This window comes from Spea bombifrons, chromosome 1, assembly GCF_027358695.1.
Source record: "Spea bombifrons isolate aSpeBom1 chromosome 1, aSpeBom1.2.pri, whole genome shotgun sequence".
NCBI lineage: Eukaryota > Metazoa > Chordata > Amphibia > Anura > Pelobatidae > Spea > Spea bombifrons.
Window position 1 is genome coordinate 108217146 of NC_071087.1, and position 142381 is coordinate 108359526.

Sequence of the window (142381 nt, forward strand, 5' to 3'; positions counted from 1 at the left end):
GCATAGGAAGTCAGGGCTACTGACCAAGCTCATACATTTCTGTAAGATTATGTTGTAAAATGCATACAGACATACCCAATTAACATACACAATGGAGTATAGAGCACGTATGTAAAACGCAAAAAGGTACTTTGAAGCACTGCCTTTTTTCACTTATCAATGCATGTACTGCACTGCAACCATATTATCAAAAGACACAAAAGACGCACGAAAAAAGAACTGATGTGCTGGCGTCATGCTGTTATGTGTCTGTTCTTAGGAAGTTTAAGTAAACAGGGGTTTGCTGCTATTATGTCCTCAAAGACAGGGTATGCCTGTAGTAGCTTTTAATAAAATGACAGTGGCTTCAGGACTTTGATTCAGGAAATATAAAATTTTTAATACATTTGTAGTTTTAGCTGCTTGATTACTCTGTTATAGATGAGCAGTCTCTGCCCTTTCGCCGGGGCTTCTATGACGGAGTGCTGGCATGACATTACCTTCCGGTGCTCATTTATAGAAGCCCCGGCGGAAATGCCGTGTAGCAGCATCACGCAGACGTTCACTGGGCAGAGTGGCAAATAGGGGATATAAGGCATATCAGGGAGGCAGAGTGACATATAGAGGGTTTAATGCATATCTGGGGGCAGAGTGGCAAATAGGGGATATAAGGCATATCAGGGAGGCAGAGTGACATATAGAGGGGTTAATGCATATCTGGGGGCAGAGTGGCAAATAGGGAATATAATGCATATCAGGAAGGCAGAGTGGCATATAGAGGGTATATGGCATATCAGGGGTATAAGGCAGGGCTTGACAAATTTGTTGGGAATCTAGGCGCCAGGTAAAAAAGTTAGGAGCCAGGATTTTTTTAAACTAACACTTGGTCAGGAGTGATCTGATCATCATCAGCCCACTTACTAAACTCACAGCGCTTGACCTGGAAGCACCCTGGACTTTCAGGTCAGTGCTGTTTGTTTTTTAATAAAATTTTTAATTTTTTTTTTTTTTTAACTCTTTCTATGCTGATGTTCCATTGGAGCACAGCATTGATTGATATTTAGTCCCCACAAGCTTGTGGGGACAAATGTTAACCCCTGCAATGTCACGAATGTGTCATACACAATTGTGGCATTGAAGGGGTTAACGCTGCACTGTCGCTCTCATGGAGCGATCAGGCAGCAGGGGGTTGTTGGGGCTGGTCTCCACACTCATGTGGAGATCAAAGAACCCTCTCCCCCTGTCACTGAAGCTGCCTCTGGCAGCTGGGAAGCAATTGCTGGTCTATTGCAGGGGGGAGTCTCTGATGACTGCTGTAGGCTTCTATGCCTACAGGAATCATCAAAGGGCTTGTGGGGGCTCGTTTTTGCTGTTGCTGGTCTGCCTGGGCTTCCAGGCAGACCACCAGCAGCAGAGCCCCGTACAAAACGGGAATTAACCCCTAAATGCCGCGATCGCGGCACTGAAGGGGTTAACGCTGCACTGTCGCTCTCATGGAGCGATCAGGCAGCTGGGGGTGTTGGGTCAGGTCCCCACACTTGTGTGGGGACCCAATCAACACTGAACCCCCTTCCCTGAAGCTGCCTGTGGCAGCTGAAAACACGATTGCTGGTTTTGCAGCAGCCGCGTTTTCAGCCTACAGGCTCACTCCGTGGGAGTGATCTCAGGCTCGGGGGCGGGCTCTGAGTGACTGTACTGTCTGCCCAGACTCCTGGGCAGACAGAAGCATCAGCGCCCCCGTGTGGTGACTCAGCCTCTTACATCCACAATCTTTTCTGGATGTAAGAGGCTGACAAAACCTAGGCGCCAGGACAAAATTCTCTGTCGCCATGGCGACCTGGCGCCTGGGATTTGTCGAGCCCTGGTATAAGGCATATCTGGGAGGCAGAGTGGCATATAGGGGGTATAAGGTGTAATATTTACTAGTAAAACATTTTTTCCTATAGGGTAGTCTTATATTCAGGCTTTTTTTCTAAATGAATATTCAAATTTAGTGGAGTCCTCTTATAATCAAGCAAATACGGTATAGTAATGGTCAACTGTTGTTGGGATGTGCTGCCCTCACATGAGTTTGGATAGTATTAGGCAACGGTGATTAACAGAAGAGGGGTAAACAGGTGCATGTGATGCGAATTGGGATGAGAAAGTGAGATGCAGACACAGTGGCGTTATTATGAGGGGATGGGGAAACTGTGAATTTAAGAGAAAAAAAAGGAGGAAAAAAATAAGAGGCATAAGTAGGAAATCATGACAAACGCAGGAGGAACTGATGAGTGCAGTGCCATTTGATACCAAAGGTATTGGTGTTGCAGCTTCCCTCCAGCCAAGTGACTTTCTCTGCTCAATCGACAGAGTGAACTGAATCTGTACGGCAATACTTATGAAGTCTGTTTCTCTAAAGACTTTCATTAGTCAGCGTGTGTGGCTGGGTGACCAAGCCATTCTATTATTTACCTCAGGTAATAGGATAAGAAGTCTGTAAGCTTGTCTAATAGATTGGGATAAACTGAAAAAAAAATTAAAAAAAAAGAGTTCAGATTATGCAAAACGCAGAACACTCCTACAAAACCAGGGATGGATTTTTAGACCACCACAGTATTTATGAAGATTTGCAGGAGAGTTCGTCAAATTTCCACATTCTTGTTTCCATCAGCCGGGACCCAACCTGATCTCCCAAGCATGAACATGGAGACATCCCTTCTTCCCATCATTAAGGGGTTCAATTAACCAATGTAATTACAGATTAAAAAGGGCAATATATCTGTATTACAAACCTTCCACATGGAAGAAACCCTCTTTATCTTTTCTCACTGGCTGCATTACCTTCCACACTTCCATGTACCCTACCGTTACATTTTCCTGCCACAGATCTCAGCTTCCATGGGTCTGTGTATAAATAAAACAAAGAGACAGAAACACAATGACATTTAAAGCGTATAATTGCGGTTACAGCAGCCTTCTGTAGATGTATTATTTAATATTTCACCGAATTCCGCTACATAAACAAATCGTAAAACCAATATTATTACATTCGTTTCCGTGTCACAAGTCATGAGGTAGCAGCAAGTCCCTCAGCAATAAAGCAACACCAAACAGCGTTTCTCCAGATATAACTCGGTTGTGTAGTAATCGCCTCCTGACTTCAATCCACGTAACTATTGATTTTCCTACAGGTACCATCAAGCCGATGTATGACTGGCGAAATGCCTCTCCGCAGTTCTCAGGATCTGCCCTCACAGGCCTTGCGCAGTTTCCGCAAGAGGCGCGCAAACATTTAGGCGGGAAACCTTACCCGACCGCCGTATTGAAGCGAAAGGCTCCGGGAGCACGTGACGCTCTTGGTGAAACAGCGCAAGAGGGAGGCGTGTTATTCGGTGTACGCGGGAAGCGGAGGCGCGGCGGGTGAGCGCTGTAATCCTGTGAGGATGGAGACGTGGTACATTGGTTATGACCAAAGCCTGGGGAGGGAACTAACGAAGGAAGGGGCTAAAGGGAAGGGATGTGACACATGCGCAGTGGTGACCACATAAATACAACACATATTGAGGCAAAAGCTTTACAATACGTGGGAGTCCTGCTAAAAGAAATGTGTTAGGATCCCTACCAACCAGCCTCACACTGCTTTGCTCCGGTGACAGGGCTGTCCAATACATACGGGACAGTCCTTTGGGAGGCAAATCGCTCTATTGACAGTTCAGAATGTATGTTGTGTCTAGTGCAACCCTAAAGTGCAATATTAATCAAGCTTTGCACATAGAATACAATGTTCTAATTCCAAGTGCTTTTGTGGCATGCAAATATCTTCTAAAGCTTAAGCATTGCTTTTTGGTCATTTGAAATGTTGGGGGGGTTAGAGCCCCCATGATATACAAAGTTGTACCACACAAAAGTAATTGATGAAAGACATGTAGTTCACATGTAATTCATCCTTCCAAAGAACAAGACTGGCACAGGTGAGCAAATGCTTTAAGAAGAACATGAAGCCGCCGAGAGCACGTTCCCGGACAAGCAGACGGTCAGGGGATTTGGGCTGTTTAAAAGATTCTGTATTAAAGTGTTAGTCACTTTACCACAAGCACTAGTGGTCCTGCTGACTTCATTTTTCAATTGGTTGCCATGGTAAAAAACAATAGATTTGCACCAGGATCACTTTACACATAACCTTCACAGGGGACACACTTACCGTGAAAGCAGACACATGCAGTAAGCATGTTCCCAGAAGAAACACGGGATATGTGCCACCACACGTGGAGTCTCCATGTGACACTTTCATCAGTCTCCATGGCATAATTAATTGGTGGTTCAGGTACTGTTACTGTTAGAGACCATGTCGCCGATCACTCACTGCCAGTCAGCTCCAGTACCTCTTTAATCAGTAACGTGCAAGCATTGTGCTGTAGATATAGAGCTGCTGCTAAAGCTAAATATTCTTTTTCCTACACACTGTCCCTTTAACATATTGGACATGCTTGTGAAAAATCTGTGTGAAGCAATGAAGGTCATCTCTTTAATCCCAGTGTGCACCAAAAAGTATATATAGAAAGGGGATCACGCCCGAAACAGCATACACATTCTGATTCTGGGGTGCTGCTGAAATGACCAACATGTACGCACGACAAATCAAGAATTCAGTACACACCCAGCAAATACTATTTGAAAGCACTTATCTGAAGCATATATATTTGGGGGTTCCGTCACACTATATGGCTATATATCAATTGGCCCGCCACTACTTCAAAGTACTCCAAGTTTGGCGAGTCCTATATAATGTTTCATGGCTATGTTGCTTACCAAATAGTTGAATCACTGGGACTGCACTGTATTTTAACCCAAAAGAGACTTATGCAATTAAAAACCCTCTAGGGTTAAAAGGCAGTGCAGTCCCACTGATTCAGCTCCTACGTCAGAATTGGGGTGCTTTGAGGCTAAGCAATCTATAGTGTGATGGAATCCCCAACATTTACACTTCAGATAGGTGCTTTTAAATAGGATTTGCTGGATATGCGCTGATCTCTTGCTTTGTTGTCTTTAATCCTAGTGACCCACTTTCCATTTAAGATGCTTAAATGTAATTAATTCAGCAATGCTTAATCTTTAGGAAACTTCCAGTGGGGATTATGTATAAAACTGGCTAAAAAAAGTTGCATAGTAGATTCCAAAAATCCTAGGAGAAAGGGTTGGAATGCATCTATTGATTTAAAAGGCTTGCATAAATTATCTTCCAATTTGATGCAGTCACCAATCCCTGATGTGGCTTTTGTACTGTGCTGTAAAACATACCGGTATTGGCACTTTACAAATAAAATGCACTTAAGGGTACACTTCAGCTATCATTTGCATTTAATATACACGATAGCTGAGTGTCTCCTTATACCCTGTACAAATGATCTGCTTACCATTGTGCGTACCTGGATATGCATTTCGGGAGTGAACCAGAACTGGCTCTCGTGAGATCGCCAGGGGGTCTAAAGAGAGCATCTGGCAACATAATGTTCAAAGTGCTCCGATTTCTTCTAGTGGGAGCGTTGTCCTGCCAAACTGGCACTAAACTGTCCCTTTAAACTAAAACATTGCAAAAATGTGGGCTTTGAATGTCTTTTCTCTATGGGCCTGTTTATGCTTGTTTTATACAGTGTAATATCCATTATAAGGATGTTTGTTACTTATTTTGCAGTTGAATTCTCATAGAAATGGTATGATGGCCACAGGGAAGTCATGGGACCTTATAGAATTAATAGAATTCTAAAATAGAGACCAAATAGAATTGTTAAAAATTATTTAGGGTGAAGGTTTAATTTGGAGTTTGGAAAGATATTTTCTGCGCGTTTTTGTAATTGAAACAATGAGTATGCTTGTGTGTTTCAGACATGGACTGGTTCCACTGTAACCTGTGTTACCTGCAAAAGGATGCCATGTTTTACATCACCAGCTGCGGACACATCCTCTGCCAGACATGCATCACCCGAGGTCACTGCTTATCCTCCTCTGAAACAGTTTATCCAAAAAGGGCCGCTTTATCAGTAGTGCCGACAGAGCAACTTCTTGACCCCACCGCAGTCACTCTGTGGGCCAGATATGGCTGTTCTAGTGGGCATTGAACAACAAATGTCCATTTTTAAAACTACTGCAGTGTCTGTATCAGCTGTTGTTTCTCAGACCGTGCACCATTTACGCTCTTATTCAATCTTATTTTTACAAGTTACCAAAATGAGTGAAGGGGAGACAATGTGATGTAAATATAGAGAGTGTAGAAAAATCATTCAATCCATTGATGTCCTACAGGATGCACTTTTTTGTTAAATTAAATTTAAATTTAACCCTAGCCCAGAATGCAGTTGAATGACTTTCTGAGGCTAAGAGATGTATATATCTTATTAGGCGGCATCACTCCATTGTGCTGTATCTGCTGCGTATAATAACTGACTAGGGAATTGCACAAGTGTCAGGGTACGGGGCATGCGAGGACATCATGATGGCAGGTTAGCGTGCTGCTGAATTGCGGTTTGTGGTTCCTGTGGGTTGAGTAGGTCCTGTGCACAGTATTATTGCACTTCTAACTGATTGCTTCAGCATGTCTTTGCTAAGCTTCTGATCAGCTGACTCTCAGCTTATGCATCACTTCAAAGCCTCCCTACTACGCTAATCTTTGATGATCCTTGACCCTGCTCTATTGCTCCTGGACATGTTTCAATAGTAATAAATGGCAGGATTAATCTTTTACACGACAAGTCAGACATGTGTGCCGCGCTGTGGTTGTGGACTGCAAGAACTGGGTTCTGCTGGAATTCACGAAGTCGAAGGTGTCTTCTTTCTATTCCAGTCTTTTCCTGCTTCGGCTGAACGTAGTCTTAATAATTGCTGATTGTAGCAAGTGTTGGGTTTATTCAACACTGCTGAATGCCACCGTTATGATGGAGCTGGCTGTTACTTACTGGCCTGCGCCCTGATTCTCTCGCATATGGCACTTTTCGTGTAAAGAATGTTTCGGCCAATATGATCCCACGGTGATATACAGAAATGTCTGACTATGTCACAAGGTAGATTGCGGATCGTCTGGATTTTGTACTAGGATTAAATAAAACCCTTGTGCCCATGTGGTATACAAATGGTCTGTAATAATAATCATTTTCTGTTTGGTTTTTGTTCCTTCTATTATAGCAGAGGCAATGCTAAAGAACATATTCTCTGCCCATCTCTATCATGAGCTGGAGGGGGACTGGACACCAGTATATGTCACACATAAGCACATACAAAACAGCTTATCGTGATATCGTCGGTGTTTTGGTGTTAGCGTAACTTAGTATTGAATTTTATGTTAGTGTTACAAAGTAGGTAATTTTAGTGTTAGCCTTAAAAAATCCACACTAAAGAAACTTAATTTTGTTAAAATTATTGTTTGGCGGGCATACTGGCTTAAAAGAGACACGGGCCCTGTAAAAAAAAAAATTTGGAAAACAGAACTGTGCATGTAAGACCATGTAATGTCACAAGCCAATGCCAAACATATTCATGTAGGACATTGTTGAACTTGGGATTTTTAAGAAAAATAGCATATTTTGTTGGGTTTATTTTTTCACCATCAGCATTGGAAGAGGTGTGAAAACAAATGTATGAAACACATAGGCCCAAGATAAATACCCAGTGCTGTCTACTTTTAAAAAATGTATTTTGAGAATTTTAAGAGAATGTTGTTTGCTTGGGTTAAATTAAAATATGGAACCACCAAATCGGCTCAAATAAGACACGGGCCCAATAAATCTAAATTTGTGTGGGTGCAATAAATGAGAGATCTGATCCCCGCTAGTATACAGGAATCATAGGCGAAAAAGCCCACTGTGTTAGCCCACCCTAACAGGCAGCAAAAACACTGATACTTGGCAGAAACCATGAGATAGTTTAGTTACGGCTATAACAGTTCTTCTTTCAAGGTGCTTGCTACAGAGAAAAAAGACATTTGAGATCTTGGCCTTTTTGCTGAGGTACATAATAATTAATGTTAATGAGTTTGTAGAACCTTGTCACATTTCCCATCCTGTACATGGCCTGGATGTTGCTGAATTGTATGTGAACCCTGTACCCAGTACTTCAAGCCTGCATTTTGTTTTAGTTAATGGCTAATGTGGTATCTTCTCTGCCTTTGAACAGATAATTGCCGCGTATGCAGAACTGCATGCAGATACCTGGCCATTTCTGAGAATGTGAGTGTCTGGGCGTGTGATGGTTAGTATTATGTTCCCGCGGTGCACTGGAAGCCATAATGTTACCATAGCATGAACAGATTGCACAACTTTAACATGTTAGCCTACTTCAATGTTCCATTTTTCCTCTTACCAGCTCAAACCTCAGGAAAAGATGTTTTTTAGGAGCCTTAAAGAGACTGCATTGAAATACTTTGATCATATAGGCCAGGTAGGATTTCACAATGTGGTTTATATAGTTTGGTTCATCGTTGTTTAATAGAATGGGTGAATGACCCCCCATTTCCTGGGATCCAGATGTTTGCGGTTCCATAGGCAAACTTTGATTTTCATCCCTTCATGCCCATTGACTATGTTAACCCTTTCATGGCCAGGGGTATTTCACACCTTAAAGACACGCCTTTTTTCATGTGGTGTTTTTTTCTAAAGCAGATTGATCTTTTATTGATACCATATTTTCATGTATATCAATCATTTCATATGAATTTTATATATATATATATATGCCGCCCTTAGTCACAATGAGAAGGCTGAGGTTCTTATCTCACAGATGTTTAATGCACATATCAGGTTCCAACTAAGACATTTACATCAACACCGTAGAACTAAATAAAAATAAATAAGAAAGACAAATCATCAGACATACAGTCAATTACATCAAAAAACACATGACTGGAAACTCATAATTAGACAGAAATACACCTACATACCACTTTTGCCTGCTTGTGAACTAAGAGAGGGGTTTGTATCTTGAATTTTCTTAATCAGATGGCTTATGATTCTCACAGATAACTTTATGACTTCTAATGACAAGACCATTCAATCCTTTTATGTAAGTGATTTGTAACAATGCATTATGGGAATAAAATACATTGACAATTATGCTCATAAGCGCCATCTAATGGACACAGGAAACTTTGTGACTGCAAACACACTCCCACCATCACAACATGTGATTCTTAAAGGAGCTGATATTATAACACATAACTTAACATAAACATTTAGAAGAAACGCATTTTGTACACATTAATCAGATACAATCACGTTACCCTTCCGTTAATCAGCTTCAAGTAATAACACTGTTTTCTGTATGGGTCTTTCTTGATACACTGGATCTTTCTGCCAGACCTTTTACACACTTTGCACAACATTTGAGTCTCGCTAAGGCTTTCACTACCCTTTTCCAATCTGAAAATCTTTGTAGGCGATTTAACAGAGACCTTTCCTCCTTTGTCTTGGTTGCATGTACCTGTGTCATTTTGAGCTCCAGGTGTCTATCATCAATCTCTCCCACCTTGATGTCTTCTTCTTTAGGGAGTTCTTCTTGCCATAGGAAACTTGGTCCAGTGAACCAGTTTGACAATACAAGTTGTTTTGTGGTTAGTCCGCGAGAAGCATGGTCAGCTAGGTTATGTTCTGCACAAGCCTTGTTGTTTGGCAATTCTGGTGGCTCATCTTTAAAAGGTAATGGCATCTCATGGTGTCCATCTTGATTTTGTTTGATACCGTCTTTTAACGTTGCTAGAAACTGTAGGTCTTCTTGTGACATAGAGACTTCTTCATTATTACTTTCAACAAAGTCTGACTCAAAAACCTTCAGTATATCTGCTGAAGTGATGATTTCCTTTACTTTGTTCCTACACACAAAGTAAACTTCAGACTTGATTTTGTGAACCGGGTCAACAGCTGGTAGAACTTGCTTCATAATAATCCTATGACTCACACCGATTTCATCTTCATAGCCACTGTCGGGGTTATTATATCCGATAATGCTCCAACCTAACACAGATCTCTGTGCAAATGGCTGGTCTTCGTTACCGCTGAGAACTTCTCTGGGCATTAAAGCTTGAGGACAGTTGTAGCCTATCAACAACCCTACTTCACAATCAAGTTCAGGAGACATTTCATCTGCAAGATGTTCTAGATGTGACCAATTCCTTGCGGTGTCACATGTGGGTATATGTGATCTATTGGTAGGTATGTAGTCCCTGGTATAAGTTGTTGGTAGATTGATTCTTATTTCAGACTTGATGCCTCTTACTTGTAGGCCATTCAATTTGTGGCTAGATACAACCTTTGTTTTAGAAGTTATTGTAGAAATGTTGAGCTTGACTGGTTCTCTCTTAATATCAAGTATTTCAGCTGTGTCTTTTAAGATGAAGGTAGTGTCACTCTGGGTGTCTAGTAAGGCGTACACTAGGATCTCTTTATTTGGTTTGGCTATTGTTGAGATATATACTGGAATAATTGATGAGGTATGAGTGTTACTTCTTTCTTGAATAACTCTATTGGACGTTACTTGCTTAGACTCGTGTATCCTCTGTAGTTCAGCTGTTCTTTCTGCAGGTCCTTGATTGATTTTTGACTGCTCTTGATCGGTTTTAACTCGTTGTTCCTGATATTTATTCTGCCGATCTTGATGTAGGCATGTTGGGTGACGCCGTTCACATTTATCACACACACTTCTGGAGGTACAGTTTTTTGACTTATGACCGGTTTTGAGGCAGCCAAAGCATAAGTTCTCTGACTTTACAAACTTCACTATTTCTTCAACTGGTCTTTCCATAATCTTATGGCACTTATGAAGAGTGTGGCCATGTCTCTTACAAAAGGCACACAGGACGCTAGTATTCTCCCTGGAACTTGTAGTGAATGTTTTGGCACTTGAGTTGCGAATGCGTTGAGAGTTAAAATAATCTTGATCGGTTTGCTTAGATCTTTCTTGTTCTGTTGGCTTTATCGCTTGCAGTGAGGTGATGGGGTTGCATGCAATTCTGGCTTCTTTATTAAGAAATTCAACAAAGTATTTGAAATCGGGGAATGCTTTGTGTTCATCTTGGAACTTTGTGACAGCTCTGTTCCAACGTGAACTCAACCACTCTGGTAGTTTTGCTGTTATCCTTTGATTTTCAACGCAGTCATTTAAAGCTTGTAAACCTTGAACATAAGGCATGGCTGAGTCAACACTGCTCAGGAAATCTACAAATTCACGGAGATCTTTGCTGTCTTTGGTGGCAATCTTATGCCATGCTTGTATTTTGTCACGATATGACTTTCCAACTACAAACGGATTTCCAAATCTGTCATCAAGTATGTCCCAGGCAGCATAATAAGCGGTTTCTGTTCCAACCATGAAGTGTCCTTCAATAGCTCTTTTTGCTGGGCCACTTACATACTTGCGTAAAAAGAAAAGCTTTTCTTGGGTTGGTAAGTTCTTGCGGTCAATTAATGTCTGGAAAGACAACTTCCAGTCATTATACTTCAGAGGATCTCCAAAGAAAATAGCAGGTTCTGGAATTGGAATCCTATTGGCTGTAATTGCTTCAGCGAGTGCTTTCACAAGGTCATTAGAAGCATCATGAGAGGTAGTAAATATAGCTGATTGAGAAATAGGATCTTGGGTGAATTTAACCCTTTGAGGAGCATAAAGGGATTGGTTCAAAGGAGCCCTTGCTTGGGTGAGCAGGAATGGCTGAGGAAGAGAACTTGGATCGCTTGGTTGAGAAACATAACCTTCCTTTGTTTGCTGAGGAAGAGAAGCCAAAAGCTGTTCTTCATCTTCACTTTTGATACTTTCAGCATACACATGTAGCCTTGCTTGTGCTGCATTGTGCCTTTTTAGTTCCTCCAGTCGTTCCACTTCTTTCTTCTTCCTTTCCAACTTAATTTTAATACTGCTGCTTTCTGAAATAAATAGAGCTCTTTTTCTTGCATTCTCAGCTTCTACTTCCCTTTCTTGAGCTTCTCTGTCAGCTGTTAACCTTGCATCCTCTGCCTCAAGTTTTCTAATTTCCTCCTCATATTGATGTTGTGTATTCATTATTTTAATTACCTCTTGCGTCGCTGCTACTTCCGCTGCTGCTTCTTGTTTCTTCTGCAGTGAAGACTGACTGGACATCTTAGAACCAGATCTTAGCTTACTGGAGGTTGTTGAGATCATGCTGGACACAGTGGTTTCAAAAACTGACTCTGAATCAGGCCAGGGTATGTCTTCCAGATCGTTATTGAGAAAGTGTTGAGCCTTTTCATTTGCAGTGCTGGTGATTGCGTAGCACGTGTCATTTTTTCTCCGGATTTCAGGTTCAGGGCTAGAGATACTTCTTATGTCATCATAAATATGGTCGACCTCTGACTGAGTGGCATTAATGATGTTCACAACTTCAATAATCAATTCTGCGTCATCACTATTCTTAATGGCTCTTTTCAACCCATTGATGTGATATTTCCATCTTCTATATTTCTGTTCAAAATCCTTTTTTAGATGATTTAATTTGATGTCTTGTAGAGCTTTACCTCTTTCGGTGAGTATGCGTGTACGTTGGCTTCTTCTAATGTCTAGGAGCTGTGTATTACCTGTGCTCACTTGAGGCTGTTGCATTTGTGCAGCCACTTCAGCTTGCTCATCTGTATCAGCCTGCTGTGTATTGACAATGTCTTGTGCAGTGGTATCTGCAGGGTTAACTTCACTTGCGTTTGACATGCTAAATCTGTTCAGTACTATGTAATGCAATTTTCAAAGGTAAAGACGTTCTAGTGCAAGCAATGGTAGCAATGCAACATAACAATAAATGTCAACACACTTGAATGATATATGCACAAATAAGAATACTCAAATGTTTAGCATTTAGTCTGTTCTAAACATACCATATGTACATTTACTTATCAATTTAGTCTTTATAGCGTCTTATAAAGCCATCCAGTGAAAGAAAAATGTCCACTGTTGTCCTTAGAATAAATATGAAATTCCAGCACAATTAAACTTCAGTAGCAGTTAACAAGTTCTTCTGCTAATTGCACTAACTTAAAGGTGCTTGCTTGTTTAGCCTTTACTTGCTCACTGGCTGCTTCAGTCATTTAACTGTGATCATTCCCAATGTTATACTTCCCTTAGCAAACATGTGGCATCTCTTGATGGCTGTCTTCTGCATGCAGCTTTATCATCTCAAGGCCTTCACTGATGCAGTAAAGTGTTCTACTATGCCGCCCTTAGTCACAATGAGAAGGCTGAGGTTCTTATCTCACAGATGTTTAATGCACATATCAGGTTCCAACTAAGACATTTACATCAACACCGTAGAACTAAATAAAAATAAATAAGAAAGACAAATCATCAGACATACAGTCAATTACATCAAAAAACACATGACTGGAAACTCATAATTAGACAGAAATACACCTACATACCACTTTTGCCTGCTTGTGAACTAAGAGAGGGGTTTGTATCTTGAATTTTCTTAATCAGATGGCTTATGATTCTCACAGATAACTTTATGACTTCTAATGACAAGACCATTCAATCCTTTTATGTAAGTGATTTGTAACAATGCATTATGGGAATAAAATACATTGACAATTATGCTCATAAGCGCCATCTAATGGACACAGGAAACTTTGTGACTGCAAACACAATATATATATATATATATATATATATAATAAAGAATCATGGAAAAAAAACATCAGATGACCTGCATTTCTCTGTAGGTATGGAGTTTTCAGAAGCAACAGCATGATCTCCACATTAACTTCTATAAGCAGCATTTGTCTAAGACCCAGAATGTATTACAAGAGGCATTGCAAAGAATTGAAATTCAAGAAAGGTACCTAAACGTACTGCTAGCTTAACCCCTTCATGGTCAAGAGTCAAGCACTTTTACAATAGTAATCATTTCTTTGTTTAACCATAATTTCCTTTTTTTCATTTTGTGAACCCACACAACTGTATGTTGCATATATATATATATATATATATTTTGTGTATTCATTTCATACCACTGCTGTCTTTCTTTAGTGAGATGAAAACCATTAAAAGGGAAAATGCAGAGCTTAAGTCATTGGTCAACATCTTAAAGGTGAGGGAGGATTCTTTTTCTACTTGTAATGGACAAATGTTTTTTTTTGAGTATTAAATAACGGGGCTGTGTATGGTAATTGAAGGCTGACACTGTAAGCATTTGTGACATTGGGCAACAGAGCTAGAAGCCACAGAAAGAATTATTGAGCAAGGGCCCAAATACATTATATTGTGTATAAATTATAACTTAAATAAAGAAAACACAATGTCTTTAAAAGCTACTTTTTTAAAGGTGAAAGTTCCCTTTTAATGCATTTTTAAGTTAGAATTACAGAAGATTAGAAGATTTTGGTATCTTCAGTTAATTCCCTAGCTTGTTGGATTCTTTTTGTTCCATTACAGGGTTCTCTCGGCAGACTACAAAGTAACAGGTGGGTTTTAAAGAGAAAAAAGCCATGACCTGCCAATGCCCACTTCAGCTGGCCATCTTCTCCCTGCTCTTCTCTGTGAATGCCAACAACTGTGTCCATACCGTGCAGCTTGGGCCTCACTGACCTTACATTTCAAATAAATTTTTTGCTGGTATGAGATAAAGCCTGCTGATGAGGTATAAACACAGCTATAAAAAATAAATAAAGCCAAGTATAGTGATGTGCACAGGGAGCTATATAAATAAATAGAGAACAAGTTCCCATATTAAGGAACTTTTAAAACATAGATGTAGCGCAATGGTGGATCTAATCACTGAAAAATAGGTTGTTAAAACATCGAGCCCGGAGTTAATTAAGTGCCATTTTTTATTGCCACTGCTTTATAAACTGAATTTTACATTGGTGCATATAAAAATGGTATAATATTTAACATTTTTCAAATTTTAATTGAATTACTGTTGCCTTTATTAGTAATATAAAACACAAGATCAGGCACTAAGCACCAGATCCACAGAGGCAGGCATATACTGCACCAGACATGACCCAAAGTGCAGACTCTGTGAAGAGGCTTCTGAGACAGTCCAGCACATAGTGGTGGGGTGTAAGATGCTTGCAGGAACAGCATACACTGAATGGCACAACCAAGTAGCTGGCATTGTGTATAGGAATATCTGTACAGAGTATGGGCTAAACCCTCCCAAGTCCATGGGAGATTTCACATATCGTTGTGGAGAATAACAGGGCTAAGATCGTGTGGGACCTCCAGATCCAGACAGACAAGCAGGTACTGGCAAATCAACTAGACATCGTGGTGGTCGACAGGGACAGAAGACATTGGTGGTGATAGATGTAGTGGTGCCAAGTGACAGCATCATCAGTAAGAAGGAATATGAGATGCTGGGGGAGTACCAGGGCTTGAAAGAGGCTGTGGAGAGTGAAGGCCAAAGTGGTCCCAGTGGTCTTTTATTTGCATTATTGCTTGCATTGTATTATTACATTATATCTATTGTTTTAGAGTATGTACACCTCGGCCTGTGGGAATCACTTCTCCCTCTCAAACAGGTAAGAAAAGATTAGGTATATGCTCCTAACACAGGGGCAGGAGGAAATTTCTCTACAGCCCTCATGAACATAGATAACCTTCCTAGGCTTTTTATGTGGGAGCTAAAACATTGGGAGCTTATTGGGTTCAAGATTCATAGCTAAAAGGCCAAAATTAAACAATGTGAATCCATAAGGGGATTCATTCATTAAAAAGTTGAGTTGCCTGAGGTAAAGGTTAGCTGGACCTTAAGCTCATGTTAAGTGAGTGTTGAAGAGTTAGTCAAGGGTAGGCTATTTACCTTCCCATCGGTTATTCTAACTCAGTTTAACTCCCCATCTAACTAGGTTTAGGTGGGAGGAAAAGGTAGCTTTCCCCAAAGTTATAGTTTGCAAGTATGAGTTGAAAGTAGTAGAAATTATGCTGCTGCAGAGTCGCCTCCATCCAACTCGCACATATCCCCCCGAGATATGCTGCCATGGTCCTCCTCCCCCGAGATATGCTGCTACTGTCCTCCCCCCCCCCCCCGAGATATGCTGCCACTCTGCCCCCCCCCCGACTTACCAGAGCAGGCTCCCGGGTGTCTTGCGGGGCCGGCGGGGGACATCTACGCAATACGCGTATACAACTTCCGGTGCTGGCACACTGAGTAGATGTACCCCGCCTGCCCCGCAAGACACCTGGGAGTCTGCTCTGGTAAGTCTTGGGGGCAGAAGTAAAACGCGTCTTGCGGACGTTCACCGGCAGCAGCAATGCGCATAAACAACCTCCGCTGCCGGCACGTCTGCATGATGTGCTTTAACAATCTCCCTTGCCGGGAATTCACACTGGGGGAGTCCTGGCAAGGGAGATTGATAAAGCACATCGTGCAGACGTGCCGGCAGCGGAGGCTGTTTACGCGCATCGCTGCTGCCGGTGAACGTCTGCACGATGCGCTTAGACAACCTCCCGTGCCGGCACTCCCCCCCGTGGGAAGTGCTGGCAGGGGAGGCTGTCTGAGCGTATCGGGGAGTAGGATGCAGGTCCCCTGCACCGCTGCGGGGGATCTGTATCCTAACCCTGCTGCCTGCCCGGCGCCCGAAACTGCATGTCCCGGGCGTCGGGCGCTAGACCCCGAATATAGGTCACACCCCCACTTTAAAGACTTAAAGTGGGGGGAAAAAGTGCAGCCTATATTCGAGCCAATACGGTATATATATTCTTTTTTTTTCTTTTTCATTTCATTTTCCTTTCTTGTGTTTGTGAAACAAGTTCAAACTAATATGAACCCAGTTTTCATTACACTTACAGATGCTTAGATAACATAAGAAACAAACAAAAAAAACAATATGGCGTGTGTAGACTGCGTAAGTGGGCTGACTTCTATAAAACAGGACCATTGAGTGATTGCAGGCCACTCTTCACCTAAATGTAGTACTGTATTATCTGCTTTAATTGTGTACCTCCCCTGTTACATGAGCTTTCTAGGCTTTATAGAGGTCTTTTCTTCAGACGGAGACCTCAGATGTCCCGAAAGCTTATGTAACTACTTTGGCCCAACAAAAAGGTATGAACTCTGACTCAAGACTGCATTTTTTCTTGGGCTAACAATGGCAATATCCATTTGTCTCCTAGTTACACCTCGGCATAGCTCCCAGCACTGCAGCCAAATAGTAAGGTAAGGCGATTGTACATTAAAGATAGGAGGTGTCGTGTTTTACGCCATAGGCATTGCCAAAAGAAAATACTGGCGTGCATAAAGACAGACTTTGATCATGTTTCTCTCTCCTAGCCGTTCATCATCTACTGATTCTTTACCTTATGTAGGATCCCGCTCCGGAGGATTCAGTGTAAGTCATGGTTATTTGCAAACATTCTAAATTATATATATAGCTATGGTTTGGTAATCCTGCAAGTGTTATCTGATTTACATGAGCAACTCACAAGCAGAGGCCAACGTCCTCCTTGTTTATTCTGTTTTATGTTAAAGACATTCTTCTTTATTGGAGCTGTGAGGGTCAGCAAACTGTCTCTTTAAGTAATACCTTTTGTATACATTGCTGGTTTTCTATAGAGATACACTGCAGTATATGAAATGCTTCTACATTATTTGTCCTCTATATCATTTATAAAACAAGCAGATCCATAAGTCAGGTGCAGATAGTTACATAGTTACATAGTAAATAAGGTTGAAAAAAGACCTAAATCCATCAAGTTCAACCCTTCTACCTAACCTTCCTCTTCTTTATCCAAAAGAAGGCAAAAAAACCCTAATTAAGCTACTTTGAATTCTGCGATCAGGGGTAAAAAAATCCTTGACTCCAAAAGGCAATCGGATCTCTCCTTGGATCAAGAAGCTCTAAACTATGTTATTCTGTCTTTGGGAGAGAGAAAGCAAACCCATGATTAAATGACATTTTTTATCAATTGCTTGGCTTTTTCATGATAATACCCCTTTAAAACTAGGGTAAAATAAACTATAGGTCCTGATGATCTTCCATATCTGTACCATATGCACTGCAACAAAAAAAGAAAAGAAAAAAAAAAGTGAATATACACATATGTAGAAAAACATGATCCCCGAAGAAAAGAAGTTGTGATGCAGTGAGTTTGCGGCAGAGAAAACACAAACGAGGAGCAGGGGACAAAGAGATTAAAGGCTTACTTAGAACATGGAGAGTAATATGATTTTGCTCCCAAGCACAAAACAAACAAACCACCCTTCAGCAAAGGCTAATGAACCTGACTGTTGTCAAGGAAATCTAAATGCTGATAATCTGGGCAGATAACGAGTATTCTGTGACCTATGCAAACTGATGCTACGGTCAGTAAACAAGCGTGGGCTGGCAGAGTTCAGGTCACGAGAGAAGGCTACAAATCATAGAAGATTCCCCGTGCTCAAGCTAAACAGAAGTTTCAACTTGCAACCGGTGTCAGCACCCATTCATTGTAACAACGCATTTGGTTTTATGACACATCATACCGAGACATGCCATTTTCCATTAAGGATAACATTGCTGAAACAGAACTTCTCACGTTTTAATCAACTGAATAAAAAGGCCCTTTTTCTGCTAAATTTAGCACTTTTACAACTAAATATAGCATTAGAAACAATGATCATAGTGCTCTTTAAAGTCCTAAAGCCTTCCAAAAACGTACTCAATCCAGCAAAATTTTGCATCACTCGATTGTCCTGTGTCACAAAAGCAGGAACTGAAAGTTTGTTGCCATAGAAACATAAACTTTAACTATTCATGTTAGATTTTTTACATAATTCCTTAAGGGGAAAGACATAAATGATAGATCTGCTTCACATGCTAGAGGGTCCAAATAATATTTTGTATAAGTAGAACAACTTCTTTGAAACTTGATGGACTGGTGTATATTGCTTTAAATTCATATTTATATTACTACCTATATCACACATGATTTACGCGTGTCTGCTACCCAGCCTTCCTAACCTCAGTCCATTTTGAATATTGTTTCCAGCAATTCTGTACCAGGAGTCAATTTAAAGCCCTAGACCGAACATATAAAACCCAATCTGCGATTGTACTCTGGTTTCACTACCAGATAATTGCTTCCACTTTTTCCTTAGCATGCGAGAGATATAGATGTCAAAAAGGCATTATAAGGATTAAAATTCATCTACCAGGTAATGCTGCGAAAGTGACGTTTTTTACACCTGGTATGTAAATAAAGGACCGATAGGATTCACCATTGGGTGTGAAACACCAGGACGTCACTTAATTTCAAACAAATTCCAGTTGTGAATTCTAACTAACAAAACATTTCTTTACCGCTGGAAATTCAAGAGAGAGATGCAGAGATTCCAGCTTTGATGCATATGATAGCAGAGTGCCACTTTATACTCATCCCAGGGCACTTTCTAAATGAGCTGGTCCTGACATATTAAATGTTAACTCTTTAAAAGCCCATGATACAGATCTATGGAAACCTTGACTTGGCATTATTTAAAGATACACTTAATTGAATAGCATGTAGTCAAACAGAAATATCAACCTAGTATCGGGACATAGCGATAGCAAAAACACTAATTTGTAGTCTTAGATATAAATGCAGAGTATGAAAGAATCAGCTCCAGCCTGCGTGACCCAAAAAAATCCAACCTGTAGGGTTCCCTGGTGGGCTTATTTTTTTACTGTTTTTGTAATTCATGCTTCCAAAGCGTATTTGCATTTTTCTGTGTATTTCATATTTCTAGCAGCCAGCCTCCGCAGGCAGAACACAGGAAAGGAGTACCCCATTAACCTCAGATCAGGGTAAGAGTGCCTAGTAGCTCTAATGTGGAGGTGGAGATATTTTATTATTATTATACTTTTATTATTATTAGAGTTACATTACAGATTTCATTGCATTTGTTAACACAATAAATGGTAGCTGGAGGAAAGGCAAAAAAAACCACTGACCGTTTCTGATTCTATTCTGTAAAAATGTATTGAACGCCAAATTGCAGACACAGCAATTATTGTTCAACTGTTATGTAGAATATTCTTGCATAATTGTTAGTAAGTATTAATGTTATGTGAATGCAACCTGCTTATACCTGCTTTTTTCAGGTTCTCCCATGTCTTTACAGAGCGTGCCTTATGGGTAAGAAAACTCTCATGATGTTTGAAAGTTTTTCATTAAATCTACTGCTTTACTTACCGATCCATGCACCGCAGTAAAAAGGACAAGTCCATTGTGGGATGACCTTGAGTGTCTTAAGTTTTAAGTCCGGAATTGCTGTACTACTACTTTTTTTGGTGATCATTATAAAAATTATTTTTTTCTTAGATTGAATTAGAAAAGCACAGTAAACTGAAACAGGGGTTCATCTTAGAATCCTGTCACCATATTTCTTGCTTTATCTTTGCAGTCTACTACAAAAAGAAAAATCACAGAGGCTTAAAACTCACATTTACATTTTTTCACGTGTATTAAGCTCATTTTGTACTATTACGCCAGTAGCCTGGAACCGCTTGGTGTTGTAGGGGTGCACAGGCCATAGCTGAGTCAGACTTTCCAAAAGACCCATCCTCACAGCATGGAATTCTCCTGTTGCTGTTTTGGGACCTGTGGTATCATAGCGGTGCATAGCATGCACACGGACTCGCATACAACTTACGCTGTTGGAAATACACCATTTGTTATACTTCTCTGACGTGTAAGCATCTGTAGCTATCACTGTAGATGACACAGATTTCAGGAAGAAAATATGGAAGCTACTACTCAACTTACCGAAAGCTTTTCAGAAACCCCTGTTTACCAGGTTTTCGCCACCAGTCACTTTATGCAACAAATCCACCTTCTGACAAGTTTAACCCTTGCAGATTTCAGTGGAGATGTATACTGTTATCAGGATCTTCGTGGACTTCATCCGACTGGTTTTGCTGGTGAACCATGAGTTGATGCAGGATATTCATTGTGGTGGACTCTTGCCAACCTGCTTATTTTTCTCATCAACTTTAAAGGGTTTAGTTTTGATAACCACCGGACTCGATGTATTAACCTGTATGGATCCGATTAAGCACACTTAATCTGCATGTTTTTTCAATCTTTTAACACAAAAGTTCATTTTTTTGTGTATTGACACTGTGACAGTGATATTTGATGTGTATCTCTCTGCAGCGGATCGTCACACTCCACGTCCATGCTGAATTTCCCTTTCTTGTGTGAGCAGTCCAACGTGTCTGGTGACCCAATTCAAACTCGTAACACACCAAACGTATTTCCAGGTGATAATACAAAGCTTCCTACCGTACATCATGAAGAAAGTCCCTGGCACTAAAAGAAAAATGAATAAAACATACCTCCACATGTGTACTTATTAACTATGAGTGTTTCCCAACTTTATAATAGACTCGGAAGTGTTTTTTCTTGCCGGGGGGGGTGGGTGCCATCAATGATGTTGTTCGATAGAATTTGCGGGGCTTTTTGGCAGAGGGCCACAAAAAGACCCACAAGTGTTATGTAAAGCAAATATGGGTTGTGTTTTGTTTTTGCAGGAGAGTCGAGGGACTCCAGAGCAACCCCGGGTAGGAATACAGATCGACTCAGGCCGATCCAGGTAACTCAGGGTGTGCAGAAGTGCGAAGTAGACAGGACAGGACCTGCCACTAAATTGGGTATCATATGGGTGAGGTAAAAATAACGGAGGCTGCCTAGTCCTGATTTATAAAGACTGTTATACTTTACGGGAAGAGGGGTCATTGTTATCAAACACTAAAGATGCATTTCTGGATGCTCCACATTTCATTCTGCATCCTTAATGTCATTTACTTATTTGGCCCAATATGATTTGTTCTTTGTTTAGTAACTTAAAAATAGAATTGCTATTGGTTCTGTTCTAACTAACCTGGTAACAAATCTGATTAACTGAAATCATCTAGATTGTAAGCTTGCGAATGTGACAGTTTATCTTAGTCTGTCAATTCTAGTTTTGTCATACCCCTTAAATATATGAATCCAAGCAGTGCATAGATTGCAGGTGCTGTATTAATAAATTATTATAATAATGGTATTTAAATAAACCTGAGAAATGACTTGTTTTAAAGCTGCAGTTCACCCCAAGGACACCAAGCTCCCGCTCCTATCATTCCAGAGTGTAAGTAAACTTTGTTGTCTTAACCCCTTCATTAATCAACAAAAAAAACCCCCTGGGGCATTTTTACATTATGTTTCTATAACCATAATTCTTTTTAATTAGACTTTTTTTTCAAGTGAGGATATAGCTTTCTTTTGATACCATCCGACATATAATCCAACATTTAGTATGAATAATACATTAAAATAATGAAAATATTTTTAAAAACTATTTCCCTATGATAATTGTCCCCGAACTAGTTCAGTTGACCAAAATACCACAGGATACATTAATAGAAGTGTCTTGATTTTGAAAATACCCAACATGTGTAGGGTAATACATTGAGTCAATGCCAGGAGGGCACATGATGTTATCAAAGAAATGTAGAAAGCTAGAAAATTAGAATGCAAAAGGATATCCTCTTGCAAGTGCATTTAATACACAGATTTACATTCAAAAGTTACACATCCAATCTACACTATTGTGCCCCCCCCCAATTGTGCAAGCGCCCCTTAGCGGATCTATATCGTGTTGGACAGCTGGAGTGTCTTTTCTTGGGTTGCAGCCGCCTATGGTTGGAAAGTATTTTTTCATATTATCATCACTGGGTGATCACTCGCGTTTATCAATTAGGAATACATTCTTCATTTATTGCTAGCTTAAAGTAGACCCGTTGCTTTTTCTTTTAAGAAAACGTTATAAGTTGACGTGATTGTATGTTGTGTTCTTACAGTATTTTACTTCTTCTAGGCTTCCAAATACAGTCAGTTAAGGTTGCTGTTAACACCCTGAGATATTTCTCAACATTACACGGGAATCACGTATTTCTAAGAAGGCAATTTTGTCTTGTTGAAGTCAGGACTGCCCAGAGTAAATGCCAATATGTTGTGTCAGTGGAAATCAAATCTATTTTAGAGGATAACTTGGATACGTTAGGCAATACTTTGCGCAGGTATTCAGTATTTCTGCATTTTGATTTCATTTGGTTTGAAAAGTTAGTATCATTAACCGTTAAGATGGGCAAAGCGGTTTACATGCACTAGTCATGAAAAACCTGCGTTGAAACATTGATATGTAAATAGTGACCTCTAGAGGAAGAGAAGGAAAAAGAACCCATAGTAATATCTGTTTTATTAAAAAACGTGTATAAAAATAGGTTCCTTTTGACAGAAAAAAATAACGTACCAAATGTAACTCTTCGTATGCTGGCGTTCATCAGTCAAGTCAATAAATAAAGGAGCCTTTGTTATTTATACAATATATTTTTGTTTTATATAAAGATGCACTTCTATTTTCTTGGGAATTGTCATTTTGGAACCTAAATGACCATAATATATCTTTGTCAACAGTGCCTCTTCAGTACTCTTATGCATGGAACCAAATTAACAACATTTTTAGCATACCTTAATCATCTAGTAAACAAATATAAATTAAACATAAAAGTATGCCCAGCCAACAAGCAGATCTGGTAGATGAAGAAGATGGGGCATTCCTTACCTAAACAACACTGTCGTGAAACAGGTAGACATAACACGATACTTCAGCTGACAACTTTCCCCAGATACGTACATATATATAATTCATATATTACCAATGTGTTAGTAAGCATGTTCGTTGACTTATAGGTACGACATATGTATCAAAATGACATCTGCACCCCAAGCCGTGGGGGCTGCCGGCATCCTGTGCTTCCTTATAAACAAAGGAGTCTCTTCACTAATGGGAAAGTTGTCAGGATAAGTTGCAGAAGAGTTGTGCTTTTAACTCTCACTTAACTATTCATGATAAAGGGCCAACACCAGCACTTTTTGCCAGCATGCCGAGAAGGCCCTGTGACTTAGAAACGTCACGGATTTAACTATGCGTTATACCTTTGCTGGGTGTAAGCAATATGTTAACAGCCCAATAAATGACATATACCAGTGTCTGAACATGTATTAAAATAGTGCCTATGAAAGCTACCAATAATGATGCATATGCAACCCACCGCACTTTTGTATTATGCAAGTTCTAGAAACTGATTACGGCAGCATTAAAAGAAATAAATACAAAATGTTAAGGGTGGGTCGGAAAATGAGAAAGCATATTACACCGAGCACACTATTTTAAACGGACCGCTGCGACTATCCACCCTTATGCTTGGTGAGGGCTGTGTAGGAGTCCCTCTCAAATAATAGTTTGTTTTATGTCTTTGTAACATTTCTGGATAACAAGCGTTCCATTCATTTAAATATGCTAGATCATTTTCAGAAGCTGAATAACAGGAGTCCTCCGGCTCGTTTGCCGAGATGTACCTTGGAATTCCTGGGCAGTGATTTTACCAGGATGATATATGCAACGTAGACCATACCTAGTCAAACACATTATTAAAATGATAGATAATACCCGATTTCTCATTCTAGCAGCAGAAATCATTCCAGACCACGCTGCAGCACGGTAATGTAGGAAGCCTTCAGCAGTCAAGGTTTAAAAAAAAACAAAAAAAAAACAGATTTTGTTACTGTGCGTTTAACATTCAGTCTTCAATGCACATGCTAGTCTACATTAGAACATAAACTTTAAATCGTGTCATGGGCGTGTGTCCTCTTAGAAATATACGTACCCAATTGTTAATACTGCTTATTCACAGCTTTGTCATCTGTGACAAAGTTGATATAAACAATTTAAGTACTTGTAGAAAAATGAAGAAAAAAAAAAGTGATGAAAATATGCATTTTCTTTCTTTGCTTGCTTTATATGTACATCTCAGAGATCGTTTATTGTATGTTTTGTGATACCAAACATAATTAAAAAGCCCAACTAGTCCTGAATAACTACATCGTCATCATCCTCTTCCATCTCTCCTCTGGCATCATCATCCTCCTCCTCCTCCTCATCTAAGCAAACCTCTACTTCTGCTGGTTCATCACTTTTATGACAAAACCAGTCTTTCACTTCCTTTCTGCTCAATCCAGATTTTGTGACTAGTAGCTGCAAGTCATCCTCTTTGATGTGACGTTGGACCGACCAGTGTCGCTCCAAAACAGCATAGCCCTTTTTAGGGGACATTGCTGGAATGGGAGATGAGGGTCCACAAGGAGATTTAGGAGCTGCTTGAAAAGCTATTGGTGATACTTGCCCTGCTGCGTGTGAATTATTTTTAGATGGACAGTTGTCTAGCATTTCCTGCGCAGGTTCCTCTGTGGACATTAGTTTTGTTGTTTCTGATGAGGCTAGCGACTTATCATCTAGCTTTTCTGGAGCTTTTGCCACAGGTGGCTCTGAGACGTTAGTGGATGCAGCTAAAGTTTTGAGCACTGGAGTGAGCAGCGCTGAAGCAGTTATCGGCTGAACTGTTGGTTTTAAATCTGTTTCCGAGTTTGCAATCACAGATGTTGCTATTCCTGTACCAGAGTCTTCTTCATGTTTTGGATCAACCTGTCTACCATTTTGAGTAACCTGATGCTGAGAGTCATCCAGCCAACTGGGAAGTACCTGAGCATTTTCCCGGAACCACTTAAGCTGTCCGTGCTTAAGTGCATAGCGGGTATCTCCAAACCACTGGATAATCTCTGGCCTTGGAAGGCCAGTCATTTCTTCCAATTTCTTGTAGTCCTCACGGCAAGCCCACTGGCACTTCAAAAAAAAGGACTTTAGAATTGCCAGCTGTTCTTTGGTTTTCCTTTGGCGCCTTGTAACTGGCGTGGAACCGTCTTCTCTAAAAGCCCCACCCTGCTCATGTCCCTGCGCTGACCTCAAGCCATCTGTATTCCAGGATGGAGTCTCCATTCTGTTACCGTGTTCCTCTTCAGATTGGAGACGTGCTGCCTCTGGGGTCACCGCGGTCCCATCAACTCCAAACATGTGACTTAGAGTGGGGGTCCTGGCTGCGCTCTTCAGCACCTCTGCACAAACGTTCGAATCTGGAGAATGCTGTCCATAAGTGTCAGAATGGTTCCTGAACCCAACTGGGCTCTGGATTTGAAGCTTTGGGAAAAATACATTAGATCTTTCTTGATCCACCTCTGATGCCAAGTACTCTGTCTTTGGCTTTTTAGCCTCTGGGGCAGCATCATCTGTTGAGGGCAAGAGTGGGGGAGGGGCATCGTCTTGCCGTGACTCGCTGTTTGAAGTGTGAGCGTCCAGTTTCCCTGGGCTATGGAAGGCACTACTTTTCTTTGATAGAGCAACCAGTGGCTTGAAGTGCAGCTGGTCTTGATTGTAGAGTAGACGCGAACGAGTCTCCTCAATTTCTTCTGGTGACCAGCTAATGCAGCACCGGATTCGCTGCACCATGAACCAGGTCTTTACCTTTCCGATCTGTAATCCAAAACGCAAACTGAGATGGACAATCTCTGGCATGCTTGGATATGGGAAGTAACTGAAGGTGTGCAGAAGCTGTGGGTGGTTATCTAGGTCGCTGGTCAGTTCTGCCTGAGTCCAGATCAACTGCATGTCATCGGAGATCGGAGGCAGGCAGATGAGGCCCGCGCATGCTCCTGGACACCCAGTGGCCTTGGTCGGCGTGGGAGACATTGTTAACTACCGCAAAGTATCCTTGTGAGCCTCTTAACTGTTAGGTTAACAAAGTAACCAAACGGCCATCAAAAACTTAAATCGGTGACTCTGCCTTTCCAGGATCACTGAATTACCTGTGAACACAGAATACGTGGGATGTTAGTGAACAATGGATAACCCGTCACACTTCACCTATAGTTTTTACACTTTTTCTATCATGGCTGCATACCTAGAGTAGCTTATATAGGCGCAACATATTTATTACTGTACTAAAAAAGTGCAGCAAAGTAAGCCTGATACATTACAATTGGATTATTCTCGTTGTAAGGAAGTCTGCTAAGAAGACATGGTTTTAATTCATCAAGTTAATTTTGTATTATGAATGGCAGGCCTTGCAAAGGTTCTCCTGCGACCACTAAGATGGCACTGCATAATTACCATATTTGCCCGAATATAGGCCACACTCCCCCCCCCCACTTTAAGTCTTTAAAGTCGGGGTGCGGCCTAGATTCTGGGTCTAGCGCCGGGACATGCAGTTCCGGGCGCCGGGCAGGCAGCGGGGTTAGGATACAGATCCCCCGCAGCTGTGCAGGGGACCTGCATCCTACTCTCTGATACGCTCAGACAGCCTCCCCTGCCAGCACTTTCCACGGGGGGGGGGGTCTTTGGTGCCGGTACGGGAGGTTGTCTAAGCGCATCGTGCAGACGTTTCCCGGCAGCGTGATGCGCTTTAACAATCTCCCTTGCCGGGAATTCCCAAGGAAGATTGTTAAAGCACATCGTGCAGACGGGCCGGCAGCAGATATTGTTAACGTGTGGATCACCGCAGCCGGCACTTCCCACGGCGGAAGTTGAATACGCATACTGTGTAGATGTCCCCCGCCGGCCCCGGGGAGTCTGCACCGGTAAGTCTAAGGGGGGGGTGCACATCTTGGGGGCAGAGTGGCAGCATATCTTGGGGGGCGGGGGGCAGAGTGGCAGTACTAAGATTGTTTTTTCTTTAAAAAAAAGCACCTAACTTTTAGGGTGCGGCCTATAATCGAGCCAATACGGTATTTACCAATAATACACACATGGCTAGTTTGCCGACCTCTATTCATTACATGTATGGCTAGCTTGCCGAGCTCTATTCATTACATGCATGGTTAGCTTGCCGAGCTCTATTCATTACATGCATGGTTAGCTTGCCAAGCTCTATTCATTACATGCATGGCTAGCTCTATTCATTACATGCATGGCTAGCTCTATTCATTACATGCATGGCTAGCTTGCCCAGCTCTATTCATTAAATGCATGGTTAGCTTGCCAAGCTCTATTCATTACATGCATGGCTAGCTTGCCGAGCTCTATTCATTACATGCATGGCTAGCTTGCCGAGCTCTACTCATTACATGCATGGCTAGTTTGCCGAGCTCTATTAATACGTGCATGGCTAGTTTGCCGAGCTCTATTAATACGTGCATGGCTAATTATTTAACAATGGAATTTGTTTCATCAGGGAGCAGAATCAATACCTTATTTTGAATCTGTAACTTGTTTGCCACATATAGCTGAATACTGACTTCATACACATGCAGTGACATATTCTAACAAACAATTCAAGTACACAAATTAGGACCCCCCCCCCAAAAAAAAAACTTACAGGGGGTTCAATATGTTCATATATCAATATCAGAGATTTTATGTAGGGATTATTTTACTCACTTTCCGTAATGAACATCTAATATTGCCTTTCACTAAATGCATTTTGATAATGACACTATGGGCGGTAGATAAGGGGAACATCCTTCCAGCAGAAATGGTAAGAGGTAACAGTTCAAACACACATGGCATTAGCATAGCGCTATGGTTGTTTTTTTTGTGTTTTTTTAGCAGAAAGAGGGGCAGACCAGATTTGGTGTTTCAAAGAATCACAACAAAATACCTTGTTTCCTTTTGAAATGTACTTTCTATCTAGGTTTAAGAGGGTCTCAGGGAATACTTCAGGGGGGAAAACATTTACAGTCTCAATCACGAGTTGAAAACAGGAAAATCTAGTATGTAAATCACGATATTATCACACAGGCACGGACGTTTATTGCAAACGCAGGCTTAGCTTTATGCTGTGCATATCAACAGCACACACTCACCGGCTATTAATCTGACTACATGTAAGGAAATGCCAGGTATTATATATATATATATATATATATATATATATATATATATATATATATATATATATATATATATATATATATATATATATATATATACACACACACACATATACACACACACACACTGGTTCCTTGAGCCTTTGTGGATCTATGACACAAACAGTTAAATTCAGATGGGGGGGTGATAGCATTTTGTGTATCTGCAGATAAGCAGTGAGTAAAGAACTAGAGCTGGATGTGAGTGTGTGTGAAGTTTCGGCACGCTTACCCGCATTGGCTGCCAGGACTCGAGTTCACGCGAAGCATCATTTTCTACCGAAACATGGAAAAAGAAATGAGAAGTAGTCCTGGGTGCCCTGATGTGGGTGGGGGGGAAGGGGGAAAAACAGTGCTCAGAACAGAAGGTAGCAAAGAAATGCATGAAACCCCATGTGTGTCCTCCCCCAGCTGTTTTAATGCAAGAACAAAAGGTTAACTCCACCCTTAGTGTCCACCCAGTCAAGTCTGTCAGGATCCTTTGTTTCCACACTTCTTCAATGACATGAATGGGATTAGCTGCTCTGATCTCCTTTGGGGCACCGACACCCCCACCCCTACTCGCTTTACCCCTCTCTGACAGTCCAGTACCAGCACAGGCTTGGGGTAGTACTTCATACATGCGCTGCTATATGCAAACGTCATCGCTTGCTCCAGAAGGTGCAGATCACTATGAAGAGCGCAGGAAAAAAAACAAGCGCACCGGAACATGTGAGAGTGCGACTCAAGTCACTACTTTAATAGCATGAATAGGCCGGCAGGGATTTTCTGCGTGCACAGAAACGTCTGTTGCATCAGGCTATTAAAGTAGTGACTTGAGTCACGCGCGCTTGGTCTTTTCTGCGTTCTTCATCCTTTCTGACTTGCACAGGTCAGCGTGCACACAGCTGCAAACGGAGCAAGAACTGTTTAAAGCGCCTATTGGGAGCGCACTTCTAATTGAGTAGCATAATTATATATGGATCATTATTCAGAGCCCCATGCTCAACTCCCCCCTTCCATCCCAAAGGAACAGCATCCAAGTTTGCTGCACAGCGAGATGTGTCGTTCTTGGCGAGTTAACATGAAAATGCCGTTTACGACCATAGACGACCAACAGATGGTATGTCTAGCCAATGGACAACCTAAACAAACTTTGTCCGGCTATGGCCCATTAAGGGAGACATATGCCCTGGAGGGGTACAGATAATTTCAAACTTAATTGGCTTTTTAATTGTTTTTTTTTAGTTGAAGGCGATACCTCTCATTGGACCAACACAGAGAAAGATGGAAAGATACCTAAGCTTTTGGGATCTCGGAGCTCTCTTCTTCACACTCGGTTTAGTGTAATGGATGGATGGACAGTAGGGAAACACATCTTACAAACAATATACATTGAGCGTTAGGTTTTAGTAAGCATGTAGGGCTGGGTGGAAATATATAAAGTCAGGCAAAAAATATCTAGAGAAAACCTTTGCATTTCCAGAGGTTATGTTGGCAATGCTTCCCGAGGTCAAAGTACTTGAAAAGTAAATAGTAAATAGAGTCGGTGTTTATCTAGACTACCTCTCTAAACCAGAGGCCACATTTGCAAGAAGGTTTTTAGGCTATCGATATGGACATTATCATTTGTTACGGATGTTTTATTTTAGACTACTTTATGACCAATGGGTAAAGAGGATCAATAAATGAAAGGGGAAAAAAATGACAAGATTATTCACTAAGTGTCAACTGGGGGGGGGGGGGACCTTGACAAACCCAGCAGGAGGTTCTTAACATTAGGCTATGTGAGTTGCTGTAGAGCTGAATAATACCGCCTGGATTAACCTAACTACAGCAAAGCATTTTCCACCCAACATCAAGTGAAAGTCACCCCAACATCTGCCATGATCTAAAAATTAAACCACACGACAGACAGGTTGAACCAGCTAAGGGAGGTGGAATATTCAGCTACAGAGGAGCTTCTAAACTCAATGCAGGTCCTTCATTCCATGTACAGCGAGGTAAGATAAAACAATATGGCCCCAATATCCTCATGTGTTCTTCCAGACCATGTGCAAACAGGGCGAATAGTACACTCGTACAATGGGTAGAAGGTAAAATGATCATGATGGACGCAAAGCCTAACGACCCTTTCCTGGAAGGATGGAGCAAACCTGACTGGAGCTGGTACCAGGGGGATGCCTAAGGTCCACACAGAGAGACAGAGAACTACTCTGGACAGTAGAGTAGATCCCAGGTACATAAACACATGCATGCAGAAGCTTACCAGAAGTAGGAAGCCTCTCTCCTCCCAAAGAGAAGTACTTTGTGTTTGGAATGATAGGGCTGTTTAAAGGACACGTCGCACGCTCACAGAGCACTTGGACGCTGTTCTTTAATGCTACAAAAAGTGTGGAAAGTAAGGCTTTGCTGCCCCGTTTACTAGAAATGGAAGGAAGCGAAGGTAAAGATACACATGAAAAGCTACGTAGAAAAATCCGTTTCTATCATGGCCCCTTTCGCGTCGTGAAATCCATTACTCGGCACTATTAGTGTTTGTTTCACACTCACAATACTCTCCTTGAGAACAGGCTCTCAAACAAAAGCCGATGCATGAAAAGGCGCTCTGGGAGCCATTTGCGGCTTCACTTGGTAATTTTACTCATTTGAATCATAAAACGTTATCAGTGTGCATTAAAAAGGACGCCGGCAGCGTAGATTCCAGGGGCAGCAAAATATGGACCTCTTCTCATAGATGTCATAATTTCATGAAAACCACCAGCGGCTGCCATTAAGAGCAGCTTTCACTAGAAGAGGATAAGGATAGTGGTTGGGGTTCGGTGATCGTGATGCGAAGCTGCACCGGGTGGACGCTTACTATCTTACAAAAAAAGGTTGACGGTTCTGCGTTCAACTAGAAGCAGCCCACGGAAAGATCTAAGCTCCACAAAACCACAAGCGGGTTCAGACGGTAAACCTACCGATAATTCTATGTTGCGGTGGCACCGTTTAGCGATTACACCCCGTTACGTAGAAAGCGACAGGAAGAGACAGCAGTGTCATTGCCCAACGGGTTCAGAATACCGTTAGTTTTTATTTCCTCGTATTGTTATGCAGGAAATGATAACGTCATCAAAAGAACATCTTCTAAAGCGAATCTCCCAGCAGCTTGAATGTTAAGACACGGGTCATAAAGCAACCCCGATGCGAACAAACACTGCGATGGCGTAACTAATCCCGAATAGCCGAAGACGGTAACGCACATTCTTCCCAACCGACGGAACGCGCATCAACAGAAACAACTCGTATGGGGTCTATTCACTAAATGGAGGGCTTAGGTTATAAAAGCACCAACTTCACTATATATTGTGAAGGACAAACCCAGTGAGCTGCTGCTGTGGGATAAGCTCTGGATAATGCATAGTTAAATCAGTGAGGCGTCTTCACCCATTAAATTATACCGTGTCATCCATGATGAATGGTGGGAATTGACGTCAAAACTCTTTAAATAAACCCCTGTAGGTTCCAACATTGTAAGGATGGAGAGACATATATATACGAGGAGGTGCTGATGGTGAGGTTACCGTAATACCTGCAAACTATGAGAAAATGCAAATACGGACTAAATATAAACCGAGCTCGGCAACAAGAATCTTTAAGGATAACGACGAGCGGGCGGTAGCACCAAAATATATACGGTAGAAAGGTAATCGGTGGGGGCGGGGCAGCGGTTATACACAAGAAGCCACGTGTGAGTGAGCTAGAAGGGGACTGTACAGCAAATGTAAACAAGCGTGTGCGCACTTTATGGTCTTACCTTCACCAGTGCATCAGGAGCCGGGGAAAAGCAAACCGAGTTGTCGGGTAAACATAAGCAGCGCGCCCACGGGTGTCTCTCCGCTCCCACGAAGGGCTGACCGGCTATATACTCTTCTTCACCTCTGCTAGAGGCATCTTCTCCAAGCAGCGCTCTGTGTTTTGGGGAGGTCACGTTAATCAACGAAGGGGCACTCGGTGCGAGCCGCTGTCACCGACCGGTCGGTCCCCTACATACCCGTAGAGCTAGCGAGGTTCTCTGTCCCGCCGGGTGTCTATGGCGGGATATTTACTGTCCGTGCAGTCTCAGGCCCGTTCGTTGCCTGGCAGTCTCTCCGGCCCTGAGCGCTTGCACACATTGGTGGACACGCAGGAAGGGAGGGACGTCTGAGCGCAGTGTGATTGGCTGGTCGAGTGACACCAGCTGAGTGGGAGGGGTGACGCTGGTTGACACTGAGTGCAGTGGCTGGGAAAGGGGACATCTGTGGAGACCTGGAGGCGACGTCCCGCCGAGGGGGTATTATTGTTCACGAGGCTGGAAATCCTGGCTGTTTATTTATCCAGATTCGCTTAAGGACCGACAACATTTCGGAGCCTGACATAACTTTCCACAGTCAGTGGAAATATCTGAAGGGGTGGCCACATCTTACTTCCATGTTCTTGGCTAGCCAGTTCTCTTTAAATAAGTGACCCCTCTGTATCATGATAGTGTTGAGTGAGATGTGAAGACATGAGTCGCGGCGCGCAAACTGTGTCACATTTTGTCAGTCGACTTATAGTGAATAGACCCTAAATAATTGAGGAAGGCAATGAGGCGGCCCTGAAGCCCAGTGTGTGACTCAGGCTAAATTTACCCTCATGAGATAGAGGCCTGACAGATATATGGGAAACCAGAGCCATTAAGTGATGGAAGCCGGATGGATGCACAAGGCTGCACGTTACGATTTTATGCCAACACTGCGTACCTGGCTGGCAACCGATCAGCTACTGGAGGGGCAGCATCATTAAAAATAAGACCCTGTTGGCCACTTGCTCAGTAAGCCAGATGGCCAGTCGGGGCCGGGAGTGTGGACTGCTTGCCTGATGATTTTGTGCTGACCGATAAACCATTCTTGAATATGTATATCTGTCAATATACAGTATAACTGAATGTGAAGCTAATATAGAAAGTGACAGCAGATAAGAACTATTCGGCCCGTCCAGTCTGCCCAACCTCTGAGTACTTTCCTTAGTCCCTGGCCTTATCTTATATCTAGCTTAGCCTTATACCTATCCCATGCTTGGTAAAACGCCTCCACGCCTAAACCGGTTATATATAGTATCTGAGGACTAGGTGCATCCGCGGATTCATTCGGTCAGGGATAATGATAGAGCGATGATGCTTCAAACCGTATTGCGTTCTATATCAATCTTAAAATTGTCCAAATAATAAGTTATCCCGTTGGGCATTAACTAGCCTTAAAAAATGAGTTTATGAGATTTGTGACCATCGATGCTAGTGAATTTCCAGTACACAAAACAGATCCATGCTTGTTATTGTAATTACACACAAATAATCACCTTAATTTTATTGTCCTATTATTTTGCCAGTAACAATGGTATCGATTCAAACAGGGAGTTTGAAGTTGCACGTATCAAAACACTTGCTATCACTATGCACTATAAAGTGCCAACCCCAGTGAGCCTTTTCCTGCTTTGGCCTTCCATAATCAATTGGTAATGGAGGATATTTCCTAAAGTGTTTTTCACATTAAAGAAATGATTCAACAAACTCAAGGAATATGGTTTGCACAAGAAATGCTGTCTGCTACAATTGTAACATTACTCAAACCAGGCAAACATTCCACAAACAAACACAACTTGTATCTGCTTTCTCCTTTTTATTCATCAAGATCAAGATAAATAGCAGCAGACATATTGTCCCCACTGCTCTTATTCTCAATGACCAGGAGAGAATCCAGGAGAAAAGTATAGTTAAAATGATACCATATATTGGCTGAGAGTTTAATTGCCAGCTTTCGAGACCAAGTTGTTAGGTCCCTTCCTCAGGCATTAATCCTGAAGAAGAGACCTAACAACTTGGTCTCGAAAGCTCGCAACTAAACTCTCAGCCAATAAATGGTATCATTTTAACTATACTTTTCTCCTGTTTTCTCAACGGCTAACACAGCTAACACGGTACAAAACCTTTTTATCAGGTGAGAATCCACCACAGAAGCCCATCGAGTTAGGATTCTGAGAGCGTTGCTGTCTTTAGACATGGAGAAGGCTTTCCACAACTCCATTGGTTATCTGTAAGAGATTTTGGCAAAATTTGCTCACCCTCTTCTTTTTGTAAAAATGATTTTTGTGCTATAGGAAGCCCCTACAGCTTGAGTAGTGAATTCTGGTTTTCTGTATCTCCGATGGTATGACACAAGATTGCCTGTAGTCTCCATTACTTTAGATTTTAGTAACTCTAATCATAATGAGTGTTATGGGAGGTCGGGGCTTCAGAAAATAAACTAATCCACTTTGGGGATCTCACTTATATCATACACATGTCAGTGATGTCATGCTGACATCATAAAATATATGTACTGGCAAAAAGTATTTTTACTTTTATTATTTTATTTCGGCCAACTCTATCTTGTGAAACAATTAAGTTGGAAACATTGAAGTTTAACATGGTTTTATTAAGACACTGAGGACAGAAGATACTTAACTAAACAGATGCAATGAAGCTACAAATGCAAATGAGCAAGTAATAATAAAATTAACATTTCAGGAAAGTACCAGTCAACACCATGGCATATGCAACTTGATAGTATTTAACTCATAAAAGTATGCATATTAGTTACAAATGGAAGAATCTGGAACATTTGTTATGTTTTATAGAACGTAGACAAGAACTGGCTCACTGCTCATATAACATGTAATACTGTACAGATACCAGGCAACGCAACCGATTGACTAGGAAGTACACCTAGACGTGCTTGTCAAAGGAGTAGTAGCAAGTAACACGATTCAAGGGGTGCTGCCCTCTTGTGGTTCTATCATATCTTTATTCTATCAGAAGAAACATATCTTACTGGTGTACGCTAGTCTATTGCTCTGAAAAAATACAAATTGCAAACTAGATTTGATTCTGCAGCAGACTTTAAACAGCAAGTCTCCAAAACCTGCTGCGCTTGGAGTATATTGTGTTGCACTGAAACAATCTTATAGGCTTTTCTTACCCTTGCTGACTTACATCTGTTCTATTGACCTTCATATGATTGTAATTCAGCCTTCAAGACACAGAGGTCTACTTGAGAATACATGAGCATCGTTTTATAGACATTTGAAAGTAGGAAAGAAAACAGAGAACACCCCAAATATCAGCATGGTCTCAAGCCTTTTCATTGATCGTGGAGATACTGCAAGGCATCAGATGCTGCAGAATATATTTGGTAGGATGCAGGTAGGAACTGATTAACCAATAGGTATAATGCTCTTTTCATCCTAAGTATCTTCAGCAGTTCTTTGTGAGCACTGTTGCCTCTAAAATGCAAAGCATCTCAATCCAAACCCCCCTAACCAGTGTTTCCATATTTTTTTTAATTGATTGTTAATAATATTGCTCCATCGCTTCTGACTCTACGGGCGGCACTGCTGGCACATTGCTTCTTTGCTCCCATATCCATAGCAGTCAGGTCCCACACACTGACAGCAGCCGTTGTGAAACCATCGATACCTTGGGGACCCAACAGATTCACAGGACTGGTGGCAACGTCTCATAGACATGCAGGGGTTAAAGTACATCACTGTGCAGACAGCAGACATATTCACCATAGTGGGAGTAGCCACAACTGAGAAGAGGAAAGAATAGTCTCGGTTTACTTAAAAATAATAAAAACAACATTCAAGATTAGCAATGACTGTGATATTTCATCTTATTCCTGGTACACTAATGAACGGTTTCTATTATATGCCACATATTTAACAATAGCGTTATCGGCAATGATATCTCACTACCAATGTTCCCTCTAATTTTTCCCAGAGCCAAAATTTTGTGCGCACAACATGCTTCTGCAAATGTTAAATTTAAATTGTTATTCTATATTTTTGGTACAGCTCGCTCATGGTTAATAACACTACATTATAGTGTGATAATGTAGTATTAGTTACACAACAGTATTACTTACTATAATGTTTTTTTTAAAGGTGAAATTCTCACTGCATAAGTAAATAATGAGCGATTCACGAGCGGGGGCGCCGGGCCGCTTAAAGGCTAAAAAAAAATTGGGAAAAACTGTTGTGCGCAGGGGCGTACCTGGTGGGGAGGGTGTTTGAATGAGTATGGGTGATTGAGGGAATGAATCTGTGAATGAATGAGTATATGAATGAATGTGTGTGTGTGTGAAAGCATGGATGTGTAAGTGCTGGAACCTAGGCATGATTGGACTGTGATTGCTGTTAGCCACGAGCATGTACTGGCTGGATGTGTAAGTGCTGGAACCTACGCATGATGGGACTTTGATTGCTGTTAGCAATCACACTCCTATCATGCCAAGTCAGCCAGTACATGCTGAAACCTAGCTAGCTGCCCCCCTTGTGCATTGATGCTGCCAGCAGTATGGGGTCTGCACATCACATACAGCCACCCTGTACCAGCCTGTAGTGGCTGACTTGGCATGATAGGAGTGTGATAACTAACAGAAATCACAGTCCCATCATGCCTAGGTTCCAGCATTTACTGGTTGGATGTGTAAGTGCTGGAACCTAGGCATAATGGGACTTTGATTGCTGTTAGCAATCACACTCCTATCATGCCAAGTCAGCCAGTACATGCTGAAACCTAGCTAGCTGCCCCCTTGTGTATTGATGCTGCCAGCAGTATGGGGTCTACACATCACTTACAGCCCCCCTGTACCATCATGTACTGGCTGACCTGGCATGATAGGAGTGTGATTGCTAACAGCAATCACAGCAAGCACAGTCCCATCTTGCCTAGGTACCAGCATTTACTGGTTGCCTGGGTATGATAGGAGTGTGATTGCTGTGTGGGCAGTGTGGACGCAACCTGTGATCTATGCCTGTAATTTAGGGGGTTTTAAATATACCTTTTAATGACGAGTTTTTATGTGAATTCCAGTTGATCTATACCTGCAAAGCTGGGTTTTTGCGTTATTCTGTAGAGCCATATCTATATATTTCCATACATTACTTATGTATACCTGCAAATATACCTGCAGTGTTTGTATGTCTTATTCAGTTGATTAATACCTGCAATGCTGTTTCCATGTATTTATTTGATCTATAACTGCAATGCTACGTTTCATATACTATTGTATACCTGCAAATACAGGATTTGTATGTCTGATTCTGTTTATTTGATATATACCTTCAGTGTTGAGATCACAAGTGAATATCAGTTGATCTATACATGTTATACAAAGCTTGGTTTGTGTGTTAATGTGTTGATCTATACCTGCAACTATACCGGCAACTGGGGCTAATATTAATATACCGTATTGGCTCGAATATAGGCCGCACTTTTTTCCCCCACTTTAAGTCTTTAAAGTGGGGGTGCGGCCTATATTCGGGGTCTAGCGCCCGACGGGCAGGCAGCGGGGTTAGGATACAGATCCCCCGCAGGGGTGCAGGGGACCTGCATCCTACTTCCCGATACGCTCAGACAGCCTCCCCTGCCAGCACTTCCCACGGGGGGGGGGGGTGCCGGCACGGGAGGTTGTCTAAGCGCATCGTGCGGACCGTCCCCCGGACTTACCGGAGCAGACTCCCGGGTGTCTTGCGGGGCCACCGGAAGTTGTATTGCGTAGACGTCCCCCGCCGGCCCCGCAAGACACCCAGGAGTCTGCTCCGGTAAGTCGGGGGGGGGGACAGTGGTAGCATATCTCCGGGGAGGGAGGACAGTGGTAGCATATCTCGGGGAGGGAGGACAGTGGTAGCATATCTCGGGGGGGGGGGCAGAGTGGCAGCATGTTTTTTGGTGCTTTTTTAAAGAAAAAAACTTTTTCTTTAAAAAAGCACCAAACTTTTAGGGTGCGGCCTATATACGGGGGCGGCCTATATCCGAGCCAATACGGTATATATGGGCAGCAGGGGCATCAATACACAAGGGACAAAAACACTAAGGGGGGTATAAACGACAATGCAGTGTGAAAAATCCATCCGGATGTAGACGTCTGTGACGTAGATTGTGTCCTGCTGTTTGTGTGTTTTTGGTTATCAGTGTAGCAGAGCCTGTCCTCGGGTGTGTGTGTGTATAGGTGTTGGTGTGGCAGAGCCTGTCCTGGTGTGTGTTTGGGTGTTGGTGTGGCAGAGCCTGTCCTGGTGTGTGTGTTCAGTTGTCAGTGTGGCAGAGCCTGTCCTAGGGTGTGTGTTTGGGTGTCAGTGTGTCAGAGCCTGTCCTGGTGTGTGTGTGTTTGGATGTGGGTGTGGCAGAGCCTGTCCTGATGTGTGTGGGTGTCTGTGTGGCAGAGCCTGTCCTGGTGTGTGTGTGTGTGTTTGGTTGTCGGTGTGGCAGAGCCTGTCCTGATGTGTGTGTCTGGGTGTTGGTGTGACAGAGCCTGTGTTGGTGTGTGTGTTTGGTCATCTGTTTCCTGGCACTTAACTTACAGTACGAATTATTTAATTTATATTTATCCAGAGATAAAATGCCCTCCTGAAGTTGTAGTGACTTCAGGGGACAAAACGTTCAAGGCCCTGAAATCATTTAGTGGAAAAGTTATTTATTGTGTTATAATATTTATTTCAAGGATTAGTCGCACTCAATCGTGGCTTCAGGCTTCCCATGTTGAATGATCAAGTATTATTTTAGCCCAATAACAAAAGTATAATTCCATAGCACATTACTTTTGGAAATTATGAATGCCCCCCCAGTTTGACTGTGGTATCTTGTGTGCCCCCCCTATATATTGTTTCTAGAGTCGCCACTGTTTCCAACACACCTGAATGATCCCCAAGAAGGATGTGGTCCGTGTGTGATTTTTGACCAAGTTCTTCAGACACTGGCAGTGAGTGAGAACTCCACCCATGGCGGAATTCTCCTTCCTGGACCCCACTGAGAGCTCGGAACAGGGAGGGGACAGGGACAGGGAGCTCCTCCAGTGAACTCCTTCGAGCCGAATGCCTCCGACCTTTCTTATCCTCAGTGCATAATCCTGCAATACAGAATGGCCCAAAACAATCCACTGTAGTAATAATCTCTGACTGCCCAAATCATACATGTTATTTGCAGGCTAGCAAACTGGTCTGCAATAGACTACTACATTTCACAATACTTCTACACAAAGTTGGTGGCATGATGTAGGCCTAATGATGTATGGTCCTATATGTGAGCAATGAACAGGAATTGCTGTTGTTTTCATGGTGACTGCTTAACATTTGGAACTACCTAAATTTATTAGTTTGAACTCACTGACTTCACTCGGCCAACCAGGTTCTCCTGCAAGAACGACTGAGCTGGTTCTGTCTAATCCCCAGTGAGATCACGGAGGTGACCTTCAACAACTCTCTGGGCTTTAAGTATTTTGACTCTAGAAATGCTCTCTCTTTGTATTTCTCCATCTCTCTCTAGAAATAATATCTCTCTCTCTCTCTCTCTCTCTCTCTATATATATATATATATATATATATATATATCCTGTGTTTTAACACAATGTGCTTCTAATATGACATTGTGAAGTGTTGTGAAGTTTTATGTAAAAAGGAAATACAGTGAGTGCTTTGAAGCACCAGAAATATCTTTCTTGACAGAACTTAAAAAATCCATATTCAGTATAATATAACAGTATCTATCGATTAGCCTCAGAATGAGTAACTACAGAAAACAACTGTCTGGCTTCTGCAAGTAAAATGTAAACATTACATCATTCATTCTATGGCCTTGTTAAGCCATTAACCTATTTGGAATGACGATGGTGGTGATACAATATTTAACCGTTTCCTTCGAAGGGCCACTGGACTAGTTTTCAATACACGATGCTGTAGCATTCAGCATTAATATTCTTTACAGTCTTTCAGTACAAGCTAGCATAGAAAGGCAGAATCTACATGTAACTATTAGCAAGCAGCTACAAAACAATCTTTGTGATGGAAAATCACTGGATCTATACGCCGTACCAGGCAGATTGCAGCCTGTTCTTATTTAACACTGACATGTATTTTTATTTCTGCTTTTGCTGTTACAATATGCAGCGTTATATAAATTAAACATCTGAGCGGTCTTGGTGAAGCTGCGGTGTTCGTGTGCACAGAAGCTACTAGGAACAGATGGGCAATTTTCATCCTAGGGAGGAAGTAAAAAATAATAGCTGGGGAAAAACAATGCAGAGGTAATTATTTGCCATGGATTAGGGTAATAGATTTTTCCAAGAACACTTTTTTGGAGAATCAGCTGCCACTGTGACTCACAGGAAGACTATGACAAACAATACCAGTTTTTCCTTCAAAAAATGGTCCAGCCACAAATGATCAATGAGTCAGAAGTGGAACTAAGCTTCCGTGTCCTATCTCTGCTGTCTATACCTATCCTCGCCCTCCGAGGTGACATGACAGCTCCTTTAAATAATTACAGTAAGAAGTGTGCCTCAACTGATGGGATCGACTTAATGTCCTGAAGGCTGTGAAAGACCATGGGTGTAGTAGGCAAACCCAGTCTCAAGATACACCCCAGTATTCTCCAGAAGTCCAACCTAGATCATAAGTGATTCTTTTGCAATCAATGAAATGTTCCAGCTGATTGTAGCCATTGCATTGGGTGTGACGGTGATAAGACAACTTTTCAGACTTTTCACCATGATCATATTTTAATTCTATAGAATCCATGTCTTGCATGACATCATGCCAACCACTTTACCCAAATCCCCATTTGTGTTGGTTAGTGGTTCATTTTAAATTAAGGTCATCCTGGTTAACTTACCAACGCAGTCACAACACTGCTCCCACAGGCTGTCCAGGCACAGCGCACAGTCCTGACAACAAGGACAGTTTCCATCCTTCATCTGGCATTGGCAGAGCTCCTGAATAGTCAAAAAAAAAATATTGAACAGTCACCACATAGGACAGAGCATGATGGGCCAAGCAAGCTACACCCCAGAGCAAATTGGCCATTTCACATATTAAGAAATATATGTGTGTTACAAAAATCTATTGTTCAGTACGTCGATTTAACCCCTTAAGGACAATGGGCGGTCCCTAAACCCATTGAAAACAATGCATTTTGAGCCTGTACATGTACGGGCTTTGTCATTAAGGGGTTAAAGAAATGGACTATATCCCGAGAAGTCTTAGTCTGTCAATTCTCGTCTTGTCATACCCCTTGAATATATGCATTGTATTAAGCGCTGCGTAGATTGTTGGTGCTATATCAATAAAAGATAATAATAAAAATAATGTTTATAGTTTATAGTAAAATGACTCACTCTAATCCTTCACCCTACAAGGGGTAGAATTATTAATTACCCCCTGCTTTGTGTGATTGATCTGTACCTATTCCTATCCATGTCTATTACGTCCGCATATGGATATTTTTTTTTTGTTACGCAAACTGGTTAGTGGAGAGGCATGAAACGGGTTGGAATGTTTAAAATTTAAATTTAATATTGTTTGGATCTGTTCTTGAGGGCTGAAAACAGCCCACAAATTCTTTGTATCCCTGCCTAAAACACATAGTTTAATAAATTTTTTATTAAAATCTCTGCTCAAGCTGGGATATTCAAAAAAGTTTTGTTATATTTTTTTGCAAATTATATTGTTCATGATTCCTAGATCTTTAAAAAATTATATATATATATATATATATATATTATTTGTATTGATGCAAGCTTATTGGAACTGGCAGATATCTAGCAGACACTATTTGCGTAGATATACGTAAATGGACATTTTGGCTTAAAATGTGTATATATGCACATCAGAAAATGTGTTCATAAATTAATTCACTCAAATAAAATATGTTATTTATCTTCTAAATACCAGACTCAGTTACATAAATATCTATCAATAGGCTACAAAGTCACAATAAGGTGTTGTACCCCTCCCAACCATGCCTCTGACCTTGGGTGACCACTTGTAATCCACAGTATTTGTCCCTGAAAGTGTCCCTTGTGATCCTTATTTTAGGACTAAGGGTAAAGAATATGTCAAACCTAACCCTGTGTTTTCCTTTAAGTACCGTTGACGAAAACCAATATTACTGGATTTTTCTGTAACAACCTGTGCCCTTTTGAAACACTAAGAGGTTCTGTATCCCCACGTTAGGGGTTCCTTTTCTTTATTGAAATTTGACATACTTTTAATACCTATTTAGGGTACCATTTAAGAAACAACAGGGTTTTAGAGACTAGGCCAATGCAGTATTTTGTACCAGGTGCAGTTTCAGCACTATGCGTCGATACTTTAAAAGAGTGTGGTTTCAGAGATGACCGCAGGGATGATGAGAAATAGACATTTGGACAGACTAAAAGCCTCAATGCACGCAGTTGGAAATAAAGAAACTGGCACATGAACAAAGAAACCAAGCGTTATACTACAGTTTATTCCAGGGCTAGATGAGGACAAATAACACAGATGGTATTAAGTGGAAAGAGATGCATGAATAAAATAGATAAATAAATAATATAACTTTTAATTTAAAATACCTGGGCCCCTATGTATTAAAGAAACACACCAACCATCAGAATTCCCCCACAGGCTTGTGCCGCTTCCCCCCCCCCATGTATTTTCCATGCAGGAGAAAAGTTCTCTCATTGATTTCAATAGGAGTACTTTCCTGCCACTGTAGCTCTGCTGCAGCTCTGTAGCTACAGCTTCTACCTCAGGTAAGTGCTATAATTTTTTTTCCATTTTTCAAAGTCAGTGTACTTATATGGATCAATATGAATTTTTCTTTTCCGGGGGTGTCAGGGACATTTAACAGCTGTTGTGAGGGATAATCCGTAGTTGGCAGCAACAGGCTTTGCCCAGTGTTTCACTAAATACTCTATAATCCCCAGTGACTTCCACAAGTCTGGACACCTATGTAAGTGATTTGTGATCTTCCCAGACCTTATCCCACTCCGGCTGCTTACAGGAAAGGTTCTGCTAGGGTAAGGGTGTCCAACCTGCGGCCCTCCAGCTGCTGCAGGACTACATCTCCCATACTCCTCAGCCAGCTCCTTAGCTGAAAGAGCATTATGAGAGATGTAGTCCTGCAGCAGCTGGAGGGCCGCAGGTTGGACACCCCTATGCTAGGGGATAAGATTGACCCAAACAGACATGATGGGGATTAGAGCGTGGTCAGAGCCCACCATGGAGAGATCAAAGGGTGCCCAGCAGTTCTAGTAATCAGCGGTGATTCCCAGAACCTCTGCCCCAAACCTGGAGAGTTAACGGGTATGATTGCTTGTGTGTGTCAATAGTTCTACATATAACACTTCGTCCTTGTATCGCTGCAGTTTAACCTTAGCACATGCCTTTTGAGCGGACATTTTTATTTTGTTTTACCACTAATTTTATATGTTTATATGTCATCCATATTATATTCCTCAAGTTTGTGCCAGACTAAGTGGTTTCTAGGGTAATAAGTAATATCTTATAGTCAATCACAAAACAGGATTATACCTACATATACATCTACACTTCATTATACCTACATCTACAGTATATATCTACACTTCATTTCTGCTATACTGAGTCTCATTCACACGACTACAAGACAGACGTGCTTTAAGGAGAGTCATGTATGTTTTGGTATGTATTTATCTATTACCATTTTAAAGCTCTATATCCCTCCTTTCAGCATAGAAACACTGTTCCAAACCCCATCTCATATCCATGCGCTATCTAGCAGGATCTCATGCCACCGCACTGCTGCATTCATTGATGAACCCAGCCACAAATGGAAATTTTCAGAAAAATGGAAAAAAAAAATGCAGAATGGAATAGTGTATATAAAAGTGTCATGCTTGAAATAAAAGTACAGCTTATTCAGTAAATAATAAACTAAATTTGCTTTTTAAAATTTTATTTTTTGTTGAAAAGGTCTGTATTTGTTAAGAACATTTAAACTATACATGAGAACAGGTAACCCCCCCTTTCCCTCAAACAAAATAAATGAAGGAACCATCAACTCAAAATAACAAAAGATCTCATTATTTGTGCCAGTCGGATTTTCTGTTTTTTTTACCTAGACCTTCCCATCTCTATTTGAGGGTAGCCTCTGACATTTGGTCACCATAGTGGTTTGGAAACATGTCTCTTATTAATAATGCTGAATATGACAGATCATTTGGGCTGCACGGATTTCTGTTTGGTAACCGAATACATCTCTCACCTGTAAGAGACATTTGCTGACATCACTTGCACAGAGGGCTTTATTACATCCATTCACAGTGGAGATCACCGAGCAGCACACTGCGGCATAAAGGAGCACCACGAGGTCCCACTTTCTCAGCTGCCATGGTTGGAAGACACTAAACCTAGCAATGACGTATCCCTGAGAAAAATAAAAGGGGTTAAGCACACAAACAAGGACACATTTTATATATTGCATCCATGGCAGAGTTGCAAGGTGAAAACCACTGCTGACAAAAAGAACACAAAGGTTCCTATCACATTTGACTATGAAGACTTTTTGGGATAATATTCTGAGGACTGATGAGTCAAAAGTGAAAATTTTTGGAAGACATGGGTCCCATTATATCTGCTGTATAGTACATTCCACAATAAGAACATCATACCAACAGTCAAACATGGTGGTGATAGTGTGATGGTCTTGGGCTGCTTTGCTGCTTCAGGACCTGGGCGACTTGCTATAATTAATGGAACCATGAATTCTGCACTCTACTAGAAAACCCTGAAGGAGAATGTACAGCCATGGGTTTGTGTCCTAAAGAGCTCCAGCGCAGTCAAGGGTGGGCACCAACATTGCTCATGGTGGACATTTACTGGAGTATGGGGTGGACAATTTAATGATGTTCTATGGACCTCACAAACCTTGCCACGGACACTGGCGCCCTTGTAAGAACACTTTGCCTATCCCTGAGCCCAGCTGGATTTAGCAGCAGGACAATAATCTGAAGCACACAAGCAAGTCCACCTCTGAATGGCTGAAAAGAAACAAAATTAAGGCCCTGCCTTAGATCCGATTGAGATGCTGTAGTCTGACCTTAAAAAGGTCCCTGGAAAACCCTCCAGTCTTTCTGAATGAAAACAATTACGCCAAGAAGAGTGGGCTAAAATTCCTCCACAGCGATGTAAAAGACTCGTTGACAGTTATTGCAAATGCTACATGGGGGATATATCGTATTGGATTGATTATAGGCCACATCCGAATATAGGCCGCAGCCTAAAAGTTAGGTGCTTTTGTAAAGAAAAAATAGTCTAAGTAAAAGAAACCACTTAGTGGAACAGATATGCTGCCACTCTGCCCCCCCCGAGATATTCTGCCACTCTGCCCTCCCAGATATGCAGCCACTCTGTCCCCAAGATGTGTCCCCCGAGATATGCTGCCACTCTATCCACCCCCCTGAGATATGCTGCCACTCTGCCCCCAAGATGTGCCCCCCCGACATATGCTGCCACTCTATCCCCATCCGAGATATGCTGCCACTCTGCCCCCATGATGTGCCCCTCCCCCCCGAGATATTAGAGTTACCGGTGCAGACTCCCCGGGGTCTTGCGGGGCCGGCGGGGGACATCTACGTATTCAACTTCCGGTGCCGGTGCTTCCGCCATTGGAAGTGCCGGCAAGGAATATTGTTAACATACATCATGCAGACGCTCACCGGCTGCGGCAATGCGAGCGTAAACAACCTCCGCTGCCAGCACGTCTGCACGAAGTGCTTTAACAATATCACTTGGCGGGACTCCCCCGTGGGAATTCCTAGCAAGGGAGATTGTTAAAGCACATCGTGCAGACGAGCCGGCAGCGGAGGCTGTTTACGCGCATTGCCGCTGTCGGTGAACGTCTGGACGATGTGCTTAGACAATCTCTCGGGCCGGAAACTGCTGGCAGGGGAGGCTGTCTGAGCGTATCGGAGAGTAGGATGCAGGTCCCCTGCAGCGTTGCGGGGATCTGTATCCTAACCCTGCTGCCTGCCCGGCGCCCGGAACTGCATGTCGATACGAATTGCGCATTCCTGTGCTAGACCCCGAATATAGGCCGCACCCCCACTTTAAAGACTTTAAGTGGGGGGGGGGCGCGGCCTATATTCAGGCAAATACGGTAAATATTTTGATTAACTCTTTACCTTCAATAACTGAAATGATCATTTAAAAGCCGCATTTTGTGTTTACTAGAGTTATCTTTGTCTATATAATATTATAATATAATTATAAAAATATTTATAAAATAAAATAATTATAAAATAATTATAATATTAAAATTAGTTGGATCCCCTGAAACATTTCAATTTAACAAATAAGCAAAAACATAAGAAATCGGGAAGGGGCAAATACTTTTTCACAGTACTGTACCGGTATGAACTCAGCTGACAACATTGGATATTTCTCCAATGAGATGTATACTGCCTATTTTCTTAAGGGATGCACAACTAAATAAACTGATTCCCCTCTGTAGGTTTATGCACCTTACATAATACCTAACATTATTCCATTTATTCTGTGGCCTTGGCCAGCCATTGAATATTGTAATGATGGCGGTAACGAGGACCACATTAATATTTTCTATGACAGACCGCTTAGAGAGACTTAATTCTAGCCAAGCTAGAACATAGGACACAGTAGAGTGACCATATCAGTCGTTTTTATTAGGACATACATACCCATTTTACGTGCTGCTGATTCGCACATGTAAAGTGATGCCCTACAGTATGTGTATATTTATGGAAGGAAATCAGTTACGCAATATTGCATTCTACAGAATAGCACTTCATATCAGCAACATGTTAAATGTACATGTGATTCCCATGCTCTGTCCCTATGATGCTAATATGTAGGGACACAGAGTGAATATATGTGAGCATGTGTATTTCTACAGAATAAATTCTGTTTTCAGAATAAAAATACATTATCAGATGAGGTTTTGTTTCTTGCAAGGTGAATGACTGCGTTCTACAGTTTTGGATTCTTCTATGCATCACAGAGGTTGGGTCATGTGAGGCTGATATATAATGGAAGAGAGGAGGTGCCCAAATGCTGGGTGAATGTTCACCTAATCCACCCTTTCCATAAACAAAAGTTGCACCATTAGTTGACTTGTGGCGTCTGCAGATAATTGTTTATTGAAAGGTTATTTATTATTTAAAACCCCTGGGGCTACCATGAGCCACTTCACTGCTCTGCTAGACCCAAATTAAAATAGGTCTCTTGTCTCCAACATTGCCAAATCAGGACACAAGCAAGTTATTCTCTACGGCTTCGTTAGAATAGAAAGGCTTAAACTGAAGTAGCAATTTTAACTTAACCCCTTAAACATGTTGAGTAATACTGTCATACTATCCTGGCCCTTAAAGTCTCAGCTCTACAGAACACCTTCTATTGAATCATAACAATTACATAATGTCTCTGATGACATAATGTCTCTCCGACCACTCAAGGATCAACCATCTAAAACGAAACCTACTAATTCTAAGTGGCAAGTCTTTGACAAGTGCATCCCTGAAACAGATTGTCTGGCAGCTTTATTTTCTCCTAAAATAAAGCCTTTGCATTTCTCTCCTTTTATGATAACCTTCTCACCAAAAGGGGTTACAGATCTTCTTTGACATCCAGGAAGACAGTGATGATGTCCCTGTGCGAAAAGTCTTCTAAACCTGCCTGCATGCACCAAAATACTTATGTCCCCCACCCCCACCACCCTACATGCACACAGGAGGCCTGGATAATCAAATCTATATAAGGAACACAAGAAATGTATGAACACTAAACATTTATGTTTCCTTCAAGCGGCACAACCTCGGCTGCTCTACTGCTCTTATATAAATTCAGCGTTTGAAACATCATTCCTAGTACTTTTGAATACCCCAAACCTCCCCAAAAACAATTAATTAGTAAAATGTTACACTTTTACACGCATCATTTGTGAATTGGCCTGGAACACCTGTCACGTGACACAAACACAGTATCTTTTGGGTTGATTTTATGTGGTTAAGCCATCAGAAGAAACATTGAAATGATGGATCTGCTAAGGTATATTTGCTAAAATAAATATGCAACGAGACTTATGACCCCAAAGCTTGATGCTGAACTATGTTGCTGACCCTTGTTGTGACGCCGAGGAAGGAAAGCCGTATAGTGATGCAATGTACCTCTTACCACAGCATCATGAGGGCTTTGTTCTGTTACAGAAGATATCCTTGATTGAACATGAGAATGTCAATAATAATGAAGACATCACTGACCTAACATACTCATATTCAAGCAAGGGTGTTTCTTAGACCCGAGGGGGCCCTGTAAGGACAGCAAAAAAAAAGTTAATTACTAAAACGATATAAATAAAACGATATAAATACTAAGCCAGGCATTATAGCTTTATTCCCAGACCCCCAACACGAGGATTGTCTGAGTGTGTTGTGATGGGCTGTTCTACTGTACATTGTGTCCGATAAGGTATATAGCTTGACCAAATTGTACGTCTAAAATATTTTCCATGATAGGATGCTGGTCCATAACTACTTTATTCATGGCACACAGCAATATTGGGTGAGCAGTAAGGTATAAGTAAAGATTCTAGGAGGTGGATAGGTTGTTCCTTGCTTGAACCCTCTACCTTACCTTGTTCTTCATCTTGCAAAGTATGATGCCTACAGCCTGGCTTTGTTTTGCTGCGTTGAAGACCAGAGCACAGTGTCCATGCAGAGGTGTGTGTATGTGTGTGTGTTTTGAAGCAGTGCAAGGACTGTGTGTGGCGAAGTGGAGAAGGGGGTTGTGTGAGGATGGAGGGAGGTAAGGAAACTGTGAGCTTTTATGGGGAGTGAAAGAAGGAAAACCAAAAAAAAGAACATGTGGGAAAGATTACAGGCTGGACAGAAGCCAGGAAAAAATGGAGAGCTGGAACTAGTGAGAGAAGCAGCAGAAATGGGGGAGGGTAAATATAAGAGAGAAAGAGACTGAAGTAATCTGGACAACGTTAGGCAGTTTCACTAAATAGGAGGAAAGCACTTTTATATATCACATTTAAGCATGATCCTTTACTACATTTTATCATACAATAAGCACATAACCAGTTCTAGTCGTATTAGATCAGGTTTTATTATAGTTACATTCCTGGGTTACACTCGGCTCGTGTAAGAGGTAATAATCATAGTAATATGGCAAGAGCCTCTAAAGTGGCAAAAGACGCAGTTCCATCATTACTTCAAAAAGTACATTACAAGGAAGAATGTTACACCTTCTGTTCTGCCCTGCAGTACAGCTTGTACATTCTAAACACTCCTAATGTACAGTACAGGCTGTCCTAATACACAGTGTCCATGATAGTGTATCTTTATTTACAGGTTGTATAACTGGTACATTCAATACAATGCTTATGAACAATGTGTACATTCTATAAGGCAATTGTATATTGAGTACATTGTATTTGGATATTGTAATTTCCACGTCGACCTGGTTCATCGAAACTTCCCTCCTTAGTTTGCATATTATAACCTGAAGCAGGCTTGTATCAAGAATGAACAATTTACTCTGTCTGCATACATTCAACACAAACTATCATATACTGGGCATCTTTTACAAATGATGTCACAAAGAGTAAATATGTGCTAAGTATATATTTTAGCGAGTCTCTCTATATTAAGAGTATATCGCATGAAGGCATCTTGTACTTGTGTATATTCTTTCCTGCCCTTATATACATTATAACTATTGTACACAACTTATGTACAGTGAATATTTTAACATAATGTATAATCAACCATGCTCTTACATAGTAATAATTCTACTCTACCCTGTTTGCTCAGGGTACATTCTATGGCTTGGGTCTCCCACATTACAAGAGGCTGCAGAATTGCAGACGAGGTAGAGACATTGTGAATGGGAAACCCAATGACATGGAGCTAGAAAATGAAAACAGAAATCAGAATGAGAGGGAGAGAAGGAAGAGAGCAGACATAGACATGGGGAGCCAGGAGAACAAAATTGGACAACAGCAACAAGGTTAGAGGTGGGGACAAGCGGGAATGCATATTGAGGAGGCACACAAGTAGTTAGAGGACCTGAAGAAGGCAAATGGGGACCCTATGGATACATATAGACAGCTATCTCCCCAAAGCAAATGTACTTAAAACTCCCCCACCCCGCATATATTAACCTCATATACAGTACTAAGCACAAACAAATGCACCCAACTCTCATATGCTGAGCACTGATAAACTACATCCACTAGTACCTCATGTCCACATCTGACATAGAAAGCATGCTTTGTCCTTTTCATTATAAGGGGCTCCTGCACATTACGCACATTATACTTAGCACTCTAGCCCACATCTTAAATAATATATGTGTACCCCATACCACTTGTTTATCCAAAGTCCTGCGCCATGCTGCATTCACCATTTCTTGCCACAGACTTCCGTTGGTCATATGTATATACAGCAGCAATGAACTATACAACACATTTAAGAGACACAGGGCCTTGGTTATCCTCGCAAGGTTAGAATGTAAAACTCAATAGCTGGATGAGTTTCAAAGTATTGTTTTCACTGAAAGCAATCGTTTAGACTATGACCTTTCTTTTTATACACAGGAACCTTGTTCAGCTTGTCATTTGTACTCCATTTTTTCCTTCTTGCACTCTTTAACATATGAACGGGAAATATTCACCCCCATTAAGGTTATACACGTCATTTGTGTTTTAATAAAAGCCATAATGTCCCTTTGAACGTTGCTGTTGATTAAGGCTGATCATCGCTGTAAACAGGTGATGACGGTCCCTGCAGGCACCATGTTTCTCTCAGTGCTGCTGCAAGGAAGCGATTGATCGCGCTTCACGTAATTGAAAGTGATCTCTGAAAAGATACGATGCGAGGAGATCTCATCTGATGCTGCCAGGCTCATGCTTAGGCTGTCAGCGCTTGGCAGCCCCAGGAGAACCAGCCAGGAAGAAAAAATCTTTGAGATAAACCTGAAGGCCACATATAGACTATAAGAAGTTATTTGAATCTGTGTTTTGTGTTAAAATAAAAACGTCATTGCAATGTGTTATGGAAATGCTTCACCATTTACAACGGAATGATGGTAACGGTGAAGAATTTGGATTCCAGGTGAAGGATAATGTCATGATGCAGCTGGTGGACTCACTGGTTGCTGGCATCTGATAGATACTGGACCACAGAGTTACACACTTATGATTCGAGGTCCCAGAAAGGCTGTGATTTGAGAGTGCAGCTGCTTGATCGGAGGTGGATAAAGCTAATGTGACGAATGGCTAACTACGCCATGTTTGTTGAAGCAGCAATATTAAAACCAAGCCTGGCATTAGCCCTTGAGGAGCGGAGTTTGACAAAAGGCGTAGGTCACTGGTCACCACATAAAAAGGCATCTTGTAGTAGAGGCAGGTGGCAAGGGGAGAGAGCTCCCACCAAAGTATTTTCTGAATATGTCTCTGACCCTTCTATAAACCCGTAACAGTTTATTAACAGTCCCTTCTATTAACAGTCCTTGTGTACATCATCAGTTACATCATTACCCATATGAACAGAGCACCACTGCGTATTGCACTTTGATATATACCGTGGTGCTCTTCTTTTGCATATAGCAAAGTCCAAAAACTAACATTCCATATAATTAAGGTGGAAACTGCAAAAATTGAAAGGCAAAGTAGTAAAATTTCACCTATGAGCAGCTCTATTGTATCTGCTGTGACTGCTCCAAAAACACGTCTTTGCTATAGAACTGCTCCAGCCTTTGTAAGCATGACCTTTACCCCGTGTTTTACCCGAAAGTCTTCAGTCTGTAAATTTCTCATGATATATTTTTCTCGCTATACTCCTGTACCCACCACTTTTCTTAGCTTTCTTATTTCTGCCATTTTTTCTCCAGCACATTACTGTTGGATTTGTTACACGGTCCAACCTGCAACCTATCCTATTCTCCTTCCCTTCACTTCTGTTTTGATCATTGTTGGTGTGTGTTAGCCATTTGGTCATTTCCTTTGGTGTCACTTTAGGGTGACTAGTCTGTTATTGGAGTGTGATCAGGGGTTGCTTACAGTCCAGTATACTAAATGAAATGTATCCATCCATTCCCTGCCTCCTGCACCAGAGGTGGGGGTTCTGCTTTACAAAGGGATAGGCTATAATTTTTACCCCCATTGTTGTCCCAGAACTCCTCCTCCCCCACCTGATAACGGATGGCAAATAGCAAAGATGGGGCTTGATGCTGATCCCTAGGAGGCAAAGGAAGACGGAAAGTGAAGAGGTCGGTCCCAGGGTGCCCAGCCCCCCCATGGCACAGCCGAGCAGCATATAGAGCATGTGTATCATGGTGGGATTGCCATCCATCCATGGTGTAACGTACAGTGACGCGTTTTTCGTACGCCAGGTCCAGCACCCGCACGGTACCCCATAGGAAACAGCTTTCGCAGCGCATGCTCTGCAGGCACACACGCTGGTCCCATGTCTGCTCATCCCATGCACCACGTTCCCATACCTGCTTGCCCAACGTCCCAGGCTCAGACAACCATGAGGGAGATAGCACATGGCGAGCCTCACACCAGCTCTGGAACACAGAAAAAAATATATAGTTATCTTACTATTCTCTTTCAGCATGACTTCAGTGTATGCAAATACAGCATCCGGTTTTGTGAATGAAATGAGGGAGTAGACATATTGAAGGAAATAATCAAAGTCAGCTAGAGGGATCCCATTGCGATTCTCATCTCAACACTAAGACAGATAACAGAGGGACGGATATAAACCTTACACCGGGTTGTAGAACACATTATAATGTGCATTTTTTTGATAGTAATAAGGTTTATAGCAAACGCTGCTGTGTCTGCTTCAGAGAAGGTGAACATATGGAATTTAGCAGGAGATACCTAAAGAAGTCACGGATAATAAGGGACTTTATTAGCTGAATAATAAACTATAGGTGAGATGAGCTGAGAGGAAACATTTCTTCTCACCAACAAGAAACGCCCTTGAGTGTCTTCTCCGAGTGGGGCCATGATGACTACCTGACTGCAGTCATAAAAGAGGGACACATATCCACAAACATAAACAGGTGTATGTTTTATTTCTATTTATTTATTAAATAGAGTTAGGTATTTTAATAATAGTTATGTGTGAAAACAAAAACAGTATTTTTATTACTCCAGCAAGACAAATATGTCCTCATTCGGCCTTCAAAGGAGATCTATTTTTCACATGGTGCCTTTTTGTACATTATGAACAAATCAGATAGAATGATGGATAGATAGATAGATAGATAGATAGATAGATAGATAGACAGATAGATAGATAGATACTGTATTTATATATATATATATATATATATATATATATATATATACTTCATGGCATGCAAAGATTTACAGTAATGAGGGTGAGGAGAGTTCTATATGTGAGGTAAGACACATGGAGAATGATATATAGTTATATATTGTATATTTATTATACATATATAGAGAGAGAGGTGAATGCACCTCACGTACCGGCTGCTCCCTGGAGATGCAGGAGCCGACCACTTGTCGCATTGCTTCCGTCTGTAGCCGGTGGGTGACGGAAAGGGGTACACAGGGCATGTCCTCCCGCCTAAAGTGGCGCACAGACTCCAGCTCTAGCCCCAGCGAGTCCGCAAAGCGAACCCTCTTCCTGGTCTCCGGGCTACGGCGACGCTCTCCCCGGGTCACGCGTAGGGCAGGTGCAGAACGAGAGCGCCACCTTCGCGGAGGCTGCGGTACGGATACGGTGCACGAGCCTCCCGCAGCAGCTTCTGCTTCTTCCTCCTGCTCCTCTAGGCTCGGTCTGGCGGTCCGGTAATAGGCACGTTCATACAGCCCGGCGATGTAACTCAGGTTCCTGGGGATATCACCCGAGGGAGGCCGCGAGGGGCGAGACATTCTTCTCTCAGAGTGTTAAACACCCCAACAAGTGACAGCCCGTATCGCGGCTCCCGCAACATATACTTTCTTTACTCCTGCCGGTACTCTACACCCCCTTAAATGCAAATATCTGTCTACCTAAGTTAAAGCATCCTTGTGACGAGCCTCCTCTCCGCCTGTAACCACCTGCATTCCCGTTTCAGCCGCCTGAACCTCTCACTGCCTGTCCTTCACCCCCCCCCCCACTCATTCATTCTGCATCTCAGGAGTCCATGGACCACTACCGTAATTATCTGTATAGCACCCCCTCCACTAGCTCTGTGTGTTTTCTGTGTGCTATCCATGTCTACCCACTTCCCCCGTCTGGCAGCAATAGACCGGGGAAGGTCACCGAGTACAAGGTGATTACACGATGGAGGGATCAGCACCTGCCGGTGGAGGAAACGACGGGAAACAAATCGGTAGCAGCATAATCATTTCGAGCCTGAAACACGACATATGCTGCGAACTCCCATTATGCTCAGCCAGGCAAAGCGATAAATTGCCTTTAGAGCAGGATAGTGGCTAGGCTAATGAATTCCAGGGCTACGATGTTGTCTGGGCTCAAATACAATACATACCATTACTAGTGGGTTTAATAATGTTTTTTTCCCCCAACAGGTGTTAATTTTCTCATAATGATAATTGTTCAGCACAGTGGCAGACTGAGAGTGATGGGAGTTGTCATGCACATAAAGTGTGGCTATGAGCCTTACGGGCATTCCAGCTGAGAACAGATGGGGCGCCAGGAGATTTGTATACAGTATAATTATTTATTTGTTCGTATATTAGCTATGAGGTTATAAGTAATCCAGTTCTTCGCAATGAAATGACTTCCCAATCCAGTCGGGGCCAACAACCCCAGCCTCTACCATTAGTCTTGTGGGTCCATTTAATACGTCACTGCCATTCTGTGTTGGATGTCCCACCTGCCCGTTTTACGCATTTATTCTGTACTTTACAGTCCTAACCTACTCCTGGCCCAGGCGAGGCGGGCTGTCCAATCTGCAGGCGGAGATCGCGTTTAGGATGTCGTCGGGCGTCGCCATGACACAACCGGAAGTGGTCGTGAATTAAAACCCAAAGAAGAAGGCAGAAAAACGGCAAGAGAACCGTGAATGGAAGGAACAGTATGAGAAAGGACCTACACGTTTCCGGGGCAGCCCCGCCAAGTACCTAACGGGTGAGAGAAACAGCGGCACTCACGGGGTTAACCCCTTCCATACCAGAGCCACTCACAATAGCAAATAAGCAGAGCACTGAGTAGCTCCCTTTATGCCAGTGCATTAAAAGACACTGAGACTAACACACTACCGGAGCCCGTACCATTGATTAACCCCTCCCCAGCACGTAAACAAATCCTTTACATAATGTGGGTTACTCGAGCCTGTTTGCATGGATATTATAACTTTAGGATGCCATGCGGGCCTTTATGGAAGGGGGGTATTAGGTGTGCCTCCTGTAAAAGAAGTGTTGGGTAAGGTCCAGTTCATTCAGTATTGTGAATGGGGGGCTATTCCTTGCTGTGTGGGCCTTTGGCATGGATGAGCAGTAGATTAGGAGGATTTCATGGAGCTCTGGGCCCATCACACATGCCAGATGTCACGTATATGCATGTTTGTTTCTTTCAGAGAGAAGCTGGATGGCGCAGTCTGACCCAGGATCTCGTCCCCTGGTGGAGGATTTTGTACGGTATAAGCTTTACCAGCGTGGGTTAATTTCTGAGCCCGTCGGAGGAGCCTCCTGTGCGCTGCATTCTGCCATGCGCGCCGCAGGGGATGAGTTTGAAGAACGTTTCCGTCAGGCATTCAGTGAGATCTCCACACAGATTCACGTGACACCTGGTACCGCGTACACACGCTTTGCGGAGGTGGCAGGTGGCCTTTTTCAAGGTGGGGTGAACTGGGGCCGAGTGGTGGCCTTCTTTGTGTTTGGAGCTGCTCTTTGTGCCGAAAGTGTCAATAAAGAGATGGACCGTCTTCTGCCACAGATCCAAGACTGGATGGTGATGTATCTAGAGACACACCTGAGAGAATGGATGCAGAGCAATGGGGGATGGGTGAGGAACGCCCTTTTTCATTGATAATGTATGCATACACCCACCACAGATACATAAAGTATCCACTACGCCCATTAGATCATTTTTCATAGTGTATAATTCTTGCAGACGCACACGACCATATTGTCCAGCTGCAGTGTGTAACTTCCACTCTTGTTACCGTGTCCCTTTCAGAACGGGTTCCTGGCTTTATATGGAGACGGTGCTATAGAAGAGGCTCGGAGACAGCGTGAAGGGAACTGGGCGTCACTGAAGACTGTACTGACAGGGGCTGTTGCCCTGGGAGCTTTGATGACCGTGGGAGCACTCTTTGCTAGCAAGTGACGGCAATACCTGACAAGTGGCAGAAAAGCATCACTCTTAGTTTATCCATATGCAACCAGCTTGGTATTGGTGTGTGAGCATGGGTGTTAGTGTGTGTGTGTGTGTTGTGGCAAACTTTGCTGTGCACTTCTGTTTGTCCCTATTTGTGGGCAGCTTATGTTCTGTAGTGACATGCATTTGACACAGTGTATATGCGCTGTGATTGTATGTGAGCGATTCTGTGTTGATCACCATGTGTGTATCACGCTGTATATGTGTTCAGTACACAACTTCTGAGCATCTGTGTTGCTCTATGTGTGCAGTGTCTGTATTCGGTGTATGCTTGTCCTTTCCAGTACACTTGGCGAATTTGTCTGCATTCCACATGTCGGAGTTTATGGTTTTTACTTGTGTTTGAGCACAGTGCATTTTAATGTGTTCTCTGTGCATGTGCACCATGTTACCTTGCACAGTCTGTGTGTGAGAATGCCATTGTTTTGTTGGTTTATGTTACTCTGATCTTTTGTGAGAGTAGTATCTATGTCAATGTTTTCTGAGCAGTGCTCTATTTATTGCTTCTCTTCCTTTTGGTGATGATGTGTATATTTCGGTGGGGGTTCTCCAGGAATTCTGATTCTGTCTGTTCTGGGACAGGGAGTAGAGCTTGACATCTTAGCCTACTTTACTAGACTAGGATGACAAACATGGGGCAATGATGTGATGACCAGTGGAACTTTTTCTTTTAGCAGTCCTGTCACGTTCAGCATCCTGTTCAGTGACAGACAAAGGTCAATATTCAGTGTGTTTATTTGCTGCTGTTCCCATGGTTAATTAGAGATTACCAGCAAAAGTCTGTGCCTATGCCCAGATTGATCCTTGTGCTGCTACTGAAATTGGATTTCTCTCATAAAGGCCAATCTCTCTTGGAGATTGACTCACAATTCTAACCCCGATTCTACAGTGACCCTAAACTCCATAAAAAGGAACACACATGAAGCATGACTTGTTCCATACCTCGATGCAGGATGCACCGCAGTCCTTTGCTGTTAAAAGAAAGTGATACAGCAATGCACAGAGATGAACTGGGCGTCTCATTTTTATGTTAAGAATACTCATTATTCCGAAAGGGAAACAGGAAGAGTTCTCATAGCGCAGTTAAAAATCATGGTCTACGATTGCTAATATTGTGACCCCTTTACACTGTCATTTTTTATTATTATCTGGATTATAGGTCGCACATTTTTCCCCAAAATATAAAACTTTAAATTAGGGTACGACCTATAATCAGAGTTTATAGGCAAGTGGTGCCTTTTTCCTGCGCTGTCTTGGAGGTCTCAAGTCTCCTGGAAAAGAGGTGGTCTCTCCTGCCTCCCTGACACACGCAATAATATCCCTAATGCATGCTATCTCTCATTGTCTCCCTACCTCTTCCACAGACCTCTTCTGTCTCTTTGTCATCTTCTATTTCTGTCTCCTTTCTTCCGCTGCTCCTCGGTATCAGCTCCATTAAGCAGGCCTCCCCAGAGTCCAGAATAACGCAGACGAATTTGCGGATAAAGAGAGGTGCAGAAACGCTTCACTTTAGGTGGAAATCCATCTGCTATTTTCTGGTCTCTTGGAGTACTTCCTCAAAAGGTGGAGCTAAAGTGCGGACCACAGGAACAGCCGCTCCTCCAATCAGATGAGAGGGTGTGCATGGAGGCTCCACCCTTTTGAGGAAGCGCTTTAGGAGGCCTGGTTAACAGACCTGAAACCTGAAGAGGACGAGGACAGAAGACGATGAGCTATGGAAAAGGAGACGGGGACATGGAAGCAGTCGGCGGAGGAGGTAGGGACACCAAGAGAGTATAAAAGAGCATTGGTGAGAAAACACTGTTTTACCCTTCTACTGGGGTATTTTTTTCCTTTAAAAATTACATTTTCTTTAAAATGGCTCCTTGCTATAAGTGTGTGGCCTACAATCTGGACAATACCGTATCTTTTGTTAAGTCATGATGCCCAGTGGCCTCTGCTTATAAAAAGTTATTCAGGTATAAATAGTGCTTCAATGATATAAAAATACATGTACCACTCTACTTGCTAATTAAGAATGTATGCCTTTTAATGGATTTTTGGCTTCTATTTTTCGGCATCCAAAATAAGAAGGCTCCAAGCTTCTGCATGGCGCTCTGGTCCTGCTTTCCTTAGCACTTGTTATGTATTATTTATTTCAATGGAGATTCTCAGTATATGAGAAATGCTGCTACCCAATTTATTTTAATCTTAGGAATTGTGAAGGTTTATCGAAGATTTAAGTTATAATTGTAGATTTCGGTTTTTTTGTTTTTGTTTTACTAAGTTGGGAGAAAACGGTTGCTCACAGATGAGGGCAGCTATCTTTATGAATATGTGTGGACATCTCTAAGAAGAAAATGCACATTTGCTTGTAATCATGCCATTTGAATATGTAGTTCCTCATTGTGGACCTTTCACTACATTAAGTTGCACATCAAAATTGTATGTTTTGTTTTAAATGTTTCAACATATCCTTTTAAAGTGTATTATTTAAGGGACAGCCATGCCGAGTTTCTTTAGGATACAGCACTGAACCCGCAGCATCCCCTTCATGTCTTCATAACTCCTGTAATCCGCAGAAAAGGTGCTGGAATCAAGGAGGAGGTTTTGCAACGATGTGTTTTTCATGTTTATGTTATGTTTGTGTTTTAAGGAAGGGGCTTCTATGTATATAATAATGAGGCTTGACTTTAAGCACGTATATCCCACCATTTAAATGGCCTCCGGTTCCTTTAAAGTTTGCTCACACTATATTATTTGAAGTACTTTGTAACATAATTTATCACTGGTGTATAAAAGAAGTGGGATAGAAATGTGTCTAGATGCCTTTTCTTAATGGGCTCCTTGGCAGTTAGTTTGAAATCTATTATTAAACATATGGGGGGGAAGAAACGTTAACACTGGCAGATTTGAATGCCATAATAAGGGAGAGCTGCTCACCGCTTATCAATTGCTGACCTGGCATTAATTAAAAGTACAAATGACTGTTTTGGATGGCTGCATGGATTAAAGGGATCACTACAGGCCAGGAGGATAACTGTGGACAGCCGCAGATTCTATAAGAGAGCAAACTGCCAACGTTGCTCAGTATGACTGCCGCCTAATAAGTCTTTTGATCCCAATAAACTGTAAAGAATTCTGATACAAAACAAGGCAGGTTTTCCCTTCTCTTCTATATTTGAAATTGATGGGCTTAGAGGAGCAGCGAATGAACCAGGAGCTCAGTCCTACGAGTATCCTCTGTAAGAAAGGCAGAAAGGGCCAAGTATAATGCATAATATAAAGCGCTCTATATTTCCTTTTTTTTTTTTTTTTAAATAGCCCTGTATTCTAAAGTGCTTTCTGATAAGTAGATTTCTAGTGATTGCCAGACTGTCATCTGGACTGTAAATCTTTTAATTTTCCTCCTCAAAACAATGATAGTATGCTCATTTTGCATTTTATTGGGCATGTAAGCAATTCTAGCTTTTTGGAGCCTTTTGTTTTTAACATTTAGGATTGGGAGTGATCTGGTGTGAAGTTGATAAATAGAAGTATGCAGAATTAGATTGCCAAAGTACTACTTTTTATCCAAAGCAGCATCCATCGAAAACCAAACACTAATCATAGCAATGGTTCTAACGGCAAATAAGAAATCAAGTAAGATTTTCTTCTTACAGCCTTTTGCCTCGTGTAGACTATGACATCCTGAGGAACAAAATTTAGGGAAAGTCCACTTGGGTTAGATAAACATGGCAGAGGCTGTTATGTGCTTGTAGCTACAGATACACTTTGAAGGGTATTGGATTGTGATTTTCCTTTAAGAAATAGCATGGCTGCAGTCATCGGGTATTTTTCATATTCATCAAATGGAATGTATAATTGGGGTAGACATTGGCTTGAGTTTCTACATAGTCCTAATAAAGTCCTCTGTTGTAGCATTCTATAAAAATCGCACTATAGTCCTTTATTAAAAGAAAGGGAATAAAGGATTGTATAGGAGAGCTACAGAGGTAAGGGACCATTTGTTTGATTAAGTCCATCTAGGGTCAGTAAGACCTTGCTGAAAACTCCCTCCATGAGTGTAAAATGCTCTTATACAAAGATCTAGGCAGATTAGTTAATTGGTTTAGATCAGCTATAAAACATTTTGCATTATTTAGTGAAACACGTTTTTCCGTGTGTTCATTTAGGGTTTTGTAATGTTTAAAGGGTTAATGTTGCCGAACAGTTCATTGTTGTGGAAGATTTTTATTAATATTGATACAATGACCTGCAGAACCTTATATTAAGTTTCCTTTAACAACATCAGAGTTTTTACTCTCTATATTTTAACTCCCTTTAGGTTTATTCACTAATACTTTACCTGCAACTGGCTTTGTGGATGTGGTCTATTCACTGCACGTTTGTAGTTTAGCCTTTCACGCAGGAGAAGTACACTGTGGCTGGACCTTCACGATGCATCGTTGAGATGGAACACTGAAAAGCTCACTTAATCTCAGATTTTACCAAGTTATTAGTCAATAAATAAGGCAACTGTTAGTCGATAGATCTCCTAAAGTAAGATTGTGCCTTTAGAAAATTTCATATGCTACGTAGATTTCTTAATCAGCCTAGGTTTTTCACACTGATCCATAGCGGTTATGTGCCTTGTCCCTACTTAGCAGACCAATTAGAAAGACCAGCCTGTTGTTCCTTTGCAATACGTGAACGAAGGAGAATGAATCATTGCGTAATCTTTTTTCTGTACCCTAGGTTGTGGTGCTGAGTTAGGATGCTATGGCTCTGGTGTAAACACTTAGTGATAGTCACTGTTCAACGGGATGGTTCAGATGGGGTGCCTCTATTCTGTTTAATGAAAATATGGGTTCTGTGACCCCATATAGTTAATAGGAAGTTACTTTCAAATTCACTCCTTGCATCTCCTATAAATTAAGTGGAAGGCTTTTTCATTACCTTTCTTGTCCCCTCCATGACATATTTTGAGCGTGACCTATATATAATTACACAACACATTACTCTAAACCCTTGCAAAAATTCCCTGGTTTAAGACCCGGCTTCGCATTAAAAGAACACCTAAGGTAATTCTAATGGTGTATTATGATGATACTTAATGTGTGTGTGTGTGTATATATATGTAGCTAGTAGAGAATGTGAAATCATTTATTTTAAAAAAGGCAAATGATTATACATACACACAGTGGGGTTTATTTAAAATAGGTCTTTTTAAATCTTTTTTGTAAGGTCCAAAAATGCAAAGTTTTTCACATTTTGGACAGCGGTGTAAAGCAATTTGCCAAGCTTACAAACCAAATTGGCTCTTTTTAAATAAATGTATTAAAACTTGCACAATTTCTGCCAAATATTGTTTACCTAATTTGGTGATTGGTCAGTGAAACAAGTGTTGTATTTAGGCTCCATATTTTATGAATCCAAATGGTAAATGGCCAAAGCCAACAATCTTGATGAATTCAAGTATATGTTTCTGGCCTCACTGCAGACATACATTTGTTTAAACACTTCTCAAGACACTACAATCATTTTACAACAGACTATATGTATGTATGTGTATATGTATGTACGTGTGTGCGTATATGATCTATATAATTACAGCTTCTGAAGCCTTAGCTAAAACAATGCTTTCAAATAAGAGGACCAGAAAGGGGACTTAAAGGGGGTGTCATATCTCCACATATTTATTTTATCTCACCAATGATGACTTGATCACAGATACGTGGGGCTGAATAAATGAAACACACTGTTTAAAAATGTGGCATCGATTTTCTTTTGGAACTTGAATTTAAGAGTAAATGTATAAGTAAAGGATGAAGGGTTCGGTGTAGACACGAAGTAGTCTGCACAATGAGAGGTGGATGAGGGTAAGCCAGTTATAATGCACGTAGTCATGAAAGGGAGAGCTGGTAGCAGGCGTCCATGACCAGGTTGTCCTGTAGCTAATGGTGGGAATTCTGCTCTTTTACAGTCTTATCGTTGTGTATGAAAAGGTCTATATTATATATAGTATTTGTTTTAATGTTGTATTATGCCTGTTTCCCACTGATGTAATCCTATGTCACCAAGAAAAAAAACCCCAAATCTTCCTAACCAACCCACTCCCATTTGTGTCCTGCTTGCAGTATTCCTCTACAGGGATTTATAACTGGCTGCCCCACAATGCCAGAGTTCTGTGCATTATTGCCTGCTTGGTTAACCCTATCATTCATTATACAACTTTATTTTTGTACTGCAGTTGACTTTTAATACAATAAAATATATATATATATATATATATCAAATTTTTGCTTTATTTATTTGCATTTACGTTGGGGAAACATTGTGTTTTTATTCATTGCTGTTAATCATCAAACCTTATTGGCTTTTAATGGTAGCGGAAAGTGCATTGTTTGTGATCTATTTGTGTGAACTCCGATATTCATAGAAAACTATTTCTCCTAAACAATTAATTTGGTCATGTAGATATTGGCAAGAAAAATGAATGTAGAACCAAGAGAAAATAGACGTGTATATACTTTTTTAAAAGGTTAACATAGGAAACAAGGTAACGTTACATACACATGTGACCTCAGTGGTCTCTTCTTCAAATTGAATCCTGTTGACACATTAATGGAAACATTTTAACACAAATATTGTAGACCAATAAGTACATTGTCTAGCAAATTTTAGACACTTCTAAATAAACTTGATGCCCTTTACAAAGTTGAGGTAAACACTAAGGGAAGAAAAGGCTCCAGTTCTAAAACTGAACTCGTTACCTACCCTCCTTCCATCTCCACCCCAGTACCTGAATTCTCTATTAGCATTAACAACACGACTGTCTCTCCTACTAACCAGGCCTGATGTAACATCTCTCACATCTGCCCATTCCTTACCCAAGAAAACACAAAAACCCTGGTTCATTCCCTTATCTTCCTTGCACGCCGCTCCTCTTCTGCTTCCCAACTCTGTGAAATCCTCCACTGGCTCCCAATTCCCTTTAGAATAAAATTTAAAATCCTGGTACTAACATATCAGGCCATCCATAACACTGCTCCTCCATACATTTCTGCCCTCATAAACAAATACTCCCCTACTTGGCTCTCCTCCTCGCTCCTTTTCCCTTCTACAAGACTTCACTCGAGGTGCCCCATATCTCTGGAATCCACTTCCAATATTCAGAGAAGCAGACCATCTTAGCTGCTAGAACTTCCTTGTCATTGATACAATCACCACACTACCTCTCACCCTTTCTCCGTGCCTTATGTTTGTCACCCCATTCCCTAGATTAGAAACTTGCGAGCAGGGCTCTCTCCACCAAATGTATCGGTTTCTAATTCTCGTCTTGTCATACCCCTTGAATATATGCATTGTAAGAAGCGCTGTGTAAATTGTTGGGGCTATATAAATAAATAATAAATAAGTATATTGGTGACAATTCAACCTCTTTCATGCCAACACTTGAATCATAAAAAGAAATTTGATCGTGTCTTATTTTTTCCAACCTAAATCACTATGCAAGAAACACTACTACTTCTACTACAACTCATACAATTTGAGTTATCACCACCTTTAGAGTAAATTTTAAGATAACTCCAAATCATGAAGTTGGATATAATCAGCATATATAATGAAGATAAGAAATGTAGTAATAAAAACCAATGCTGTGTGTATATTTATAATACACGATAATAATATGTAGAGTTAACACTGCCCGTGACCCAGTGCAGGATCCATTTTTACCATGTTTGGGGAGCTTTTCCTTGATTTCTGCTTTTGGGGTATATGGGTTACACGTAGTGATAAGCCATGTAACGTATCTGTGCTTTAGCATTATATCTATTTCAGTCAGCTCACTTTGGGCTGCCCTTGCCCTTTGGAATACCCAACGCCATGTTACTCGACTCTCCCCAAGGCCTTCAAAAAATCCCTTAAAACACGCTTTTTTATTGAAGCCAAAAGGTTAGCTCTCCCCCGCCTACCTCTGCCTAACCTTTCCTAGTCTCGCTCCTGCTGCCGGTCTGTACTTCTGTCCTGTAATATAATGTATTAATCAATGTTTGTAGAGTGCTGCAGAATGTGATGGATTGGTGGCGGGAAGCTCATCTCTGTGTATATGGGTTTGAAAATTTAAAAACTAATTTTAATCTCATGTCGTGTTATGGAGAGATTTCATATTTCTAGGACGCAGGTTGTAATGTTTTTTTTTTTTTCTCCTACCTGGAGTTTTAACTAATAGAGAAGGCTACCATTCCTGGGCTTTCTGCCAGAAGTGCAACAATTATCGAACGGTAAAACCGCATCAAGGGGAAAACAATTTTGTTTCCATTTGGACTGCCATGAGTCCATTGATCTCCTCAGATTAGTTTCAATTTAGAGCAAAGCTTCATGGTCAAGGACGATGAGAAGATGTACAAATGTGCTTCCAGGGGCTAAACCAGGTGCTACTTCTGCCCTTCCCCCACTAACACACTGGCTTGTTTTCTTACTTACGTCTATAAGGTATATGTACGTCTATAAGGTATACTTACGTCTATAAGGTATATGTATATATATATATATATATATATATATATATATATATATATATATATAGTATTTCATTTATAAACTGATTCCATGCACATTATTATGGCTTTTTGGGGGTAGAATATTGAGATACACTGATACCCGGCAAGCATTCTGAGCTATAGTAGCGGGAGGGTCAATAGGGACCTACACGTTCTAAAAGGAACAAACACGTCAGGCCGCAGAACACACAGGTTGACGCTATTTGGTGGCCCGCCCCAGCTTTCCGTAAGGACCAATCCCCTCTAACCGGATGGGTGGGTCTTCTCCCTGGCGCCCGAGGAAACAATAAAATTCTACTCAGCCAACTGCCTGCTACCCTGCCGTGAGTGACATATACAAGAGCCATTCTTAGGCTGCGGACGGTTATAAGGGTGGGTCCCAGCGCTCTGCGTTCAAGGCTTGCTTAAGATGGCGGCGGTGTCCTCAGCAGCATCTCTGCGTGGGACTGATTACGAGAATGGGCTGCGTGGCGGCGCTGGTTCGACCGGAGTGGTGCAGGAACCGGGCGAGGATGATCCTATGGGCCGAGGAGGATTGGATCTTGATCTCGAGTTGCTGGGTTCTGGTAGACGGAATCGAAGGAACGCGAGTCGAGGTGCTGCCGGTAGAAGACCGGGTGGACGGAGCTCCACAGGCAGTGCCACGGGCGGAGGATTGGAGGAACTTGAAGAAGAGGAGTTAGAAGAAGAAGAGCCTGGCGAGATCAGTGGGGATCCGGCTATCGAGGATCCGGTGAGGACATGCGCACACGATATGTATTAGTGTCAGGGATTTTTTTCTTTAGGGAGGTGAAGATGGCGGTGGGTGGGTTATCTTGCGGTGAGTGATGGGAAGTACGGAAAGCGCATGGTGTGCATCCTGAGGTAATGCGGCGCTTTCAAGCCGACTAAGCGGTCCTAAAATGCTCGGAGGGAAGGCCTGACCGCCACATACCTCTGTGCGGATGATATCTTTAACGTGGGTGTGCTTTACCACAGTAAAAATGGCCACCGACTGCTTTGCTTAAGGCACCAGAGTCTGATACAGTACATTGGCGGTACAGCACACTGCGGGGTTATGCAGCCATGTGCTATAGGCCATCATATAGGCCCTACAGGTGAGCGGATGTTTCTGTTTAAAGGGACACTCCAGTGTCCCAGGCAGCGCCCCGAACAATGAATGCTTTGTAAGTACCTTCGTATGCATTCGTTTATAGAAGCTGTAGCAGTCTGACCCTCCATAGTCTGGGGTTTGTCACCATTGGCTGCCCCATGAAACCGGTTGGTGGCAGGAAAATGTTCCTATTGAAATGCATTAGGACACCTACCGCTCATTCACATGGAGGAAGAAAATTATTAGAGCCCCCCTGTGTCCTTCGCTGGAGCCGGGCTACCTGGGCAGTGTATCGTGCGTCGGGGGATGTGTTTGGGTAAACACATCTCCTGGCTGGGCATGTGATGGGGTTTAGGTGCCACTCGGGTATGTTAAGGTGCACATCGCTGCATTAGTTTAGGATTGGATTGTGTATTTATCTGTTAAAAGCGTGGTTTAGCGTCCATGCTGTAGGAAAGTGCACAGTAAAGCACTCTGGGAGTACTTACCTGGCGTAGAAGGTGCAGTAGTTACCCTCCTCCTCCTGGTCCTGTGGTTTTCTGCTGATTGGCTCTCGTTGAGGTTGGAGTATATCTGCTGCTGAACACATCTGCGCCGGGTCATTTAACTCCGGTGGGGTGTGGGGTAAACGCATTAGAGCAACTCTGCAAAACTCACAGGAAAAATGAAAGCGATGATGCAGTGCTTGGTTATTTCTAAATCTTGGCCGTTGATATCCAAGTAGACTGGATCTCCCGTGGCTTAGAAGACGAGGAGGAAGATATTTGAATTTTTGTATTTCTGTGAGATGCTGACCTGATCTCCTCGTAGGAGCTGGAGGCCATCAAGGCTCGCGTGCGGGAAATGGAGGAAGAGGCAGAGAAGCTGAAGGAGTTACAGAATGAAGTTGAGAAACAGATGAACATGAGCCCCCCGCCAGGCAATGGTTAGTGTGGTCGTTCTTTCCTCACCTCTTTGTTTCATTTACAGGACATTTCTTTGGGACATGCGCCAGCGTCTTCTCTGTAGCTTCTAACTCTGTTGTATGTGTGTAAGTGTACATGTATATAATGTGCTGTAGATCCCATCTATGCTTCACAGGCCTGGTAGATGCCATTTTCCCCTGGTGTACTATCATTATACTAGCTATTGTGTACACCCATAATGGAGGACTTGTCCCCCTCTTCCTCTTGATTGTAAGCGAACACATAAGGCCATTCTCTTCCTTGTGCCGCACTCATATCAGCGTGTCGTGGCCGGCATGTATAAAGCATTGCATATATGTGGCTGGTACGTGAGTGATAGTAATATGTTTTGCGGGGGTCATAGTGCAGCTCTTTTTAAAAGCCAATATTACATTATTCCCTTTATTGGCTTGTTTAGGTGTTCATAAAACCTTTTGTTCTGTGTTCCGGTGGACTAATCTTACACTCGCGCCTCTATTTGTGTGTACAGGGCATGGTGGCTAGTGGCTACCATTGGCCACATGCTATATTGGTTTTCCTCTGCAGTGCCTTCACTCACTGTAATTCATACATCTAAAATCTGTGTGCATTCTAATGTTCTCTGCATGAAAGTACGAGCCCATGCATATGTCTAACATAACATTTCATGCTTTTCACTGCTTTGACATTACTACTTATGGTATTTACTGCTGTATGTATTGTAGGCATAGCGTCAATAGAATTGGTTTGTATAGCGCTGTCATAGTCTATAGTGCTGTACAATGAATAAACTGGAAATGACAAGTAGTGGATAACTGAGTACAGAAGTCAAGCAAGGAGGACCGTGCCCAAACAAGCTTACCGTCTGAATTAATGATCGTGTTCGGCACTTTGGTGCAGAGGCGGCTGTCGGTTCAATGCTTTTTTCAGAATGAACATGCTACATGTGTACATACATGTGTTTTCAAGCACAGGCAGTGCATCCCGTTTAAACATCGTGTTAGAACACATCTGGGCCTTTAAAACATAGTAACTTTCCTTTACCTCCTGCAGCTGGACCGGTCATCATGTCTGTGGAAGAAAAAATGGAAGCTGATGCTCGTTCCATATACGTTGGGAATGTGAGTCCTTGTTCTAATCTTTGTTTCTTGGTGCATGTTTGTCTTAACTACCATGTTTACCAGTTTAAAGGTGATGTCTGCTTAGACTAGATTGCACTCCAGCGGGTCATGGTGCTATACCCTAGGCAGATCCTAGGCAGTCATTTTATCTTCTGAAGGCTTAATCCTGTAAAACCAGCAACATAGTTGAGCATTGAATAAAACTGGTATGTTTTGTCTCGGCTTCTTTTATCTGCAGAGCTGATGGCCGCCATTGTTAGTCATGTGATATTTTTGGCTGGCTTTACCTGCTCAAACACCGCACTGAGCTGTGAGCAATTAAGCTCTTTGTCCAATTAAGTTACTATCTCCATAGACTTTATTTGTTTACCACAGGAAGTATACAGAGTCTGGGTGAAATATAAAAGCCTAATTTTATAGAATGTTTTTTAATACTACTAAAATTGGTTGGAGCCCCCCCTTCATTTCTTTTTTTTTTTTTCTTCACATGACTCAATTATTCATGGGATGGTTAACTATAATTTTACATATCGTTTAGTTAAACATTAAATTCTGTGGTAGGTGATGAACACCTTTAGATAAATTGGTATTTCCCTTGTCTAACCTTTTCTCTTATGCGCAGGTTGACTACGGGGCGACTGCTGAAGAGCTCGAGGCTCATTTCCATGGCTGTGGCTCTGTGAATAGGGTGACCATTTTGTGTGACAAGTATACAGGTCATCCAAAGGGGTATGCATTGTTTGGACTCTGGTCATCTGTTGGGAAGAATTTCTTTTCTATTCAACCCGTGGTGATAGAATAAGTAAATGAGATGAAGTGGGCCGCTTGTAACCCATATAAAACACCCAATATACCTATAAGATGAGTGGTTTTTTTTCTAGGTTTGCATATATTGAATTCTCAGACAAGGAATCTGTAAGAACATCGATGGCGCTAGACGAGTCTCTTTTCAGAGGGCGACAAATAAAGGTACTTGACAGCCAGAACGTTTACTTGTACACTTTTCTTTTAAATTAGGTGGGTAGCTTAAACTTGTCGCTTTGCTTTCCCATTATTATACTGGGGCTGTTGTGCTTGTTACTGGCTAGTAAGAAGTTTTTGGTCTTGGGACATAGTGTAGCATTCCACGCTCCTCTGTGTGGCCTAAAGAACAGTGAGTAGGAAGACTCCATCATGCCCCCTCTAATCCAGATTTAAAGCTTTACATAAGAATTTCTTTATACATAGCGCCTCTTCTGCAGCTAAACTTTTATTTGTGCATTTTTCTTAAGGAATGCTTCCTGCTCATGAGCTGTAGACACCAAGATATCCTGATCTTGAATAACTTAAAATGTTTGAACATCACTGAATATTCCTTAAGGCTGACTATAGTGTAGCACATTGAAAGATTGGTTCAAATCCTGATGGTCTCCAGCTGGTCCTAGTAGCTAAGCTGGGAAGTTATGTACGATATATGTAAGTGATGCGGCCCTCCTGTCGCATTCTTTTGCAGAAAATAGATTTGTCTTCAGGTTCTAGTAATGCATAGTCTAAAGTGACAATGTTCTACTGCTCTGCAATTACCTACCGGCTCCAAGTTTATGTTCACATGCATGTTGTCAAACATCCCTTCAAAAGTGCTTCTTGTTGCAGGTGGTTCCCAAACGGACAAACAGACCGGGCATCAGTACAACAGACAGAGGCTTTCCACGCGCCCGATACCGAGCCAGGGCTGCTTCGTACAGCTCCCGTTCGCGCTTCTACAGCGGTTACACTGCTAGACCCAGAGGGCGAGTGTACAGGTCTGAGAAAACTGTTTAGAACCCTTGGGGCTTTAGGTTATGCTGGAAGCTTTCTAACATGCGCTGGATCCCGGGTGGCACGTGTGTTTAACATTGGTCTTGTCTCTTTCAGGAGTCGGGCTCGAGTGACATCATGGTATTCTCCTTACTAAAAATGTAACTTTAGGAAGACCTGAAAGGGGGAAAACAAAAAAAGAAAAAAAAGAAGACTGGAAAAAAAATTAAGTTAATATGGGTCCACCCTCTTGTGCTTCTGCTGTCCATGTCTGTTCTTCAAGCACTGCATAGAGAGGGTTGTGGTAGGGCAGCAATGTGATGCCAAGTATGTGGTGGAAATGATGGGCTGTCCTAGTGTGAGGGGGGGGGGGTGTACAGCTTTTCCATGAGTCCTTCTGGGGTGGTAATACCTCCAGGTGGGGATTTCAGGATGTCACTTATGTGTATTGGGGGGTTCCCATCTTGTGTGGGAGGGTGATGTCTGCTTAAACATCCTGCTGTTTCTCCTCCCTCCCCCCTTTTTTTTTTTTCTCCCCTCCCCTGTTTTTGCGTGTTTTTATCTTTGCAGGTTTCTTTCTATGGGAGAAGCTTGTTTTCCGGAGACACTCGGCTGCCCATTACACAACAGCCTTTACTTTACTTTTTATTCTGGCTCAAGTTTCCTGCATTCTTTTGGAAGACAAGAGCTGGGAGATTATTTTTTTTTTTTTGGTTTTTAGTTATGAAGTCAGAAGGACTTATTATTTTTATAATAGTGTATGGCAGAGAGGGTCATAAGAAAAAATAAAAAAAAAAGATTTTGGAAAAGCGTGTACTGTGTTTACAAAACCCATCCTATATATTCATTGCTTTTGGCTGTCCCTAATGCATGAAACGGCATCGCTTGGTACTGGGTGCCCTTCTCTTCTTAGTGTGTGCACTAAGGATGCAAAGGGATTTTTTTTTGCAATTAATGTTGACATGCAGATGGTTTGGACCATACAAGGACAACGCACATATTCTGCACAGATTTCCTCAACTCAGTGCTCACAATTTGCTTGTGCAGGGTGCAGACTGCTCCGTGCTGCATTGCGTCATCCATATAGTATGGTCATTTTCTGGTCTTAAGTCTTATGACCCAGGTGACGGTAAAAAGGGAACTCGCTCTGTTTTCTGTAGGTGTCATAGGGTGCCTATAAAGTGCTTTTTTTTTTTTTTTTTTTGTTTTGGGTGGTTGTGAGTTACCTGCAGTATATCCCCTGTTTGCCACACAAATGGTCAGTGCCAGCCTAAGAACATTTAGTCATTTTGCCATTTGTGTCAAATGTGCCTTGCAAGGGAATGTTTGAAGCAGTTAGCTATGAAACTATTTGAGATTATTGCGTCACATGCGGCCCAATTGCTGCCATGTTCAAAACTCCAATCTCATGAGGGTTCGAAGTGACGAGCACTAGCTGCACTAATGTGCAATTTTGGGTCTTTGAAGCCATCCAATTCAATGTCCCATCAAGCCAAATATTTTTGAAAACCAGACACCACAAGGTATTTAAGATGCTGGTATTGTAACCCTTTCCATGCACTAATTCTACCACCACCCTTTGTCAAACTTTGGTAGTAATTTATTTTGTGGCTTTCTTTTTTTATCACTAAAATTGCGCTTCAGGTATGGATTTACAGGTCCAGGTATGTGTCACCATCAAACACCCCAATGTGTGTACAGTGATACCCCCATGCATGGGTTTGTCGGGGTGTTTGGGTGGTAAAATGCCACATTTAGGAAGGTTGCATTTTTTAACTTTTTTTTTGGAACTTTAATATCTGGTTCTACTGCCCCATGTCCTAATAAGACTATCTTTGAAGCCGGCTAATTCAATTTACCCCATCAAACCATATATTGTTTTTGAAAACTAGACGCCCCAAGGTATTTCAAATGGTAGTATTTTAACCCTTTCCATGCATGAGATTCTACCACCAGCCTTTGCAGTAGTTTTTTTTTCTCACGCAAATTGTACTTCGGGTATAAATGTACAGCTCCAGGTATATGTCAATCAAACACCGCAATGTGTGTTCAGCAACATCTCCCAAGTAGACTGATACCCCACATGCATGGGTTTGTCTGGTGTTTGGGGTTAAAAGGCCATATTTGGGAAGTGCACTTTTTTTTTTTTTCTCCTCTCCCATTTTGGTCAGCCTGTGCCTTAGCTTTGAGCCCGGCCACTCCAATTTACCCCGTCAAACTTTTTTTCTGTCTTTGGTGTGCTTTTACTCTTTCCATCTCAAAGATTTTTGGAAAGATACAGCGTTAATTTTAGCACTTCCTCATAATAAACTTTATTTTATTCTTTTTGGACTTTTTTTTGCATTTTGCTGGAACTGGATGGTTTTTGTGCCACTTTTTAAGCTTTTTCCATTTTTTTCTTTTTTAAATTTTACTAATCACACAGTGATTAGAAAGCTGGGCTCTATAGACTTGCATGGTTGAACGCAGTACCTGTAGTCAACCTGCAAGTGGAGCCAGAGTTCTCTAGAGCAGCTCGAGACCCTCTGGTGAACTTTTCCAACTATTTTTCTAAAGGACACGCCGCCATTGAGAGTGGCAACTTGCAAGTCACTTGTGGTGGTGGTTGTGACCGCTCTCCGGTGTGGTAACAGCACGCCCTGGGGTGAATGTTCAGTGTCGCTGAATGCCTCGTGATCGAGGTGTTTCAGCCGCACCAATGGAGATTAGGAGGCGATCAAACTCTTAAAACAGCAGTTAGCCACCATACAGTGTATGGCGGATGTTGACACCCGGGCAGGGGTCAGACATGGTCCCTGATGCCGAACTCGGGGTTGCTGAATGCCTCGACATCGAGGCACTACAGCATTGCTGTTTAAGCGAAGACCGTGATTGTAGATCATGTTCTAAGCTTGTTTAATGAAATGACATGTCAGGCTGCGTCTTTAACGGACCATTATTACTCGACGTGCCTGACCCATCAATGGACGTTAAGGATAAGCTTGCCTATCCCATGCATGTTTCACTATAATATCAGCTGAGGTTTAGCGGCACCCTGGATGAAGTTACTATCCTAAGTGTCAGCCACAGGTGTGTCTATAATTAAGTTACATTTTCTGGATTACAACATTTCTGTAAAGTTTCGAGTTACTCATCACAACAGTGGTCTTGTAATAAGTGTATAACACTAAATTTATTGAGGCTTTAATATGGGCACATTTGCTTTTATAGTGATTGCCATGATATATATATATATCTATATCAAATTTTCATCACTGCCAAAATAAGCATGTTGTATACCCATATCACTCATAATTGGGCAGGTGGTGACTCTTATTTAATTGATACTATAGCAGTATTGAGTTGCCCTCATAAAAATAAATAAATCTGCTTTAAAAAAAAATTACAAAAAGATATATTACATAATAAAACCGTAACGCGGGGGGTGGGTGATTGATAATGTTGGCCAGAGTGCGTCGTTCTCAGCTAGCTAAACTTTGTAACAGGTCCGTAAAGCTGCGTGCGCATGTACAGAGCGCTGAGACGCTGCTGGCTGTGGCTTTTAGTGCAGCGGGTGATGGGTATTTCGCGGCGGCTTCTTTTGTTGCCAGGACCACTTCTTTCAGTGCTTGGCACAGAGCTGCTCCTTCCCCGGCTAGTTTTGTTTGCAGTTGGGTGCAGCCAAGCAGTCGACCAAGAGTATCTCCGATGAACACAAGCTTGTGAGCAGCAATCACTAACTGCTTCCCGTGTCCCACGAACACACGGGGAGGTTGTGAACTGGCACTGCCAAGAAAGGTGCCCACGCAGGACTGCAGAGTCTGTAGGTGGCCGTGACTTTGAGCTGCATAAAAACGTAACAGTTGGCGGTCCTCCTCTGAAGGGTTCACCTGAAACAAAATTATTTCTCTGTAAACTGTAGCATTGAAATGTTGATCTTTAACTCTTCTTTATCCAATCCAATTAGTCCATCCAATGATAATTCTATTTTATCCAGCACCAACTGGTTCTATTGGGTTCTAAGTATAGGTCAGGCTTTTGAGGCCCTGCTGCAGTCTGAAGCTCCTTTCACTCTATGTATGTGTGTACATAATCATATTGAAACCAGTTCTAACTTTTAAATACAAACATTTTAGACCGTTGTGTATTTAGAAGGTGTGCTCATTAGTTCTGGCATCTGAGCATAGCTTAAATTACCAAACACCCTGTATACTGCCTGGGCTTGACATTGTTAATCACCCAGCTGGACGCTGCCTAATCACTCCATAGCGACACTGACTTCATTAGCATGGTCATAAAGCGTTACCTCAGAGCAGTGCTTGAGCATGGAAGCTTATTGGAGCAAAAGCGGCTAAAATCTTGTCTGTCAATGGTTAGCTAATTTACTGTATTGAAAGATGTTTTATTCTTTTAAATGTGCGTCTTCATTTGTTCTACTTTGTGTAGTTGCAATACGATGCATATTCTTTTTAGAACATATGTGAGAAGCCTGTAAATAGGGATTACTATTGTATCTTCGTATAAATAATTCCTATTTTTCCTTTCCCTCATCTTCCTCATGAAAAATCCACTCATGAGTTTGGTGTGCACATATACACACGAGGAGGAAAAACAAACACAAGTTTGCCATTTTTGATCAAACAATATAATGCCCTTAGGAGGGATGATCAGATTTCATATTTTGTTTAAAGATCCTTGCATACCAGGACTACAGAAAGTGGATCAAAAGATTAGAGACTTTAGGAAGATCGTATAGATGAGAGGTTTGACCAGCACACTTCCCCAGGTAATGTTTATACGCCCGCATACACTGCCCGATTCTCCATTACACGCTCTAGCTTTAACAGATCACGGCTATTGCTGCTTTGTGGCTAGATTAATGCTGCTGTAGCTGCTGCACCCAGCAATACTAATGTTGTGCTAGGGGGTGAGGTGAAAAGGATTCAGGCACCTAAAACAACGTGTAACTAACTGATAGGCAGAGTGTGTATGTGTGTGTGTGTTTTTGATGGACGACCCAAAAGCCATGTGCCCCAGAGGGTCTAAATCTGACAGGTCCAAGTAGAGAAAGGTCCTTACTTCGTGTTCGATTGGGAACACAACACAGATTACATTTGGAGGGACATAATGTTATTCCATGGCAGTGACTCCCATCTAATTTTTATCCTGCACTTACCTCTCTCTCTTGTGATTGGCTCTGCTCTTTGTCTGTCTGTACGTCTCTGGGTTTTTGTACCGTCTGAGCGGTAACAGTTCCCTGTAGGCAAAGAAAATCGGCACAGGATAAGTATGCCAAGTGGCGGAAGGAGGGTAAGATTTTTAGAATGTGGCCATGGGGTTGTAATGAAAAAGGAAAAAAAAAACTAATGGGTGTGAGAAACAGCTGCTATAAGCGTATGAGCAATGAGAGTGCTGTGGAAGGTGGGTATTAATGAACAACAGAAAGCCCACAATAGGTGGCTTTGGAGCTGCAACAATAGAACTATACAGAGCAGCCTAGGTGCACATGGTACAATAGTAAACGAGCCTGAGCTGTAGCAGTGTGGTTACCTGTAGATGCACATAATGATTGTCTCTACATTGTATCCTCTCGTATTCACTGTCTGCATTCTCTCCTGGATCACTTGGGGGAGGAACCAGGGTAGGTGGCGGCGGCAGAGGCCTGTCCTGGATGCTGCCCTTGCGGTGAGGTGCTGGGGATGCAGTTGCAGGCAGGGCTGGAAGTGGCCTTCGAGAAAGACTCTCACTGGAGGACAAACGTGGCCGTGGGAAAAGGATGCCAGCATTAGCACTGACAAGTCTAACAATGCACCCGCTTTGCTCCTGAATGAGTTTTGTCATCTCAGTACCCCCATCCATAAGATCTCTCAATGCATACTCCAACTGTTCAAGGTGCCCATTGAGTTCTCGATGCAGGGCAGGGTCTGAGGCTTGGCACGATCGCAAGAGAAGAACATGCGACATACCAAGAAATTCCCTCAGAGCTTCCACAGTCCGCCCTCCTGTTACATATTCTGGACACCCTCTTCCTGTGCCTTCTAATGTACCCTCATTCACAAGTGATATGGTTCTTTGTAGTTCCTGATGCAGCAACCTCAAAGACTCCACTGTACAGGTGGCATTGCTATGGCTCTCCCAAGTCAGTAGGGTTGGGATGCTAGACTCCCTACTCCCTCCAGAATCTGCAGACCGGGCACTGCCTGTGCTAGACACCGAGAGACGGTGAGTGTTGACTGGCTCTACAGTTTCAGGAGGATGTCCTGTACTTAGAATATCCTCAGGAGCCTCGTACAAATTCTGCAGCCCAGATACACGTTTTAAGTTAGAGGGAAGGGAATAAATGCCCTCGTCTTCATCTTCCTCAGAGATCTCCTGCGACAGACCATGTAATGCAGGAGGTACATCATATATATCCTCTGGAATCTCTTCAGACGCAGTGTGTGCAATAGCCGCATCCTTCACTCGCAGTGCTGGACTGTCATATATCTCTAAGGTAGATAATGGATCTCTTATGGGTATAGAAGGCATATCATATACCTGCAGGGTAATGGGAAAGGTTGACAGTAGAGAGTTAAATTAGATGCTCTGAATAATAATTTAAATGGATGCACACCTAAGTGAAACAGAGCTAGACGTGCAAAGAGCCAATGTTCGGACAGTGTGTATTCTACCCTGCCAGCTGTGTTATTTATAAAGTTGGTTTAAGAGCTACACAGGATAAAGAGAGAGATGTGTGTGTAAAGGGGTGCTCTTCATTATCGGTAGATGGTAATTGGGCTCCTTTTGGTTGACCTTACTGAATACGTTTAGACTGTGGGTGTAGACGGTGCATTTGGCCTTTATGAGTGTTGAAGCTTTCAACTGTTCTCACCTCTGTCGATTCTTGTGAAGATACTCCAACGAGGCGTGGTGAATTGTAAATGTCTTCCTGAGTTTTGACTGATGGAAGGGAGAGACACAGCCGTGCAATGGGGGGAACTTGATACACCTTGAGAGAGAGGGAAATATCGATCTCTTTATAATACTGTTACTTCTCGTATGCAAACGAGTACACAAACCAAAAGGGGAGCAGTTCAAATCTCCTTCTTGTAGAGGTACCATTAAGGCAAAAAAAAAAGACAAAACAATTATTGAAGACTATTGGGTTTTTTTTCTCTTTCTTTATAGGATTGAGTAGACAAAGAAACACTTGATTTAGCAATGCTCACTTCCGCCTGATGCCTTGGCTCCGGTCTTCTCTGTAGAAGCCGGTCTCTGACTATACAGGAGCCGGCTGCGTCCATATTGCACAGCTGGACGCTAGCTGTTAATTGAGCACATAAGAGTGGACACGGCCGGCTTCTGCAGAGCAGACCAGAGACTGGGCCACATGTGGAAGTGATGTTTGCTAAATAGTTTTCTCAATAAGTTGGTACTGTCAGCAATTTCTAATAGTGATATTGTGTCATTGTGTCTTAGAATTTTCAGGAGTTTGTTTTCCTGAAAGACTAAATGGCTAGATATTTGTCTTCCCAGAAGTGAGAACAGTTGCACATCATCATTTCAAGTTAAGGTCTTATCTGTAGAGTGCTATTCCCAGCATCATTGTGTGCCTGGCTGCTGAATCAGGCTTTATTTATATTTTGGTTGTTCCGTATTGATTCTTTCAAGAACATCCTCCTACAAGCCCTTAGCCATTGCTCCATTTCTGTCTTACCTCGCTGCTTATCTGAGCTTGTGACACATTATGTTTGTTTTGTGGCTCCTCAGATCTGCTTCCAGGATCTGCAGCCTCTGTTGCTGTTCCCAGAAAACGTGGTGCCTGATATTCACATTCCTGTGATGAGATCTCAGGAAGTAGTTTTAATCGATTCCCTGGAGCAATTCCTTGTTGCCCTCTCAAAGAACAACGCCACCACCCCCCAAGTGCCGGGGCATCTTTCTCCAGAACCAACATCACGTCCCCTCGGCGGAAACTGAGTTCTTCTGGGCTCTCCGCTGCATTATCGTAAAGAGCTTGGGCCAGCTGTGCCTGGGGATAAATTAAAATTTAATTTAAAATCCCATAGTTTAATCCCATACAGTCCAACACAGTTCATACAAGAGCACAGTTTCCTTGAGCCTAGAGGTAGGCATTTTAAGGAAAATACAAAAATCCCAATTCCAAGTAGCTAGAAAACCGGGGAGGAGGCTGAAGGTTAGGATTTGTCCGTATAATAAATTAATAGTGTATTATGCTGAAGGTCCAGTGGGTTTTCAACTTTTAAGGATACAGGTGTTGGCACACAAGAACTGCAATTCAAATTGACATAAGAAAAGATATTAAGGGTTAAATAAATGACGCATGTAACGCCTAATCCCTTTAGTATCATAGACACCTGATTTAGAAGCTCGACCATTTAATGTGAGGAACACAGTATTTGGAGCTGCGTGCGACTTTAAGAATTCCCTTCCGCAATAATATGTTGACAGGTGGATCATTGTATATAACCTTTGGCTGGATTATCAGTGAAAAACATGTCGTCACATAGGATTGTCTTTGCTTTGTTAATTATATAATTGCTAATTAATATAAATTGACTTTATGATAAAGTAGTGCGTAGTTTAATACAGTACATTAATCTACTTGTGTGGCAGTTCCACTTCTGGCCAAACCCATAAAAAGCCCCGTCTATCCCCAAAAGACAATACATAGGAGGCCATGAGTAAACATTCCCTATAAACCAATACCATTTAAAATGAAGAGAGGCAGCAGGGATTAAAGTTTGTAGAGGACAAGTATCTTGATAATACAGAAATACTGTCGGAGAGAACAAGGCAGACAGGAACAACCAAAACCTGCATAGACACAATTATAATAGTAAGGGAGCTTTACAAATGCAGGTACCCTTACAGGCAAAGGGATCTCAGAATCTTTAACAAAGACAGGCATTTAGATCCAGGGAGCCTTATGCGCAAGCCTCAATCAAGGGACTTTAAAAAAAGGCTTAAATATCATATACAGGCTACGGCATGCCAATGCAGAAACCCTATCTTACAGAAGAAAGGAATTTCAGTTTTGGGACCCGATACACACTGCAACGTATGAATACCTATCCTGAGAAAAGGACCCCTACTCACAGATCAGAGACCAACACAGATACGGGCATCGTGTGCAATAGATTCCTATTCACCCCTTCAATACAGAGACCAAGGTCCAGAGCCCCTTAGCACCTCACCTGAATCGACGGGGGGGGGGCTTACATACCAGAGTAAGCAGATCTTTACCTTGAAGCAGTCACCTCAATCCAGAGATGGGTACCACATCATATGAATCTTAGTTCAGTGACATCATAACCTCCAGAAAATTCCCATTCTCTGGAGCAAACCGCACAAATCAAATACCTTAGAAATACACCTCAGTCTAGAGATATCACACGCCTGAGAGATACTTAGATATTAAGGCACCAAGATCCATATATCTCAACCCATGAGAAAGCAACTCCAAACACAACGACCTTAAGAGACATATTCAACACAAACGTCCCTCCGTCAAAAGCAGCTTAACTCTTCACTCTTCACATCACTGTGCTTAGACACACTAATAATGAAAAATCCACCGTTATCGCTACCTAGAAACAGACAGCGATCCAAAAACAAACCTACAATCCATGCATTGATATACATCTCTAAATACATGCATCTCTTTTGTCTGTAATGGGTAATTGCAAAGCTTAAACGAGCACTGTCCTCACCCAGCCCCGTCTCTCGCCCATTATGCAGTGAGGGCTTGTTCCTTTAAGAGAATAGAACATGTGGCAGTGACATCATCTCTGATACAGAATAAAGAGACAGGGAGCACCGTGGCCAAGTCCATGCCCAGTACAAGCCAGTTTGTTGAGAGAGTGGATTGTATATAGGAGGAATGTGTGTGTATGGATTATTACACGATTACATAGATAGATAGATAGATATTTGTTTAAGACTAACACAATTATACCATACTTTGTTCTTCTACACATAATCATACACATTTTTATGCTTCTATATTATATGAAACATTAACCATCACCCTGATTCCAGAGTGCCAAGCGGCTGCTGTTTTCTGGAATAGCAGTGACTCTACAGGACCTTTTACACAAGCGCACTTATTATCTATTGTTTTATATAGTACTATCCTATTCCACGGCTCTGTACAATGGCTACTGCTGAACACAGCAAGTAGACCATAACATCATTTTATTTACCAAAACAATAGATAAGGAGTGCCATGCTCTAGACGACTTTTCCCATAAACACCTTACCCGCCTATAGAAATATTTACTATACCCCCTAATACACAAACATTCCACTCTCTTGTTTGATTAAACCATATACACTATTACCAAAATTACACGAAACACAATCTTGCTACCAAATGAAACGCCGCCCCTCAAGCTTCTTCACATATTTAACTTTTTTTGCATCATCATCCAGAAACAAGCCCAACACTGCCAAGCCGATCAAACTCCCCATAAACATGTACATTCAAAGATTACCGCAAGGTGAAAGATGTCCATAAAACAGCCTTACGAGTATTCCACAGTAACATTAATCCCTTAACTTCACATAAACCAGGATCACTCTCTTGTGTCTCTGCTGAGCCTAGCAGGAAACGATGGGCATGTGGAGACACAGCCAGATGCGCTCGAAGTTAAGAAGAAATCTAGGGAATATCCTTTACTCTGTCAACTGGCTGCATCGTAGAACCCAAAAAATCAATGATGTAATGCGGAAGGCGTCAGCGTCCTTGAGGTTGAGGATCATGGGACCCAAAAGAACTATGGATGAACAATCCCTCGGAATACTCCTGAGAGAACAAGTAGCAGACCTACCAAGAGCCCACTGTCCATGAGCAATGTTTCTTCCCAACCACCTGACCCTTTTTAGGGTTCCTATATTCAAGAAATCACTACATCTTAGAAAAAGAGGAGACCACGTGTCTCGCTGTGTTTGAAATGCCCAGGAGGACACGGATTACTGAAAACAGGTGCAACTGGTGCTGACATTCCAGTCATTCACCAACATAACCACCACGCAAACACGAATGCGTGCCGTGTGATCGGGTGACTTCATCTATTAATAACTCCAACTTTAATAAAGATACTATACACTTTAGCAAATAGACTAGAAGAATAGAACCAGCAACAAATCGCCCCTTTTCCAACTAAACTGGTAGTACAAGATTTAACAAATAAAAGTGACTGGTCTAAATACCTAGCCGTCCACAACGAGGGCCTACATGATGGAACAAAGTCAATTATCTGGACATTTAAGGCTAAAACACACGCCCCATTTGGAGGGTTTTATGACATCTGTTCCAGACCAACTTCTAGAGTGTAGAACCAGAGGAACAAAACATACAATCTAACAATGAATGTGTAACACGGTATACACACGTCCTGAACACGGTACTGTGTAGAATATATAATATTTTGTAGGGTTTTGCAGAAGGTGCCGGTCAGTCTAGAGCTGACCCTGGATCCGTGATATATATTCACACAACCCTCTGTAACTTCAGGATCTAACTTCACGTAAACAGCAATACCTTCTGTTTTCTCGCTTATTACAACTGAACTACCCCTGATGATGGGTGAAGCTGGGACACAAGCGAAGGAGGACACTTATTAAATGTATACCCATTGTACTGCGCTGCGGGGTATGATGAAAACAATACATAATAACAATAATAATACATGCGTGTTGAGTTAAATAAACATCATTAGTTACTTACTGGCATTGCGTCCTTTCTTCTGTCACACACAAGCCATAGAGGAGGTAGAGTCAACAGGACTTCACAGACCTTTTCTCCTGTAAGACCATATATAAAGACATAAGTATATATTTATAAACAACGGTGAAAAAAAACTGTGGAAAAATAAATACAGTGACATGCGCCGGTAAATCCATGACATCATCGAAACGGATGAAGCAATAATGCAGAATCTATCTGTTTATCAGGGGGGTAGTAGGTTTATAGGGTGCATGAGAGGGGGAATGAGTGGGTGCATATAGGGTGAGGGTCAAGGGGCTTACTTCCAGGAAAAAGGAAAATGAGAGTTGGCTGAGAGACTGCACTGGGAGGACTGGAGGAGAAAAAGAGACATACAGTGAGGACGCCAGAGAAGTGCTCAGTGGAAATCTCACCCCAATAATGGGTGTCCAGAAGTCCTTGGTCACCTCAGATCCGGTCCTGTCCTCCAGACTACGGGCAGGGAGAAAGGGAGGAGAGAAAGGCAAGGAGAGAACACAAAGGTGGGGGAGAAAGAGGAGGAGAGAAAGGCTGGGGAGGGGCGACGGAGAGAAGGTAGAGCAGAGAAATACGAGACGTGTGTCTGAGCGATCCGATTGTGTGAAAGCAACCCGCATGGAGAGTGTGTGCGTGGAGTGGGGGGAGGACACGGAAAACACGGATTAACCCATTGCTTACCAGCGCACAAAAGTGATGAGCGAGATAGAAATGTATTCCTTTATGTTCGGGGTGGGCGAGCAATAATTTAGACTTTGATGGGTAACTTCACTCAAACCATAAGACAAAAGCAGCTAGTTTGGTAAATGGCACTGACTGCTTAGACTGCGCGCTGCCAATCGGAGCGCTATCTTTTCCCTGTAGGGGAACCCACAGAAGCATGCTATAAGGGGTTAACCCGCTCCTTGCCACGGGGACCCCCAGCACAGTATTCTGTGCATTCGGGGAAACGCTCAGCGCTTTCATCGATCGGTTCCTTCGCAATGATTAACTCATCCCGTGCTGGTTGGTTCTATGAATATGGCTCCTGTGAATTTTGTTTGTGTGGGAACAGAAGGTCTCTTGTTTTGTCGGGAGAGTCAGCACCAGCCTACCCCCTTCTCTGCACTCACACACACAGGCTGCTTGTGTCCTGCCTGCTCCCTCCCCCATCCCATCTTCTGCAAGTGTCACACATGCATGCACTGTACACACACACACACACACACACACCAGCTATTATAAACCTCACCATAGCTTTGGATGGAAATTCAAAAAAAAAATTTGTTAAAAGACCTAATTTACATACACAGTATTTCTCACAATTAAGGCATTTTAATGATGTGTTTGTCATTTTACAAATACACACAGGCGTGAGCAAACCTATGTGCCATTTCCAACATATGCAGTATTTGGGTTTAATGACCTTGGAGGGCTATATATATATATATATATATATATATATATATATATATATATATATATATATATATATATATATATATATATATGTGTGTGTATGTATGTATGTATATATATCCTATTTATATTTGATACCGAAATTATTTTGCCAAAAATAAAAATGATCTTACTAAGAAACATAGAATTTGACGGCAAATATAAAACATTTAGTCCATCTAGTCTGCCCATTTTTAATGGTGTAAGGACTCAGAATTTAATCAGTTCTTGGTCTTGTCTTAGATTCAGAGAAACTGTATGTCTATCCCATACATGTTTTAATTCCCTCTCTTTATTAGCATCTACCACTTCTGCTGGGAGGCTGCTCCATTATAATAGACACTTAGGTCTAATAAAGAATAGTAGTCTCACTTCTTAGTTACACTATTCCTCTAAATGTCATCCTATTTTAATATTTACAATCGTTAATGATTCCTGAGTTAAAGTTCCGGTTTCACCCACTCCATTTAATTTAACACTTTTACACGGGATTAGAAACACCATTCTGTAAAATTTTGCTTCATTCACATTTTTTCCCGGAAACAGTTCTGTGACAAATAGACACAGATAGGGTTTTATCATAGAAAAAGGGAACAAAACTTCCTAAAGGTTTCTGTTGATGTGATCAAACCTTAAGAGGGAATAATTAAGTGACAGATCTGCCACAGTTTATTTGCCTAGAGTATTAGATGTTTATTGTTTAACGAAACAGCACCTTTAAGTGTCAAAAGCAGCCACTGATACTCCAGCAACATACCTTTATTGTGCATGTTGTATGTCTTGTGCTGGATCTGAGTAAATGAGATCTGTGTGAATGAAAGCAAAACTGCTTTGTGCACGTGTAATAGGTGCAAGAATGAGAGTGGAGACCTATGCAATAACCCCTGTGTTAAAATAACACTCTCAAGGTGTCAGCACCTGATGGTCATCCGAAAAAGAACTATATTATAGATTTATAGTGAAAGACATTGTTGTATGTACATTTTATTTACAACACATTTACAAAATCAATCATGTTCATCAGCTCCAGCGCAACATACACGGTCACCAACCAGAGTTATACAAGCTATAAAGTATACATTATAATTTAGTACTACTAGATCAACATCCACATATATCACCCACAAACTGAACATATCTATTTGTGTTTATGTATATATATATATATATATATATATATATATATATATATATATATATATATAGTATTCCAATAACTTCTGCACTGCACGGACCCTGGTGCTGTAAGCCAATAGTCTATGTAAATATATATATATTTATACAGATAGATATATATACATATGTGCAATGTGTCTGTCTGTTTTCGTTTTCCTCCCCTCTTTCTCTCCATCCCTCCCCCCACTTTTTTCCCTCTTCCTGTAACACAATCTGGATCAGCAGACACTGTTCATCTTCTTCATCAGCAGAAATCCGGTAAATATTTTTGTTTTACCCCTTCCAAAGACACTTATTTCTTCAGTTTTCTTCTAAAGACTTAAGATCCCGTAATAACTTTCAAAGTCCCCAGATCCCCTCCTCCATTCCTTGCATCCGTCTTCATCTAAAAGTTTCCCGACCCTGCAGCACAACATTTGGAACATTGTGTCAGCTCACTGCTAGCTCACCAGGACGTTCTCTTCCTCAGAAGTGTCTCCAGAATTCCAGTTTCCTTGAGTTGACGCGTGGTCCCTGCTTGGGTATGAGTGAACGCGACGAAACCAGCAACCCCAGTGGCTTTCCTCTGGATAAAGAATTTCTCAAATCACTGAAAGGACGAGTTCTTCTGACAGAACTGGTAACTCCGCATCTGCCCTGTAATGCCTTTTAGCCCGACAAAGATGCCCCTTTCCCTAGAATTATACATGCATGTCACTTTTTCTGCCCCCGTGGTTCATGAAACATTGTACCACTACCCACAGATGTCATCACCGCCGCCTTGGGGACTGCGTACAACCCCTTCATTGAGCATCTCATTTCCCTCCTAAACATCTCCAGTGTTTTAACAGCTGATTTGACCACATCGAGCTCAAGGCCACCTAGATTCCCAAACAAAATAAAACTCCCACAGTCATGGCCTGTCGTTATACAGAGTAACACACACAGTATCAATATTCAACAGATTGTGTCCATTATCCACGCATGCTTTCTCCATGCGATGTTATGTATATTGCTGTCAGTACCACATGATGTACCCTGGCTGGACAAATATGCCCATCTGGGACCCACTGAACATTTCCCTTTCACTCCCTAGGGTTATATCTTAAGTGCATTCTCTTCCCATTAGACATCAGCATACGTGCACCATATGTTGTGATCTGACCAAGAATGTTTTTGTCCTCAGGTTCTCTGCTTTGTGGTATTTGTCTGCTTTGCTGCCTCCATCTCCTCCTATTTGGCAGCCCCACTGCTCGAACTCATCATCACCATCATCTTCATCATCCTTATCTCCAGTCAGTACCACCTACGCCTGACTGCTCTCAACTGGCCATGCATGGTGTGTTCCCTTATAGCCCCAAGATATAGAGGTTGAGCCTGGAAACAAAGTACCTGTACAATGCCTGTATAATAATAATTAATTGGATTGTCTAGATGCTTAGTTAACTGTGTTGTCAGTTCTTTGGATGGGTGCACATTTCATTTAGATGGTCAACCTAGATGTGGGATTGGTAGGTTGGGTATCTGCTCAATAGCAGGAAGGATAATTTTCAGGAACTCAAGCATGAGTGAAGTTTTAAAAGCAACCAATGTAATGGTCATTATGCCAAATTGCCCGGTAAAAGCAGCTTAAAATCACTTTTGGCAAACGCTCTCAGTGTGCATTATGCAGTTCTATTTGCCTTCTGGTGGATACTGACAATATTGATCCATTAAAAAGACACTCCAGCCATTACATGCACTTTAATGAATTTAAAACTGAGAGGTTCCTTTAAATAATCCTAGTATCCCCTTTCCATAAACATGGATAATTCAATAGAATCTCATATATATATATATGCAGTTGTCCTCACCATGCTGCCACAGGTGTATTAGGCCAAACACATCTCTGCCATATGATACACTAACCTATAGTACGCTCCGATGCTGTATTGGTAAGCTTTGTGTGGTGTCTAATGAGACCCTACATGGCCATGTGTGACAAACGCTCCCATTGGTTTCAGTAGGAGCACTTTCCTGCCAGTTATTGGCTGCGTCAATTGAGAATCGCCTGACAAAGAAGAAAGAGGGGCTTCAGCTCTCTATCAAATTAAATTAAAGAAAGCATATTACAGTACTCATGCCTGTTTTTTGGGGGAAGAGACAGTGTAATGTCACTTCAAGTACTCAATAGAAGGCCATGAAATGATTTGATGTGTGCCCAGTCAGTTAGCTGTATGGTTAGTAGGTTAACTAGTTTGAGTGTTCGGTTTTAGCCTTGGATAATATTCAGCACTCGAGTGCTATACAATATATTATGATATTATAAGGGTGCTTGGTACACGTGAGTAGGATATTGGTGAAATGGCTACTCACTCTATTTTCCTTCTTCCAGGATTTTTTGCGCTGTGCCTCTGCTGCGCTAATCATGTTTGTTGTGTCCGCTGTGGCAGCAGCTCGGAGTTCAGGTTATGGAGGGGCAATAACAGCAGCTGTGAGTATTTACCCTGCTTACTGGTAGCCTCACACGGCCTGTTGCTTTTGGCTCCACTTCTTGGTTAAGGCTTCCACAGATCTGGGTGTACTTATTTGAAGATGCCAAGCAAGTACCACAGAGATGGCTTAATAATACATTGGCATAGATTAAAAAATAATGGCTGTATATATTGTGCTAAGAGGAAACAGCATTAAAAGCTTTCTGTTACGGCTTCTTACAAGCTACAGACACTCCCGTTTTGACTCCATTAGTGACCTTTGACAACAAGAACTATTGCATGTAAAACTATATACAGTGCCCTCCACAAATATTGGCACCCTTGATAAATTTAAGTACAGAAGGCTATGAAGAATTGGCTCATGGAAATCAGATAATTGCAAACACAACACCAGTTTATAAAAAAAAAATATATGTGTGCCATGATTATCAGAACCCTTGTAGTCAATAGTCAATAATAATTTGAGTCTTCTCATAGAACCCAATCTCATTTCATGTTCCAGCAGTGTCTGGGAAACTGTGAGTTTGTTTTTGGATGAGAGTAGAGGCTTTTTTCTTGAAACCCTTACAAACAGCTTGTGGTGATGTAGATGAGGTCAGATTGTAGTTTTGGAGACACAACTAACTTCTGCAACTCTCCAGCTGTGATCCTTGGAGATTTTTTTGGCCACTCGAACCATCCTCTTCGCAGGTTAATTCGTAACATCTCCATTTGACTGGGACTTCTTAATTATTGCCCTGATGGTGGAAATGGGCTTTTCCAAATGCTTTTGCTATTTTCTTATAGCCACTTTCCATTTTGTGAAGCTCATCAACCTTGTGAGGAATGACTAAGGGGATTTGGCCTATGTGTTATCTGATATTTATACCCTTCTGATTGAACAGTTTCCTGTTCCTTGCCACCCAGGTGTACAAAAAAATTGAAAGTGTCATTGGAAACATATTTTTCTCATATGAATTCATAGGAGTGCCCATAGTTGTGCCACACATATAAATAACAGTTTTTCGGATAAACCTGTGTTGTGTTTACAAATGATTAAACAATAAAGATAGTTTTCACAGCCTTCTTTTATCTATGTTCCAATTATTATATCTGGGAACTCTCTGTGTTTTGCCCGAAGTCTCCGGGTGAAGCGTGGCTCTTCCGGTTCTCCAGGTCACGGTCACTGGGACGTAGGAGTGGCATTAAGTCATTAGCCCCACCCTTATAGATGACTCCCGCCCCTCTCATGGATAGCCCCACCCATGAATGCGGCTATTCCTTCCCTCGCTAGGTCATTACCCTGAAGAGGAGGAGGGTAGCCTGAGTCTGGAAGTTCCAAGGTTTGCCAATAAACTTTCTTTTATCTGCAGACCTGGAGGCTGCCATTGTTGCCGGTCATGTGATATTTTGGGTGGCTTTCTCAAACACCACACCGAGCTGATTCTTTATGGCAATGCTAATGAAGTTCCGCTTGTGCAATGAAATACTTTCTTCTATAGACTTACACTAGTTAGAGTGTCAGTGTCTGTGTGATTAGAACAGAGCCGTTGTTTTGTTTACTACAAGGCAGTGTAATAAGGAATATATTGTTCCCTATACACTTCAGCCGCTCCCCATGCTGTCTTGTATTCAGTCAGCTGATCTTTGCCCTCCTTCACTCACTGATCCAGTGTTCTACAGTAAGCTCAGTTAGCCAACATTTGCCCTCAAAATCCACTCATACTTACCCTCTGATGTCACCGTGTTTACTCCCACTAGTTCTTCTGTGTGTGCGTGTGAATAAGCCATTGAGTAGAGCGTGTTATGTTTCTAAACACTTGCAGTCTGCAGGCTTTTTTGCCGTTTAATTGTTGACACTTGTTATCTTTTCTTTCCAAGATCTTTGGTTTCTTCTTGGTTGGCGTTTTCTGTTATGACGCTTATACCATTTATAAGACAGATATTCAAGGTCAGAAAACAGAGGAGGGAGATGGTGAGTTGATTATTTCACTCTTACAGTAATAGTTATGAAGTATATTTTTCCAACCCTAGCGAAGGCCATACTGGTCCCAAAACAGGCAGAAATACACGCAGACACAGGGCCTTGCAGCCGGTTACCCTGCAGTACCACATGAACCATTCAGCTCAACTAGTCCGCTTTCCTAATGTAACGACTCAAACCTTAATCAGTCCTTGGCCTCATCTTAGATTCACGATAGCCATATGCATATCCCACGCATGTTTTAATTCCCTCACTGTCTTAGCCCTTTAACCCCTTTGCTGAGAGGCTGCTCCACGTATAATACCACATAACAGTCCCACATCTTCACACATGTATGTAGAAACCAGCTATGACACTTTACTGACCTTCTTCATATGAAAAGAAATAGGCATGTTAATACTTCTATACTACAGCCTACACTGAGTGCATACCTGTACTCAGTTATTCTGAGTAAACATATTTTTCATCCCAGTGTTTTCAGTTTGTCAGGGTTAATATTATAGCCGTTAATACGTTGCGGGTCTGATCGGCCCGACACACAGCATTCTGTCTGTCACAATGTCGATGCTCTACATTTTTCAGATTCTTTCTTTTTATGTGTTGCAGGTGTATAATGTTTGCTGAAGAAGATCAGCAATTCGTGCCATAAAATATGCCTTTTTTTCTCACGATGATATTTCATGCTATTTTTCACAAGTTCTAATAAAAAAAACCTCACTTAACTTACAAAAAAAACCCTCACTTAACAAGATACTTGGGAACCTCCATGGATGCCAGTGATCCTTTACTTCTGTCATAATGGCCATTAGAACTCATAGAAATATAATGTGAAGAACATATTCAATGTGCTCCTTACTAATAGAACAAAAAACAAAGTTTCTGTATGTTTACTAGTCCGAGTGTGCGAGTTCTATGTGGTGGGGCAATGCTGCCTTCTGTATATGATAATAAATAAAATGATAATAATAAACACACTGCCCTGTGATATCATGTAATATTGTTATGTATTTTATATTTTTATGTAGTGGATGTTTTGGTTTTGTTTTTGCTCTACTGTAGTTTATAATGCAGATCATGACCACTATTCTTCAAAGACAAACATGGATCAGCCGCACTGCCAGGGTGTTAATTAACAAATTAACATTTAAGAAGCTACATGTAACAACTACTTTCTTGGCTATAGATCAGTGTCAGCCTAAATAAAACATATGTGAGATGTGCCACTTGGCCATGGTGTCAATTCTTTCGACACTAATTGTGAGGCTTCCCATTTTTATATCCGGGAACGTATCCTTAAAGTTTTGTTTGTTTACTTGTAGAGTTTTACTGCATTTTAGGAAAAGGATTAACAATTAAAGGAAAACAAAAATAAACACAAAGTTTCCATGGCACATGTTTTCTAAGTCATATACATCAATTCACAACACCGGATTACTGACGCAATATTTAATGTGGAAGATAATGGAGCGCAACACTTGCCACCAGCCAGTTTTCTCTTCTTCATCAATTTTAGGGTAATATTTAAAATATTTTTTTAGTGCATCACACTGTTCATTAGTAAGTTGTGTTATTGTGCAATATAGAATATGTTAATTATTATTATTCTGGTGTTTAATTCAATGAAGAGGTTGAGTAGCACCTTACAGTCAATATGAATTGTTTCCAGTCTAAGCTGTGATAAAATGCAATTAAGCAAGAAGTTCACTTTTAAGTTTGATTGTCACGCTAATTGTTTTTAGCTGCAATATCTGAAAATCGTCTTCCTGACTAAACAAGATAATTAGACCTCTTGCCACCTTTCTAACTCTAGAACAACACGTCATGACCTTACCTATTTGTTTATTTTTCAAACACCTGGAACTGACACCTAAAGCAAGAACATTAACAAACAACACTAAGGACAATGAACGGCAAAAATGCTAAAATATGTTATCTTAGGTCAAATCGAACGCTGGTTGTTCAAAAACCTGTCATCATGTCCCGTCGCCCGACACACACACACCTTGTTGACAGAATTCAGCATTTCTTCTCTTCCTACTTGAAACTTCCAGTCTGGGGTTTCCCAGCAAATTGTGTAATTAGCAATTCTAGAGTGAAAAAGGCCAACACTAGCCCTCACTAGGTATATTGAGTGCTAAAAGCAAATAAATCAATAGAAGTCACTTTTGTGCAATCGCATTTGGTAAAGAAACCCATCCAATGAATGTAGACTGAGATTATTATGTATACAATAAACCAGTTTTATTTGTACATACAACTTTAACTTTATTACCATGTAAGTCATGTAAGAAGCTCCATTTATTACCTGTCTAATAAAAAAAGCTGCCCGCATTTTCTATCGGAATTGGGTTGTAGACTGACTTTATATATATATATATATATATATATATAAATATATATATATATATAAATATATATATATACTAGGTAAAAGTAAGCACCTTTTGTTACTTATTTACACAATAGATCCGTAGACATCCAGGCAAAGATTTTATTGTGTATGCATTGATTTATATAGCACCACTATATTCCACAGCACACAATAGAACAATTAGGATTTACAGAAACAAAAGGTAAGGATGGCCCTTTTCATACAAGATTACACTCTAGAAGAACTCAAAAAGCTTCTGGGTTGGATCTTCTAACGTGACGAAAGTTGCTATAAACAAACAGTAGCATAGAATCAAATTGACTCAATTTACACTAAATAAATAATACCGTAAATGGTGCCTTGGTAAGTCTTCTCAATATAGACCAAGTTCCTCAGGTAGAAGACAGATGAAACATGCCATGGCTGAGGTCTGTTGCCATCTTTAGAGTTATTGAAGAACATTTATGTGAAGTTCCATAGAACATGAATCCTGTTTTGGGTTGTTTTAGCCATTCTTATCATACTCGGTTTGGTGTTTTATTTGGCTCCCTGTGTTGCCGTGTACTGTAGGAAGTATACATACGTAAGGGATTTGTGGTATACACCAAGGATGCACGTTGTCTGTTCCTATGAGCCCTAGGGACCCAGTTATATGCTATTTTTTCTCTTCATTTTTAAGTGCAAAATGGAGCGGTTTTGGAATGGATTGCACAGTACGCAGTTTGTTTTTTTATTGTTTTTTTGTTCCCATCATATTGAAGCTAGCTTTTTGATTGGATAAATTAGGGACGGGGAGGAACACCTAAGCAACACTCTATGGGACTGTTAACTATTTATTATGCACCAGAAATCCCTAGATATGCTGGATGCTCCTGTCTTGCTAATGGTTTGCAGTACTAACCCATATAAAAACATATAGAGAATATGTATAATCCAATCATTGTATCCTCATGGAAAGCTGCATGAGCAGTTAGCACTAGGAGATCATGCGGAAGGAAATTTCATGTTCTGCTTCCTATAAGTTATACATGAAATACATTTCCTAAGTGATTCATTGAAATGATGACTTTGGATTTGTGTGCACTTATCATTTGGGACTAGGCCAGCATTGATCCTTGAGTAATTATTTTATCCTTTCAGGATCCATATAGGAAAGCAGCACATTGGAGTGTGGTGTGCAAATAAATAATCTTCAACAGCAGTCTGTAAGAATATTATTATTATTACTATTATTATTATTATTTTTATGTAGTATACAATTACAAAAATGCTTTACACGGCTGAAATTAGATTGCGTGGCTGTGTACAGAAGAAAAAGAGACAGGGTGTTCGGTCGGAGAAACATGTTGTGGTGTTACACTGCCTCCCATATGTCATGGAGAGAGACAAATACATGTATCGGGTATATGTTATTATTATTATGTATTGTTTTATATAGCGCCATCAGATTCTGCAGCGCTGTACAAATAAGTTTGCAGGTCTACAATCTCTAGTGAGCGGTGTATAGGGGAAGCCATGACAGAAAGGGTAGGTAGGAAGGTAGCATGTTAGATGAACATGGGAGAGGATGAGTGTGAGCTAGGTAGGTGATATAACTAAAGGAACAAGTTGTATACCGTTCTGCGTAGAATAGATGTCCCCCTGCCGGCCCCGCAAGACACAGGGGACTCCGGGAGTCTGCACTGGTAAGTCTAGGGGAGGGGGGCACATCTCGGGGGGGGGCACAGAGTGGCAGCATATCTCGGGGGGACAGAGTGGCAGCATATCTGGGGGGGACACAGAGTGGCAGCATATCTCGGGGGGGGACAGAGTGGCAGCATATCTCAGGGGGGGACACAGAGTGGGACAAACGGAGTGGCAGCATGTCTGGGGGAAGCAGAGTGGCAGCATATTTATTTCACTTTAAATTAAATTTTTTCTTTAAAAAAGCACCTAACTTTTAGGGTGCGGCCTATACTCGGGTGCGGCCTATACTCGAGCCAATACGGTCTGTTGTAAGCTTTTTATAATGAAATAACAAAGAATAAAAAAACTTTTACAAACCAAAAACAATGGTCTTGAATGCAAGCCTTACTTCATTGTGATCCAAAGTGCTTTCTATAACCATACTTATAAAATGCTACTTCAGCTCCATTTCACCTTCATTACACTTCACAGCAAAGTTGCACCAAAGTTTTCAATTTGTAGCATTTTTCTACAAGAGGAAGGACTGAGTCTCTACATCAAATTCTGTGTTTCTATGTTTCTTAATTGCTGTGTTGGTCTGTGCAGACTTGTTTCTAGTATTGCTAGAAATTGTTAAAATGCTATTTAAGGGAAGATTTAGTTTTGTGTATGTAATACATAGATGACTGGTGCTGGTAAAATTTGAACTTTTGTATTTTCTTCATACATTGACTAACCCTTTAATTTTGGTTAGTCAATTGTATTGAACCCCCAAAAATTGAGTGTTAGTTTTATGTATTTTTATTCATTGGGATACATACAGAACTGTGGTCTTTAAAAAAATGCTGAATGTATAAATAAGGTTTGGGGAGTGTTGAGCGGGACTGGTGAGTTTTTGTTGAGCTTATCAGGGTTGCCTGTGGCTGCCATCCATTTAAGATGTTGGAAGATTGGGCAATTTGACTCCCCCAGGCTCACAGTTGTCAGCCTATCCTCGTGCTGTCCGTCATCCCTAATACAGAGAAGACAAAAGGATGTTTCAGTAGAGATGTCCTGGGGAGTTAAATGAAAGCTTGAAGGTGCCGGTAAAAACAAAGGCACAGCAGGGGAATTCTCTATCTTAGAGGTCCCTGAAGCTTCAAAGCATGGACATGATTCCATTTAATTTAGTTTAGATGTGAGATTATATAAAATGTTAATTAAACATATAGTTCTGGTATGCGGTTTTGGATTACGTACGTTCCATAAACGGCCTTGGTAATGGAGAAATGGTTCAATGAGCAATATAACACCCTGGTCTAATCAACAACATCTCCATCTGGAGATACATTTGGGGTTTATATATAAAATTGGTGTATTGCTGAAATTTGATTGTGCACATGTGTACAAATGTGTACCAAGGTAAAAGAGACAGGATGTTCTGTGGGAGGAACATGTCACACCACCTCTCATATTGCTATGATGTCACACTTTTACAGACCCTCTGCATCATATAATGTCCAGGTGAAGAGAACTAAAAATTCAACTTATAAGGGGATTACATGAAGAAACTTACTGGGTTGGCTCTTTATAATTCATATTGAAGTCGATGAGCTTAAAAGGTGAACACACATGCAAACCCATAGTTTAATGAATATACTAGGCAACCTGTATTATACATATGGACATTGAAGACTATGTTCCTTCACAAATGCTGTCTGCTATCGTATTATGAAAATAAAGTGCCACATATGCATATGGGCATATGCTAAGCTGCAACAGGGGTTGTAAAGGTTTCACATCTTATTCTTATATTGCCAATCACATATTTTTCAGTAAGAAGAAAAAATAACATTATATGTGACCTCACAGATACAAAATAAAACCCATAATTCTTACATGATGTAACTAATTATATCTGTCACCAAGAATGTGGAGTTGTAATCAGAAAGGGAAAAATAATGACACATTCACTGCTGGTAAGATCCTAATGTAATTTTGACAGTAATGTATGATGAACAGTTATTAGCCTTCTTTGTTGTTTCCATATGATTTGCATATGATATGATGATATTGTATTTTAAATATACCCCTATGTATTTAATTCATGTATTTCATACAGGCACATACAGGCGTGTGAAAAAGAAAGTACACCCTCTTTTAATTCTATGGTTTTACATAATAACAATCATCTGTTCCTCAGCAGGTCTAAAAATTAGGTAAATACAACTTCAGATGAACAACAACACATGACATATTACACAGTGTCATGATTTATTAAATGGAAATAAAGCCAAAATGGAGAAGCCATATGTGAAAAACTATGTACACCTTATGTTGTAGCTTGTAGAACCACCTTTAGCAGCAGTAACTCGAAGTAATTGTTTTCTGTTGCAACACCTTAATTATTTTCTTCTTTAGTCACTCTGTTGTGTTTGGGACCATTGTCCTGTTGCATGACCCAATTTCGGCCAAGCTTAAGCTGTCAGGCAGATGGCCTCACATTTGACTCTAGAATACTTAGGTATACAGATGAGTTCATGGTCATCTCAATGACTGCAAGGTTCCCAGGTTCTGTGGCTGTAAAACAAGCCCAAATCATCACCCCAACACCACTGTCCTTGACAATTGGAATGAGGAGTTTCTGCTGATATGCTGTGTTTGGTTTTCGCCAAACGTGGTGCAGTGCACCTGTCTGCTACTTAGCATCTTAATTGCTATGAAAGCAGTAAGGTTGTACAAGGCTTCTAAATTTTGCCTTTATTTTTGTTTAATAAATCATGACACGGTGTAATATGTCATGTGTTGTTCATCTGAGGTAGTATTTACCTACTTTTTAGACCTGCTGCAGTCAGATAATTGTTATTATGTTCTGATATGTACGACCATATAATTTAAAAAGGGTGTACTTTCTTTTTCACACAACTGTATCATAGTGTGATAAATACCATAGCTTTTGCTGTGATGTGCACACTTAAGTCATTGATGCATAAAGGGAACAGAGACACATGCTTTGGAGAACAGAATGCAAGCGAAACAGAGTGAGGTATGCAATTTTTGCACTCAATCTTTATTTGAAGTAGGTTTATGTACAGTTAAATAACGTGTTCAGGGCTTGTAGGAAGGGACCCTCTTTACTCTTCATCAAGAAGTTTCTGCTGTAAAAAACAAATAAATATATATTATTATTATTATTATTATTGCTCTAAAAAGGAATCCATGTAAAAAGTGGATTTATTGGGGGAAATGAATGTTCAATAAAGTGATTCCCCAGTATGAGATTAATGTAAAACATTAAACACTTTACCATCTCATCTTGTTCAATTTCCAAATTCAGAACTCACCTTGCCTCCCACATCCCGGCTCTTTGCTCTCAGCTTGTTAACCTGGGACTCTGCAATGTCCGCCCGTTCCTCAGCCTCGTCCAGCTCATGCTGAACCTTACGGAACTTGGACAGGTTGGTGTTAGCCTGTTCCTCCTGGAGAGAAAAGATACTTGTGAAGATGCGAAAGTTTCAGTGAAATAGAAATGAACAAAAGAGGTCTGGGAAATGAATACAGGATTAGCAAATAGAAGGTTCACAAAAATAACATGTGAGACTAAATGGAATTGCAAACACTCACAGCCTCCTCTGCCTGTCTCTTATAAGCCTTCACTTTAAGCTGCAGCTTATCAACGAGGTCCTGAAGACGTGCCAAGTTCTTCCTGTCTTCTTCAGTCTGCAGGAGAATAAAGACTATGCGTAAGAATACAAATGGAAAATAGGGTAGATAACCAGAAGAGGGCACTTGAGAGAAAGAGAACATAAATTATTAGAGAGAATAACAGACTGCCTGAAATGATAAGTAACCTGTTTCTGAGAAACAGCTCCAAACAGCCTTGCTTATCATTATCTTTCAAAATATCAGACTATGGGTAATTAACACATAGCATTTTATTTGTATGTGTTTATTTAATTTGTTGGAAATCATTAGAATTCTTGGAATTTCCACGTGTCCCTACTGTTTTTCTGTATTCCCAACCTACTTCTCCCTTCATCCTTTACTGAGTCTGTTTTGTCCTCCAGACTAAATTTGAAAATCTAAAATGGTCAAAAAATGGTCACTTTTTTTTTTGAGGGGGGGGCGCTTTCCTGAGACATTTACTGTAATTTTCTGATCTATTGATAAATATTTATGTAACTGATTAGGGTATCTAGAAGAAGAAGGATGTATTTAGTTTAATTTATGAAGACGGTTTCTGTTTATACCCACAATATTGTGTTGTTTAGGACTATAGAACACCCTTAAATACTGATACAATCCAAAACTTTCAGCTTCTTAAAACAAGAACATCAGGGGAGGAAAGAAAGACAGAGGGATTTGGACCCAAGTGAGGACAGTCGCTTCCAAAGATAGGCACTTGGAAGTTATGCTTACCTGGTAAGTAAGCTCCTTAATGCGTCTTTCATATTTTCTCATTCCCTTCACAGACTCTACATTGCGCTTCTGCTCAGCTTCCAGCTCGTTATCCAGTTCTCGGACACGAGCCTCCAGTTTCTGCAGCTGTTTCTTCCCTCCCTTCATGGCGATCTGTTCTGCTTCGTCCAGACGTTGCTGAAGGTCCTTTATTGTTTGCTCCATGTTCTTCTTCATCCTCTCCAGGTGAGCACTTGTGTCTTGTTCTTTCTTTAACTCCTCAGCCATCATGGCAGCCTGTGGCAGGAGAAGTGTTTAAGTAGGGACATAACAAGACTAGTGGATGCACTTTGCATGGGCATTCTAGGTACATACATCAGTGATGGCCTTTTTGGCCTTCTCCTCGGCATTGCGACATTCCTGCACTGCCTCCTCCACCTCTGTCTGCAGTTGGGAAAGGTCAGACTCCATCTTCTTCTTCTGGTTTATTAGGCTGGTGTTCTGTGGGTGACATTTAATAAATATAAATTCACTAAACATAGCATACAGAATGTGGAACTGAAATAATCTTAAACCCATTAAATCAAATTAATGGATAAACTATTCATAAACTCTAAACTATTCATTGATGTATGTTTTCCTTCACAAGTATTTTACTTGTTGTCTCCTCTATATTAACAAAAGCGAATAGAGTAAGGAAAACTTTAAAGAACTATTTAGAACAATTCATAAAAAGTGAATGTTTATAGATCTGAGAGGAAGGAGGAAAAGAAAATGAAAAAAGATTGACCACTGCAAACAGAAAAAAAGAGTACACTGGTGGGTACTGAAAAAGGTACAGGGTGAAATGGCTTTTTCTTTTGCTATTAAGAATATAAAAAGAGGGGACCCCCCCAAAAAAAATTGAAGGGACAGATTAAGGAAAGACAGATTATTGTACAGACCTGAGAGTGAAGGAGTTGCACTCTCTCACTGGTTTCTATCAATTCTTGCTCTGCAAGTTTGCGCGCTCTCTCTGTCTGTTCCACCAGGGACCGCAGCTCCTCCAGCTCAGCCTGAAGTAAGATGTTCCTCCTCTCAACGATTGCTATGTTCTCTTTAAGGTCTTCATTAGCTCTTAGAGTGTCATCCAGTTGTATTTGGGTGTCCTGGAAAAGGAAAAAAGGATGAACCAAATATTTATATACAAATAAACAGAATTTTTTATTTTTTATTTTAAAAAAGATGTCTCACAAACTACAAACTGTGTTTTCATGATATCAACCATATGTCCATAGAATTAATTATATGCAAATAGAGGACTATTAAGTATCTCACCTTGAGAGTCCCTTGTGCCATTTTGAGGTGCTTGTGAGCTTCAGCTGCTGCACGATTGGCCTGACTAAGCTGAATCTCCATTTCATTCAGATCTCCTTCCATTTTCTTTTTAATTCTAAGGGCCTCATTACGGCTCCTGGTTTCAGCTTCCAGCGAAGTCTGCAATGAATCTACCAAACGCTGTTGATTCCTCTTTGTTTGCTCCATTTCCTCATCCTTTTCTGCCAGTTTGCGCTCAAACTCAGACTTGACCTGGTTAAACTCTAGCTGAGTACGTAAGATCTTGCCCTCTTCATGCTCTAATGAAGCCTGAGGAGAAAACCAATTTAAAACCAAGTTTAAAATGAGTACTATATTGTATAGGTAGACAGGCAGATCGTAATTCAACAATATGTCAGACCGTTTATCATAATACCATGGGCATATTAGATGTGGACTAGCTTGCTCTATAGGTATATTTTGGACTTGTAGTAATCTCACCTCAGCCTCTTCTAGTGCAGACTGTAGCTCCATCTTCTCCTGCTCCAGCTGCTTCCTAACCTTTTCCAGTTCATGGATACTCTTCCCACCTTCAGCAAGCTGTTCAGTCAAGTCTGAGATTTCCTCTACAAAACAAATCTGCAATTAATCCCTTGGTACCTTCTAAACATTGCCGGTATCCATAATACTTAGTGAAAACCCGGCCCTCTTGTAGGACATGTCATGCAATGTTAAAATAAAGTTTTCTGTAATAAGTGGTTATCTTAAAGAATCAATATAAATGAACAATGGTTGACTTCTGGGGTTGGTTCCCTTGTGCAGAATACATTTGTTCCGTGTTTTGGTTCTATTAGCCTTGTATGCTGATGGAGATTTTGCCTTTGTATTACCCCATGGGATCTTAAAAGTGGAGACTCACCAGAGCATGGATTCCACATATGGCAAGTTATGTAAAAGTTGTCTGTTCTTGAATAAACTAATCTCATACTAATACTAATAGGCAACCAAGATGAATCTCTCTAATTACATTACATTTATTTATATTGAGCCGGTAGATTCTGTAGTGCTGTAATCCATTTACACACTGTTTATACTGTATTATTTGAATCAAATTTACTGTGACTCAGTTACGTTGAGCAATAAAGAGCAATAATTGATTAGTGTACAGATTAGAAATAATTACAAGGGCATTCGCCAATATACTGCAAATGTCTGGTCCTCTATTCTCACCCTGCAAATTTTTGTTTTCTCTCTTGAAAGTCTCCACATGTTCCAGAGACTCTTCGTATGCGTTCTTCAGCTTGAAGAGCTCAGTGCTCAGAGAACGAGACTCTTTCTGTGATGAATCCAGTTCTGTCTGAGACTCCTCAAACTTTTGTTTCCACTCGGCAAGAATCTGTAGGGAGGGTGGAGAAATGGCTCAGGTTATGTTGAGCGATTTAGTTGCATTTTTGTCACTATTGATTTCCTTTCTCTTACCTTGTCAAAGTTTCTCTGCTTTTTGTCCAGTGCGGCTGCTGCTGCGTTTGACCTTTCCACATCCACCATGAGGTCCTCAATCTCATTTTGGAGACGGTGTTTAGTCTTCTCAAGGGATGAGCATTTGGCATTCACCGCTTCTACAGCCTCCTCTGCCTCCTGCAGTCTCTGTGCCAGCTTCTTCCTGTCATTGTTAGGGACAGATTAGATGATAAAATATATGGCAATGGTGTATTATATTCTGTTAAGGAAAAGTTAGAGGAAGCCAAGCAGGATAGGGAATGATCTTGTTCTGGGGACATCAGCAAAAAGTTATAATGACAAACGCTGGCTAAAATCTGTAAGCATCACACTTTACCCAAATTATGTACGGACCATTAGTTATGGGACCCATGCAATTGATTCACCCACCTTCGTGGTAAATACTGAAGCAGAGCCTTCTAACAAACAAGCTTTATGCTCGTCTTATACAACTGTACGAAACATAATCCAAGCAAAAAGCTTCTCTGTTGAAAGGAATTGTACAGCCAGGAAGCAATGGGACACCTTGCAGGTGTTAGAAGATGCAAGAAAACACATATTTGGGTACAAGTTAGAGACAGACAACACCAGACAAGCAGAAATATGTGGAAAGGAAGAAAAGGACAAAACACTTTTTTGTAAGTAACAGAGCAAGGACAGCTCAAAAAGCATTAGGGAACCATCACTCACTTGGCCTCCTCGAGTTCTTCAGTTCTTTGGATGGCATCGGTCTCATACTTTGTTCTCCATTGAGCTACCTCAGAGTTGGCTTTAGACAACACACGCTGCAGCTCTGCTTTGGCTTCTTGCTCTTCTTCATACTGCTCCCGTAACAGGTCACAGTCATGGCGGGCAGATTGCAGAGCATGGGCCAATGCATTTTTAGCCTTATGTGGAAAGATTGAAAATATTACAGCAAATCTGTAAACCTTATGTAAGGTCTTCTATTAGCAACTGCTTCAACAAAATAGTATGCTGAACCACACAGAAGGAAAAGAGCATGTGATTCTCACCAACAATGTTAAGCTTTGCTCTCAAATATAAAAAAGTATTACAAATAATAACAATAATATTTATTTATTATCAGGGTTTCCCAATGTTTGTACTATTTTCCAGTAATTCTACTCTGATTACCTTTGTTTCTTCTTCCAGTTGCCTTTTAAGATCTTCCAGCTGCTGTGTGTAGGTTTGTTTTCCACGAGTCATCTGTGACACTAGTGCCTCTTTTTCATCCAGTCGGCGAGACAATTCCCCATTCTCTGTTTGGAGTTTTGCCTTCTGGGAGGTGAAATCATTGAGTGATCTCTGTGTCTCTTCATACTTAGTCCTGTGCTCATTCATCTGGTCCTCTAATGTACGGCACATCTTCTCCAAATTGGCCTGCAAACCAAATGGGACAACAGGGAAATGCTATGTATTAATTGTTCTGACAAGTTAGTTTGTGTGTTATTGACACTAACAAAAAGACATATAATTTGTCAATGTAGTAAACTTTACATTGGGGTAAGTTAATCATTATGGCTTCCATCACATCTTTACCTTAGCTTTCACCACCTGCTCCATGCTTGATGCCACATCATCTAGCTCTAGTTTGAGTTCACTCTTCTCTTTCTCCAGCTTCTGCTTGACTCTCTGTAGATTGTCTATCTGTTCACTTAGCTCTGCCACAGAGTCTGCATGCTTCTTCCGAAGTGTGGCAGCTGTGGCTTCTGAATGCAAAGTGGATTCCTCCAAATCCCTCCTGAGTTTTAGGAACTCAGCCTCTCTCTTTTTGTTGAGCTCCATCTGCACAGAGGTGGCTCCTCCAGCCTCCTCTAGACGCTCACTGATCTCCTCCAATTCTCGTGACAGGTCTGAGCGAAGCTTCTCCACTTTGGCTCGAGCGGTTCTTTCAGCTTCCAGCTCTTCCTCTAGTTCCTCAATACGAGCCTTGAAAAGGAAGATGAAAAAATAAGGGTCTCTTATAAACTGGTATAGACCAGTGAAGCTTACTATTTTATTTGGCTCTATGTTTTATAAGATCAAGGGGAATAGATAATATATACCTGAAGCTCTTTGATCTTCTTCTGGAGCTGCATTCCTAAGGCTTGCTCATCCTCAATCTTTGTGTTTTGTTGGCTTAGCTCAAATTCTTTCCTAAAGGAGGACATGGAAATAGTATTTTTAACTTGCAAACACTCAGCTCTGGTAATACATCCACCTAAGAAGGGCCACTCACTTTTTCAGTTTCTCCTCAAGCTGCTGCTTGTCATTTTCCAGATCCATTACATTCTCCTGAGTCAGCTTAAGGTCACCTTCCAACTTCCTCTTGGCTCTTTCCAGATCCATTCGAATTTTCTTCTCTTGCTCCAGAGATCCTTCCAGCTACACATGAGATTTAATTAGATATTATGTGTAACGTCGCAACAATAAATAAACTACCTCTGTTAGCTAATGTATATTGCTTACATCATCTACTTGTTGCTCCAGCTTGGCTTTGGCTTTAGTTAACACATTGACCTTGTCCTCTTCAGCCTGGAGGTCATCCAGAGTCTGCTGGTGTGCCTCTTGGAGAGCCTTCTTTTCCTTGGTTAGTTTGGCAATAATTTCATCCAGGCCAGCCATCTCTTCAGTCAGGTTCTTGACCTTTAATCAAAAAAGAATCTTAATGAAGAGCAAAGAAAAAAGGTGGTTCTTTGGGAGACCTTTTTCCCTGGAGGACCAACTTTGCTCTGAGAACTAGAGGGGCTATCCATCTTGTAGCTGGCTTTTGCACCGAGGAAGGCAGCAGCAACAGACAGGGATGTCCCGTAGACCCTCTGGCTCCACTTACAGATAATATGTTACCTTATTCTCTGTGGCATGTTTCTCTTTCTCCACTTTAGCCAGAGTTAGCTCCAGGTCATCTATATCTTTCTTAAGCTCGGAGCACTCGTCCTCCAGCTTCCTCTTCTTGGCCGTGAGCTCTGCGTTCATCTCTTCTTCATCCTCAAGCCTTTCGGTCTGTTCCTTTAGCTTGGCCTCCAGTTGGATCTTGTTCTTGATCAACTGCTCACATCGCTCCTCTGCATCATTCAGATTGTCTTGTTCCTAGGCAGCAAGAGAATTGTTAGATTAACTATTTTATTTACTTATTTTAACATTTTCATGTATCCTTTGTCACTCATATGACATGTGACACATTGCTTGTGTCTTTAAAATACAAACTCACAGATTGAACTTGGAGCTGCAGATCATTCTTCTCTTGCAGCAGGGAAACCATCTTTTCCTCCAACTCCTTACGTCTGGCATCTGACTTTTCTAGTGCTTCTTTGAGCCTCTGGAACTCCTCCTTCATGTTGGCCATTTCTTTCTCAGTTTCTGCACTCTTCAGTAAGGGCTTAATCTTGAAGTAAAGCTTCATCCAAGGCCAATTCTTGACTCCCATAAAGGCTCGAATGTTCCACTGGATCACCAGGAGGGCATCTCTGAGAAGACATAAGTGAGAGCATGATAAGTGATTTAGACTCTATCAATGTGTGCCTTGTGTAGTCAAGACCGTGTTGTTTGGTCTCAAAATTGTTTGTGTCATAAAAGGATTGTATACGCTCAAAAAGAGGTAGAGGTCGCAATGCTATTTTCAGCATTATTTTTCATTAACAGTGCTTGCACATTCACAGCTACATTTTGGACATTCCTTGAGATTGCACGGAAGGTGGACATTCAGGGAAAACATGGAAAAATAATATTTTCACCTGCGTTCCACAATCTTCTTGAACTCCCTTCTCATAAGCACTCCTCGGGATTGTGCTTGGATTCTCGTGATGATCCTGGAAAGACGCTCATCTCTCATCTCCTCCAGGAGACCCAGAAGACCAGCCTTAAAGAACACCTTCATGGGACAAAATTTGGTTATTTGAGTTCAAGTCACTAAAAGTCAAAAGTCAGCCTCATAAATATATTTGGAATAGAACCCTGTTATATCTCACCTTGGTGTGCCCAAACTTGTACTGGGTGTGGTCAATCTCCAGTGACCCCAAAAGCTTTTCAGCTCCTTTCTTGCTGTCTATGAATTGACCTTCAGGTATGGCTGCAGGGTTTAAAATTCGGTATCTGCAGATAATGAATAATCAAGATTGGATTAAACTAACAAAGTAACAAAGCAGGATAATATACAATGATTATGAAAGGAGATGATGAGTTAGGTTTACCGTTGTCTGAAGTCGCCATAAAGGATGCGGTTGGGGAATCCCTTCCTGCAGATTCTGATACCTTCCAGGACACCATTACAACGCAGCTGATGCATCACCAGAGGATTGTCCATCTCTCCTATGGGGTAAAGAACAATGTAACATTATTAGAATGCAGGAAATGAATTACAAGCAATATACTGTGTGGTATAAACTATAAGCTTAGCTGCGTTAACTGTAACGTTTCTCTCCAGGAGAAAATATATATGGGCTTATACTATTTGTGTTCTGGGAGCAGTTCTTATATTTAGCTCCACCACTGAGTACATGTCAGCCAGTCTAGTTTAATGAATGGTTAATGAAATATTATGCAACAATAATCCAGTATTTTACCTGGAGCCTTCCTTTCATTGGGAATGATGCAACGGACAAAGTGAGGGTGGGTAGTTTTCAGGTTGGTCATTAGCTTGTTGAGATTTTCCTATGGGTGAGAAGGAAGATCATAAATACAGGGCTGTATGCTTGTCTCGTTTATGCCAAAATATATGTTTAAATATAATTATACTTTAAACGAATATTTACATAATTTACATCTTCCTGCAAAACAGTACAGAAATTGTTACAGGAACAAAGGCTTCTTACCCTGTGCAGAGCAGACACTGTCTGGAAGGAAGAACCTTTCTTCTTTGCTCCTTTTCCTTTACCACTATCTTTTAAAAGAGAAATGGACATGCAAAAACTGTTGGATAACTACAGTACATCATTTCCTTTGTCAGAGCCACATGAGTTGTCACTTACCTGCATCTGAACCTGCATAGTTAGAAAACAGGTTTGCCAGCAGCTTGAGTGAAGACTTCTGGTAGAGTCCTACCACGGTCTCATTCAAGGGGTCTTTGTTCTTCTCTAGCCAGCCAGTGATGTTATAGTCCACAGTGCCAGCATAGTGCACCAGGGCAAAGTGAGCTTCAGGCTTCCCCTTGATGTTCCTGGGCTTCTGGAAATTATTGGATTTTCCCAAGTGGTTATCATACAGCTTGGCTTTAAAGGTCATGTCGCTGGCCTTAGGGAACATGCATTCTTCTTCCAAGATGGACATGATGCCCATGGGCTGTGAACAGAGATGGTATTTGATGAAGTCTATCCTTGTACATGAAGTAAGAAAGCATTATGGCAACTATGCTCAACATTATTTATTTCAAAAACATTGATTAAGATAATACTAAAGAGAGACAAAAAAGAGAAGAGTACACTTTCGAAATTGGAGGCTTAAAATGGGTTCCAATGAAGGCCACGTGATAAGAAGATTGAGAAGGGGTGAAAAACACATATACTGCAGACAGTATTTTTGGATGTTGTGAGCATAATAATAAAAAGTGAGGGTTCCCTGGTGCAAGAAACACTCACCTTTTCAATGAGGTCTATGCAGGCCTGGAGATCCATACCAAAGTCTATAAATTCCCACTCAATTCCTTCCTTCTTGTACTCTTCCTGCTCCAGCACAAACATGTGGTGGTTGAAGAACTGCTGCAGCTTCTCATTAGTGAAGTTAATGCAGAGCTGTTCAAAGCTGTTAAACTGTATGAATGACACACACGGGGAAAATAAATAAAGAATGGCAGAAGTCTAATTACATTTGGCAGATTTACAATAGAATCAATTCTGACAATCTTGGTAAACATGGCTCCTATCTTAACAGATTCATTAAATATATATGTATAAGGTTTAATCTATGTAACCTTTATTCTTTACCTACTTATAGTCTTCAACAATTGTGCTTTCTTCAATTGCCAACCTTCATTACATAGGGTGCCCCTGGCAAAACCTGTATTCTTACATAACTGCATCTTACAGCCTAACACATGAACGCATTATTTCTAAAACATACACTTATTATTGCCCATAATCATCTGTGGGGTTTTTTTTTTGCCCCAGCTTCCTTCAAAATGCAGCTACTTCACAATTTAGTTCCATTCTTACATCAAAGATCTCAAATCCTGCAATATCCAGCACTCCTATGAAGTATTGCCTGGGCTGCTTGGTCTCCAGTGTGCTGTTAATTCTGACCACCATCCACAGGAACATCTTCTCGTACACTGACTTGGCCAGAGCACCAATAGAGTAATGCACCTGTATAGCAAAAAGTCAACCAAGAGTGAAAAATACAGTAATAAGAAGAGCGACATGTACTGAAAATATTATGAAGGCAATACGCACAAGTCAATAAGACTGGGGAAGATAGGAACGGACATAGATGGATGAAAGAAGGGTACAAAGATTAAGCCGCTGTTACCTGCTGGACATTCTGTCCCTTGGTGACATACTCATTTCCCACCTTGACACGAGGATGGCATAAACCCTTTAGCAGGTCGGCAGAATTGAGGCCCATGAGGTAGGCAGCTTTATCAGCCTCTGTGGAAAAACAACACATTATTATGTTGTGCAAATACCTGAAATGTACTGTATTATTTACAAAGTTACACATAGTATATATGAGATATTACATACAGTATCTGCCGTACACACACGTGCAGCTCACCCTCAGTGCCTTCTGGCTCTGCCTGCTCCTCACGCTGCTTCTGTTTGAACCTCATGTTCCCAGAATGCATGATAGCTCCAGTCAGCTTGTAAACACCAGCCTTTTCCTCAGGAGTAAATCCCAGGATGTCAAAGGCACTCTGATGTCAGCACAGAAAGAATGAAATGGGTGAAAATTAGCAGACAGAGTGGGTATGGATTTGTATGGGACATTAGAAAGGTTTCACGTAGAAGAAACTACTAGCTAGAGACTACGCATAAGCCACAGTGATTAAGTATGAAGGGATTTTCAATTTTATCCAGAAACCATATTTTTGTCCTACAATGTCCTTAAAATCTATTACTTCTGCCAAAAATGCTCATTTGCTTTCCACGTGAAAAAAAAATTGCTTATTTTCTTACATCTGTAGCTATGAGCTCCTCAGCATCATCAATGGAGGCAACACTGACTTCTCCTTGGGAGATGTAGGAATAGTCATAAGGGTTGTTCGTAACCAGCAGCATGTCTGTAACAAAAGTAATGATATCACTTTACTTTTCTATTATACAAAATATGTTTAATAATCTCCCTCTAGTTATATGTTAATTCTTTTTAAGGCAGACAACTGCAGACATTTGGATACCAAGGGATATTTGAGCATGCAACTGCTTCTATGAATGTTGTGACAACTGTTCTGGAATTCTATTACAACGATATCTGTTTTTGTATCATGAATCACAGTTTCGGCAAAACAAATGCTCACCCAAAAGCTCTGGCTTTTTATTGGACAAAATCTGATAGAAAATGTGGTAATTTCTTTCAGATTTCAACTGGAAGATGCACCGGGATTTCTCCAGGAGATCTGAGGACATAAGATGCATCGTGAGTCACAAAATGGCATGGAAAAGTTACAATAGGTTATAAAAAAGTTAATGGCAAAGAAAGAATTAAACTCACAGGTTTCTATGTCAGCAGAAGCTAGCTTCCCAGAGGCACCAAAGTGAATTCGGATGAATTTACCCTGAACATTATATGGATTGAGAAAGAAAATGACAGAAAGACAGACGTCAGGAAGGAAAAAATGAAGCAGAATTGATAAGGGAGAGAATTGCAGGGACAGAAAAATATTGAAGACTGCACAAGGCTTCAAAAAGAACAAGGAGGGCAGCTGATACTCACAAATCGAGAAGAGTTGTCATTTCTCAGTGTTTTGGCATTCCCAAAAGCTTCCAGGGCAGGGTTGGCCTGGATGATTTGATCTTCCAGAGTTCCCTAGGTTGGAGAAAAGGTGTCCACATTAAAGACCTGCAATGAGAAAATCCTCTTTCCCATGGCAAAGGCATTCATATCAAATATGTTTCTGATTTGATTACTCATGTCTTCCCATTTCTTCTATAGTGTTCTCTGCAATAGATCCACGTTGTACTTCTTTTCTCTTTCTCATTATACCTCTCCTGTTATTCTCCTATGTAAGTTCTAAAAAGGGCATTAATTACCTTGTTGGCACTGGCAGCATCCTTTTTGCGATCTCCAATAGCCGCTATACTGGCAAAGTACTGGATGACACGTTTGGTGTTCACAGTCTTTCCGGCACCAGATTCTCCACTGAGGACAAGAAATCAGATGAGAGATTATGAAGGTTGGAAAAAATGTCCATAACGAAATAGGAACTTAAGGTATTGCATGTGTAGTAAAATATAAACTCACGTGATCAGGATAGACTGATTCTCACGATCTGTAAAAGAAAAGTAGTAGGAAAATCAGACTACTATTCAAACTAAGCAAGTATGACCTATATAAAACTTGAATTGACCTCCATTACATCAAGCATGCCATTGACGATATCCCCAAAATTGTGGGCTACTCCAAATGTTGAGAAGGAAATCAGTCCAATATATTGCATGTTATTTAAAAGACAGTATTCATACATTTAAAATCAATAATTTATTACTCTTCTTGTTACCTGTTAGCATGTACTGATAAGCGTTATCAGAGATGGAGAAGATATGAGGTGGAGCTTCACTCCTCTTCTTTCCACGGTAAGCAGACACAACCTCTGCATTGTACACAGGCAGCCACTTGTAGGGATTCACTGTCACGCAGAAGAGACCTGAGTATGTCTAGAAATAAAGAAGCAGGTATCTTTTGGTTCATATTATATATATATATATATATGGTTGTAAGGCAAGGATTTTAGGGTAGGATTCTATAAGTTTTCAGAAAAAGTATCTAGACTCTCACATAGATCATCCAAGCTGCATAACGCTCTTTGAGGTTATAGAGGACAGCTGGCTCGTGCAAGAAGGTCAACATGGCCATGTCTTCAATTTTATCAAACTTAGGAGGGTTCTGCTGGTAAATGTCTGCTTCTTTAACAGTGACTGTCTAGAAGAAGAAATCAGAAGAAATTAAAGATGAAACCAGATGAAAACCAAAAGTCTTAAATTTTAAGTCAGTGGAATGTTAACCCGCAACACGTTGTCTTTTCTGAGAATATCAGTGTGTACCCAAGCCCTTTATCTATACCATATGACGACTAGTTGTAATTGAGCAATGCAGATTACAAATCAATCTCACAATGTATGTGAGAGAATTTGTATACTTACAACCCTCAAACCCCCACAAATCTTACACCCACCACATTGTACCCAATGACGGTGGCACTCTTCCCATACCTTGCCAGCCTCAGTCTCTGCTGTCACTTTGCCCCCATCACGGCCTGTGATTTTGGCTTTCACAAATTCTTCTTGGGGGTCAGGAATGAAACATTCAGTCTTGATGTCAAAGATCCTGGTCTGAGCCTCCAAACGCTCCTTATCTGACTTGCGGAGGTAGGGAGCAGCTGCCCCAAAGTCTGCCATTGCTGCATCACCCATGGTGGTTCTTAAAATGGAAATTGTGATGTTAACAGAAGATCATTGCAGAGCATCTATTCTACAGAGACATTAATGGCCAGGCTGTCTTACCTTATATATCTTCAACAGTGGGACTACAGAAAGTGGGAGTTCTGTAAAGAAAGAAGTGGAAAGATTTAAATAACTTGGTTATGCTTGAGGAGCAACTCAATGCGTTGTGTAGTTGGAAGAATATGACAGTTAAGTGGCAGATGATAAAAGAGGACAGAACAGATAATGTCCATGGGTGTCAGTGAGAGAGACAGAGACTGTCAGATAAGAGCCAAAAGACAGACTAATGGAGATAAAGAGGTAGTCAAGAGATAAGAGATATTTATAGATGTGTTACATAATTGAGTATAAGAAGTGACATATTTAAGAATATGTACAATTGTTTTTATGTATAACTATAATCAGCATGATTGCTATTATTTTGTATTTAACAGATGGCTCCATTTTCATATTCTGGTAGGTAATTCTAAAGAACAGCCATAAGAAAACACCCAAATTATATTAACAGTCCAAAAGTTTGCCACTTATCCATCTCTCCATACCGTTATTGCTTATAATACAGCCTCCCCATGTATGTCTGTACACTACACACAGTCGTGGCTTTTGGCCACTTTTAGAGAGATACAGATACTCCGTACAATAACCCCACTCCACTCCATAGATACCCCAATACATGCATCTGTGCAATTAAGTAGACATCTCCCTGCCTATGAAAACAAAGCCCAAATAAAAAGTCTACGCAAGACAAAATCCTGGGGGGCACTGTAGCAATTCAGCTATTTAAACTAACTTGTGCTTTATCATGCTGGTAGGGGTTATATCAAGTGTTCGTTTCGAGATACACCACAGCAGAGGCACAGAAAGAAGTGTGGTATAGATGAGTTAAGTGTGGTCATATCAGCTCCTGTAGCATATCCAGCACATATATAGATTAAGCACCTGCTTATGGCCCCCAAAACAGGATAAAGAAAAATGACATCAAACTATTCAAAAGATTAATTGGAATGTGACATCATTATACTGCATTTTTGTTACAACAAACAACCATTTACGTAATGCAACTACAGATCACATTCCTTACTTTGCATGCAATCAAATTAATTGACATTATGTTATTAATTTACGTGACAAATGGGCCCTAAATCTTTTAGCTTGAGTTCTTTAAAAACTTACAGCCCTTTGTTTTAAGCCGATGTGTTACTTGGACATCCATTTAATTCTCAGCTGGGTTCACCCAGTGAATGGGAGCTGTCATACTAACAGTATGCATAGTACATTGTGAGAGCAGTCCACCATGCTACAATGTCTAAGGATGGATTTAGAGGAAATGCAGTTATTTGGCAGTCAAGCATGTGTACTTTGACACTTCTCCTTCCGTTCCTCATCTTCAACTTTGAGGAGCCTGTCTCCAGCACATGAGGTGACCTTGGCCCATCTGAACCTAACTTTGCACTGCCTGCCTCTGACCTATTTGCCGCTAGACCTTGGTAAACCTCTAACTGAGGTACACATCTAATGTTATTAATAACATCTAATGTTATTAATTCCCTTGTAAATTAAAATAAAAAAGGTGATATATGAAATCAAAGAATCAAAGTTATTAGAAAGAGACTCCCCAATCCAGGCGAAGGCAAAGGCATAGAAGATGTCTTAAATGTCCTGCATAGATTTCTAAGTCAACTTACCCCAGGGCTGGCTGTTCCCTCTGCCTTGGTGACAATAGTAGCTGTGCCCCCTTTTGTTCTTTTATATATTCTTCTCTCTACCTTATTTGGAACACATTCGCTCTCTAATTCTATTGTCAGCTCAACCCCGTGCCCCCCCCTCCTCCCAACTCTATTATCCACCCCACACCATTCACCTATATCATATTGTTCATGCTTTTAGGGAGGGGGTTGTGCGTATTGTTGTGCGTGTGTAACACTACCCCTGAATGACATAGGACAGATTGCGTGGAGAGGACAGAGACAGAAAAAAGCAGGTTTTCCATGTAAGGCCAGGCTGGGACCTCTTAAAAATTCACACCATATCTCCCCCCCTCCATTCCTTGACCCCCTTGCCCTTTACAAGAGCTGGATTTAGGATCCACTTGTGCGCATTCCTGAGCCCAGGACAATAGGCAGAGTGAGAGTGAGGAGCTATTTCAGGGAATGGGGTGGCCTTGAGCTGTCCACAAGCAAGCAGTACGCACTCCATTCTCTCCTCATACCCTTTTGTTTCAGAAAGTTATTTTTAAGATACAGCTGATGAGAGTTATTAACTCCTTCCATGTGTATCGGCCTCCAAGGACTTTACAGACTCAAAAAGGACACACTGACAATTTTTGATTTCTACTCAAAGAGTTCACTGATGGCTAAAGTCTCAGCGAACTAGTTGTTAAACAAAGCAGCTATAGGTATTAAATGTTGTCATATAAAACATTTGTACTTTAGCAATATTGCTTAGCAGGGATAAGCAAAATTGCACGTTTGCTCAAGTTCAAACATAACTCCCATCATCATACGTGATGCTACCTACTGTTAGTGGATTACATGTCAAATGTGACCATGGTCAACCTCTGGTGCAGGGCGTTACAGTTTTATAGTGTTTGCAGACAAAGTGTTACATATTGATCATTTTAATGCATTTGGGAAATGTTTAATTTAAAGTTTAAATTTAATGACATAAATTTGGGGCATTCTGTTTTATATCACAGTTTTTTCAAAAGTCATCATTATGAATTTTACAAAAATGCAGATGGATGCACAAAATGGATTACATTTTGATTCCTAATTAAGGTGGAAAATGTAAATATGAATCTCACATTAAAAACGACTCCGTGAAGGGCAAGGTCATGGCAAGGTCAGGTTGAACTGGTGAGTATGAAAATTGACACTGATGCTTCCTATCCTACCTTAAAAGAATAAGTACTATCTTTATAATAGACGATGTTATTTGAGCACTACAGCATTCATTGTTCGTGTCTATATTCTCTATATATAGTGGTACATAGACAGCAAATACTCTAGTGAAAGCTCTAATGTTATGTCTAGAGCCGTATTTCCAAGCCACGTGGATTAGTGCGATTTGTTTTATAACTAAATAAAAAAAGCCTTATTTCCAAGCCACATAAAATAATACCAATGTTCTAAAACTGTATGGAAAAAAACAAACAAATTATGTTTGATTACATGACTAATTAAAAGGTGCCGTTCCACATACTCTGTAGAATGTAACATTTTTAGAACTAAATCCAGCATTAGAAATTAGAAAAAAAATATATATAATTCCTAGTATTGATAGCCTGGGGCAAGTCACACAGTAATAAGGCAGCCCAAAAGACATTTGGCAGACACCGTGCTCAAAGGGTGAGACCCCGATGTCTGTAAGTAAAACAAAAGAAAAAAAAGAAACTTAATATTATGAATATTAATATAATGACACACAGTCATTTAACTGAGCAGCCCAGGTGGCAACGATCCCCTGCCTCCATGCTAGCCTTCTCCTGGTCAAGTCATACAAGGTCACAGTCACCTCTGTGTGATGCTAACTGGAAACAAGAAGAATTTGCACCTCTAAGCTGGGGGTTTTATTTCTCGATACAAACAGGAAGGCATTTGATCCAGGATTGGCCTGATCTCATAAACACCAGTATAATGGCGGTGTTAATATGTTGTGCGTGGAGACACTATTAAATACATACCAGTATAGATGAAAGGTGTGTATAAACATGAGACCAAACCATAAACCAATGCCTGCCAAGATAAATCGGCTTCAGGTTAAAGGTGGACTCCTCGAGGCAAAAACGGGTTAAACGCAGCATGCATAGAACAAACCCATCAAATGTTCCTCATTAGGAAAGAAAGAATCCATTTGGGGCTAAAAATCTCTCTCTGCCCCTAGTTCGTTGGAGCTGAACGTTGAGCGGGTGAGTTTGAATGGATCACTGTATTCTACAGCTCTAACAAGTAAGAATACCGCTTAAACAAACAGCAAAAATGTATTTATAAAAGATAAAAGAACGAAACACAAATTTAAAAAAGGTCAAACTTCTACATATATAAAACACATTTAAAAAGAATATTCAAATGACGCTGTTATTTGTAATGGAGTTCCACAAACATATGTCCCCATGTGTGTTTAGGAAGCAGGTTATTTGTTTGCGCTGCCTTGTGATTTTTTCCAGCTCTCTATAAATTTTTGATCACCTTTTTTAATAATACACACAGCCCGTGGATAGTAATCATATACATCAAACACACGTAATGAGACACAAGCAGCATCCAGTAACGCACGCTAACCCAACAGCAGGCGCACAGTGCCTGGAAAGGATTAACACTCCATGCCATTACATATTTAAGATCACTGGCATGCCAGCAGGCCTGCTCTCCCCCCCTCACTATCTCACAGCCGTCTGCACCATGTCTGTCATAGGGTGTAGGGTTTAAAGCAGACGTAAAGGAACATGTTGTCCCCATGGGGATCCAGACCTTCTCAGACGGAACAAGGACACGCTTTGGTAAGGAATAGAGAAGGAAAGAATCTGATGGTAAATCCCCGTTTCAAGGGGAAAGGGACACAGAGCGGACACATGTCCCACATATATGTTGTTTATATGTTTCCATTTGTTCTTTTGCAAAGACATATATTCAATGAAAGAACAAAAGGAATAGGACATTATTGGGTGGTCAATAAGTAATGAAGACAGATTACCGAGACGTGAGGTACTTAGGAGAGAGGGGAAACTGTATTTTAAATATTAGGACTTGCAACACAATATACACAAACTCAAATTGCTGGCCAAGCAGTGTGAATAACTAATTATCCCTGCAGTTGGGAGAAATTTTCTCTTAAATGTTAAATTGGAAAAAAAACCACTTGAATACAAATTCAACCTTTATGCTGGATTAGAAGGCCGACTCTTTAACGCACGTTTTTACATTGTGGTCTATAAAACTAAAATATATTTAGGTTTGGCTGAACTCTGTTGTTTTCTCTGGCTTTGACACCTTAATATATGTAAGGCAATAAGGTATTTTATTTAAACCGTCAATCTGCATCGGGCTCAGGTTAATACTACATTAGGCCTCAGGTTCATTTTTTAAGGTTCACTAGTTCATATACTATGAACGTTAGCCCCTTACTTTCACAGGTACTGACATTTTTATTATGCTTTCTGCACAAAATGTAGACAAACAAAAATGACTATATAAATATATGTTTTACCTGGAAAGTAAATAGTATACACATCATTTAAAATGTAATGTATAATGTAATGCCAAACATAAATCTGTCAAAAGGAATTGAATAGCAATCCCTTTTTTTTTCTGGTCACTGAAGGATCATGCGGTTTGAGGTATTACAGCCCTCCTCCCATAAGTGACCTCCACGGGGGTCTCGTCACTTAATCCCCATTTATACCAGTAACATGATCACAGGCGTGTCGGCTGAACATACAGTCCACCCCTTTCCCTGGACCAGTAAGTATGATGACACAGTGTAAGCATGCCGCTTCCCTTGTAATATACATATGTTTCCAGTTTGTCATTCTGCGCCCCAAATCCGCTGCTCGAAATCCACTGATCATCTCTTATTTTTTCTTTATTCCCTTGCAGCGTCCTCTTATTTTTCATCCCAGGTAGTGGATCTGCCTTTCACATCATGTATTTCAGCCTCGATCTGTCTACAACCTACTATTCTTGTTCCCAAGGTAAGTCGTGTCGACCCTATGTAACCAGGGTTGTGTAGGATATGATTTCAGAGTCTGGGTTTCTGTGAATTATTATTACTTATTTTTTTATATAGCGCCATCATATTCTGTAGCGCTGTACAATGAGAATGATGAGCAGTGATGCCTAAAATAGTGTACGTAGAAAACAGTGGGATCATGAGAGTGCCTGCAGTGTACAAACTTGCAAGCTGTACAACTGTGATTCTCTGTATTCTTTCACGTCTCTAAGGATGACTAAGAGTCATGGGGGTTATAGTTAAACATAATCTGCATAAATTCTCCATAGTCAAGAGAATGAATGGCAGAGGAACTCATTTTTGAAAACACTATGTTATTTGTAAAGCTTGGTATGATTTTACCTTCTGTGTACGTATTCTACGTTTTAATTCAGTTTCAATGTTTTTATAATCCTTATACGTTTTCGTGATTTCTGGGAAAATAAAGTAAGTGACCCCTTAACTGGAGTTTATTAGAAAAGGTGTTCTGGGCTACACTGGATTAAGCATTTTGTAAGGTCCCATCTTAAAGTAGCCATCTGGTCAAATTACTATGGGGTGTGACAAAATGCCATAAACTTATATTATATTATAAGATGCCAAGAACTACCCCTTTCTAAGACATATGCCCCTGACCACTATTTTTCCCCAGGATGGACCTGTATCCGTCCTTAGCATAAAGGTAAATTATATTTTTATATTTGTTTTAATTGAATGGAATGCCATTCACTTGGAATTTGAGAAATATTGCACATTACATATTTAAGAAAAGTGGGCAAACATGAGATGTCACTCCTTATTATAAGATTTTGCTTAAGAAATCTGTTTATCTTTATTTTTCTATTTAAGAGCAGCTGGTGCTTAAATAATTTTTATTTTTTTTACCAATTGATTAATGTGTTTAACACCTTTCGTGATGGAGGCACTTTTATACATAGCGCTCTGTGTATCTAAAAGTGTATTAAGATAGCAGAGCACTCAATGTGTTATATGTTTTCAGTAATGTGCAGCGTGAAGGAGTCTGCCCAGTAATGTAGTGTGAGCATAAATGTTTTGTGAATGAGTATAGATTAGTAGGGAGTGCTGCCAGTGAGAGTGGAGTTAAAATATCTAGACAAAATAACGCATTTTATTATAATATTAAATACTGTCTTCTTTCTGTGGTACAGTTTTTAATGAAATACTGTTGAAGACGCGTTACCACCTCTTTCCATGACATGTTATACATGCTTACATGCCATCTGCATACATAGCGTGCGACTGGGTTCAGTGCTGGACCATGCCACTTGGGATCTACTCAAGGATCTCTTTTAACCCTTTTCCAACCATGTATCAAGTATTAGATTCTTCCAACCAAGAAAAACCAATATCAACATTTTACCCTCCACCTACCACTAGCTGCATCTTTTCTTGCCATACATCAAACACATCTAAAATTAAATGTGCATAGGTACCCACTTGTGGATTTCATGTACCCTATGTTGAGAAATTCTATTCCCATTGACTGGGTTTAATCACTGGAACCATGATGACCGGTATTTTTTTTTATATTAACATTGCACAAAAGAATTAGCCACGCATGATTTCACTGTACATTCTCCTTTGCCATCCTTTAAATTTTTTATGTACTTGGGTCCTGACTGGAACAGATTAATCACACTCCATAAAGAGTTACGCAGATAACTCAAACCAGGTGCTATTGTAGATTGTAAACACGGCCCTTTTAACCTTTTGTTTCTAAAAGTCCAAATTGTTATGTGATGAACTACTTATGTCCTGTCTGCCCATGGTACAGAATATGATTGTGCTATATAAATCAAGAAACAGGCATGTGGCAATAGACCTTCATATTTCTTTATACACCCTATACCTCTTTTCTCTTGAAGCCGCTGGTTCCAATGTAAATTCCACTTGTCTCCCCTATTTCTTCAAAATGCATTATCTGCTCTGGCAGTACATTTAAAAGTGTAATTGCAAACATTGCACAGTAAAATATGTTTGCCTCCTTAATTCTACCCCACAATCTCGATCCCCAATCCAACAATGTGATGGTACAGACAATATAATACGTTGCTGATGTTTTTTGTCGTAGTGGGAATAACTTGAACATAGTGAGTGCTTTACAAAAGACAAAAAGAGGAGTTGGAATATAGTTTCAATACTTTATTATACATAGCAAACGCTTCACAGAAAGCAGGGTCTTGGACACTGCAAACTTTAGAGAAGAAGGACCTCGAGAGCAGCTGGATCTTGGATTATTCCTCATTCAGATTTTTCTGGGAAGAAAATGCAGGTGTTAGAAAGTGGGATTATCGAACGTCAAAGCAAAGATCAGTTACGAGTGTGTTATTAATACAAGTGAGATTCATTTTTCTCATCTATTCTTGCAAAAGACGCACACCAACTAGAAACACAGAAACAGAATGTGACCATTGGGCCCATCGAGTCTGCCTTAAATTTTAACTAGCCTTTGGTCTCTTCTGTAGTTTAAGATTATGTCCTCTTGTTCTAACAAGAAATAGACTTTTCTCCTGTACTCTCTTACGGTTCCTCACCTTGACTGTAAAATCCCGGCTCTTTGCTCTCAGCTTGTTGACCTGGGATTCTGCAATATCCGCCCGTTCCTCAGCCTCGTCCAGCTCATGCTGAACCTTACGGAACTTGGACAGGTTTGCATTGGCTTGTTCCTCCTGGAGAAAGAATATATGTCCGAGAATGGGGAAGTGAGATGAAAGCAGTTTTATGAAGGTAAAACAGATTACAGATTTAGTGGTGAATATTATGGAATAAAACAGGAACGGGCACTCACAGACTCTTCTGCTTGTCTCTTATATGCTTTCACTTTGAGTTGCAGTTTATCAACAAGATCCTGAAGACGTGCCAGATTCTTCCTGTCTTCGTCAGTCTGAAGAGAAAGAAACAAATGTTGGTAAGGTAAAGGTCATTTGAGTAAGTGAAGGATTTGCAAATTGAATTTATGTCAGGGTGGTCAGTATATGCCGGGTGCCCAAAACAGTGATAACCTGCAGCGGCTTATGCGGCGTAACCTAATTTAGCTAAAACATAGTACTTGCCTATTTACAAATACATTTTGTGACCTTCGGCTATATTTTTCTTAAATTTTTTTGTAATGCCCCTTTTTCTCTAAATGGCCATTGAACACTAACACATACCTGATAAGTAAGCTCCTTAATGCGTCTTTCATATTTTCTCATTCCCTTCACAGACTCTACATTGCGCTTCTGCTCAGCTTCCAGCTCGTTATCTAGTTCTCGGACACGAGCCTCCAGTTTCTGCAGCTGTTTCTTCCCTCCCTTCATGGCGATCTGTTCTGCCTCGTCCAGACGTTGCTGAAGGTCCTTTATTGTTTGCTCCATGTTCTTCTTCATCCTCTCCAGGTGAGCACTTGTGTCTTGTTCTTTCTTTAACTCCTCAGCCATCATGGCAGCCTGTGGCAGGAGAAGTGTTTAAGTAGGGACATAACAAGACTATTGGATGCACTTTGCATGGGCATTCTAGGTACATACATCAGTGATGGCCTTTTTGGCCTTCTCCTCGGCATTGCGACATTCCTGCACTGCCTCCTCCACCTCTGTCTGCAGTTGGGAAAGGTCAGACTCCATCTTCTTCTTCTGGTTTATTAGGCTGGTGTTCTGTGGGTAGCATAAGAAATAATTATAGATATGAGACGACTGGAATGAGAAACATATGATTGTAAGCTCGTTTGAGCAGGGCCCTCCTCACCTGTTGTTCTGTAAGTCATATTGTTATGTTACATACTACTTGTTATGTCCTGTCTACCCATTGTACAGCGCTACGGAATTTGATGGCGCTATATAAAACAATAAATAATAATAATAATAGCCTATGAATTGTGGGGGCACAGTTTAAATAATTGTATGAAAGATTAAGGACAATTGTGGGATCCATACAGCATTTAGAATGGATTGTGTGGACTATATATGGAGTACAAATGAAAATGATATTTTGGGAACTGATGGTCTAGGATATGTAATACATCCTTAGTGAAAGTAATCTGTGGTATGGACTAATAATGTAACTGACAGTGATTGTTAGTACAGACAGTACATACAGTTGTCACCAGACCTGGGAATGAAGGAGTTGCACTCTCTCACTGGTTTCTACTAGCTCTTGCTCTGCAAGTTTGCGCCCTCTCTCTGTCTGTTCCACCAGGGACCGCAGCTCCTCCAGCTCAGCCTGAAGTAATGTGTTCCTCCTCTCAACGATTGCTATGTTCTCTTTCAGATCCTCACTGGCTCTCACTGCATCATCAAGCTGGATCTGGGTGTCCTGGTACATTATAAATTCAGAAAGGTGGGTGGCCATATAAAAGACAGCCTTAGTCTCAGTGTTGTTGAATTTGCCTTGAGATGGATTAGCACTAGGCATCTTATCTACATCAACTCTGGGGAATAATTTCCACTACACATAAATGTCTTTGATAACAACACACATTCTTAAAATGACCCAATCAATAATGTGACACTGTATGATAGAGTAGAAACTACTGTATGTAAGGGTCCAAAACAACCAGTATACCTTCAAGTAACCTTGTATACTCTTCAGTTGTTTTTGTGCTTCCACTGCTACTCGGTTTGCCTGGCTGAGCTGGATCTCCATTTCATTTAGATCGCCCTCCATTTTCTTCTTAATTCTCATGGCCTCATTGCGGCTCCTGGTTTCAGCCTCAAGTGATGTTTGCAATGACTCAGCCACACGCTGGTGGTTTCTCTTGGCTTGTTCCATCTCTTCATCTTTCTCAGACAATTTGCGCTCAAAGTCGGCCTTCAACTGGTGCAGCTCCAGCTGGGCATGCAAGATCTTACCCTCCTCATGCTCCAGAGAAGCCTGTGGGATGTGGATGGAACAATTAGATTGATACATGTCTGAGTTGCAAGCGGGTCAGTCTTTAATGAGCATAAGTGTGATTTCTGGTAGTTTTGTGTTAAATGTGTCTCAATTATGGGTCTCTTAAGATGACTGCAGATTCTTACCTCAGCTTCCTCCAGAGCTGATTGCAATTCTATCTTCTCCTGTTCCAACTGCTTCCGGATCTTTTCTAGTTCATGGATGTTCTTCCCACTTTCCCCTAGTTGTTCTGTTAAGTCTGATATCTCCTCTAGGATGAAAAAGATAAAACCATACTAAAAACAGCTAACAGAGAATCCACCTTTAGGTACCAAGGTATTGTATCACTGGCTGATAAGTGTCTTTGTTTCTATAATCAAGAGTTTACCCGCACACAAGCCTTACTTTGCAGAAACTCAGGCAATATATGTTCTTGAGTCCATATACTGATAGTGTTGAAGTTGCATTGACGTACAAGAGCTACATGCTGTATTTCAGTGTTTCACTTTTGGATACTGGTCCTAAATAACAGTTGCCTCACCCTGCAAATTTTTGTTTTCCCTTTTGAATGTCTCAAGATGTTCCAGAGACTCTTCATATGCATTCTTCAGCTTGAAGAGCTCAGTGCTCAGAGAACGAGACTCTTTCTGAGACGACTCCAGTTCTGTCTGAGACTCCTCAAATTTCTGTTTCCACTCAGCAAGAATCTATAAAAATATATATATAATGCCTCTTAAAGAAATTTTCTACATTTGGCATTTGAGGGCATCATTTAACATTATTTTTCTCACCTTGTCAAAGTTCCTTTGCTTTTTGTCCATTAAAGCTGCTGCTGCGTTTGACCTTTCCAGGTCCACCATGAGGTCCTCAATCTCATTTTGGAGACGATGTTTAGTCTTCTCAAGGGATGAGCATTTGGCATTCACCGCTTCTACAGCCTCCTCCGCATCCTGCAGCCTCTGTGCCAGCTTCTTCCTGTCAAGTTAATGACTAATTAGTAATGCTGACATGAACACATTAAGATGAAAGAAGGATGTTTTTGCTGTAACAGTTAACATATGATTTTGAGGTAGTTTTGGTTCTCAGCCATGAGACACATACTTGGCTTCTTCTAACTCCTCAGTTCTTTGGATGGCATCGGTCTCATACTTTGTTCTCCATTGAGCTACCTCAGAGTTGGCTTTAGACAACACACGCTGCAACTCTGCTTTGGCTTCTTGCTCTTCTTCATACTGCTCCCGTAACAGGTCACAGTCATGGCGGGCAGATTGCAGAGCATGGGCCAATGCATTTTTAGCCTTATTTAATAAGGAGAACAGCAAAGAAGGTAGTTAAACTAAAAACATCAGGCGTCAGGCATTCCATGTATTTTTTAAATTAATCTTGCCATAAACACACCTTGGATTCCTCCTCAAGCTGCCTCTTCAAATCTTCCAACTGCTGGGTGTATGTCTGTTTGCCACGGGTTAGCTGTGATACTAGTGACTCCTTCTCGTCCAGACGGCGCGATAGCTCCCCTGTGGCCGAATTTATTCACAACTTAGATAAGATGTTCTTTCGTGAAAACTCACCTTTTTACTGTAGCTCATGATCTCTGAAAACATAATGACACTACAGGCATTTAAAAACCACTTGGCCCATCTAGTCTGCAGATTTTGTCTGACAGGTTAGGCATACTGCTATCTTCAATCTGCTTAAATTCTCTCACTGTGCTAGCTTCTACTACTTCTGTTGAGTGGTTGTCTTACTTATCAACCCTTATATACATACAGAGAGAAAGAGATTACATATTCCCCAAATCCTTTATAATAAGAGTCACAGTTTCATTTTTCATCTGAGGTCCTGCCACACAATACAGCAAGTTTGGGGCTCCATGAACCCACAGTACCATTCTCAGTCTGAAGCTTGGCACGCTGTGTGGACAGCTCATTTACACCTCTCTGTGTCTCCTCTGACTTTGAACGATGCTCATTGACCTGGTCCTCTAACGTGCGGCATAACTTCTCAAGATTAGCCTATAGGAACCAAGGAAATGTCACTATGAAAGGGGAGCAAGAGAAGCTCTGATAAAAATATAGCAGAGTTAGTGGACATTTATATGTTTTTTTATGACTATGGATGAAGAGCATGCTCATGTTTTGGTGTGCCTGTACACTAGGCCGCAATTTAGATGAATTCTAGTCATTGCAAATCATCAGACACATATTTACCTTAGCTTTCACCACCTGCTCCATGCTTGATGCCACATCATCTAGCTCTAGTTTGAGTTCACTCTTCTCTTTCTCCAGCTTCTGCTTGACTCTCTGCAGATTGTCTATCTGTTCACTTAGCTCTGCCACAGAATCTGCATGCTTCTTCCGAAGTGTGGCAGCTGTGGCTTCTGAATGCAAAGTGGATTCCTCCAAATCCCTCCTGAGTTTTAGGAACTCAGCCTCTCTCTTTTTGTTGAGCTCCATCTGCACAGAGGTGGCTCCTCCAGCCTCCTCTAGACGCTCACTGATCTCCTCCAATTCTCGTGACAGGTCTGAGCGAAGCTTCTCAACTTTGGCTCGAGCGGTTCTTTCAGCTTCCAGCTCTTCCTCTAGTTCCTCAATACGAGCCTTTGTTGAACAGAACATAAGGAATGTTTAATGGACATAAGCAGGGAGAAATATGAGTAGGAATACCTGTTACATATAGCTAGGTATTCCTAGATATAAATATAACTTCCATACACTATTAAATTACCAACATTCTGCACTGACATGCTGTATATTTACTTTTTATGAAAAGCTCTAAACTTTGTTAAAGCAAATTCAGAGCTACCTGTAACTCCTTCATCTTCTTCTGGAGCTGAGCACCCACATTCTGCTCATCCTCTATTCTCGCATTTAGCTGATTCATCTCAAAGTCTTTCCTAGATAAAAGTGAAAAAGAATGAAAAAAAAAAAGAAAATAGTGCAAAAAATAGTTTATAGATGCAACTTTAATTATGTGGTGACTCCCTTGTCATAATTGCTGTCTAAATTGTATAAATGTAAGAAGTAACAATGCAAAACCTTCTGGATCTGTATCTACTTAGCTGTCTGCTCTGCAACTTTAGTTTATATGTGGTAGTTTACAAAGCAGTGGTAACTAAATTTCCTCTGACTTTGCTTTATGTAAGTTGTTCTCCCTTTTGTTGTCACCCACTTTTTTAGCTTCTCATCCAGTTGTTGCTTGTCATTTTCCAGGTCCATAAGACTTTCTTGAGTCAGTTTTAAGTCTCCTTCCAACTTTCTTTTCACTCGTTCTAGATCCATCCTTACTTTTTTTTCCTGCTCCAGTGATCCTTCTAGCTGCACAAGTCAATTAATTGTTACTTCAATAGAAAAAGTGCTTTCTATAACAAACTGCTTGACTTATCAAAAACAAATGTTACTTACATCATCTACTTGCTGCTCCAGCTTGGCTTTGGCTTTAGTCAACACATTGACCTTGTCCTCTTCTGCCTGGAGGTCATCCAGTGTCTGCTGGTGTGCCTCTTGGAGAGCCTTCTTCTCTTTGGTTAGCTTTACAATAATTTCATCCAGGCCAGACATCTCTTCTGTTAGGTTTTTGACCTGTAAATGTGAATAAACCCCATAACAAAAAAAGAAGGGATAGAAAACTATGATTTTAACCAAAATCATAAATGTCGTGATCTACCTTATTCTCTGTGGCATGCTTCTCTTTCTCGACTTTAGCCAGAGTTAGCTCCAGGTCATCTATATCTTTCTTAAGCTCGGAGCACTCGTCCTCCAGCTTCCTCTTCTTGGCCGTGAGCTCTGCATTCATCTCTTCTTCATCCTCAAGCCTTTCGGTCTGTTCCTTTAGCTTGGCCTCCAGTTGGATTTTGTTCTTGATCAACTGCTCACATCGCTCCTCTGCATCATTCAGATTGTCTTGTTCCTTGAAGGAGCACATGTAGTTTGTTCAATAAAAGTTTTTGTAAAATATGCAGAAGTAGCCATGGTTATATTGGCCAATAAACAGACATAGAATGGGAAAGCGGGTATACTGACAAAAGATAGCAATTGGAACACCATCACTAATATGATATTATATATGTCAAGAAGAAAAAAGGGAAGATAAGAAAGAGTAAAAAAAACGGGAAGTTTTTTGAAATGCACCAGGGACAGTTTTTTGGGGGAGAGGTTAAACCCTTAGCTTTATGAATAAATATTACTGTTTGATTCTGCTTTTTAAACTGTATTTTTGGAGTGGTGTGGTGAGCTTCTTGTGTATATTTTGTATGTTTTAGCATTTATTTTAAATGCGCCATGTCAGCATTATAGTTTATTCTATTATTAAACAAAAATGGTTACGTAAATAAGTAAGTTTTGATTAATTAGAATACTTGGTTGTGGAGATATTGTTTTATGAAGTATCAATCCTCTGAATTTCAGAAGGCACAACACTTTATATAAAGTTAGTTGTGTTTTGTACTTGTGTATTGAGGGGTTTGTGTGGGATCTTACAGGATCTATTCAGCCAAGCTGACCACTCACTGCCTGTACTTGCAGCATCAAGTCATTCTTTTCCTGCAGTAGAGAAACCATTTTCTCCTCAAGCTCTTTACGTCGGGCCTCTGACTTCTCCAGAGCTTCCTTTAACTTTTGGAACTCCTCTTTCATTGTTTGCATTTCCTTTTCAGTCTCTGCGCTCTTTAATAAGGGCTTGATCTTGAAGTAAAGCTTCATCCAGGGCCAATTTTTGACACCCATGAAAGCTCGAATGTTCCACTGGATCACCAGGAGGGCATCTCTGGTCAGTTTGAAACATAATTTTACAAAGGCTTGTATTAGGAGTTTGCATCAATTGTCCTATATTACTGTGTTTAGTTTGATATAAATGTATAATGTTTATATAAATAAATTAAGCAATGATATAGGAATGCATCAACATGTTTAATACATGGAGTGTATCTACACTTAATTCTCAATTAAAGTCTCAATTAATGTATGTGCGTCAGAAGGTCAATATGCGTAGGCAAACATAAACTATACTCTTCTGAATCCAGACAGTGATATTTTCAGAGGAAACCATTACCTGCGTTCCACAATTTTCTTGAATTCTATTCTGGAGAGGACACCTCTAGACTGTGCCTGAATTCGTGTTATGATCCTGGACAGTCGTTCATCTCGCATCTCCTCCAACTGGCCGAGCAAACCAGCTTTAAAAAATACCTATAGGGTTTCAATAGTTTGTGTCAGTAACGGACTACGAGTAGGGTACCCCTATTGTTTCCTGTGGTGGTTCCTATACCTTTGTGTGTCCAAACTTGTATTGGGTATGGTCTATCTCCAGTGATGTCAAGAGCTTCTCTGCTCCTTTCCTGCTGTCTATAAACTGTCCCTCTGGGATGGCTGCAGGGTTCAGTATTTTGTACCTGAGCACCAAAATTCAGGGCAGCTATTTTCACATATTGGTCATTGTAACATTCATTTTTTGTGTTTTATGTTTCTATTAGTAGGCTGTTTGCTATGTGAGCGGCCAATTTAGCATAAATGTCAAAAACCAACCGTTGTTTAAAGTCTCCATAAAGGATGCGGTTGGGGAATCCCTTCCTGCAGATTCTGATACCTTCTAAGACACCATTACAACGTAGCTGATGCATCACCATACGATTGTCCATCACACCTGTAGCAAGATTGGGGTAAGTGAACATTATTGCTATTATTAATACAATTTGTGAGGCAAAAACATTTATATATTTGTGTGTGCATTTGGTCACGGACCCACAGAAAGACTGATAAGCATGTGGAACACTCACCAGGAGATTTAGACTCATTTGGGATGATACAGCGTACAAAGTGAGGATGAGTGGATCGAAGGTTTGTCATCAGTTTGTTCAAGTTCTCCTGGATGGGATGGAGAAGTGTGAGCTCAGATAGAGATATCAATAACTGAATAGAGTGTGGGGGTAGTTTAGTCAAATTAGATGGTTAGAACAATAAGGTCAATTCACTTGGATTTGCACTAAAGTCACTGCTGTCCGGGGTGACCCAACTCTAGTTAAAGGCATAGTTTCTTAACTCTGTATAAGATATATAATAAGAAGGTTTTACAAGTGGAAATTAAATATGAAACATTTAGGCATGACTGACCCGATGCAGAGCTGACACTGTCTGGAATGAGGAACCTTTTTTCTTACTGCCTTTACCCTTTCCAGCTTGATCTGAGTGGAGAGAAAATGATTAAGGATAAGTTATGGTTAAACAAGACCAAGGTATAGGGATAAAAAGAGATGAAAAATTTTTGGATGCTGCCATACTGTAGCCCTGACCTCTACAATATACTTCCGTGGCCGCGGTCCTCTCTGCTGAGCACTGGAATATGACATCATATCCCAGTGCCCTGCCTCAGAAGGACATACGGCAAAGGGTAAAGAGACTATGGAGGCTGTTCCGGAATGGAGAGTCAGAATGAGAAAAAAAAGAAGTGCATGCCACAGGTTGTGAAAGAATACTGTAAATATCAGTAACCCTAAGTTATGTTATGCCTGTATCTGTGTTATGACTTATTCTTATTCAGCTAAGAAATTATAGGCAGGTTTGAAGACACTTTGAAAATAATTAGCTCAATGTTAGTAAGTATCATTGTATCAGAGTTAGGTTTTCTACGTTTAAACAATAAATATTAGCAAAAGGACAGCATTAACATTACATTACATCTTTATATAAACAGGATTAATTCAGCATATTACACCTTGATGATCACTGGCATGTCTGAATAAAGTGGGAAAATACAAAATTATGAGGTAAAGATGAATAATATAAGCCAGGGTTCCATCGAAATACAAAAATCACGCACAGCCATCTCCTTTTGATTAGTCAGATATAGGTCTTACCTGCATCTGAACCTGCATAGTTAGCAAAAAGATGTGCCAGCAGCTTGAGTGAAGACTTCTGGTAGAGTCCTACCACGGTCTCATTCAAGGGGTCTTTGTTCTTCACTAACCAGCCAGTGATGTTATAGTCCACAGTGCCGGCATAGTGCACCAGGGCAAAGTGAGCTTCAGGCTTCCCCTTGATGTTCCTGGGCTTCTGGAAATTATTGGATTTTCCCAGATGGTTATCATACAGTTTAGCTTTAAAGGTCATGTCGGTGGCCTTAGGGAACATGCACTCTTCTTCCAAGATGGACATGATGCCCATGGGCTGTGGAAAGAAAGAGTTGGAGGACTTTCAAAATGACATTGAGGAGCTTGACAAGAAGAAGAAAGTTCATCAGGACTGTAATTCTTAACTATAAAAAGCTGACTCTAGGAGAACGATAAGGATGGGAGTAGGTTGGGAAAAAGCAATTATTTGAAACATGGGTTAAAGCCTGAAATGACAAAAAAAAAATAAAGAGAAGCAAATTGAATATTCTAGAGAAAATGATGGTATGACCTGAAATTGTCACACAAAGTATGTATTTGATCTGCTGGGCATATCTCACCTTTTCAATGAGGTCTATGCAGGCCTGGAGATCCATGCCAAAGTCTATAAATTCCCACTCAATTCCTTCCTTCTTGTACTCTTCCTGCTCCAGCACAAACATGTGGTGGTTGAAGAACTGCTGCAGCTTCTCATTAGTGAAGTTAATGCAGAGCTGTTCAAAGCTGTTGAACTGCAGGGGCAAAACCATGATTGAAGTGTGTAACTGGTACAATAATACATGTGGAAATGACAGCAAATGGAACTACAGGTCAGATTAAGAGAGGGAAGTTATATAATGAAAAAAAAATTAAAATTATGCATGAAATTAATGGAAAACCTTGTAAAGCTTGGGAGGCAAAGTAATCTGGAAAACGTAAACTGGAGAGAGTCTGATATGGCTCCTCCACCCACATCTTATTAACAACAACGTATGGAGTGCCTACATTATTACCCATGCAAACAAACTTCTTAACATTCTTAACTTTCTCACTTAATGTCCATATACAAGATCTTTCATCCCCCTACCTGCTTACACCCATCCTTTTTTTATTTTTCATTTAACCCCCCCATCCCCTACATAAACCCAATGTGAACATTAAATTTGCTTCCACTTTTTCTCATCTTCCCTTTTTACATACATCAAAGATCTCAAATCCTGCAATATCCAGCACTCCTATGAAGTATTGCCTGGGCTGCTTGGTCTCCAGTGTGCTGTTAATTCTGACCACCATCCACAGGAACATCTTCTCGTACACTGACTTGGCCAGAGCACCGGTGGAGTTGTACACCTAAAGGGAAGAACAAATTGGTAGAGGCAGGTACTGTTTGTCACCCTGTACCTTAGTATCTGTTAGTATCTACTAATCTATAGCCAGGTTGGGAAATTTGGCTAATGTTAAAATTATTTGTAAAATTCAGTTTTGTCTTCATGTAATTTTGTAAGCTAAGTAGCAATATTTAACTTATTCAACACCCTTTTTATAATATTTATTGGATTGCGTTTTGGTTTGGATTAGTAATTTTTAGGAATTTGATAATATCTTACAATGCATTGTACACATGTTACATGTCTGTAGTGAGTTTAAGTTCACTGTTCATAAACTGACCTGCTGGACATTCTGTCCCTTGGTGACATACTCATTTCCCACCTTGACACGCGGGTGGCATAAACCCTTGAGAAGGTCGGCAGAATTTAGGCCCATTAAGTATGCAGCTTTATCAGCCTCTGAAACAACACACAATGTACATCCCTGAAATATATTGTCTTAAACATACAGTGCTCACATTGTTCCATGATTATGCAGAGTAACTCGGGTGTGATGCAATCAGCAGAACATTCCATTGATTATCATGGTGATTGCCCATACTTAGGATTCAGAAAACAATGCCCAATGTACGTAATGTATGACCCTCGCTGTCTTGCCCCCATACAATCAGTGGCTATTTCACACAGCTGCTGTCCCAGCTCACCCTCGGTGCCATCCGGCTCTGCCTGCTCCTCACGCTGTTTTTGCTTGAACTTCATGTTCCCAAAATGCATAATGGCTCCAGTCAGCTTATAGATTGAATTCTTCTCATCTTGAGAAAAACCCAAGACATCAAAAGCATTCTACAGAGAAAGACACAATGCAGTACATTTACATGTTGCAATGCACAGCGAAGAAACACGTAGAGGCATGCAATATCCATCATTTGTCTTGATGATGTCCAACTCTTGCACACTACTAAGAATCCAACATACAAAGTGGGATGAATTTTCTCTAATTTTTCCCATTGTCTGCTTATAGTGAAATCAGGAGCTTAGCATGTGTGCTGTAATACTCGTTTTAAGCTATAGGGGACTTAATTCTCCTGTATACACGTTAGTATACGTACCACTGGCTGTCACAAAAGCGATTGGAACACCCATTGATTTTAAGGGGTGTTCTAGAGTATGTTGTCAGAAAAATTTAATCTGTCAGTGTATATGGAGAAAAAAACATGCTAAATGGACAATATTTATTAAAAAAATAATGTTAGGACTAGAATGCATTTAAATGTTCATTCCTGTGCTGTATTCACATCACATATGAGCCTGGCCAATATTGTCCTTGGTGAAAATGCATACGTTTTTATCACTCTGCCAATAGCCTGTGTCCCTTCCAAGAACATTGTGGATTCATGTACCGCATATGATATAATAACTCAGTATATAGGGAATTATGCCACAGATTGATTGGGAACAATGCATTGGTGTACACAATTAACAGACACGCAAACCAATGCAAACAGTTTTACTTTTAGGGGTAAGACTCTTTGTGATTGACCCCAATGAAATTAAAAGCAAGCCACCAAGGACAGCAACAGAGTACGACCTTTCTTCGGGGTGTCATTGGATGACAATGTCTCTATTGGGCTTGTCATTAACCTAAAATCAGTGCAAGAGCAAGAAAACAGAATCTTATGTATTCTGCAATATTTTAATATGCATGTTTGTACTCACATCAGTAGCCAACAGTTCTTCTGCATCATCAATGGAGGCTACGGTTGTTTCCCCTTGAGAGATGTACGCATAATCGTATGGATTGTTTGTGACCAGCATCATATCTGTTGAGTGAAGTGGGAAAAATCACCACGCAACCTGTATAGGTGACTAAAATATAATCCTCCAAAAATATATATATAAAGAACAAAATAAAGTATACCAGTTTATAGTAATATCATATTGATTAGTTTATACTAGGCTCTAGATCTCCTGTTTGTCCTCTACACATGTGGCAGACTGCATTATATTGACTATAACTTGGATTGGGTGAGAGCTGATCCTTCAAAGATGCTTATATTTTGCACACATTGTATTTATATGGAGATTACATAATTCTAATGTTTTATTTCTGACTAGCTGGTGAACTTTGATTCTGTAGAGTAATGATGGTAAATGTTTTTGGGTCTGAGTGACCAATTATTTGCATGAAACAAAGGTGCAGACGTCAAAGTGCTGACACTGCATGTTGGTGCCTACCCACACAGCTTGGCAGATACAGTTTATATTGGAAGCCATATATATATACACCGTATATATATACAGAAAATATACGGGTATAAATATGATTCTGTTGGGGGATAAATGTATCAATTTGAAGAATAATCTGCAATATGTTTAACCCTTGTTTTGTCATAAGAAAACTGCAGTGGCAGTATCACATGGTCTCCATCTCACAAGCCACCAAACACCTTGCACCCATCCTTTTTAATATATATATAATATACATACACATATAAATGCAAACACTTTGCACCCATACTGTTTAATCTAAATGTATTTACATATAAAATTAAACAGCCAGTCGGCAACCTGGCCTTGTGCCACAATAGAGGGCTTAGCATGCCAGTTGTGGCACACATGCCATAAGTTCAACATCACTGCTCTAGAGTATTGATTATAGGAACTGTTATAGAGATGAATTCTGTCTATTACACTTGATTACTTTGTCTTAGATATTGCTATTGGGCTAGTATACAGTAGGTCTTCTTGTTTGTTTGTTTTGTATACCTCTAGAGTCCTCCATTACTTCTCACGGAGGTCCAGGCACAACATTAATTAGCAGTGAAAGATGTTTATTAAACTTACCCAGAAGTTCTGGTTTTTTATTAGATAAGATCTGGTAAAAGATGTGATAATCCCGCTCTGATTTCAACTGAAAGATACAGCGAGATTTCTCCAGGAGGTCTGAGAAGGGGAGATATTAAACAAAGGTTAAACGTTGTAAAAGGAGAAGAGAAATGGTATAATGTAATGAAAAGAAGGGAATGGGAAAAGATGGTAGAAGTAAGATGAAATGAAGGTGTTATGGACTGGTTCTAAGAAACTAGATGTTTTGGGATGATGAAATCAGTGGAAGTGGAGGGGCAGCAAAAGTATGTTCCTCACAGGTCTCTATGTCAGCAGATGCTAACTTCCCAGAGGCACCAAAGTGGATACGAATGAACTTCCCCTGGTGTATGAGGGAAAATGATGAACAGAAAGAAAAGAAACAGAGAGTAAGTCATTATCTAAAGAACACGTGTATTTGTTCAGAAGCTAAGGGGAGAGCATGGTCAGAATGTCCACAGTGGTTCAAGAGAGTACTTACAAATCTGGAGGAGTTGTCATTTCGAAGTGTCTTAGCATTTCCAAAGGCCTCAAGAGCAGGGTTTGCCTGGATGATTTGATCCTCCAGTGTCCCCTGAGAAAAGACAACCATATGTGTGTGATCCCCAAATTTACGTCTGTGACACATGACCAAGATTGCAGGGTACTCTTGGTTTTTATCAAATCTGGGACTGGTTTCAATGAAGGTCTCGTATGCTTATGTTATAAAATTAAACTTCGGATAATCATTATGTGAGCACCTTTCAGAAGCTTAGGCTCGGGGTCCAGACTCCAGATGCAGCAGAATCTAAAGGTTTTCATTCAATGGTGGTGTACAAGACCCCTTGAGGGCAGCGTCCTGCCAGCAAGCCTCCGGTTGAACAATAGTTTAAAGGGCTTAATGAGCTGCCCATATGTCTACTAAATGAATAGATGACGTGACATTTCAGCTATTTCCATTTTAGCCCCCCAGCTCCCGAGGCCTCTGGCAGGAGTTGAGAACAATACAGCACCAATGTAAGTAATGCAAATTTAATTCCGAGAGGGATGATTCTAACAGTAGATTACAGTAATTCATTTTGTCACTACTGTCTGACCTTGCCTGTTGGACCCGTGTCCTTTTTGCGATCTCCGATGGCAGCAATGACCGCAAAGTACTGGATGACACGTTTGGTGTTCACAGTCTTTCCGGCACCAGATTCTCCACTGCAGACAGTCAGATGTCAGAATTTAGAGTTCCAGGTACATACAGCGAGAAAGAAGATATACAGTAACAAAACAACCACAGGTTACTTACGTGATAAGGATAGACTGATTTTCCCGATCTGGAAAAAAAGAAGAAAACAGGAGGTGTTATTTAACTGCGAGCTTAGTTTCATAGTTTGTACATCACTGGAAATGTAAATCCATGCATCATTAAAAGTACATTCTTTGTGTAGGCTACTTTTTAGCTATGTAATAAGAATTACTCTGTGTGTTACAGACCATCACTTTAATGATACAATGGGTGTTACCTAAGGTTACTAAACGCTTTAATGACACTTAAAATGTTTTGTTTAGTGGCCCTTTGTGAGTACTTATAACGCATGAAAGAGTAACAAAGAACTAACTTTCTCCCGGAGTTATAGGGCTATAGATAGTGTTTCACTGCTGGTGATTTTTGTGAATGGCAGTTACCAGGATTAGAATGATTTGGTAGCGGATCAAAGCACCGGGCTCTTGTTTAGATTCTTTAAAAGATCGCATTTTGTGAGAATGTGAGGAAAGGCTTAGCATTGTTAATGAGCGTGCTATAGCGTTCTCAACACTGTTTGCACCTTCTTATGTTTTAATATGTAAATATTGTAACTGCTGACCTTGCATTTTAGCATTTTAGTATCAACAGGTTCTTATAACCAAAGGCAATATGTAATAAGTAACCATTATGTTGGCATTACTTCAGCTACACGGTAACTCCATGAGAGGGGGAAACAGTATATTTGTGTAATGTCCACATTGTAACAGGCCTACAATCAGATTTTTTAGACTGTTATTTCAGTTGCAGTTTATGTGTTGTGTGTTGCATGCAGTTGTTGTACTATGATGGATATTATGAATAGGAAGCAGATAGGAGGGACATGCAGATTGTAGAAATGGGACAGATAGATATAATCCCAGACCTGTTAGCATGTACTGATAAGCATTATCAGAGATGGAGAAGATATGAGGTGGAGCTTCACTCCTCTTCTTTCCACGGTAAGCAGACACAACCTCTGCATTGTACACAGGCAGCCACTTGTAGGGATTCACTGTCACGCAGAAGAGACCTGAGTATGTCTAGGCAAAGAGAGAGAACATACAGGTCATACAGAACTATATCTAACAGATTTATTGAGAGAACACACAAAATATAAGGGGGTAAAGGATGAACATGCTGTTGCTAGTGCCACCCCAGTGATTTCCCAACCCGTCCTACCTACTGTTATGTATATTGCGTTCCACTTTAAAGGCAACGTTTAAAATTCTGTTAAGTTTGTTACATCCTTCTGGAAATGTGGCTTCCAGAACCATATATAGAATGCAAATGGACCATCTAATTAGAATGTGACCATTGTGCTATTCTGTAGTTGTTGCTGGTATATTTCTTGACAAGGGATGGCGTGGTTGAGTTTACGTCATTGTGTTGAGAGGTCATTTGGGAAACATATTATGTCTCAGGGAAGGAGTCTCACATAGATCATCCAAGCTGCGTAGCGCTCTTTGAGGTTGTACAGCACAGCTGGCTCATTTAAGAAGGTAAGCATCGCCATGTCTTCAATTTTATCAAACTTTGGTGGGTTCTGCTGCATCAAGAGGCTGTCCTTCACAGTTACTGTCTGAAATACAAGCACACAGACACACAAGTCTGAAAAGGCTGAGAGAGAATGGATTGTGGTTACGATAATCAGTCTAGAAAGAAATGATTATTATATATACATTATATACGTACACACCTTGCCATTCGCAGTCTCTGCTGTAATTTTATCTCCTTCTCGAGTAACCAGTTTGGCTTTAATGTATTCTTCTTTATCGTCAGGTACAAAGATGTCCTTCTTCATGTCAAACGGCCGTGTCTGTGCTTCTAGCCGCTCTTTGTCTGACTTTCTCAGATATGGAGCAGCCATACCAAATTCTGACATTGCAGCATCACCCATGTCTGTACCTATTGGGGAATGTTAGAACACGTTAGAATAAATCATTTCATTTTTTTTGTCTTTTAAAATATATTGTAGGGTCCCACAATTCAGTAGGTATAAATAAGTTGTTTCTTCAAGGAAATTATGGCAGTAACTGATGTCTGCTAGAGTTTAAAGGAGGGCTTAATTAATTTATTAAAATGACTGAACAGTTCACACTTTAGGCAGATTTGTCACATTTCCTCAAATTCTACAGTTCTTTACACCAAACAAACCTGGTTAACAATTCCTGATGTTTGTCTGGTAGCCCTGTTACAACGGTGCGTCTATCCCACACTCATTGTGAGGAAGAATGTATTAATGCTCCGATGATATGTATGAGACTAGAATCCTAGCCACAGATTAGAGGATTTATTCTAGTATACTGCAGGGTGTCGCGTACAATCTTAACTACTCCATGCAAGGAGTAGTACACTATTCTACAGAAAGTGACCAGGTATTAGGTATACTTCATTCATTTCTTGGCTCATTTCTTCCCTCCCAATTTGCTTATGTTTTAATGAATTACAAACTAAAAGCAGAGTTTTAATACTTAGTTTTCCTTTGGCGTTGTCCTCTGAAATTATGTATTGGAAAGCAAAACCCTCTGTAAATAAGATCCAAAGAGGTCTTTTTTTAATAAAAACCAAAGAAGGTCTGGTTCCTCTCTCATCAAACCTAGCTTGAGTATCAAATGGTGTATATTTTTGGTGTTTATTCACTAAAGGTGGAGATTTCAGGTGAATTTGTAGGAGAATTTCAAGCTCAACTCACTGATTACGAAGGCCAATCCTAGTGATCTTTACCTGCAAGAAGAAGTGAGTTGGCCCCTGCATAATGCACAATTATATCAGTGACATGTATTGAGTTACCCTAATTATTTACTAATTATTATAAAGGGCCGGCCCATCTTGACCTTGGAGGACAAGCTCGCCGGGAAAGCCTTTCATTATGCATGGTGACATTAGTGAATTACACACATTTTAAATGTGACATACCACACACAGACACACACTAACACATTATTGTCTGATACTGCTGGAACCCGGACCTGAAATATGTACAAAGACATATACAATGGTACAGACATCGTAGAACAGAGTTCTCACCTGGATGCAGTCGGTTAGTGGCTACAGATTCCGGAGACAGCTCTGTGTACACCTCGTTCTCTTTTCTGTGTACAAAACACACGCACATATATATACACGCACCTGTCATATCCCACCATCCAGATATGGATCATTGTTTCAGAGCCACACCCCGATAAAAAGAAATAAAACCACAAAGAACAATTGAGGGTCTCACGTCACTGTGTTGGAATTGCGGTGGGGGACTGTGGAGGACACGTGAAATGCAGACACACAACAAGTGTGACATACCACTGGGGGCAACTCTGATCCCTGGTTCACTGTGGGAATTCGTTAACTCACTCACTACCTCAATTGTATTAATAGAATATTACTTTTGACCCCTATTAGCAGCGGGAGGCATTAACCCTTTCTCTTTGAGTAAATATATATTTTTCATACTACAAATTAACCAAAAAAATGTAAAAAAATTGATCTGTGATGTTTGGAGCAGAAAACGCCTGATGAGGCAGGGCTGGCTGAAACAAGCGAACTGTCCCCTGATTGTGACTTCTGTCCCCAGTTTCGATTCGTTCCAAGAATTCTACTGTGAAAACTTGAACAAAGGTAAATTACATTTTAAATGCATTTTTCCTTCAATTATCATTAAGGTTATTTACTGTAGTCATGAACAAAAATCTATACTTCTCATATATGAATATTTATATATATATATATATATATATATATATATATATATATATATATATATATATATATGAATATAATACTTATTTAACTATTTAACTGTATATCCTATACAAACATGTTTATTTCTGATAACCCTTAAATGATGAATGCATTTTTTTCATTCCACCAAATACAGTGTATATTTTCTGGCCCTTTGCTTATGACTTGTTAATATATAAATGAAGCATTAAATACAATTTCCCTGGCTGGCATTGGCTCTTTCTTTCTTTTTATTATATAATGCAAAATGTTTGCTAGGTATGAGTGTATCACAGTGCTCTGCGGCACTAAAACTCACAATGGTGTGTATTAAACCGGTGGGAATGTCAATATGCATTATTTAACCTGTAGGAGATAGAAAGGCATTTCCCTTAAAGAGAAGCTGCAACTCCAGAGCAGCAGAGCACCACCTCATCCATGGTCACATTTTGGCACCAGTGCTTGAAATCAATGGGGGCACATTCTGCTAATGTGTGCAGGGGGGTCTCGTTGGACCATTTGGGTAAGCCATGGCAGGAGCTATTTGAGGCATTTCAAAAAATAAATACATGTTTTAATAATACTATATAAGAGATTAACACTGTCAATTTCACAATTGCGCTTGTAAAACATCATTTAGAGAAGATACGTGTAAACTAGGTATACAATTAGTTGAATGGCAGTTGTCATCGTATCTGAGACAATTGCTGGCAGATTGGTGGGGGAGGGTAGAAATTTATGTAGAAAGGTCGGTCTCTATAAATACCAAAGTATCCTTTATCTTCGTATCGCAGCTTTAAAAGGCAATGCTGGTCTGCAGAGGTCACCTCTGCTTTAATATCCAGCAATTGTTGTCAGCTGCTCCCCTCCTTAAGCAGATACGACCAATACTCCAGGAGGGGAGCAACACCAACCCTCATTGATTATAAAAATGGATTATAAAACTGTATAATAAAAATGTAATCATGCTTACTGGTGGTGAAGGAGAGGTTCTTACCTTTTGTATATATAGAGAAATAAAAATAGTGTGATTGTTTTTTGTTTGTTTGTTTTTTGGAGCACCAGTTTGTATTGCGTTGTGGGTAACTTTAGAATTTCCCAAATGCATATCTATACTGCCCCCCCTACCTAACACATACACTCAAATACCCACAAACACACATATCTGAACACCAAATATTAACGCACAAACACATGCTAACACCATACACTAACATACCCACTCAAACATCATATGCTGACACAAGCACTGATGACATGCACACTTTAACACCACATAGCAACACACACACAATTACCATACACTCACACACACATGCTAACACCATACACTAATACACACACTTACTTCAACCCCATACACTATATGAAAGCAATTGCAACTGGGAACTCTTGGTCTCCGGGTTTAGACATGCCCCACTGCATGTCCAAGGCTAGTTCCCTTCTCCTATGGTCATATAAATATAAAGTGGTTGGGGCTAGCCCTGCTCACAATGTCGAGGGCCCTCCCATCGACATCAAAAGCCCACTGACATAACTAGGCTACCCAAAGAGGGAGGTCTCTGGGGAGCTGGAAGGTCCCAGGTATATGGTATATGGCCGATGGCTGGATATGCACAAACGCACACTATGTTTTTACGCGCACGTAGCGTACAGCTAGGAATATCCAGTGTCTTGTCGTTCACACTGCAGCACCTGAGCACTGCAGCTGGAGAGGCAGATCAGGTGAGTTTGTGGCTCTGTTGGCCAGCGGCCAAGCCTGCTCACACAAACACATCTCTCCTATTATCAGTGCAGTTTACATGGAGTTTGCATTCTCTCCCGCTTAGTTTGCATGGAGCTCTATCTTCATGCAGCTGGCATTGTGTGTGCGAGCAGCCACACTACTACTGCGGGATGATGTGCCATGCACCCACCTTTCTGTACCCCTGCCAGCTTCATGGGAAGGTTATAAATATGCAGAACCTGAGACTCTTCAAGTATTAACCTTTCAATAGCCCATCAAAATTATTCAGTTGAAGCTATTCTGTATGAGGAAATCTACATAGTTGTTATGAAAACTGTGTAAGAAGGTAAAGATATTCTGAGTTAAATATTGTAAGCTTGCGAGCAGGGCTCTCTCCACCTACTGTATCCGGCTTAGTCTGTCAATTCTCGTCTTGTCATAACCCTTGAATATATGTATTGTATTAAGCACTGCGTAAATTGTTGGCGCTATCAATAAAAGATAATAATAATAATAACCTGTATATGATGTATGATAAATGCAGATTCACAGAGACAAACCAATACATAAAGAAACATGTGCAAGCCTAAAGGTTGGAAGGCTGAATCCCTCCAATCATTTGCAAGGGGGAGAAAATGATGGGCTTGATGTATTAATTACTGTTCTGTTAAACTTACTATAAAAAGGAAAAAAAGGTTACATGGCCTTAATAGTATCCTAGTTTGGCTCAGGTAGGGACCTTTGCACAGCCTGACTCCAGTTGTGTCTTTGACGCACACTATTTAACCCATCTACAGTGGAAGCACCACAAATGGATGCTATAATCTTCTTCTCCTAGTGACATCTAATGGGCTTCTCTCTTTTTATATGCATTTACGCATCTCTGTACCTGGTTTTACATGGAGAGATGTGAACATCATGAGCACACGGTGCAAGGGCTGTCTGAGCTGGCACCAATGCTGGTCTGGAATGTCAGGCTGACTTTGGGTCTATCTGGATGCTTTACTCTAATCACCGTGATTACTGCCTTGCCTGTTCATGTGGCATAATAAAGACAAATCGCTGGCCTCTAGGGAGAGACGACGGAGGACAGTTATGCTATTCAGGAACAGCAGAAATGCTACGGCGTTGCAGAAAATGACACATTAAAATTGGCCTGTAGGTGAGGACCAGAAATGGGCCATCTGCCTGTACGTGGAGAAATAAGGCATTCGGTCCAATTCCACAAAAAAGTTCCTTGATCCCTTTTTAGGCACCTTGAGCTATATGTAGATGGATAGTTAGAGAAGAAAGCTTTGGTCTGCACGCCTTCTCTGTGTAAATATATTATTTGTATTTAATAAAATGTAATCTCACAAAGATCATAAAATAACAATGAGACATAAGGAAATAAAAGTGCTATATTGGTAACATATATTGTTTAACATGGCACCAGGCACCTGTGGGTGTTTTACAGCAGATGTGACATTTGTAACATTGATAGGCCATGTTTTACACAGCCGCAGAGAGGAGAGCAATTTTAAGAGTATTGGTGGATGTGGAGTGAGCACTGAGCGTATAGAGCGACTACATAAATTCTATACGTTTGTGTTGGCTTATTGTGTGACTTGTGCAAAATATGCAGATTGCATTGACATTGAGTATAAAGAGCAGATGAATCACAGAACATTCCATGCAGACTGAGTGTGTCTGTGTGGCAGAGTAACGTAAGGATGTCCACTGCTTAGAATGTAGGATACAGACAGAGCCAGCCTTAGGCAAATTCACTACATCCACTTACTTGCTGAAATAAAAACAAAGAACATTAAAGCGCTGCCCCCTACAAGCTCAGAACTTCGGGCAACTACCTAGTTTTGTTTATGGGGTAAGGCTGGGCATGACCATGAAGAACGCAAATCCCCAGGACAGAGTATAAAGACTTCATGTGTAGGAAATGTGTGATAATGTACAATAGAAGAGAACGACCATATGAGTATCCCATGTTAGGATATCTGAAAGCATTTCAAGTCAGGTCTGTAACTTAAAAAAGCCAATGCAGCATATCATTCAACAAGTATAACAAATAGCAGCTACAATGCAGAACAGCTCACATCAGTGTGGGGCTGGACTTCTCAAAACATGCGCATGGTGACGTAAGGAACAAGAGGTGCTTAACAGTATCCCTACCTACTCACATCCAAACTCTGCCCATTTTCACCTATTACCATCCAATTCCCACTCATTTCCTATCCATACCTGGTCTGTTTTATTCCCATGTCTCCAAATGTTTAAGAATCCAGCAGTCGTGTTCCAGGTGAAAAACCAGATAAGTATGCCCCAACGTTTCAGATCAAGTAAAGTGGGATCCATTTTTCGAAAAAGGGGTGGTTAGTTAAGCCAGTTTAAGGCTAGGTTTCCACTTGGGTTTTTGTCCGGCATTTTTTTCTTGATGAAAAACGCCAGGAAAACTGCCAAGAAAACTGCCGCTGCATTTACCTGCGTTTTGGCGTTTTTTCTGCAGTTTTTTCTGGCGTTTTAGCCTTTCTGTGGAAATTGCTTTTTTTGACCTTAGGCAGTTTTTCCAGCCTTTACAAGTTAGAAGTTTCACCCAGCTAAAAGGGATTAGGATAAATGGCAAGTATCTGCCCTCTCCTGATGTCATTTACTTGGTAGACCCTTTTGTCTCTTTTCTGTGGTTTGTAAGGCATGCTTTATTCCGAATGTCTGCTCCTCTGGGAAGATTGGCCCCAAATGATCGTGCAAATTGTTTGCTGTTGCTTTTGGCACGCAGGATCCAGTTGATGCGTCGGGTATGTTTGTTTGTAATGGCATGTTTGTTCCAAATGGTGTAAAATTCAATATGAACCAGTCCAGGACTTTGTTTTGTGTGAAACTGTTTGTTTTCAGCCTATTTCTCGTAGGACACACAGATACTGGGTCCATCCTCTGCATTGTAACTGTGGAAAAAACGCCATAAAAAACGCCAAGACAATAAACCCACATGGCTCTTTCATGGCGTTTTTTCTCTTTCATAGACTTCTATTGGAGAAAAACGCCATGATTTCCTTGCAAAAAACGCCAGAGTGTCAACATGCTGCGATTTTGAAAAACTGCCACAGAGCCCAAAAAAGCAGAAAAACGCCAAAGAGGACTGAAAAAACGCCAGACAGAAAAACGCCAAGTGGAAATGGCATTTTGCGATTTCCTATTGAAGAACAGCTAACATCTGGCTGCTGCGTTTTTCCACTAAAAAAACGCCAGGTGGCGCTATTGGCGTTTTTATGGGCGTTTTTAGCAAAAAAAAAAACAAATGGAAACCTAGCCTAAAAGCCAAAATAGGCCTATATACAAACGTGAGAAGGAAAAAGAACAACAACAGGGCATAATCAACTTGCTAAGTAAGCAACTCAATCTAGTGGCCCAGTGGAAATAAAGGGAATTCTTACTCGGACTGGTGTGTGATTTCAGTAGCCATTTACCAAATAATAAAAAAAAAGGAACCTTGGTGTCCCAAAAAAGTGATACCCCTAATCTCATGCTCTTAACCTCAACCCAAAATGCCTTCAAGCCAATACTGCAGTCGGCTGGCAGTTACTATATGCAGCTCCAAAGGAGAAACTACAAACATTTTTTTATTTTTTTTTAGCCACTATTTATTTTTTTCCATATTTTTTTAATATTATTTTTTAAATATTTTCCTAATCACATTGCATTTTGAAAGCTGGGCTGCATTGACTTGCATGGTTAAATGCAGTACCTGTATTCAACCTGCAAGGGGAGAATCAACCTGCAAGGGGAGATTAAATTGTTAAAACAGGTGTCCACCACCATACTGTCCTGGGGAGGGGCCCCACATGGCCCCTGATGCCAATCTCGGTGTTGCTGAATGCCTCTGCATCGAGGCATTACAGAAACGCCATTTAAGTGAAGAAAGTGATCGTAGATCACTTTCTAAGCTTGTTTAATGCCATGACGTGCCATTGTTCCTTAACTGACCATTTTTGCGTGTCGTGCCTGGCCCGTCATAGGCCGTCAAGGGGTTAAAGTTTATATGCATACCCGGGAACGTACCGGGTCTCGCCCCGTACTCTGGGAGAAGCTCCAGGTCGAGACACTTGGGAGGTATGAAGGTAATCAAGAATGGACAGCAGGACACAGAACTGACACAGTCCCATCTTAGTAT

The 142381-nt window shown here is 40.9% G+C and overlaps 9 protein-coding genes across 14 annotated transcripts; 3 read left to right on the forward strand and 6 right to left on the reverse strand.

The window, feature by feature from the left end:
- Positions 1–5846: 5846 nt before the first annotated feature.
- Positions 5847–23036, forward strand: RNF212B (ring finger protein 212B). The gene is made up of 15 exons (XM_053474269.1): positions 5847–5946; positions 8125–8177; positions 8314–8388; positions 13662–13777; positions 13969–14029; positions 14374–14402; positions 15418–15464; positions 17059–17101; positions 17216–17273; positions 19649–19706; positions 20004–20037; positions 21058–21164; positions 21435–21496; positions 21984–22033; positions 22763–23036. Exons 1-15 carry the CDS (start codon positions 5847–5849, stop codon positions 22782–22784), a joined length of 915 nt encoding a protein of 304 aa, XP_053330244.1. The 3' UTR covers positions 22785–23036.
- Positions 23037–24731: 1695 nt separating this feature from the next.
- On the reverse strand, positions 24732–26597 carry HOMEZ (homeobox and leucine zipper encoding). Its single transcript, XM_053468062.1, has one exon. It carries the CDS (start codon positions 26525–26527, stop codon positions 24812–24814), a length of 1716 nt encoding a protein of 571 aa, XP_053324037.1. The 5' UTR covers positions 26528–26597; the 3' UTR covers positions 24732–24811.
- A 9432-nt stretch (positions 26598–36029) lies between these two features.
- LOC128497914 (twisted gastrulation protein homolog 1-A-like) lies at positions 36030–49452 on the reverse strand. The gene is made up of 5 exons (XM_053468152.1): positions 49186–49452; positions 44783–44944; positions 41390–41489; positions 39417–39629; positions 36030–36311 (listed from the first exon to the last, which is right to left on the reverse strand). Exons 1-5 carry the CDS (start codon positions 49195–49197, stop codon positions 36100–36102), a joined length of 699 nt encoding a protein of 232 aa, XP_053324127.1. The 5' UTR covers positions 49198–49452; the 3' UTR covers positions 36030–36099.
- Positions 49453–52460: 3008 nt separating this feature from the next.
- PPP1R3E (protein phosphatase 1 regulatory subunit 3E) lies at positions 52461–54650 on the reverse strand. Its single transcript, XM_053468181.1, has 2 exons — positions 54062–54650; positions 52461–53127 (listed from the first exon to the last, which is right to left on the reverse strand). The coding sequence occupies exons 1-2, from the start codon at positions 54467–54469 to the stop codon at positions 52630–52632; spliced, it is 906 nt and encodes a 301-aa protein (XP_053324156.1). The 5' UTR covers positions 54470–54650; the 3' UTR covers positions 52461–52629.
- A 1471-nt stretch (positions 54651–56121) lies between these two features.
- On the forward strand, positions 56122–71171 carry LOC128497883 (polyadenylate-binding protein 2). 2 transcript variants are annotated; one of them, XM_053468119.1, is made up of 8 exons: positions 56122–56549; positions 56724–56846; positions 67353–67467; positions 68519–68586; positions 69209–69315; positions 69468–69555; positions 70219–70367; positions 70480–71171. In XM_053468119.1, exons 1-8 carry the CDS (start codon positions 56133–56135, stop codon positions 70517–70519), a joined length of 1107 nt encoding a protein of 368 aa, XP_053324094.1. In that variant the 5' UTR covers positions 56122–56132; the 3' UTR covers positions 70520–71171. The 2 variants fall into 2 exon arrangements, with proteins under 2 accessions (XP_053324094.1, XP_053324085.1); XM_053468110.1 differs by lacking the exons at positions 56122–56549; positions 56724–56846 and adding an exon at positions 65835–66182.
- A 2344-nt stretch (positions 71172–73515) lies between these two features.
- EFS (embryonal Fyn-associated substrate) lies at positions 73516–82876 on the reverse strand. 3 transcript variants are annotated; one of them, XM_053468051.1, is made up of 7 exons: positions 82769–82876; positions 82073–82149; positions 78038–78352; positions 77213–77329; positions 75892–76878; positions 75518–75598; positions 73516–74231 (listed from the first exon to the last, which is right to left on the reverse strand). In XM_053468051.1, the coding sequence occupies exons 2-7, from the start codon at positions 82076–82078 to the stop codon at positions 73824–73826; spliced, it is 1914 nt and encodes a 637-aa protein (XP_053324026.1). In that variant the 5' UTR covers positions 82079–82149; positions 82769–82876; the 3' UTR covers positions 73516–73823. The 3 variants fall into 3 exon arrangements, with proteins under 3 accessions (XP_053324026.1, XP_053324008.1, XP_053324018.1); XM_053468033.1 differs by lacking the exon at positions 82769–82876 and adding an exon at positions 82486–82561; XM_053468043.1 differs by lacking the exon at positions 82769–82876 and adding an exon at positions 82457–82519.
- A 1998-nt stretch (positions 82877–84874) lies between these two features.
- Positions 84875–90337, forward strand: CMTM5 (CKLF like MARVEL transmembrane domain containing 5). Of its 2 annotated transcripts, none has more exons than XM_053468172.1 (6): positions 84875–84958; positions 85170–85319; positions 85866–86018; positions 87054–87152; positions 89014–89107; positions 89723–90337. In XM_053468172.1, exons 2-6 carry the CDS (start codon positions 85224–85226, stop codon positions 89728–89730), a joined length of 450 nt encoding a protein of 149 aa, XP_053324147.1. In that variant the 5' UTR covers positions 84875–84958; positions 85170–85223; the 3' UTR covers positions 89731–90337. The 2 variants fall into 2 exon arrangements, with proteins under 2 accessions (XP_053324147.1, XP_053324139.1); XM_053468164.1 differs by having other exon boundaries at positions 84927–84958; positions 85109–85319.
- Positions 90338–96173: 5836 nt separating this feature from the next.
- LOC128497965 (myosin-6) lies at positions 96174–111666 on the reverse strand. Of its 2 annotated transcripts, none has more exons than XM_053468229.1 (39): positions 111576–111666; positions 109955–109995; positions 109664–109871; positions 109230–109373; positions 108952–109108; positions 108696–108723; positions 108485–108593; positions 108168–108260; positions 107946–108009; positions 107752–107850; positions 107411–107514; positions 107010–107148; positions 106764–106882; positions 106451–106600; positions 105878–106048; positions 105272–105581; positions 105116–105183; positions 104867–104954; positions 104495–104612; positions 104273–104396; positions 104039–104175; positions 103516–103771; positions 103152–103394; positions 102774–102950; positions 102544–102689; positions 102371–102461; positions 101865–102254; positions 101460–101705; positions 101016–101212; positions 100305–100488; positions 100056–100221; positions 99327–99451; positions 98847–99155; positions 98474–98677; positions 97905–98030; positions 97551–97826; positions 96756–96851; positions 96476–96610; positions 96174–96286 (listed from the first exon to the last, which is right to left on the reverse strand). In XM_053468229.1, the coding sequence occupies exons 3-39, from the start codon at positions 109862–109864 to the stop codon at positions 96266–96268; spliced, it is 5811 nt and encodes a 1936-aa protein (XP_053324204.1). In that variant the 5' UTR covers positions 109865–109871; positions 109955–109995; positions 111576–111666; the 3' UTR covers positions 96174–96265. The 2 variants fall into 2 exon arrangements, with proteins under 2 accessions (XP_053324204.1, XP_053324197.1); XM_053468222.1 differs by having other exon boundaries at positions 96174–96289; positions 111576–111665.
- Positions 111667–117750: 6084 nt separating this feature from the next.
- LOC128497995 (myosin-7) lies at positions 117751–134779 on the reverse strand. Its single transcript, XM_053468265.1, has 38 exons — positions 134476–134779; positions 134215–134358; positions 133663–133819; positions 132801–132828; positions 132599–132709; positions 132006–132102; positions 131804–131867; positions 131504–131602; positions 130376–130479; positions 129364–129502; positions 129000–129118; positions 128532–128681; positions 127913–128083; positions 127320–127629; positions 126577–126647; positions 126243–126330; positions 125992–126109; positions 125735–125858; positions 125519–125655; positions 124978–125233; positions 124136–124378; positions 123874–124050; positions 123641–123786; positions 123275–123365; positions 122680–123069; positions 122358–122484; positions 121868–121986; positions 121571–121767; positions 121261–121444; positions 121011–121176; positions 120616–120740; positions 120161–120469; positions 119708–119911; positions 119128–119253; positions 118774–119049; positions 118410–118505; positions 118156–118290; positions 117751–117876 (listed from the first exon to the last, which is right to left on the reverse strand). The coding sequence occupies exons 1-38, from the start codon at positions 134674–134676 to the stop codon at positions 117856–117858; spliced, it is 5820 nt and encodes a 1939-aa protein (XP_053324240.1). The 5' UTR covers positions 134677–134779; the 3' UTR covers positions 117751–117855.
- Positions 134780–142381: the final 7602 nt, after the last annotated feature.

What these genes read in the sequence shown, in the direction of transcription:
- LOC128497914 (XM_053468152.1), bottom strand. An exon ending in GCAGTGTTGTGACTGCGTTG is followed by an intron (nt 39,630 to 41,389) that starts GTAAGTTAACCA and finishes TCTGTATTGCAG; the next exon opens with GATTATGCACTGAGGATAAG. An exon ending in CCTTCTTGGGGATCATTCAG is followed by an intron (nt 36,312 to 39,416) that starts GTGTGTTGGAAA and finishes TCCTCTTCTCAG; the next exon opens with TTGTGGCTACTCCCACTATG.
- LOC128497883 (XM_053468119.1), top strand. Translation starts at nt 56,133, where the DNA reads ATGGCGCAGTCTGACCCAGGATCTCGTCCCCTGGTGGAGGATTTTGTA. An exon ending in GTTCCATATACGTTGGGAAT is followed by an intron (nt 68,587 to 69,208) that starts GTGAGTCCTTGT and finishes TCTTATGCGCAG; the next exon opens with GTTGACTACGGGGCGACTGC. An exon ending in TATACAGGTCATCCAAAGGG is followed by an intron (nt 69,316 to 69,467) that starts GTATGCATTGTT and finishes TTTTTTTTCTAG; the next exon opens with GTTTGCATATATTGAATTCT.
- PPP1R3E (XM_053468181.1), bottom strand. Translation starts at nt 54,469, where the DNA reads ATGTCTCGCCCCTCGCGGCCTCCCTCGGGTGATATCCCCAGGAACCTG. An exon ending in GCATCTCCAGGGAGCAGCCG is followed by an intron (nt 53,128 to 54,061) that starts GTACGTGAGGTG and finishes TCTGTGTTCCAG; the next exon opens with AGCTGGTGTGAGGCTCGCCA.
- EFS (XM_053468051.1), bottom strand. An exon ending in AAGCTCAGATAAGCAGCGAG is followed by an intron (nt 77,330 to 78,037) that starts GTAAGACAGAAA and finishes CTCTCTCTCAAG; the next exon opens with GTGTATCAAGTTCCCCCCAT. An exon ending in CTTCACAAGAATCGACAGAG is followed by an intron (nt 76,879 to 77,212) that starts GTGAGAACAGTT and finishes ATTACCCTGCAG; the next exon opens with GTATATGATATGCCTTCTAT.
- CMTM5 (XM_053468172.1), top strand. Translation starts at nt 85,224, where the DNA reads ATGAGTGAACGCGACGAAACCAGCAACCCCAGTGGCTTTCCTCTGGAT. An exon ending in GAGTTCTTCTGACAGAACTG is followed by an intron (nt 85,320 to 85,865) that starts GTAACTCCGCAT and finishes TTTTGTCCTCAG; the next exon opens with GTTCTCTGCTTTGTGGTATT. An exon ending in GAGGGGCAATAACAGCAGCT is followed by an intron (nt 87,153 to 89,013) that starts GTGAGTATTTAC and finishes TTTCTTTCCAAG; the next exon opens with ATCTTTGGTTTCTTCTTGGT.
- RNF212B (XM_053474269.1), top strand. Translation starts at nt 5,847, where the DNA reads ATGGACTGGTTCCACTGTAACCTGTGTTACCTGCAAAAGGATGCCATG. An exon ending in TTACAGAGCGTGCCTTATGG is followed by an intron (nt 20,038 to 21,057) that starts GTAAGAAAACTC and finishes ATCTCTCTGCAG; the next exon opens with CGGATCGTCACACTCCACGT. An exon ending in ATCGACTCAGGCCGATCCAG is followed by an intron (nt 21,497 to 21,983) that starts GTAACTCAGGGT and finishes CTTGTTTTAAAG; the next exon opens with CTGCAGTTCACCCCAAGGAC.
- HOMEZ (XM_053468062.1), bottom strand. Translation starts at nt 26,527, where the DNA reads ATGTCTCCCACGCCGACCAAGGCCACTGGGTGTCCAGGAGCATGCGCG.
- LOC128497965 (XM_053468222.1), bottom strand. Translation starts at nt 109,864, where the DNA reads ATGGGTGATGCAGCAATGGCAGACTTTGGGGCAGCTGCTCCCTACCTC. An exon ending in AACATGCCACAGAGAATAAG is followed by an intron (nt 102,951 to 103,151) that starts GTAACATATTAT and finishes TTTTGATTAAAG; the next exon opens with GTCAAGAACCTGACTGAAGA. An exon ending in CTTGAGGAGAAACTGAAAAA is followed by an intron (nt 102,462 to 102,543) that starts GTGAGTGGCCCT and finishes GTCCTCCTTTAG; the next exon opens with GAAAGAATTTGAGCTAAGCC.
- LOC128497995 (XM_053468265.1), bottom strand. Translation starts at nt 134,676, where the DNA reads ATGGGTGATGCTGCAATGTCAGAATTTGGTATGGCTGCTCCATATCTG. An exon ending in AGGGACAGAATGTCCAGCAG is followed by an intron (nt 128,682 to 128,999) that starts GTCAGTTTATGA and finishes TCTTCCCTTTAG; the next exon opens with GTGTACAACTCCACCGGTGC. An exon ending in CTGGATGAGAAGCTAAAAAA is followed by an intron (nt 123,366 to 123,640) that starts GTGGGTGACAAC and finishes ACTTTTATCTAG; the next exon opens with GAAAGACTTTGAGATGAATC.